Source organism: Gorilla gorilla, chromosome 4, assembly GCF_029281585.2.
Source record: "Gorilla gorilla gorilla isolate KB3781 chromosome 4, NHGRI_mGorGor1-v2.1_pri, whole genome shotgun sequence".
In the NCBI taxonomy this organism is placed as follows: Eukaryota; Metazoa; Chordata; class Mammalia; order Primates; family Hominidae; genus Gorilla; species Gorilla gorilla.
In genome coordinates, this window is record NC_073228.2 from 115482913 (window position 1) to 115627091 (window position 144179).

Consider the following 144179-nt stretch of genomic DNA (forward strand, 5'->3'; position numbering starts at 1 on the left):
ACATATATTAGCATTATTCACCAAGATATAACCTAAAGAAGACTGAGCATCATTTTGGCAATCCCATGTACCTAAACATGCCAAATAATCCTGTTTACCTCTCTTTTCTGGACACTTTAGGGGCCCTCTTAAGTATTCGAAAAGCCAGATGCCAGGGAAGACAATTTTGAAACTTTTCAAAATTTTGATTTTGAGAAGGCTGTTAAATATTCAAGGTTTAAAACACTTGACATTATGAGAGTTCCCGATTATCATACGTGATTTCTATTGCCAAAATGATGACTTAGAAATTTAAAGAAGCAAAAACCTTTTATAACCCCTTTAAATTTAGTTAATAAGTTCACACAGAGAACCTCTTCTGCAAGATTAATTTCCACAATTCTTCCACCACTTCTTCGGCTTTTCCTATCTTACTCAAAACTGAAGTTCAAAGCTGAACCCCTTCCAGCCAGCCGGCTGTGCAGGACCCTTGGGCTATGAGTCCCAGCCTCTGCAGGAAGGGGAAGGGGGAGACAGGACTTCCTGCTCACCTGTCCTTCTCAAAAAAGGAAGGAAAGGGCCTTTCTCCTGACAACCCCCCCACCGGGAGCCACCAGGTTTGGGGGCATCTTTCCCCCACCCTCAGAAGTCGGAGGATGAAAATGCTTAGGAGCAACAGTGAGAAGTTTTGAGTCCCCATTTCACTCACAGCTTCTCAAGCCTTCACGTTGTGCGTCAAAAATGTTGCAGGACTTTCCTTAGTTCAGCTAAAGATGGGGGTTCTTGTCCCTCCCACGGCCATGAAAATGAAAATTTAGGCTGGCCGATGGCTTAAAGGGTGAGTAAAGCAGGGTTTCATTGAGTGAAAAAGGAAAAACGGGGGAAACTCCCTCTGCTAGAGCACTTCCAGACCGGCAATTTGAATCCCAGGTTCCACACAGGAAGAGGAGGGGCCAGGTTCCTCCCTGCTGCAAACACGGTGAACTTCGGAGGCTCCAACTCAGTGGGCAGGCTTGTTGGAGTTTCTCCAGGGACCCCCTCCCACCTGGCTGTCTCACAAGGACAACATGTGGCAGGGAACGAAGACCATGATGGAGAAGACACATTTAAGCTGAGAGGTGTAAGCTGAGAGGTGAAGGGTGAGAGACCTGAAAATCCGACAAAAGAAGTCCCAGACAGAGGAAACAGTCTGAGTAACTTTCTAGGTGAGAGTGAGCATGACACAATTGAGAAACTGAACAGGGAAAGATGAATGAGCTAGAGTTCCAGGTATATGTGAGCAGCAAGAGCTGAGCTGGTGAGGTAGTAGGCACCAGGTGGTGGAGAACCTCATAAATGATGCAGTGGAATTAACACTGTATCCTTATAGGAATAGAGAGCAATAGAATGATTTCAAGATTGAGAGTGTCATGATGAAATCTATATTTTAGAAGTTGCTCAACTTACGGTTTGGAGAACGAATTGAAACAAATTAAATTGAGGAGACCACTTAAAAGACTGAGTAAGTCAAGTTTCAGAATTGCAAACAACCTTAGCTAATTTAAAAAGTTTGGCTAGGGCCAGGTGCGGTGGCTCATGCCTGTAATCCCAGGACTTGGGGAGGCCGAAGTGGGAGGATCCTTGAGCCCAGGAGTTCAAGAGAAGCCTGGGCAACATGGTGAAACCCTGTCTCTACAAAAAATACAAAAAATTAGGCAGGCATGGTGGCCCACGCCTGTAGTCCCAGCTACCCAGGAGGCTGAGGTGGGAGGGACACCTGAGCTGGGAGGTCGAGGTTACAGTGAGCCATGATCGCACCACTGCCACTCCAGCCTGGGCAACAGAGTGACATCTTGTCTCAAACAAAGTTTGGCTGGGAAGGTGAGATAATATAACAGTGGCTGGAGAGGACATTGGGTCAAAGGAGTTTTTTTGTTGGATTTTTAGTTTGTTTTAACACAGGAAAGAGCTAGTTCAGAATAAATGTCTAAAGATACATGAAAGAATGTAGCAAACCAAAATTGATATAGGCTATTAATTGGAACCCTCAACAAGGTGATTTTTAAAAAAAATTTGGCTAATATTTAGTGGGGATGGGAAACTGACTTTTAATATAAAAGAAATGGCATACCTTATTATTAAAATTCTGATTCAAATAAGGGATCTCTAAGCACTAAACGTTATACAGCGTTTAATTTATTTGGAATTGTCTTATATTTCAGAGACTTTTTTTTACTCAAACCTGGATATTTACTCATTCCAAATCTCTATGGATAAAAGTAACATAAGCATGTTAGCTACAGGTTTTGTTCAAAATATTTTAAAGTCCTTTTCTCCTAGATTCATGTTGGCAAGAAGTTTTCCAGTTTTTCTGTAGTTCTTTCTGTTATAATTTTCAAAATCAGGTAATATTTTGGGTGTATTTATTAGATAAGTCACTCTCTCCTGCAAAACAGTATTATTCTTTATGTTACAATGTACTCTACATTACAAGGATGGCAGCTTATGTAGGGGGTAGTTGTAAAGTCAAAGTGCTAAGTGATAGTAATGTTTTCTCAAATTAATCCTTGGGTATCCCTTACACTAAATATAAGTGGAGTGTCCATGGTTTGGTATATACACTGCTCTATGGTAATATGCATGTATACATGTGTAAACTAGACAGTGATGTCAAGGATATAATAGCCTGTACATATGCAAAGTATAATTCTAGAGTATTTTTAATTATGGGGTAACGAGGAGAATGAAAGCATTTTTTTAAAAGAAAAACAATAATGCTAAGTAAACCCTATACATTCTGAATATCTTTGTGTGACTCTGAGGATAATAATGGTGATTCACCACAGTGACTGATGCTGACAGTAATGATTACTCCAGTGTCTGTGATGAGGAATGAGATAATGAAGATGGGCCTTGTACACACTCCAGGGATTAGTTTTTCTCCTCTCTGACAGCACTATTTTGGGTCATATGAGCAGTGAGGGGACCTGCAGGCAGAATTGCTCATAATATTTAAATTGTTATTGGCTCAGCTCTCACTTTTATTCTTACTCTCTCTTTAGTGGTTCATATATAATTGATTTTATATAATCAAATACACGTTTGATATTTCTCCACTGTGTTAGGCTTGAGGATTTCACTTGCCTCCAAACAACTGTCAGCTGGCCAACTTCATTGTTGGCAACACTGTGATTCTACTTATACATCCTTGCATCCTGCAACAGGAAAGATCGCAAAAACTCATTTGTGATGGACCAGAGTCAGAGGAATATGCTTCTGTGTTTCATTTTGTTTGGTTTAAATTTCTATTCAGTAAGAAACAGGCCAATTTATGCTTTGTTTATATAGGAAAACCTAAATTAACTGTTACTGTTTTTCTCTAATTATTTCAAGGATGCTCTTCACTTCTTACAAATTGGCATGCCAGGCTGCTGCTCAGGTGATCTGCCTCTTGGACCGGCTCTGAAAATGGGACAATGATCAGTGCAAGATTCCTGAGATGCTGAGACACGATGGGATGGAGGAAAGCTATGGGACAAGTGGCCTTTCATAGGAGGAGGAGCTCCTTGTCAAATGTGAGGAACGAAGCAGGACAGGAGCATGAGAACAGGTAGGTGTAGAGATGTGGAGACTTCCCATTTGCTGAGATAGGTGAGAGAGTCAGAAGTTTGACAGGAATTTTGACATGGAAATGGGAAGACAGACTGACCAGGGAAACAAAGATTGCCAGGCTGTTCCATTTGAGAGCCCAGCTGAAGGTGATGACCATGCTTTTATGAGGACAGCAATCTGACCAGCTGTCAATCTTGCTGTAGCAGTCTTAGCAGGCTGGGTTAAGGTAGAGGAGCTCTTCATTTCAGGAAGGACAATATCAGAAACCTGAGGAGAGAACCAAATTACAAAAGACTAAGGAGTTAAGACATGAAGGTAAATGTCTTAGTTTATTCCTGCTGTTATAAAAAAGTACCTTAAATTGGGTAACTTATAAATAGTAGAAATTCTATTTCTCACTGTTCTGAAGCCTGGGAAGTCTAACAGATTCAGTGTCTGGGGAGGGCTTGCTCTCTGCTTCCAAGATGGCACCTTCTTCTTACTGCATCCTCACATGGCAAAAGGGCCAGTTCATCTTCTGAAGCCTTTTTTTTTTTTTGAGACCGAGTCTCGCACTGTCACCTGGGCTGGAGTGCAGTGGTGTGATCTCAGCTCACTGCAACCTCTGCCTCCCAGATTCAATCGATTCCCCTGCCTCAGCCTCCTGAGTTGCTGGGATTAGAGGCACCTGCCACCATGCCCAGCTAATTTTTTGTATTTTTAGTAGAGAAGGGGTTTCACCATGTTGGCCAGGCTGGTCTCGAACTCCTTACCTCATGATTCGCCTGCTTTGGCCTCCCAAAGTGCTGGGATTATAGGCGTGAGCCACCGCGCCTGGCCCTGAAGCCTCTTTTATGAGGGCATTCATTCCATTCATGAGTGTTTGGCCCTCACGACTTAATCACTCCCTAAAAAGCCCACCTCTTAATACCACCACAACGGGGATTGAGTTTCAACATGAACTTTGAAGGGACACAAACATCCAAACCCTAGCAGTAGGTGGATTAAAGAGTCAGGTAGACATTTCTAAGGCATTGGGGCATATAGGTGTGGAGGCCCCGGAGTGCTGACATGTGGAAATGCAACAGTCATGAAGCTGCAGTCATTAACGTAACTGACAAAACCTGTACAGCATAAAAAGGCTGTTTAATTTTATGCCAAGTCCATAATTTTTGCAGCATGTAGCCCTAAGCTTGTTCCAATTGCAAATATTAGTCATAAATTTTATGATCCAAATAGTGATTTCTACTTTTTGAGCACAGGGAAGGCTAAGCATAACAGGTTGACTTGGGGAGGAAGAGTCCCATTTCCTCGTGGGAACTGAAGGGCCTCTAATAGATGGTTCACTGCCCCTCTAGACAGACCTTAAGGGATTAAGTCAGCCCTCAAGTGAGTGTCTAGGAAACACAGCCATAGCTATGTGACTCACCTGGGAAAGCACTAGTTCCAGGCATGCTGGGACAGATGTCCTACCCCAGAGCATACAGTCAGTGTACTTTTAGTCAAGACTCAGGGAAGACACAAAAAAAAGGTCCTCTTCTTTTCTTGGTCACAGAACATAGAGGTGTATAAAAATCTTTACTTTAAATAAGTGGCATGAGACAAGAGGAAACTGGGCACTAGTCCTTGTTCTGATAGTTTCTGTGGAATGTAGAGGAAATTCTTTCACCTAGTGGCTGAATGGTGCAAGGGTTTTGTTTCTGGACTCTGAAGCCCCATGCTGTGGGTCCAATCCCACAGTCTCCATTGATTATAGTAACTGTATGACCGGGGAGTGTTATTCAAGCTCATGTATCCTGATTTACTTTTGTATACGATAGAAAAAATATTGGTTGTGGGTAGTAAATGAGATAATATTTGCTAAGGTACAGTGCTTGGCACATAGTGAACACTTGGTAAAGTCTGATGCTTGTATGGGTCTGTTTTCTCTAAAATGAAGTTCTTGGACTACTATCCTTTTTTTTTTTTTTTTTTAGCTCTGAAGCTCTACGATTCTGTGATGAAAATAATTTTTTATTATTGTTCCATAGTAGGAGTCAGCAAACTTTTTCTGTAAAGATCTATAGTCTCTGGCATTACTACTCAATTCTGATATTGTAGTGTGAAAGCAGCCACAGACAGTACTTGAAAGAATGGGCATAGCTGTGTTGCATCAAAACATTATTTACAAAACTAGGCTGTGGCTGAGAGTTGACCCATGGGAAGTTATGTATGTGCTGACCTTTGTTGTATAGAATTTTAAAAAGTGGAGAAAAGTGAAATGCAATTTGTAATGGAAAAAGGACACAGCAAATCATGTACTGTAAAATTGTATAAGCTTATAACATATTTGTGTAGCCCAAAACCTTTTTTTATATTGAGCATATGAAAGAAAGCAGATGCTCTACAACCAAAGTGGATAATAGAAATACAATAAACAGCATTCATAAGCTTAAATGTTTATAAACCTGGGCATAAATATATAAAATAAGTGAAATGGAAAAGAGTAGCCCAGAAATTCATATTTGCTACAAGTTGAAAGAAGACAGGAAGGTGGAAATCATGCAAAAAGCATAAGAAACTAAAGTTGTAGCAAAGAGCTAATGTTCCTTCTGACTCCATAATTAAAGAGACATGCATTACACCGGTTCAGTGACTTGCAGAGTGATTGCTCAAACTTCAAATCACATTTGATCTGATAGGGTCATCTGAATATTACAATGACTGAACTGTGGGCTACTCTCCTTATTAAGTTAGCCCAATGACTAGCAATCACCCAGCAATCAGGCCTTCATGGCATCTGGTACCTTGACAAACAATATCTGACTTTACAGTAGCTATACTTTCCATGAGCACAACCTGAAATTATGTTGGGAAAAGACAAAGAAGAAAAGTACAATAAGTGAAAAAGAGGCACGAAACAAGAAAGGTACAAATGAAGAAATAGTAATGTAGCAATGTAAATTAGAATCCAAATGCCTCACTGGGGCATCACCCTGGGAGACCTGGGAAATCACACACATGCTATAGCAAAGACCCTCACCATCCTCAGGTCTGTTGCAGCCCCCCGCCACCCCCAGCTGCTCCACGGATGTCTCTGTGCCACACTACATTTCTCCCCACTGCCAGGGATCCCCTGGGGTGGTTCTCTTAACTAGAGTTTACTCATTCTAGAAAGAGCAAACAGGATATTGTTTCAGCAAATAATTTACTCTTTGTCTTTTTCCTTCCTTTTATTTCACACATCCTAATACCTGACAGAAAACTCGATATCGACCTTTTTTATCTTGTGCCAAGGCTTAAACCCTTTAAAGAAATTGTGCCAGGTACCCCAGAGAGGAAAGAGAGAAAAGATAATGACTTTCAAGTCCAGCAGAAAAAGAAGGCAGGGATTTCCAGAGACCGTGTAAGGAGATGAACGTGAGAGGGTTTCTCTAATATTAGAGATCCACATATTGCTCCGTGGCCAACTCTGACAAAGGGAAGAGACCCCAAGGGTGGTTGCAGAGGGCACCTAAGGCTGGTCCTATAATCCAGTGCCCTCAGGTTGGCTGCTAGGGCTGATAGCCCCAACTGGACTGTAGCAACAGGCCATCTCAGTACGACCACAGCGCATGACCAGAATAACCAACCTGATGTTCTGACAATATATGTTTTTTGCACAGTCCTTGGAGGTGGGGAGTCCCATTGAGGACTGAAATTATATTTTCCACCAGCCTTGATGGAGGGGGAGCCAGGGCAGATTTCAACTGATTTAAATCTATGAGGAAACATAGTGATTCTTGAAAAATAGGATCTGTTGGCTGATATTCATATATCAACAAATATTTGGGAATGAGGGCTGGGAAGGAAGAGGAACTTTCCTAGTCTAATTGACACAGTCTCTGAATCTGAACCAGCAGGCTCCCTGGAGATCAGATCAGGTGTGTGGAGGCACTGTGACCACAGTGGCTGAGAAAGAGCAGAGGGCTGCCCTGTAAATCCTTCAGGGGGTAAAGGAGGGCCCAGGAAAAAACATGGAGAGTGGGTGGAGTAACATAATTGAAAACAGCTTGGAAAAGTGGGCCTAATTTTTTTTGAACTAAAAATGAGTAAAATGTCTTTTCAAGAACTGAATATAAAAATGAAACCAAGAGATAAAGAAAACTCACTATATTTAGTTGTTCACACACACACACACACACACACACAGCGAGAGAGAGAGCGAGAGAGAGAGAGAGCACTAATACAGTAGCCACGCAATACATTAAGAAAATCTTCTCCTCCTGTACATTTAATAAGTTATCTGGTTGTGTGATGATCCAGTGCTTGGAGATCGGGGGAGCAAGAGGCTTCCTGACCCGCTCATAGACCTTAAGAGCCTGCGGACCCATTTTACTGGAAAGCAAAACTACCGGGGGTCGGGGTAGGCAGTGTGGCCTCTTCTGTCTGCAAACACTGTGACTTCTTGAGGAAAGCACTCGGAGCAGAGGAAGGGAGAAGGACACTGTCCAAGCAGGCCAGGTTAGCTGAGTCAGCTTTGGCAATCTGGACAGCTAGTGTGGTAGGCCATTTTCACACCCACTTTCTGACCTAACTCATTTCCAGTGAGATCAGTGGGATCTAGGTAGCAAGTTACTTGCTTAATCCATAGATTTGGTGTAATCTTCATTGTTGTTATAAATTATACCAGTCCCCTTATGTATCTTATTTAATTATTGTAATCGTACATGATGTTAGGCTCGTTGTACATATTCTGAGCAATAAGCAATTCCCCAGAGTGACCAGTAGAGTAATTCAAACCAGAACCCACGCACTTACTTTCTCTTTATAATGCTGCTTCTAACAACACAGCAATATTTGCTTTCACCTGCATTCCACAGAGGTGGCACCAGTTGTGGGAAGAGATCAATGTCACAAAGCCACTGAAATCTGTTAAGGACCATGCAAGGTCAATGATAATTTATTTTGAAATGTCACATAAAGAAGAAATCATGTGAAAGAGAAAAAAAAGGGCCTTTTAGAAATAATTAAGAAGGGCTAATACTTAGCACCTGGAAAATATGAATTTATTTTTGTTATGTTAATATACTCATTATTAAAGCCCAGTTCTGCACTGGGAAGTCCAATAAGTTGAACAGGCTTTGAAAAGACGAATCCAGACAAAACCACTGACTTCGTTTTATAAAATTGCATTGATTACCGTTATAATGAAAGAAAACATGCGTAAGGTTAGAAGGCAGCAAAGTGAATCATTTCTATTTGAAGAATTAAGAATCCTTAGTACACAGGGATTATCCATTATCTGCAAATATGTTATTAGATTTTCTCTTTATGCATCCACCCTTTTTTTTCTTACAAAAACTGTCACAGATGTGGTCTTAAAATCCCTGCAGTGTTCAAAAGAAGCAATACATTTTTCTACTCCTGCAATGTGAGCCAACCATCAACAGATGAACTAAGCCCAATCACTCCATTCCCTTTTTTATGATATTAGCATACTGGTAGATTAGCAAAATGCTGTTAATACTGTCTATCTTTGTTCATTGGTTTAGTCATTCGGTCAAAAAATATTTAATGAGCATCTATATGTCCCAGGCACTGGAAAAACAGAGATGAATCAAATAGTGGACCCTGCCTACATGAAGCTGAATTTTGTAGTGTAGGTGCATGGAATAACAAAGAATTGGGATGATATTTTGAAATATTATGAGAAGTCACCTTCTTTCTCGGAAAATCTTTTTACTTTGTGGTCTTTTCACCATTTAACCAGGCAGAGAAACTTAGGCTGATTGCCTCAGAGAAGAAAAGACACAAAAGAATCCAGCCAGAACAGAGTCAAATTACTGGCTGAGAATATAAAAAGAAAGCCTGGAAAGCTTTAATTTCTAAGCACCTGGCCTTTGGGGGAGAGGGAGTGGAGCTTATCTTTTGTTTTATTTATTTTATTTTATTTCATTTATTTTATTTATTTCATTTATTTTCAAATTCTAAAACCTTGGCTCTGCTTCAGTAGAGTAAAACCTGGAAGACTGACCAGTTTCTACCAAAAACCAGGGCATGGGGTTGAATGTATAAAATGCTTTCCTGCTTCAGAGGAGAAAGACCCTTTCTGTGTTGAGGGAGGAGCTTTGAGAAAGTTGAGAAAGCAGAGCTAGAGTGTTCAGATGCAAATGTGGGGTCTGCTGAAACCTCTGCATGGAGGCTGAGGAGATGGAAGGGTGCCACCTAGAAACATTTAGGATCTGAGAATAGAAGGTGCCCTGCTTTCCATCTGGAGTAGCCCTGCTGGCCTTCTGTTTGGTCATTGCCTATGCCAAACTACATGTTAAATATTTTTAACATTTTCCTTACACTGGGGACTTTCAATGGGTTTTCATCAGAGGGTGTAATATGATGTGACTTGTGTTTTGAAAGATCACTGAGTGAAGATGAAGAGGATAGACTGGAGGAGGAATGCCCAGAGACCCACAGAAAAGCTTGGAAGCAGTGGTACAGGCTTGAGGGGATGGCAGCCCCAGTTGCGAAGTGTCAGGACTGACTCAAGTTCACTTCTCAGGGAGAGGAAGGAGAGAGACTGTGGGATTGCTCCCAGATTGCTGGCACAGTGGGCTGAATGGTGGTACCATTAACGGGTAGATAATTCAGGAGAAGGAGGGGGCTTAGGAAGGGAGATAACGAGTTCGGTTTTCATCTAGATGTGCTATGAAATCTTAAAAGTCCTTGAGAAATTGGAGAAATGTGAACTGGTTGATAATAAGGTAAGGAGGATTTGAAGCTAGTGGAACAAATAAACCCACTGTGTTTATTAATGAATCGTGATGCCTCTCAAGGGAGGTCTCTGGTTCTATTGGAGGGCTCTGCCCTTGGCCTATTTTTTCAAGAACTTGGATGTAGACACAGAAGATATGCTCACCAAATTGCTGTATGATGCAAATATTGAAGAAATAGATATTACAGTAGATGACTGAATTAAAAATTCAGAAGGCTGAAGCAATTGTCTGAAAATAACAGGATGACACTTAGAATAAATATAAAGTCTTACATTTAGGTTTAAAGCAAAATAAATGGCACAGTTACAGGATCTGAAGGTCTGGCTTGGCAGCAATTTCTCCCAACAATTAAATCGGGATTTTTGTTGGCTTAAACTTGATGATGAATCAACAGTGTGATGCAGCCACTTCAAGGCAACCCCCTCTCCAGATGTGTTGAAGAAGAGTTTAGAAGACCCATTTCCTAGCAAAGTTCCCTCAGTTTTTCAAAACTAAGTGTTTTTTAGAATAAAAATAGTTTAAAGAAGCCACAGATTAAAACCCAAGGCTTTTGGTCATTTATTCCAAACACACAAGGCAGGGAATTGCTCTCACTTGGTGGCTTTATGTCCCTGATTGCATCAATTCATCCAGAGACAACTCGTGCCCACTGAATAGACATGTGCTTTCCTGCATTTTCCAGGTCCTTTCAGCTGGGTTGGGACCATGTGACAGAGTTCTGGCAGATAGGAATGAGAGCAGAAGTGATATGGCACTTCTGGTCCTAGGTTTCTAACTGTTGCTCTGTCTCCCGTATCCTTGTTCCTCCTGATCAGAAGAACTTAGAGTCACATGTTGAGGTGCTGGCAGACAAGATGGAGAGAGCCTTCACCCCTGAGTCACTGGATAGTAGAGAGCTCTGCTGACCCACATGACTTCACATGAGCAAGAAGCAAAATTTTGCAGTTATTGAGCACCTGCAGTTTAGGGGTGTCTCTATTGTTGCCACTAGCATAACCCCCCAACCCTAAAAGCATTTATCCTTGAACATCACCTGGCAAAGGTGTAGCAATGGCTTAGCCCTTATACTTCTCTACAAGGAACTTCTGAGAAACTCTGCTTGTAGCCCCAGTTTTGAGGTTTTTGGTGGATAAATAATGTACTCGCACACAAAACTGATGGAACTCAATTTTAGTAACATGCTGAAGAAAACCACTCTTCTGGTCCACAATTCCTTTATATTAAAAAAAGTACCAATTTATACTAAGGCATTAAAAACATTTATTCATAAAATGTAACACACTTTGTGAATTGTCCCAGAGAATGTTCTTATATTGGCTCAGGGTTTTGACAGACCTTAAGGTCCCTTCCAGTTCATGAAGTAGAGCAGAAATTATAATGTAAGTATAATGGAGGAAATCTTAGAAGTCATCTAATGCTACCAAGTACCAGACTTTATAGAATAGGAAATTGAGCCTGAGAGAATTCGAGATATTTATCCCAGGTTTCTTTGATCTCCTGAATTCCATTTGCAGTGTTCTTCCCAGTACATTGTTTTAAAATTATAGCATTTAAAAGCAAACAATGACAACAACAAAAAACCCTCTTAACTCTTTTTACCTTGCAAGGAGCTGATTCCTTTCTCCTGAACCTCTTCCATCGTTATGACTCCATGAAAGGGGACAGAGAAGTTTCCTTAGGAACAAAGAGAGGAAAGAAGATGTACAGCAGATGGGGAATCTGGGCAAGCATAGAGCCTGCCTTATTCTCATACTGCATAACCTTTCCTGGTCTTTCCCCTCTTCCTCTTCAAGCCTTTTTCCTATCACACACATACACACACTACAAAATCTTTCTGGAACAGATACCTTATCTTCTTTCTCATTCCAGTTTAAACTTAGTCTAGGACAGTGATATTTTTAGTTCAATGGAGTTTTTATAAACTCTAGTTTATCATTTTAACCCCAGAGCATCCTTATCTCAAGGATCTTTCCCTATTCTCCACCCCCTAGTTTTAACCCTTTGCTGCAGAGCTTAGAAAGAAGCTTATTAGAATGATGATCCCTTGGTTAAACCAACGTCTCCTGCAGCTCATGTCATCATCTGCCAGGCTGTCACTCAGGGTAGCCAGTGGTAGCTCCATCATGGACAGATGTCCAGCTTGTGCTCACCATGTTGGGAAGCCCAGTGGTCAGTGCCATTTTTTCCTTTTTCCCTTGTACCTTCCTGCCCAACTGTTTGTTGCTTCAATTGGCAATCCCATGGAATGGCCAGCAGGCCCCTGTGTTTTTTCCTTCTACAGTCAGGTCTAGGTTCATGAGAATCCTAAGAGTCTCTGCCACCCTTGACTTGATTCCATGGGAAACCAGGAGAGTGATCCTTGCCCTTTGGACATTCACTAACCTTCCTTGACTTTCCCCCAGCCCCTTCTCTGTGCTCCAGGAACCCCATGGTGGGGCCACAGGCTCCTGCAATCCTCCAGGAGGAAGGAGATGCTAGTGTTCCCTTTGTACCATCTACCATGTGCCCACATTTCACTAGAGAAGTCCTTAAAGATCTCTGCCTTTGGAAAGTCAGGAAACCAGTTGAATTTTACCTCCTCCCACAATAGAGGTGGGAGACAAAGGGACACTTACTACTTCAATAATAATAAAACCAACATAGCACTTGCTGTGTGCCAACTACTTTACAAACACTCTACATGATAACTCATTTAATCCTCATCATGACTCTAATGAGTAGGAATTCTAAAGAAAGTGACTCTTTTGTTTTTATAAATACTGAGGTAGAAGTATGGTGAATACTGCTTCATAGGTTCTACCGAAATACTCAATATTACAGCCCCAAGAATATTATAGTCCAAGTCCTTTTGCTGTCAGTTTAGAGCTCTCTCCAAAATTACATGATCACCAGTCAGTAATCCTGAAGGAACAGGAAAAGGTGTTGTTCTGTGTATCACACTCTTATGCTACAATTACTTTGCTGCTTACAGTAGGAGAGGAATATGAATGTATGCATGTCGGTTTACATCTTTTTATTGTGCTTTTTAACTGTAAGAGTGATAAATGCTATAACAAATTCAAACAAGAAAGAAATGTAACAAATGAAAAATGATTTTTGGTTAGTCATTTGCCTCATCCCGTTACATTTAACCACTTTAAACAGTTTGTGTGTGTGTGTGTGTGTGTGTGTGTGTGTGTATGTTTTCTTTGTGTATACTTTCCTCAGTGTAGATACAAGTGTACATATATAGATATTTGTTTTAATTGTTGTAAAAATAGGATATGCTATACATGCTTACCTATATGCATATATATGCTATATGTACCTATGTGACACTCCTTTTGGTGCCACTTAGCCAGCCAGAAATCTTGGTGGCCATCAGTGCCTCTGCCTGGACTTCACTCAGGCCCACTGGGCTCACTCGCAGGCTGCTCTCAGCTCACACTACTGGCCCAGATCCTGTGCCCACCATGCTCTGCGCTTAGCCTGTGGCTGGTCCCGGTGTGCAGTGACAGGCTTCTTCCTTGGGCACTGGCGTCTGGACAAGGGGGGATGTGGCAGTGCCCAAAAACTTGGAGATGCCAGCAACCGCAGAGCCCCAAGGGATATTACAGCTTTTCATTCATTTAACATAGCACCACATCAGTGCATGTAGATACATCTCATTTTTTTGGTCATTTTGTTCTATTCCTTGGAATGGATGTTACATGAACTATTGATCCATTTTCCTATTGATGGTATTTGCATTGTCTCCCATTTTTTGCTGTTATAACAGTGTTACAATGTACACATACAGACACACACACACACACACACACACACACACACACACACACACACACTCTCACGCATGTCCCTTTCCCAGTAGACCCAGTACTTTTCTAAAATAAATTCTGTAAGTGGTACTTCTGGGTTGTAGAATGTCTTTATTTTAAGTTTGAAAAATTCTGCCAAACGGTCTTTCAAAAATGTCATATGAATTTACACATTTCAGAAATTACATATTAACAGAATATGAAGGGGTTTACCTCCTTATCCGCTTAAAAACACTATATGTCATCAAAATTTTATAAATTTTGCCAATTTAATAAAAAATAACTTTTGTGTATTATGGATTATGTAATTGTCAGTTTGAGCATTTTTCAAATATTTATTGACCAATTGTAATTTTCTCTCTAAAATGCCTCTTCTTATTTGTTCATTTTAGTCTCCCTCCTTCTGATTTTGGTCTTTTGATGTTGTTTTATTGGAGTATTTTAGCTATAATGGATGTTAACTCTTTGTCTTTTATCTGTGTTGCAAATATTTTCCCACAGTCCTCATTTGGCTTTTAAATTTGTTCTTGTGAACTGGTTTTTGCCAAAAAGAAGTTTTGACTTTTTAATCATTCCAAACTGTCAACCTTTCCTTTATGGACTCTGGGCCTCCTGTTAGACTTAGAAGGTTCTCCCCACTCCAAGACTGTAAAAATGTGGACAGTGTATTTATTTAGAGCATTAGATGACCAAATTCAAAGAGGCCACAGTAACATAATTGATAGGATGCCAAAGAAAATAGCCCGAAGCCCTGCCGAGGAATCTGCCTAGCCCTCCTTTTCCCCTCCACTGTACTTTTCCAGCCTGTGATTATTTGTTATGCCTCTAGGCAGCCCTGACTTTCCATTAAGTCCTCCTCCCTCCTGTTTTATTCCTGTGCAGAGAGCTGTTTGCTTTTCAGTTTTTGCTTTTTGTTTTCACAGACTGTGATGGCCAATAAGTGGGACCCCTTTGACCTGTACTTCTCCCTTCCTAGGACCAAATGCAGCGTTACTGACTATATGTACACCTTCCTGCTCTCCCATCTCTCCTTTCATCCTCCCCCTTCCTGGAGTGAGCAAGCAAGGGAGCCAAATGCAGACTTTGACACATCTGCCCTGGCTTGGCTCTATTCCAATGGGAAAGTTTGATGTTGCAAGCTTTTAAAAGTCGCTCACATTTCCCTGACTTACAATCATTCAGGCTTCCTTGACTTCCTTCTAATTCAATAAGGATAAAGAAAGCAAGCTGTTTGCTGCAGCCTGGGTCCTGAGGGAACCAGACCCAGGCAAATGGATAACCTAGAGCCATTGTCATGGGCCCCTTTTTTTGTCCCTTCTGTCTCCAACACCCTGCCCACCCGAGGCTGCCTTTTCTTTCTAGGCAGGGGCACTCTATTGGGGCATAATCTGATACGAAGTTTCTCTCCTTGGTGGGGTCAACCACAGTCCAATGTCAAGGGTTATCTTAGGAGGATTTTTGCCCCACTACAGTCTCCATCAGCCTCCAACATCTGCTGTGTATGTTTATTTAAACATACTCTCTAAATAAAAGCAGTATGCTTTCTATGTGAACGTGGTTTCCAGACATGTCCCCCAGCAACCAGGGCTGCATGTGTCTGCCAAACCTAGATCCCTCTTAAGTAGCTATTTGGGAGCCGCCCCTTCTCCCCAACTTCCCAGGTATTTATGGGGGGCAGGGAAGAGTGCAGGGGATGGAGGGCTGAGGCAAAGGGCTACGATGTTAGCTTTTAGTGAGCAAGGCTGCGCAGTGGAAGGCTGACCGGTACCTCTAACTCACCCTACATGGGAAGGCGCCTCCTCACAACTCTGTCCTGGAGGAACAAAGGTCCCACTTCCCTTGGACCTTTGCTGGGGTGCAAGATCCTGCCACATAACGCTGCGCTTGTTGTTGTTTAAATCCTGTTAAACAGCAGAATTTCCAAGAACACCCAGGCCGTCTTGTGATCTTTGGGATTGTGCCATGGGTGCTTTTATCACTTTCTTTCATTTTGGCTATCCATATTTTCTGATGTTAGTAGTCTGATATAATTCTAAGTATTGCTTTTAATATTAAAAGAAGGTTTCATTTTAACTTTTAAATGTTATCCTCAGGGAAGCTCTCAAAATTCCCAGGTGGGGGTTAAAGGAAGCTATGTGGGAATATAAGTGAGTAATAAGGCCCCGAGATTTAGGAAGCCCTGGCTAAATGTCGGTTATCATTGTCGTCATTGCTATTACCATGACGGAGCAGAAATAAGTTTGGGGTGGAAGTAGAGAGTCAGCACTGAGTGAGGGGCAGACAGCTGATTCTAGAGTTAGATGGCACTTTAGCCACATTGATGTTTAGGAACTACACAAGGTTTTCAATTAGTGACGTTCCCGGAGGCAGGAAGGATGGTAATATTTTGATGTTTTTGCCTGTGGCCTGGGTGATAGGCAAATAATTCAGTAAAGAAATAACCTCTATCAACATCAAACACTGAAGAGAGACCAGAAAAACTGAGAGTGTTTTGGGAAAAAGGGCAGAGAGAACTGAATTCCAAGGGGATCCCGAAGCAAAGAAAGATTGCTGGTCTGGAAACTCCTGAGAGATGTGCTTACCATATACACAGGCTTTTCTAAGATCATTTTGATTTCAAATATTCTGTCCTTGTGCTTTGACAAATGTAGCCAAGGGTTCTGATATTTACATTAGAAAACACGACCGCCATATGCCTCCTTAAGCACAGGAAAACTCTAAATGATGCATGAGTCCCTCTGTTCAACATGCATCATGAATCCTGTATGCCCCAAATATTTTGAAGTTTCTGTTCACTGAAGGGAGCGGAGAAGCAGCAGCTCAGTGACACACGAGCTGCTGAAATGGGTTATTGAAAACCCATTTCAACCAGAGGGTACCGTTGCCTCTGTGGCTTCATGCCTCAAGCTCACACACAGGGCCTCTGCTGTTTAGGGTGCCAGGAACCCCTCTAGGGATCCAAGTATTCAAGGCTGATGAAGATGATTTCGAGGTGACATCTGAAAAGGCTGTATGTATGGCATAAAGGCTTCCCTGTATGAAATCCTGGCAAAGCTGTTCAGCAACATGTGAGTGGATGGAGAGAATGGGAATTTAAGAGGGCATAGTGCCATCCATGGCAGAGCTGGCCATAGACAGGAAGTTGGAGACCATAACTCTCTTTTTCGTCTGAACTAAAAAGCTCCAAAAAAAAAAAGAAAAAACCTGCAAGACTTGGCAATTGTAGTAAAGCATGACTCTATGCCTAACTGGGGAAATTTACTTTGTAAAAAACGAGATTTAAGATTATAGGGTTAAGAAGTGGCAACACAGTTATTGGAACAAATAGCCACTGATTGCCTTCTTAATCAAATAAATTTGAACCTTGGGAGAAAAATAGGTGGCCTGTGATCTAAGACACTCCTTGTCTTCATAAAGCAACAGAAAAAACTGGATAATTCCAGGGAAGAAATTTGAGTTCATATATTCGTGGGTGTTGCCTTTATTTATTTATTTTATTGTTTTTTTTTTTCCTGAGATGAGGTCTCACTCTGTCTCCCAGGCTGGATGGAGTGCGATGGTGCTCACTGTAACCTCAAACTCCTGGGCTCAAGTGATCCTCCCGCCTCATTCTCCTATGTACCTGGGACTACAGGCCTGTGCCACTACTCTCAGCTAATTTTTAAAATTGTTTTTGTAGAGAAAGGGTCTCCTGATCTTGCCCGGGCTGTTTGAGTTTCCTTATGTTGCCTTTAACATACATACTCATCAGCCACTGATGAACCTAGAACCTTCCAGTACAGTAAGAGCAATGACGATAGCCTGTTCTGATTCACTGGAAACAAACAAAATAAAGGCGTGTGGCCTTTCACTAGATAATCTTTGCTTTTGAACCTGACCCCTGAACCCCCTTCAGAGATGAACAAGCCCATTATAGTTCTGACATCTCAATGAGCTCAGCCCATGGGTCTGAAATCCTGACCTAACAGTTGAACCGCTCATGCTTAATAGTTTATTTAGGTTTCTTTCTGTAGAAGGAACACACAGAGGGCTCTGTATTAGTAGGGATTGTGGCTACATATCTACCACTATTGCCCTGCCAGGCTGATTTCTAAAATGAAAGCATCTATAATTTTTCTAATGACAATATTAATGTTCTCTATGAAATTAAAACAAGAATGATCTGAACTGATTTAAACATTCAGAGAATGTCTGCTTTTACATGAAACTGTAATGACATGTTCAGGATACAAAGACAGTCACCATTTTTGGTATGGAGTAAGAGATTCACCGCATTAATTAATTCCTTCAAAAACATCTTGTGAGCATCTAACAGCACAGGTACAAAACATCCCGTATTGTAAGAAACACTCAGACAAAGGAAGAGTTTATTATACTTGCAGTTAGGGCCATAATTTCCTGTTACCATACATTAGTGACTTTCTAGAAAGGGACTTTTTTTCTAGATCTTTAATACAAGCTAACATTTAGGAAGTGCTTTATTATGCACTATGCACTATATGTGCATTTTCTCTTCTCCTCATAAAAATTATATGTTGTCAGTTGTATTACTATTTCGTCATTATGGATGAGATAATTAGGTATAGAGAGGCTAAGTAGCCTTTCCAAAGTCATTCCACGAGTAAATGGCAACACTAGAATGCAAATGCAGATGTGTCAGATAGTAAAGCCCATGCTCCACTGAGATTCTTTTTTGGATCTATTTACAAAGAACATTCTCACATGTAATCTCAGGTAAATCTCAAACCCCTCCCTGTATTAAATACTATTATCCTTATTTTACACACGAAACTAGTAAGGTTAACACACACCTATTTAGGCCCAATCAGCTTTTTAAGTAAATCATTTTTAATGCCAATTATATTAACCATTAGAAATTCCTAAATATGATATTTCCACATGGTATATGTTAAATATTTGTCATCCAAGAAAATGTTAATGTTCAATTCTAAAATAAAATTTTATCAACTCGTTTTCTGTATAAGGTTGCCAGGTTTAACAAATAAAACTACAGAATGCCTAGTTAAATTTGAATTTCAGATAAACAACACATGATTTGCATGGGACATATTTACACCAAAAAAAGTATTCGTTGTAGATCTGAAATTCAAATTTAACCAGGCATCCTGTATTTTATCTGGCAGCCCTATTTCTGGAAGATATATTTAATATGTAACAAATGAGAACATTTTAAGCTATTTTCTTTTTTTTTTTTTTTTTTTTTTTTTTTTTTGAGACAGGGTCTCACTCTGTTACCCGGGTTGGAGTGCAGTGGCACTATCATAACTCACTGCAGCTTCGACTTCCCAGGCTCAAGCAGTCCTCCTACCTCAGTCTCCTGAGTAGCTGGAACTACAGGCATGCACCACCATGCCTAGCTAATTTTTAAATTTTTTCGTAGAGACAGGCTCTCCCTTTGTTGCCCAGGCTGGTCTTGAACTCCTGGCTTCTGGTGATCCTGCCACTTTGGCCTCCCAAAGTGATGGGATTACAGGCATGAGCCACAGTGCCCAGCCCTGAGCTAATTTTTTAAAATTAGAAAACTATTCCTTTATCACTATCTAAACTTGAATTGAGCACATATCTGCATATGATGTCTGTCTAGCTGCTATATAAATGTGTGGTATAGTCTCTGCCTTCCAGGAGCTTACAGTACCAAATAGTCATTTGAATGTAAAAATAGTGATGAGTTGATAATTTATTGCTTCTAGTTTTTGCTACTAAAAATTAATAATAGGAATTCCCACTTGAATAATGTTTGATGACTGGCACTGGTTTAAGATTCACAAAACCTTATGTGAGCTGTAAATATTACCATTTTACAGGTGAAGACAAAGAGGCAACATAGTTTCTTGTCTAAGGAGACAAAGCTAGGAAGCGGGAGAACAGGGGTGTATGGTACTTGATTCCGGACTCACTCATCTTTTCTCTACGCTCTGCAGTGCTTTAAAGCATCTCGGAGCAACAGGCCAGTCATAGATGTGGAGCACAAGGAAGGTGCTGCCAGAGAGAATGAATATCGTGCCTTTGGGGACACCTGTATGACTGTACTACATCCCAGATAACTGTAGAGGGCAATAATTCTCCAGGGAAGTGTCTACAGGTTGGCCTCAAGCCCCTCCGACTCTGTTAATGGAGCAGTCAGGGTTGGCTCTGGTGAACAACCTGGAAGCTAAGTTTTTTGGGAGCAAAAAGTAAGCCAGGAAAAAAATGCAGGTCTTCTAGAAATGGTCTGCTTTCCATCTAAGGTGAGATTTTTCTAGGTGGCTGTGGTTGTTAATTTTATATGTCAAGTTGACTGAGCCACAGGGTGCCCAGATATTTGGTGAAACATTAGTCTGGGTGTTTCTATGAGGTTGTTTTTGAATTTGTTTAACATTTAAGTTGATAGACTGAGTAAAATAGATTGTCCTCTGTAACGTGAGTAGTCTCACCCAATCTACTGAAGGCCTGAATAGAACAAAAGGCTGACCCTCTCCCATATGAGAGAGAGTTGCTCCTGCCTCACTGTGTTTGGCCTGGAACATCAGTTTTTTTTCCCCACTTTTGGACTTGAAGTGAATCATTGGCTCTTCCTGGGTCTCCAGCCTTCTAGCCTGCAGACTGAAACTACACTGTCAGCTCTCCTGGGTCTCTAGCTTGTCAGCTGTAGCTCTTGGGATCTGTCAACCTCCCTAATGGTGTGAGCCAATCCTCTCTCAATCTGTATGTATGTATATATCTATATCTATATCTATATCTATCTATATCCGTATCTATAACCCATTCATTCTGATTCTTTAGAGAACTGTGACTCATACAGTAGGTTAATGCCACCTCTACATCTGACAAGGAAAGCAAATTGATCTTACCTCTCTCAAAAACCCAGAATGGCTTTTTTCCACAGCAGCTCACCCTGTCCTGTCATAACTGTGTGTTACTTATTCAGTGAACACATATTAAGTACTAGGTTTATAAGATACCATGAGAAGGTCAATGACCTGGTAGGGCATTTCAGGATAGAAGGGAGTCACCTATCCATGGCTCAGGTCAGAGGTTTTCAAACATTATTTTTACCAAGTCTATTTTTTTAAGTCTTACAAAAAAAAACATGTATAAAGTATATGGAAGGGGATCAGTTTTGATAAAACGGGCAGCGCTGGGGCAGGGTGGGGTGGCATGGAGGCCCTCTTCAGTGCTGGGAGCTCCTTACTCAGAACCTCTGTTGGTTTTGTTTTCTCATGTAAAATGGAAGTTTATTGTATTTGCTTTTAACACCATTTTCTTCTTGAAAGAAAATATCATTTTATTATACAAGTTACACATGCCTACTATAGAAAACATAGTTGTACTCTAGTAAAAAACTACCCATAATCTAATATTCTACCAGAGAAAACTACTAACATTTTCATATTACTGAAACACACACATAGACACATGTTTGCATATCTATTTTCATACTATACATAGACCAAAGCCCTTCTAAAAATGACTCCTTTCAGAACAACTAACCATATAGAATTTGATTACATCCTTTAATCAGGAAGTACTAGAGTAAATTTATCTTAACTAAAGAACCCGAGTTTTGTGTACAATAAACCCTCCTTATCCATGAGTTCCCTATCTGTGGATTCAAGCAACTGCAAATTAGAAATATTTGAAAAAAAAACTACAATAAAAATTATATGAATAAAAAATGCTGTAACAACTATATACCTAGCACTTACATTGTATTATGTGTTATAAATAGTCTAGAGACGATTTAAAGTATGTGGGAGGATGTGCATATGTTATATGCAAAGATTAATCCATTTTATATCAAGGACTTGAGCATTTTTAGATTTGGTATTCACAGGGGTCCTGGAAGAAATTCCCCATGGATATGGAGGCATGACTATATACACCAGAGCCTTGACATACAGGTAAATGTTGTGTTCTTTACAATAGTTACCTAGCAAGGCTATACACTCCAATAATGCTGAGAATATTTTTTTTCAGATTGTCTATAGAGCCCTTAGTCCCTTTCTCTGAATATCTCTAGTTATAGTAAATATGTATTCTTTAGGAGTTAATTGAATGTCTGAAAACAGTTGTATATTCAAAGAATAAAGAGAATGACTAAGTTGGATAATGTGAATAACCCGTATGGGGTTCCAAAATATTTTGATAAAGGGCAATGAATTGGATTTTCTTAATTTTTTTGAAGTCAAGCCTATAGAGAAAGGTCTAAAGTATTTCCTCTCTGGCAGCATTGCTAGAATATACATACCGTCTTAGAGGTATATTTTGGAAGAGGATCCAAGGCCTTCAACTGCCTGGCCCCGGTGCACTTCCCCGATCTTTCCTCCCTCTTCTCCTCTACATATACTGTATACTCAGGTCATACCTGCTTTCCTAGCACAGCCTGTCTGAGTTTTCCTTTGCAGTGCTTCTCAAACTTTACTGTATCCATAATCAACTGGGGATCTTGTTTTAAATGCAGGCCTGATTGAGTAGCTCGGGGGTGGGTCCCAAGTTTCTACTTTTCTAACAAGCTCCCAGGGACCCCACTTCGAGTAGCATGATTTCAAGGCTCAGCTCAAAATATTCCTGAATTGTTTTTGGATAAACAAGAGCTCCCTTCCTCTCTCTATCAGTGGTTCCCAAACCTGTCTGCGCACTGAAATCCCCTGGGGAGCTTCAAAACCTACTGGTGCCTGTGTCCCATCCCAGAGATCGTGGTTGAATTTTTAAAAGATTTTCAGGAGATTTCAATATGCAGACAAGTTTAGGAATCTAAATACTCACAGTGCCTCCCATGCCTCATTATGTTTTAATTATGGCAATTGTTAGTTTGTTGGCCTATTTTGTCTTTGCTTTTGTCTAATCTGCCCTACCAGGTCACTGACCTTCTCATGCTGTTTTACAAACCTAGTACTTAATAGGTGTTTGCTGAATATGTAAAAAAATTAAAAATAAAAATGAAAATGAATATGTAAAAGATACTACCCTCATCATCAGCCCCAGTAGAATAGGGCCTCTCATAAAGCCTTTTACCTAAAATAACTTGTCTGACTTTTTCATATTAGACTTGTAGAAACTGCTGTTCTTTACACATTCAACCTTTTCATCTTTGCCCTGCAAGTGCCATCAAGAAACTTTTCTGTTACAGTTTTTATCTTGCATGGCTGAGTTTTCTTTTGCTACTCTAGGGTTACTAAGGAATTCAGCACAGCCCAGGGATCCAGGGACACCTGCCTGCCACCCCCTAGGATTCCAAAAGAGCAAGATTAGGGACTACCTCAAGCTTGTGCCCTGGCCCTCTTCCTCAGGGGGGTCATCCTGCATGAACCTGGAGCAATAGAAGGTGGCCTGTTACCCCATCTTTGAAGGGTCTATCCAGGAGCTACATATCCCTGAAAAGATTGAGTCAATTCTCTTTCCTATTATACTCTTCCCCTTGTGATTTCCCAGCAGCTGTAAACAGTGCAGAATTGGCCGAGTGTATGCAGCAAAAGCCTGGATCTCAAGGTTCTGTCTCATGACAGAGTGAGTACTTCCATGTCCTTGTGACAGCCAGCATGGCTGCTTCCATGTCCTTGTGACAGCCAGCATGGCTGCTTCCAGTCCTCCTGCTTTACAGTCATACCTGGGAGGTTGAGCAAAGGTCCCACACTGCATTTATTCTTGGAGAATTATTAAGTCTTACAGTCACCCTTTGTGCTGTAGTTACTACATAAGTTTCCAGGTCCTTAGGCTGCTCCCTGATGTTTAGAACAGATTTGTGTGATGTGCTGACATTGTGTCTAACCCACAAAACAGTGCTGAGGCCCTGCAGCAATGAATGACTTAGGAGAGAAGCTACTTGCTCATAACAGAAAACCAAACCCCCATTAGCTTAAACAAGTAGGATATTTTTTCTCATCTAACAAGACACTTGTGTAATGTTGCAGCTCAAAATACCATTAGGAACAATCTTTTTCTATATTCTGCTCTACCATTCTTAGTAAGAAGACACCATCACTTCATGGTTGCAAGATAGCTGCTGAATCTATGGATTTCGCATCCTTAAATCTAGGCAGAAAGAATAAAGAAGAGTGAAGAATCATCCCTTCCAGAATTCTTAGGAACTCTGAGCTGATGTTGCAGGCTACCCTTTGCACAAGAGAGTCTGGTAAAGAGTACTTTTAGGGCCAGGCACAGTGGCTCAGGCTTGTAATCCCAGCACTTTGGGAGGCTGAGGAGGGTGGATCACAAGGTCAAGAGATCGAGACCATCATAGCCAACATCGTGAAACCTTGTCTCTACTAAAAATACAAAAATTAACTGGGCGTGGTGGCGTGTGCCTGTAGTCCCAGCTACTCGGGAGGCTGAGGCAGGAGAATCGCTTGAACCTGGGAGGTGGAGGTTGCAGTGAGCCGAGATCATGCCACTGCACTCCAGCCTGGCAACAGAGTGAGACTCCATTTCAAAAAAAAAAAAAAAGTACTTTTAGCTGGGCACAGGGCCAACTTATCCATTAGGCATAGCAGGTGCAGTACCTAGAGCTCGCCATACTTTTAGGGACTTACAAAAATGTTTTTCATTTAATTTCTTTTAAAGTCAGAAGAAAAAATGAATACAATAAATATGAGTATACAATAATAAATTGCCAGGATTGTGTTTAACAGTGCAGTTGTAAAATATAATTTTAATTTTATTATCTAAATGGAGGAAGGGGGTCCATGATGGCAAAAGCACCTAAGAACTATGGAGTTAGCATGCAGCCCCAACTGGTAATGTCGATGTTTAGAACAAAGTCAGGGATGTGATTGCTTGCTTTATTTTTGGTAAAAATAAAGTGAATTTTCATAGCTATATTTGTGATAGATCAAAATTGGAAACAACCCAAATGTCCATCTTTTGGGGAACTGATAAGTAAATGTGGTTCATCCTAACAATGAAATACTACTCTGTAATGAAAAGGAGTGAATCATTGATACATAGGAAAGTTAGACAAATCTCAAAATAGTTATGCTGAGAGAAAGAGTTCAAACAAACTACATGCCCTGTGATCCCATTTATATAAAACTCTAGAAAATGCAAACTTATCCTTAATGACTGAAAGTAAGTCAGTGGTTGCCTACAGAGAAAGAGTTGGGTGGGAGGGAGGAATTACAAAGGGGCGGGGGGATAAATTGGGGAATGATGGATATGTTCACTCTCCTGATTTGTGGTGATGGTTTCATGGGTATAGTTCAATACCCAAACTTATCACATGGTATACTTTAAATATGTGCAGTTTATTATATGTTATTTATACCTCAGTAAAACTTTTAAAAAGTGGAGGGGTGATAGATACTGGATTGGCAATTAACATTTTCTACCCAAAGTGGTGTGATGTTATTTCATCCCTTTAATTTGGATATCAGCACATAGAAAACAATCATACTCTGTGGGGCCCTTACTCAGAAGTTGGGTACATATAAGGAGCCAGGTTTCCAACGGTCTTTATTTAGTACCTTGCACATGCCTTTAACACCCTGAAACTGGGTGTATAATTGGCATTCTTTGGAAGCTGAGCCAAGGTGTATACATTACATAAAAATTACCCATTAGATCTGTGACACGGGCCCTGCCTCTTCTCTCCTTCGGTGTACATCATAGTCTGTCTCTGACTGGGCCACTGACTCCAGTTCTCCACTAGGCTCCTTGTGGCTTCATATTCTGTAATGAAGTTACTGTGGGACTGGCTGTGTCCTGAATGTTTCCCCTGCTCATGTCATCTGGTATCATTACCTGATATCGTCAGGGAGGGAGTTCTCACTGTGAGGCCTTTGGGTGTGACCTTTGTAGTTTTCCTGATTCTCTAGGTCTCTTTATTTATGTTTACTTTTACTTTCTTTCTCTGCTACCTTCCTCTCCATCCTTTATTCTTTACCACTTGCATTCCCAGGAACATACTACTTCTCACTACAGAGATGAGGTTTCCTTTTCTCATCCTGCAATGTTTGCAGTTTCTGGCTTTTTGTTTCCACTATGGTTCTTGCTGGTTTAGCTACAGGAATGGTGGAGAGCTCTTGACTCAGTGTCTGCTGACTTGGCTGGGATCGTCTCTCTGGCACTACGGGTGGGAAAGAAGAATGATTGTGAAGGAGACTTCCATTCTGAACTGTGGTTCCACTTCTTTTAACATATTTTAAGCCAAATATACCTTACACCATAAGAATTTATTGTCTTTTAGAGAATTCCTATTTGTTGTGATATTCCTATTTCTTCCATTTGTATACATTTGACTACACTTTTTTTTTTTTTTTTTTGAGATGGAGTTTTGGTCTTGTTGCCCAGGCTGGAGTGCAATGGCACGATCTTAGTTCACCGCAACCTCCGCCCCCTGGGTTCAAGCGATTCTCCTGCCTCAGCCTCCCGAGTAGCTGGGATTACAGGCATGTGCCACCATGCCCAGCTAATTTTTGTATTTTTAGTAGAGACAGGGCTTCTCCATGTCAGTTATGCTGGTCTCGAACTCCTGACCTCAGGTGATCTGCCTGCCTCGGCCTCCCAAAGTGCTGAGATTACACTCGTGCGCCACCGTGCCCAACCAATTTGACTACACTTCTTATTAATATGTGAAGAAAGCAATTCTCTCACATAAGCAAAAAGCCAGAGGACAAAACAAAGTATAATCTTTACCCCAGTAACCTAGGAGCCTAAAAGGGAGCAGCTCATCAGATGACTGGTGCTTGTAGATACACCCACCACCTGGCACCTACGCTAGATAACCCTGTACACGGTGAGATTTCAGAAGAAGTTTTGATTGCACTAGTTAAGACTATAATCCCATATTTTCTGAATGATTTTGAGAAAGGAGAAAAATGCCAAAGGGAGGAAATAAAAAGACAGCAAGCTCTAGAAAGACATAAAGAAATGGAAGAAAGATGAAAGAGGCAGTTACAGATTTTCAAGATCACTGGATTCAAGTGCTGATGAAGTTGAAAACTTATGAGCAAGAAAGGAGGAAAGAAGGAGGGTCAGAACTGCCATTGCCCACTGACCTCTACCCCAGAGAAAGGAAAAGAGTTGCACAGGAGTTTTCACATAAAGAACACTCAAACCTCGTTCATGATCTTCTAAAGCTGCCCTTCCTCCCCCACTGGGAAGATCTCTAGTGGCCTGGAAACTCCTTTTTTGATGACAAGGGTGAAATGGTAATGCATAAAAACACACAGAACTATGGTGTTTGAGAGGGCGAAGCCTTGGGAAACAAGAACAAGGATGGAGTTCCAAGTTGTCATAGGTAAGACTAGCAAACCAGGAGGAAAGGTCAATATTAGCAACACTACATAGATGCCTCCAAAATATGTTTCCAAGTAATTTGCAGAAATACTTAAGTGCCTTACTATAATGTCTTGCTAAGGACATGGCTCATGCAGAAGAGTCGGGTGAAGACTTGAAAACTGAAATTAAGAAAGAGATTGAAAACTGTGGCAAAACTGGAAAATGTGAAATGTTATGAATACCTGGTACATGGAAGGATACCTAATGATAGGCTTTAAATTTCTATTATCAGGTATTTGGATAGCTTAAGCTATATCTCTCCTCTTACAGTGGAAATAAATCAACGTAGCATAGCAAATTAAAACTCAGGTTTTGGAATGACTATAGAATAGAGCGACTTTGAACAAATAACTAAACTCTTTGAATAGCAGTGGGCTGGAAAACTAGCTCTCCACAAGAAAACAATAGGCTTAATTTGTAGTGTTTGCTTATTCCTCGGTATAAAGACTCCAACCATGGTTGATTTCAAACTACCAACAGTTTAATAATCAGCTTTCAAAATTCTTGAAAATTTGCCTGTAATCTCAGCTGAGAGAGGCTGAGGCAGGAGAATCACTTGCACCCGGGAGGCGGAGATTGCAGTGAGCTGAGATTGCACCATTGCACTCTAGCCTGGGGGACAGAGCAAGACTCCATCTCAAAAAAAAAAAAAAAAAAAAAAGGAAAAAGAAAAAAAAATTCTTGAAAATTTAACAATTGGCTGTCATGAGCTGGAATGACCCAACCCTAGCCCTCTATTGTCTCTGTTTCTTCACTTTAAAAACAGGACCAATACTGCCCCTCTTAGGGCTAGGATCAGTAAACATATCCCAGCCTTGTGCTCAGTGGATGGATATCACTCCCTAGAAGTAGCCATTAGTATTTATTAGTTTTTCTGAATGCAATACCAGAATACTTTTTCCATTGAAATAAGATGCTATTTTGCAATGCTAAATTTGTTGACATCGTTTTCCAACCCAAGAAATCTTAATAGCTTCACAACCTTTGCCTGCCCATGGTTTATCATTGCCCAATCTGCTAATTCCTTTACTCAGTGTTTTGCCAGTAAGTTGAGTATTAGTCAGACTAGTGACTGCCCCAGGGTTGTGCTTTCTCATTAGCTGACTAGTCTGCAGCCTTTCACCTCAGCCCTTCCCCTAAAGGTTGTTTGAGCAGGAATCCAACTAGCAATTACTATATTTCCATTTGCGATTAGAAAAGAAGAGGTTTTTCTTATCTGCAAACATTTGGCCACCAAATGCCAGGAGTATCACTTATATGCCATTTGGAAGAGTCACTGGTCCTTTACTGTTTCTAGACGATGTTTCAAATGGATCATGTGGTTGAATTTGATTCCTATTTTCATAGAGCAAAGGATAAGCTTAGTGCCTCATAGAATTGTACCTAAAGCATTTACAGAAAGCATGTACCATGTAACCTGTCCCTAAAGAGGAGCCTTCGGTGACAATACTAATGCAAGCTCTGTGAAGCAGGGATAGTCTCTTGCTCAACCTTGTATTCTCATAGCACAGTGTATGTACATCATGGCCTTTCTAGCCCCTCATTGACTCCTGGCCCAGTTGAATTAAATTACCAATCTGGAAGAAGCTAACTTTAAGACCATTTTATGTTTCCAAGATCAATTCAGGATATTAGGTTTTCCTGGGAGGTGGGGTTGTAGAGGAGATCTGACATTATTTATGACTCTGGCTAAGAGGAATGCCAGTACTGAATTAAATAAAATATTGTCAGCATCATGTTCTCTTAGACAAAAGAACATCCCTAGAATCAATTTAGGAAAAGAAAAGAGAGTAAAGGTAAAAACAAAAACTTTCTGAGAAGTGGGATTAAGGGGCAAATTACTTCACTTTTCTACATCTAATTTCTTAATCTCTAAAATAGGAGTAATGTTACCTACTTCAGAGTAGGTTATGATGAAGATTACTCAAGATAACCTTTGTAAAGCAATAACATAGTGCCTCTCACATTTGATGACCTGAATACATGGTTTTTAAATTATTATTATTGTTATTGTTGCTGCTGTTGTTATTTTTACAGCACAGTGCAGTTACCAGTATAGGTCAGGAAATCTGTGTTGTGGTTGTCATCACTATAGTGAGGATATTAGAAGATTAAAGTTGGAAAGAATGTGAGAAAAGTATGTACTCTTGAGTGACATGTATTCTTATCCCCAAATGTTCTTCTTTCATGGGGATTTTTTCTTCTTAGTTTACAACTTTCAACCACCATTAAGAAAATCTTTGGGAAAGCAGTAAGCTGAGATATGACTCTTTTGCTCTCTGCTAAGTCAAGAAATGTCATCTCTCATGTGCCAAAGATATTTTGCAATTTTGTTAAAATTAATTTTTAATTAGCCAATGTAATAGAACAGGTTATTTTGAGTGACTTGTCATGTGTTACTATTTCCATTAGTTACACAACTGTGTGTAAGACTTTGAAAAGGAAACACAGAATCCTGGGATTCCCTTGCTGTGGGCAAGTACACATGCTGTGAGTGGATGTGAGGATGTCTTCTGAAGGGAGAAGAATTCTCCTCTGTCAACTTTCTATCTAGGGCAGAATATAAGCCATAGCTTGATCCTATGTTTATAAAAGAGAATAATTCTTTTTTCTTGGGACTGAGATGAGTTTGGAGACCTCAATCAATAATGGCTAAAAAACAAAGTCAGTCCTTCAATGCACACAGATTAGGTGGGCCCTTCGTGGTAAAATGCAGGAAGCCTAAGGAATGAGACAGCCTGTGAAAAACCCTAGGAGGAGCTTCTAGGAGATATCCTCTTTAGAAGGCAGTTTTTAATATTCTCTTTTTGCATTTTAATTGCCTCCTTTTATGCCCAGTACTACAACAATCCTTTGGTAAACATTGCTGCATAGTCTTAGCTGGTACTTCAAGGAATTAGCAATGCCCATATGAGAGAATCTAATGTCCATACCTAAGGAGGAAGCAAGTTATGAGATGGTAAAAGATGAATGACTGGGAGAAAAGAAATACCAGTCCAGAGAAAGAAAGCTGGCTGGGGGTTCCACAGATGACCGAGTAGTTTAATGGAATATAAAAGCATTCCTAAGAGAATTCTCCAAAATTTACTTAAAGATGGTAGGAGGGTAGAGAAGAATCTTGTATGACCACATTTCCACATTGCACAGAATGGGACTATTATTGTGTTTGTTTATTGTCATCATTGTTTGAATTAAAAGGAAAAATTACCCAGAAAGTGGGAGAGTTTGCCGGCATTAAAGCTGAATTAACTTGCTAGGGCTACCGTAACAAATACCACAGTCTGGGTGGCTTAAACAGCAGACACTTATTTTCTTACAGTTCTGGAGGCTGAGGAGTTCAAGATCAAGGTGCTGGCAGGCTTGGCTTCCCCTGAGGCCTCTCCCTTTGGCTTGCAGAGGGCCATCTTCTCTCTGTGTCCTCACACAGGGCCTTTCCTTTGTTCATGTGCATCCCTGGTGTCTCTTTCTCTTCATAAGAACTCCAGGCATATGAGATTAGGGCCCCTCCTGATGGCCTTATAACCACCTCTTTAAAAACCTTATCTTCATATACAGCCACAGTACTGGGGACTAGGGCTTCAACATATGAACTTGGGGGAGGGTGGGGGGCACAATTCAGCCCATAACAGGTGTTCATACAGATGTTAAAATGCATTCATATTTCAGCCCTAAAGTGTTGAAAAATACAACGACATGATGGACATCGATGTCAGGGTAACAGCCTCTTTCCTCCTTACTCTGATACTCTCCCTAACCCTCTGCAAAGCGTGGCATCATCTTTAACTGACTGTCTTTCTAGAAACCCTAGGCTGTCTTCTAGATGCTAATTCTCTAGAAGATTTTAATAGAGAGACCTCCATTAAAGGTCACAGGAGTGGGAGGATGGAAAGGACGGCAGGGGTAAAATCAGGAAAGGAAGGAAGCTCCTGCCTCTAGGCCCAGCATGTAGGAGCACAGTTAAGAGATGACAAGTTGTGCTGCAGGCAAATCTGCTTCCTACACTCACTTCCCAAATACCTCTGGAGGCATCCAATACTTCATTCAAACGCACTCAAGGCGAAGCGCTCAAACCGTCACTGAACGTTTCTCTGGCAGGTTGCCAGTACTTCATTCTTCTTGTTAATGGTGACAGAGAAAATTACACAAAGCATCCAGGATGCTGATATGCCACTTGCTTCACAGTTTACTTCAAAGTCCCCTCAGAGTTTTCCGAATTTTACTTTCTGGAACAAAGAATATTATTGGCATAAGCATCAAGTATGCAGTTAATGGTGAGCAATTTCTGAATTTTTGAGTCAGAAGCAATCTGTCAGCAAGTAATAGCCAAAGGCCCTGTAGTAATAGGCTTAGTTGGCCCAGGCTTATTTCTCTAATTCACTGATTCTCGTGCATCAAAACAGCAAAAAACAAAGTTTAAAAAATGATGATTTTTCTACCTAGTTGTCTCCCGTGGCTTTTATTCTTATACTGTAACGTGACCTGGCATTACCCTGGGTTCTCCTTTAGTGTCCTTGGTTGAGGATGACATCTAGGGAGACCTATTTAACTCATCAAATCATAAAAGCTAGACAGAACCACAAGAAATTGTTCTGTTAAATCTCCCTGGAAGGCTTCAATGAGGCACAACCATCAAAGTTTTCCAGGGAAGAAAGGCAGTGTTGTCTGTATATTTAGCCGTCAAAAAGGTTTTCCTGTGTCAAAGTCGCTCTCCTGCCAGTGTCTGAACTTGAATTAACTCTAAATCTTGCCAAATTCCCTGCCCCACATCCAGTCTCAAGAAGAAAGCCTGGTATTCCAATATTTTCCAACAAAATACACAAACTGAACTCTCAACATTGACCCTGGGTTGCCTGTGAAATCTTGCTTTCCAATTTCTACAGCTAGAAGAGCCCTTAGCCCAGGGCTGCTTCAGAAATCCTTGCTTAATGGATGACTCATATGGTCAGTCCTTGAAATCTGAAGATTAATGTTGATCATAAACGTGAATTTTTGGGGAATACTCGGTAATTTTTTGAAGCCCAGTTTTTCTTATAATCTGTGAGAAACTTAGCTGCTTATTTAAAGCTATTTGCTTCTCAATTTACTGTGTCTCTGCATAGGTGATCAAACATACTTTGCTGTATTCCCCTCTTTCTGTGGTCTCCCTTTCTGCTTTCTTCCACTCAGTCTTCAGCAAAGATCCGTGTTCTCAAGAACACCATCCACCCGACAGTGCCCCCTGCCTCCCATCTGGCAACTCAGCAGTGGTATCCATTAGTCCTGGCTCTGAACTCCTGGCTTGTGCTGTTGGACCAAATAGCCAGTAAGGTTTGCTCAGTGACTTGTTGTTTGCAAAGAAAGAAACTAAGGCATGTGATCACTTAGTGAGGAGTGGGTGAAGAGAAACTTGAGCTGTACAGTGTTGCCTGTTATAAGCATCCTTGTCAGCCCAGAAACCCAGGGTTTCCAGGCCTAGAGTCACAGTGAAAATGCTTCAGGTGTCATCAGCACAGTTGAACTGCATACCCCACCCTTGCCAAACATGGTCCACCTCACACCCTTATTTCACAGGTGGGAAAACTGAGTCCCAGAGACACATGGTATTAATTTGCTTAAGTTTGCATGGTATATAACTCATTGCTGGGAAGTTGTATATAGAACTCAAGTCCCCTGACTTCCAGTCCAGTGTTCATTACATTATACTGTATGGTCCTCAAGTACTTCTTCACCATTCTGTCCATCCCATTATGCCACCCTAGACTCAAAACCATGCAAGTCAGCTTTCTGCATGCCAAAATAACAGGTCTAAATACATGAGGTGTGCATCCAAAAAGCCCGAGGGTACGCCTGTCTTTCTGTATCAGGAATTGTCCATGTTCTTTGCCAGCCAGCCCCTGGAGCAGCTAAATGGCACTTGGTAGCTTTGCACATTCATTCTTCAGAGAACAAAGGAATACAGATGACACATGATGTTGCTGGCCTCCTCAAACTCCTTCAGTGTTTTCCCTACAAAGGTTCAAACACCACAGCCCCATATTAGAGATGCTCCTTAGCCTGCCCTAAACCTCCCTGCTTGCTTTCTCCACAGTTGTTCCTTAACTTGTTCTTTCTTGTTGCTGTGCATTTGTCTCCTTGCATACAGAGTGCCCCTCCCACTTCTTCACCCAATTATGCTTGAAACTCCAGGACCCACATTCTTTTTCCCAGGCATTGCTCAACAGTCACGCCCTTCACCCTCTCAAGAAAAATTTCTACTCTGTAGAGAAAAGTGGTTCTGAATAATTAACACACTTAGTGGCCACTAGAGATGGGTTCACAGCATCAGTTTGGCCACAAGCCTTGTTCCCCACCAGTTCCTCCTTCTCTGTTTATCTAGTATGATGCCTGGCATATAGCAGCTTAGTGAGCGTTGGGTGAATGGGAATTAATGAATGAATAAATGTACTTTATATGCTCTGTATGTGTATGTATATGTTTGTGGGTGAGTATGTGTGTGTATATGTGTATGTTTGTTGGGGGATATATATGTGTATATGTGTATGTTTGTGTGTAGGTGACTATGTGTGTGTATTTAAAAGTATTTGAAGTTTGAAAGCCAATAAAGCTACACTTCTTTTTTGTTCCTCCTCAACAATGAAAATTAGGAGTTCACTGATTCAACAATGAAATTAGGAGTAGAACTTAAGTTTATGGTCGGCTTAAGTAAACCACAACCCTCTCCATCCCTTCCATCTTAGAAACATCAGCTTTCTGAGATAGGCTTGGTATTTCACCCATAACTTGTAAATGGGTCCAGTGGCTCTGAGTCAGAGCCCCAAACTTCGGCTCCACTGCAAAGAAGGGCTTCATTGATTTGAAAGCCAAGCCAAAGAAATGTTTGCTTTCCTTGCAGTAGCTGACTGAATTGTGCTCTGGAGCAGTTGGGCTACACACGTGGCCCTGTGAACTCTGCAGGGCCAGGGTGTAGCTCCATATGGCGTAGGTACTCATGATATGGCATCATGCCATCTGCAATGGCTTAGCACAATGCACCTATACATAGGAAGCTTAAAATATACTGGAGCCCTCAAATTTGCTTTTAGTGGTTGTATAAATTAGTACAATCTTTGTGGGGGTAGTTTGGTAAAAGGTTTGAAAACTTTAATTTTGCCTATTCTTTTTCCTTACAATTTTACTTCTGGAGGCTCTAGAGGAGAATCCATTTCCTTGCCTCGCTACTGCAATGCCTACACATGGTCACAAAGATAATTTATGCAATTATTTTCATTGCAGAATTGTCTATAATAATGAGTGAGTGGAAATTACTTAAAAGTCTCTCAATATAGTACTAGTTAATTAAATTGTGGTATAGTGAAAAAAAACCCAGAATACTAAGCAGACATTCAAAACGGGAGAGATGCATAAACTGGCATGAAAAAATGTTCACAATATGTTGTTCAGTTAAAAAAAAAAGTAAGTTGCATGCAGTATATCTAAAAGAACTTGACTTTTGAAATCAAAATCATGAGATAAGTATAATATGTTATATATATAAGCAGAGAGATTTGGAAAATAAAGAGGTTATCTCTTGGCTATGTGATTTGGGAATGGTTTCGCCTTCTTAAAACATTTGAATTTATTTTTCCAGTTACCTTTTGCCTTTATAGTTGGAAAAAAAGGGAAAAACAAACTTACTTCTGAAAAATTTAGTAACAGATGCTATGTAAATTCTGAAAATAAGGGAGGTCAATCATAGGTATTTGGTAAGAAACCAAAACACAAGGCATTCTTCTTTCAGAGGAAATTTAAAACCAAGAAGGAGCAAGCACCCTTTTGTTAACCTTATTATAATCAACTGCTTTATATTTATTTTCATTTCCACAGAGTGACAGCAGTCACATAGAAATGTTTCTCAATGACATTAGAATGTCAAGACTCCACTGCGGTCTGTGTCTACTCTTTCCAGATGCTTCTGCAGTTTGACAATAAACTTAGGGAAATCTCCTAGAATTCCCAGGGTGAGGAGAAAAAAAGAGGTCTTTCTGTTATTGAAATGAATACAGTAATATTAAACAAAAGGATATTTTGAAAGTTTGGGTTTAATTAGCTTGTTTATGGTTTAAATTTCTTTTTAGATGGTTCTATTTCTGAATTTAGGAAGGTTTTAAAATGACTTCTCTTTTCTCTTTAAGTCCTTGTATCCCAATTTTTGTTTTTCTATACTTCAGAACCTAATCAATTTAGAATTCTTTACACATGCCAATTCTTTCCATTGAGTTTAGCCTACAAAATAGTAAGATGCAATCAAACTTGTTTTTGTACATATGATTTCATATGTTTGAAAGTCAACATGCAAATATATGCAAAAACTCTCAAATTTTTTTTAATGAGAAAAACATCTCCCTGAATTTGAAATCAAGCCTTATGGGTGGTTCCAGGTGCTATGAAGTTAGGTGGCTCATGTACATGTGTGGGTGATGGATGGCAGACACCAATCTCACTCTCTTCCTGAAGGTAGCTAAAAATCAAACATTCCAGGAGATCAAGAAGATGCAGTCAGTGGACTCTCAACAATACTTTTCTAATTGACAGGTTTTATAGATACTTTTTCAGTGAACATGGTTTCATTTACCTGAGTCAATAATACTCCCACAGGAATGAGAACCACAAAATTATACTTTTTTAGCTTGCCTGGCAATATGATGCTTCTATTACAGAATGATAAATCCTATTACCTGTTTATTCAGAATTTCAATTTAATTCAACATTTAGAAACACTGCTGTTGTTTTTTTCTCTGAGTCTCATTTCTGTCACTGGCCATCTTCTCTGCATACAGTGTCTTCTATAATGAGGCAAGAATTTCAGTACCTTGGAAAATTCTCTGTTTAGCGTCATAATAAGAATTTACAAAAACTTTGTTCCATTTACTTCTACTTAAAATGGCTTCCTTTTCTCCAGAATCATAGAAGTCTTATCAGCATGCTAAGCAAAGACTCCAAGCTTAAGGGAGAAAAAGAAAGAAGGGATTTAAGTGGTTGGAGTATAAGATATAATGGGCCACAGAATTCTAATAGGTTTGGAGTGCTACAGATATCTCCCTGGCCCTAGAAAGGCCCAACCATCCAGAGTACTACCCAAAGTCCCACCTCCTACCCCCATACCCTCTCACCTTCCACCCATGCACCCTTCTTTCTCATGAACCTTCCCACCTCCTAACCCTACTCACCCTCTTACCACCTGTCCACTCACCTATAAAGGTGAGCTGATTGTAGATGATTCAGGATATGAATTGAGCTGTCCTGGGGATAAAATCTCAACTAACTACCTCTTGGCACATTCTAAGATATAAAGTGACCTTCCTCAGGGTAGAATGCAAACATCCCCTGTTCATCCCAGGCATCAAATGGACTAAGTGATTATGTTTCTGAGGACTTAGACCTCCATACGTTGGTGAAGTAAGGCCAGTTTGTTTGATGGTGAAGATTTGGGCTCCTGTTTAAACATAGTCAAGTTTCTTACCGAAGGGCCATTAAGGTCTTTTGTGAGAGAAAATAAAGAAGATTGAGCTTTTGGATAAAGCAGAAGTTGGAATAAAGTTAGGGAGGCTGGAAAGAAAAGGAAGGGAGGGGAGAAGGGAGCCCTGAACCAGGCAGAGGATCTACCAGGAGCAGCACAATCATCAAGGGATAACCAGGCAAGAGACCTCGAGGAGGACCTCTATGAAGAGATAATCATTTCTGTTGTTTTTGTAAAATATGTCAATCTATACAGCTCCATGTATATGTTTGCAAATGAACCTTAATATATACTCTAGGGGTGTTAATTAGCATATGAAACACCATAATCAGAAACCCACATATGAGCAATAGCTCCAAATATTGCTATCTAAATATGCACTAGAGAGTTTTTAATTAGGGCAAAGCATATTAGCAAATACTTTTTTTCTATTGGAATTAGAGATTTTTCAAGATAGATGTTTGGTCAGGAAGATTTAGGCAGATGTTTTTCCCCTGCATTAATGAGTTATAGGAAACCTAGCAGCCTAACATCTGTGGGGGTGGTGCCCTTGATCTGGAATGCTGTTTGGTCCTGTGTTCCCTGGACACTTAGATGCGTGATTCTACCTGAAGGCTAGCTGAGCCTCGTCAACATTGTTACCTTTGACTCAGCAGAAACCTTTCTTGTATACAAGGTGTGTGTTAAGACACCAGAAAGAATGAAGAGTGAGGACTTTAGCAAGTTTAGAGAATGAATTGTCTTACTGTTTTGGTACCTCATTGCTTACAAAGTGAGAGAGCACTGAGTCTGAGACTATTGGTCACTATAATACATATAATTTTTTATTATAATATACACATAGGTAGAGAACTATTAGAAGAGGGCATATAGCTCTCACCTACTCTAGTAGTAGAAGGCTATGTTTACCAGAAAAACCTGACACCTGGAAAACATCTGCTCGGCTTAACTGAAATCTCAAAAGAGGAAACTGCTGAAGAACCCAGCAGTGAAGTGAAAGTAAAGTCCTTGTCTGTCAACTATCAGGCTGTATGTGAAAGGAAACCTCATTTCACATTGCCAGCATGCATTGGACAAATGTGAGGCAAGGGGCACAGGAGTTGCTGCACCTCGACTTGGGGAGAGCTGCAGGAACTATCTTGAGTCCTCTGCTCACCCTTGGACACATACTATTTAGGACTGAAACTTCTTTGATCCTCAGCCGATTTTGGTGCAGACCCTCCAGCTCTTGGGTCTCCTGGATCACTCTTCCTCCAAATCTAGGAAGTGTCTGCTCAGACATCTTGGACTGGCCAGTTATGCATGAAAAGTCAGTTAAGTGTGGGGATTGGGAAAAGATAGTCTCATAAGAGGTGATTTTCTGGTGACAGTATTTTTCATAAGATAAAATGCATTTCCATTATGAATGTTTAGATTAGAATGATTGGAAAAAGAAGGTATCAAGGATAGGCAGTGTGGAAAAAAAGGCCAAGTTTATGGGAATACCAAACAAAACAAGAACACAAAGAGCACAGTAGAGTCATTATCAACCATAAGTGCAGAAAGATCATTTTGTCAATGAAGTATTCAGATAAAAACCAGACAAGTTATGTTTTATGTATCCAAGACAACTAGTATTGTTGATTGGGAGCCTAATTTGTGCATCTTTATGCTGGAATTCTCTTTGATATGGCTTTATTATTTTTAAAATATATAACTATTTGGTGTTTGTTTCCCCAGGCCTGGAAAACTTACATTCATGGGTTACAGAAAGCTGACAATAAGATCACTAATCCACCACAGATAATTGTTGAGAAACCAACCATGAAGACCAGGGACAGTACTAAAGGATGTGGTAGAGGAGGAGGATAGCATGAAGGGAGGAAATGACCTAACTTTATAAAAGAAAATAAGGCAGATATTGAAGACTGAACACTAGTGAATGAATTTAACATTGATCTCTGGGGATTCTCCTGAGCAAGTGGTGAGATAGGAGATGATCTTTTAGAACCTGTCTGCACTATAAGGAGAAGTAATGCCAGACTGTTATTTCTTCTAAGGCTATGGTTAATCAACAGGTGGATGGGGGTACTGTAGACCTAGTGAGTCTGGACTTATGGCACTGGATAATGTCTAAGTTCTGTCCTTGGTCAAGACAGAGAAACAGAGGCAGCAGCTTTGAAAGCTGGTCTTTGGACTGATGCCAAAACAGCTGCTTAAGAGTCACCTAGGGATGTTGTTAAATAGTTCAAGATGCCTGTGGCACAACCCTTTAGGCTAAAGAGTGAAGTCCAAAAATCGAGTTTTAGTAAGCCGTCCAAATAAGTTCAATGTGCAGGCAGGTATGACATCCCTGAAGGGAGCCGATTTATGGACCAAAGACAAACTGAAGAGAGTCTTCCCAAAGTGCCATATGGGGTTCTCTTTCAGTCAACATTCTTATCAATACCTTAGATAACAATGAGAAGTTTATCAAATCCAAGGATGACATGAAACTGGAGAAGAGAGCAGAGTTAGGATCCAAAATAATTTCATATTAAGTCAGATAAAAACCAAAGATTAGGTTAAAAACAAGTCTGTCAGTAAAATTTCCATATCAACTATGACTTCCAGTCACATAGGAAACATCCAAAATTCATTTTAATATTTGTAATATTAGAAAATCAATGAAAAAGAATGCAGGGATCTAGCCATGGTCAAAGATCTTTAGGCCTGGGCAGGAAGTTGATTTCATATATTGAGAGACAAAGAGTCAATCATGTGATCATTTTGACAGGAATAAGAGAGTCGCAGATTTCTGTGAATAGACTAAGGAAGAAATAGGTAATGTATATGGCTTAAATCCAAAGACGTAGGCCATGTGCCACACCTTCCTTGAATTTATGGAATCAAATATAAATGAGATTTATTGCATCCCATTTAGGGCCCAAGCCAAAAATTCTGGTCATTAGTACCTACTTTAACTAGGATGGTACTATCCCTCCTTAAGAGATAAGCATCTTTCAAACTCAGAATTGCAAATTAAGTAGAGAAATATTTTAGAAAATTAAAACCCAGTGATATTAATACTTTTGAATTATGGAAATAATATTCAATTTTTATTGTAATGTTTAGAAATTGCACTTGAGTGATAGCATTGTAACTTCAATTTAAAATATCTAATTAAGTAATTAATTCAGACTTCTGGTTTGCAGTGAAATTCTTACTATATATCTAATACTGTGGCACTTAAGGGAAGTCAGAGTTCACAATATTTATAAGCTTAATTTATTAGATTTACATAGATTACTTAGTCCTTGGGAAAGTTTGCCAATCAGGCAATTGAATTACTCTAAAGAGAAATAAAATGCATTAAACTTATAAATGCAGTATAAAATATGTGAAAGTGTTTAATTAACTAGTTTTTAAATGGGATCAAGTATTGTTCAAAGGCAATTAGAGTGATTGCTAAAAGTGCTAGGCATAACTAGAATAAGAGGATTTGTAAATTGAACTTAAAGCTTAAGGAAGAATGAGATTATTAAAAATTGGTGACTTTAATAAAATGAAAATCAATTTTTCAAAATAAAATAAATGACTGAATAGTCTTTTCTAGATAGAAAAGCTATCTTTGGGTGAAACAAAACAAAACTTCCAGCAGTTTGTCCAGGGTGGAGATGGAACTTCAGCAAGTATGAAAGTGTCCTGGCTGGAGGTCGAGTCCTCAAGGCTCCATTGGAGATTACAGAATGCTGAACCTGCCAAGAGCTGCTGCAATCTTAGGCTATGAGGAGAGGAGAATATGCAGAGAGGAAGCTGATTGCCTGCCTCAGTTCTACACTAATCTGATCGCTTAGTCTATTATGATCACTCCTGAAAAACAAAACAAAACAAAACAAAACAAAAAACAAAAAACAAAAAACAAACAAAAAAAAAAAACCTGTCTTTAAGACCAGCTGTTGCTAATTGTCCTGAGCCAGCATGATCATTCACTGACTCTGAGGTTCTTTGTTTATTTTTGTAGATAATGGTAGGTACTTTGGTAGATAATAGTTTGTGATAGGTGGGTTAGTGATATTACCCTCTCACAAAATCCCTACCAGATTATAACAAAAGCAGGTCTCCAACCAAATTCTGCCACACATCTCCCAGACGTTTATTAAACAAACATCTATTGATAAGCAGACCCCAAAGAGTTCACACAATCTGAAATCCCAGCTGTCTGTTCTTTTATGTAATCTGACCATACTTTTTCATAAAGAAATCACTAGAAGCAGATGTGACAGTATTTCAGTGGCAGAAATCTATAAGTCTTATGGAACAGCTGGCTTCTAAAACTTAACTCTCACAAGGATACAGGATTAGACTTGTAACACAGTTTAGCAGAACCTAACAAGTTCTCAAGAGAAAAGAGCCTGAGACACAGACAGAGACACAAGTCTTGGTTCAAATAGTGGCTGTCACCATGCACTGACTGGGGAATATTACACAATCTCTTTTGCTTTCCATTTCTTTATAGGAAAGGTAAGGATAATAAAAACTACCTATTTTGAATGTTGTGGGAACTAAAAAATATAATGTACAGAGTCACATAGTCAGAACTTTTTAAATGTAAAGGTATTATTGCCATTGTTTCATGTGGTTCCAGAGGGAGAGCTATTGATAGCATTTATGAAGGAGAATAGAAATGAGTCAATTCAAAGGGAGAATTTTCTGGAAATCATAATATTATAAAACAGATTAAGTTATCTTTTGCTGAAATAAATTTCTATCAATGGCAGTACCCAAGGAGAAGCTATTCAAGGTCTTAACAGAAACAAATATTTCAGAAGAGATTTATGCTGAGGGCAGAGAATTAGATAGATCTCTCTACTGCTCTCCAACATAGAGATTCTGGGATATTGGCCTATTTTCATTCCTTGTAGGTATAATTTAGATCCTGTTCATCCATGTATATTCACAGGAGGGCTCTCTAGCCTTGCAGTTTTATAGATTGAGAACTTAATGTATAGGAATCACTTTTTCTTCTTCTAACTTTATACCCTTTTTCTTAAGCACAGTCAGCATTTATTTGGCACCTTCATTCCTAAGCAGTGTAAATAATTCTCTGCTTTTATTCACCAATGAAAGTGCATACACATTCACCAGTCTCACATTTTGCATTTCCCAATCTACAACCTAGTCACAAATGCCTTCAAACAACCACACCCCTGCTGTATTTGTGTTAAAGGCTACGTCTCTACTGAAACAATAAAACCTTGTTTCTGGAATTAAAACTGTGCCCTGGGATGCCTCTCTAGCTTTCTGCCATTTGTACTTTTATGTTATTTGATTCTTGCACAATTTTTGTATATTTACCTGCATCCCTGCTCCTTTTTCCACCAGAAAAGGCTACACTCAGCTCTTGGCTTACAAGATTCCCGCTATAATATTGCTGTCTATAAATAAATCACTTCCTGACCATCCCCCACCAGGCCTAAATCTTGGACCCCACCTCTGACTTTGCTTTGGTGTACTGTTCATCTTTTCGACTTCTTGGTTATATTTCACCTCAGGATTCCCCTGACACTCCAACCCGTTTGTTACTTTCATGGTAACTTTTAACAAATTATAACCAATTTTAACCAGCTCATAGTGTTTCTTGTGCCCACTGCTTCATGCATGAGGAGCCAGAGGAATCCCTTGGTCCTTGATGAATAGACTAATCATAAAATCATATAAATGATTTAAAAACATTGAAATATTTTAAGCATCAATAATAAATAAGCACAGAGGCAAGAGGGTACTATTTTTCACCTACAAATTTAGCAGAAATTAAAAACCAGTTGTGCACTCCATACCTGATGAAGGTGTTCTGGGACAGGCATCCATGCCTACTCTATTGATAAAGAGTTTAATGTGGTATACACTTTTGGAAAAGCAGTTTGCAAAACTGTAAAAGAAAACATGACAGATGCATATAAGAAATCATACAGTATATAACTTTGGAGATTGGCATGTTTTCACTCAGCAGAATTCTCTGGAGATTAATTCAAGTTGTTGCATGTATTGACAGTTCATTCCTTTTTATTGCTGAGTAGTATTCCATGGCATAAGTGTACCCAATTTAGCCTGTTAGAAGACATCTGGGTTGTTTCCAGTTTAGGGTTATTATGAATCAAGCTACTATAAATATTAATGTATAGGCTTTTACATGAATGAAACACCAGGAGTACAACTGCTGGGTCATAGGTTGGTTGTACATTTAGTTCTTAAAGAAACTGCCAATCTGTTTTCCAGAGGGGCTGTCCCATTTTACATTCCCACCAGCAATGAATGAGTGATCTAGTTTTTCCTGATCCTCATCAGCAGCTGATGTTGTCACTATTTCTTATTTTAGTTATTCTGATAGGTGTGTAGTAATATCTCATTGTGGTTTTTATTTGCTTTTCCCTAATAGCTAATAATGTTGAACATCTTCTTGTACATATTTGCCATCTGCATATTATCTTTGGTGAAATCTCATTTGTCTTTTGCCAATTTAGGATTGAATTGTTTGCTTTGTTTACTGCTTAACTTTTAAAAATTGATAAATAATTAGCACATCCTAAAATTCTCCCTTTAAAAATATACAAGTTAGTAGTTTTAGCATATTCAAAAGGTTGTGTAACCATCACATATTCTGTAATTTCAGAACACGTTAATCAGCTCCAAAAGAAACTCCATCTCCATGAGCAATCACTTCCCATTTCTGCCTCCCTCTTACCTTAACGACCTCGAAGCTACGTTTTATCTCTATAGATTTGCCTATCCTGTGCATTAAATATATATAGGATCATACACTATGTGGCCTTTTGTGACTGCCTTCTCTTACCTGGCTTATATTTTCAAGATTTGTCTATGATGTAGCATGTATCAGTACTTCCTTCCTTTTTATTGCTGAATAATATTGCGTTGTATAGATATGCCACATTTTGTATATCTGTTTATTGATAATTTAGTTTCCACTTTGGGATTATTATAAATAATGCTGCTATGAACATTCATATATAAGTTTTTGTATGCACATATTTCATTTCTGTTGGGCATATATTCAGGAGTCGAATCTGTGTCATATGACAGCACTATGTTTAATTTTTGGAGAAATGCCAAACTGCTCACCAAAAGCTATTTCACCACTTTACATTCCTACTAGCAATGTGTGAGTGTATAGGTGAGCTTTTAGAGTCCCTTATATATTCCATATACCATTTCTTTTCAAATGCGGTTGGCAAATATTTTTACTCAGTTTATATCTTATTTTTTCCACCTCTTAATATGGTCTTTGACAGAAGACTTTAATTTTGATGAAATCCAATTTATAATTTTTTCCTTTTATAGGCCATGCTTTTATAGTCAAGTTTTAGAACTCCTTGCCTAGCCTTAGATTTCGAATAGTTCCTCTATGTGTTTTTCAAAACTTTTTAGTTTTATATTTTACATTTAAGGTTGTGATCCATTTTGAATTAATAAACATATAAGTTGTCTGACAGGTAAAGTTTCATTCTTTTTCCTTATGGATGTCCAATTGCTTCAGCACCTTTTCTTGAAAAGGCTGTCTTTCCTAGTCTATTGAAATGCCTTTCCATCTTTAGCAAACATCAGCCAGGCAAATATATGTAAGTCTCTTTGTGGTTCTCTAGTCTGTTCCATTATCTACAAATGTATCCCCTTGTGAATACTACACAGTCTTGTAGTTGTATAAGTGAAATTTCAGAGCCTCATTCCTTCTTTATTATTTCCCAAAATTCTTTTAGCTATTCCAGTTCCTTTGCCTTAACATATAATTTTATATATATATATATATAAAATTTATATACATATACTCTTGTCTATATCTAAAAATAGTCTTGCTGATACTATTTGCCTATTTTTGGTAGAAGTTTTGTTAAAGCTATATATCAATTTGAAAAGAACTGACATCTTTACCATGTTGAATCATCCAATCTATGAAAATGGTGTGTCTCTAAGTTTATAATATTCTTTGATTTTTTTCCATCAGCATTTTGTAGTTTTCATTATACAAGTCCGGCACACATTTTGTTAGATTTACATCAAAATATTTTCTTTTGGGTGATTATAAATGGTATTTTACTTTTAATTTTGGGTCCATGGACTCACTGATGGTATATAAAAATAAAATTGTTTTTTGTTTATCTCATATCTGTCAACATTGCTGAACTCGCTTATTAGCTGTAGAAATTTTTTGTGTAGATTCCTTGGAATTTTCCACATAGATATATGCAAATCAGAGCAATTTTATTTCCTCCTTTTCAGTCTGCCTTTTATTGTATCTTCTCACCTTATTGCACTGGCTAGCACTCCATTGAATTAGAAGAGTAAGAGCAAATATCCTTACTTTGTTCCTAATCTTAGGGGTATAGCATTCAGTTTTTTACTATTATATTTTTGTTTTTTATTATACTTTAAGTTCTGAGGTGCATGTGCAGAATGTGCAGGTTTGTTACATAGGTATATACATGTGCTATGGTGGTTTGCTGCACCCATCAACCCATCATCTACGTTAGGTATTTCTACTAATGCCATCCTCCCCTAGCTCCCCACCCCCTGACGGGCCCTGGTGTGTGATATTCCCCTTCCCTGTGTCCATATGTTCTCATTGTTCAACTCCCACTTATGAGTGAGAACATGCAGTGTTTGGTTTTCTGTTCTTGTGTTAGTTTGCTGAGAATGATGGTTTCCAGCTTCATCTATGTCACTGCAAAGGACATGAACTCAACCTTTTTTATGGCTGCATAGTATTCCATGGTGGATATGTGCCACGTTTTCTTTATCCAGTCTATCATTGATGGGCATTTGGGTTGGTTCCAAGTCTTTGCTATTGTGAACAGTGCTGCAATAAACATACACATGCGTGTGTCTTTAGAGTAGCATGATAGATAATCCTTCGGGTATATACCCAGTAATGGGATCGCTGGGTCAAATGGTATTTCTAGTTCTAGATCGTTGAGGAATCACCACACTGTGTTCCACAATGGTTGAACTAATTTACACTCCCAGCAACAGTGTAAAAGAGTTCCTATTTCTCCACAACCTCCCCAGCATCTGTTGTTTCCTGACTTTTTAATGATCTCCATTCTAACTGGCATGAGATGGTATCTCGTTGTGGTTTTGATTTACATTTCTCTAATGACCAGTAATGAGCTTTTTTTCATGTTTGTTGGCTGCATAAATGTCTTCTTTTGAAAAGTGTCTGTTCATATCCTTTGCCCACTTTTTGATGGAGTTGTTTGTTCTTTTCATGTTAGTTTGTTTAAGTTCTTTGTAGATTCTGGATATTAGCCCTCTGTCAGATGGATAGATTGCAAAAAGTTTTCTCCCATTCTGTAGGTTGTCTGTTCACTCTAATGATAGTTTCTTTTGCTGTGCAGAAGCTCTTTAGTCTAATTAGATCCCATTTGTCAATTTTGGCTTTTATTGCCATTGCTTTTTGTGTTTTAGTCATGAAGTCTTTCCCCATACCTATGTAGTGAATGATATGCCTAGGTTTTCTTCTTTGGTTTTTATGGTTTTAGGTCTAACATTCAAGTCTTAAATCCATCTTGAGTTAATTTTTGTATAAGGTGTAAGGAAGGGGTCCAGTTTCAGTTTTCTGCATATGGCTAGCCAGTTTTCCCAGCACTATTTATTAAATAGGGAATCCTTTCCCCATTGCTTGTTTTTGTCAGGTTTCTCAAAGGTCAGATGGTTATAGATGTGTGGTGTTATTTCTGAGGACTCTATTCTGTTCCATTGGTCTATATATCTGTTTTGGTACCAGTACCATGCTGTTTTGGTTACTATAGCCTTGTAGTATAGTTTGAAGTCAGGTAGCGTGAGGCCTCCAACTTTGTGCTTTTTACTTAGGATTTTTTTGGCTATGTGGGCTCTTTTTTGGTTCCATATGAAATTTAAAGTATTTTTTCTAATTCTGTGAAGAAAGTCATTGGTAGCTTGATGGGAACAGCATTGAATCTATAAATTACTTTGGGCAGTATGGCCATTTTCATGATATTGATTCTTCCTATCCATGAGCATGGAATCTTTTTCCATTTGTTTCTGTCCTCTCTTATTTCCTTGAACAGTTGTTTGTAGTTCTCCTTGAAGAGGTCCTTCACATCCCTTGTAAGCTGTATTCCCAGATATTTTATTCTCTTAGTAGCAATTGTGAATGGGAGTTCACTCATGATTTGGCTCTCTGTCTCTTATTGATATATAGGAATGCTTGTGATTTTTGCATGTTGATTTTGTATCCTGAAACTTTGCTGAAGTTGTTTATCAGCTTAAGGAGATTTTGGGCTGAGACGATGGGGTTTTCTAAATATACAATCATGTCATCTGCAAACAGAGACAATTTGACTTCCTCTCTTCCTTTTTGAATACCCTTTATTTCTTTCTCTTGCCTGATTGCCCTGGCCAGAACTTCCAATACAATGTTGAATAGGAGTGGTGAGAGAGGGCATCCTTGTCTTGTGCCAGTTTTCAAAGGGAATGCTTCCAGCTTTTGCCCATTCAGTATGATATTGGCTGCAGGTTGGTCATAAATAGCTCTTATTATTTTGAGATACATTCCATCAATACCTAGTTTATTGAGAGTTTTTAGCATGAAGGGCTGTTGAATTTTGTCAAAGGCCTTTTCTGCATCTGTGGAGATAATCATGTGGTTTTTGTCATTGGTTCTGTTTATGTGATGGATTATGTTTATTGATTTGCATATGTTGAACCAGCCTTGCATCCCAAGGATGAAGCTGATTTGTTTGTGGTAGATAAGCTTTTTGATGTGCTGCTGGATTCGGTTTGCCAGTATTTTATTGAGGATTTTTGCATAGATGTTCGTCAGAGATATTGGCCTGAAATTTTCTGGTTTTGTTGTGTCTCTATTAGGTTTTCATATCAGGATGATGCTGGCCTCATAAAATGAGTTAGGGAGGATTCCCTCTTTTTCTATTGTTTGGAATAGTTTGAGAAGGAATGGTACCAGCTCCTCTTTGTACCTCTGGTAGAATTTGGCTGTGAATCCATCTGGTCCTGGACTTTTTTTGGTTGGTAGGCTATTAATTGCTGCCTCAATTTCAGAACTTGTTATTGTTCTATCTGGGGATTTGACTTCTTCCTGGTGTAGATTTTGAAGAGTGTATTGTTCAGGAATTTATCCATTTCTTCTAGATTTTCTAGCTTATTTGCATAGAGGTGTTTATAATATCCTCTGATAGTAGTTTGTATTTCTGTGGGATCAGTGGTGATATCCTCTTTATCATTTTTATTGCGTCTATTTGATTCTTCTCTCTTTTCTTCTTTATTTGTCTTGCTAGTGGTCTATCTATTCTGTCGACCTTTTCAGAAAAACAGCTCCTGGATTCATTGATTTTTTGAAGGGTTTTCCGTATCTCTGTCTCCTTTAGTTCTGCTCTGATCTTAGTTATTTCTTGTCTTCTGCTAGCTTTTGAATTTGCTTGCTCTTGCTTCTCTAGTTCTTTTAATTGTGATGTTAGAGTGTCAATTTTAGATCTTTCCTGCTTTCTCTTATGGGCATTTAATGCTATAAATTTTCGTCTATACACTGCTTCAAATGTGTCCCAGAGATTCTGCTACATTGTGTCTTTGTTCTCACTGGTTTCAAATAACTTACTTATTTCTGCCTTAATTTTGTTATTTACCCAGTAGTCATTCAGGAGCAGATTGTTCAGTTTCCATGTAGTTATGCGGTTTTGAGTGAGTTTCTTAATCCTGAGTTCTAATTTGATTGCACTGTGGTCTTAGAGACTGTTTGTTATGATTTCCATTCTTTTGCATTCACTGAGGAGTGTTTTACTTCCAATTATGTGGTCAATTTTAGAATAAGTGCAAGGTGGTACTGAGAAGAATGTATATTCTGTTGGCTTGGGGTGGAGAGTTCTGTAGATGTCTACTAGGTCAACTTGGTCCAGAGCTGAGTTCGAATCCTGAATATCCTTGTTAATTTTCTGTCTCATTGATCTGTCTGATATTGACAGTGGGGTGTTAAAGTCTCCCATTATGATTGTGTGGGAGTCTAAGTCTCTTGGTGGGTTTCTAAGAACTTGCTTTATGAATCTGAGTGCTCCTGTATTAGGTGCATATATATTTAGGATAGTTAGCTCTTCTTGATGCATTGATCCCTTTATCATTATGTAATGCCCTTCTTTGTCTCTTTTGATCTTTGTTGGTTTAAGGGATGTTTTGTCAGAGACTAAGATTGCAACCCCTGCTTTTTTTTTTTTTTTTTTTTTTTTTTTTGCTTTCCTTTGCTTGGTAAATATTCCTCCATCCATTTATTTTGAGCCTACATGTGTCTTTGCACATGAGATGGGTCTCCTGAATACAGCACACCGATGGGTCTTGACTCTTTATCCGATTTGCCAGTCTGTGTCTTTTAATTGGAGCATTTAGCCCATTTACATTTAAGTTTACTATTGTTATGTGTGAGTTTGATCCTGTCATTATGATGCTAGCTGGTTATTTTACCCATTAGTTGGTGCAGTTTCTTCATAGTGTCGATGATCTTTACCATTTGGTACGTTTTTGTACTGGCTGGTACCGGTTGTTCCTTTCCATGTTTAGTGCTTCCTTCAGGAGCTCTTGTAAGGCAGGCTTGCTGTTGACAAAATCTCTCAGCATTTGCTTGTCTGTAAAGGATTTTATTTCTTCTTCACTTATGAAGCTTAGTTTGGCTGGATATGAATTTCTGGGTTGAAACTTCTTTTAAGAATGTTAAATATTGGCCCCCACTCTCTTCTGGCTTGTAGGTTTTTACTGAGAGATCTGCTGTTAGTCTGATGGGCTTCCCTTTGTGGGTAACCCAACCTTTCTCTCTGGCTGCCCTTAACATTTATTCCTTCATTTCAATCTTGGTGAATCTGTTGATTATATATCTTGGGGTTGCTCTTCTCGAGGAGTATCTTTGTGGGGTTCTCTGTATTTCCTGAATTTGAATGTTGGCCTGTCATGTTAGGCTGGGGAAGTTCTCCTGGATAATATCCTGAAGAGTGTTTTCCAACTTGGTTCCTTTCTCCCCATCACTTTCAGGTACACCAATCAAACGTATATATGGTCTTTTCACATAGTCCCATATTTCTTGGAAGCTTTGTTCATTCCTTTTCATTCTTTTTTCTCTAATCTTGTCTTCATGTTTTATTTCATTAAGTTGATCTTCAATCTCTGATATCCTTTCTTACGCTTGATTGATTTGGCTATTGATACTTGTGTATGCTTCACGAAGTTTTCGTGCTGTGTTTTTCAGCTCCATTGGGTCATTTATGTTCTTTTCTAAACTGGTTATTCTAGTTAACCTTTTTTCAAGGTTCTTAGCTTCCTTGCATTGGGTTAGAACATGCTCCTTTAGCTCAGAGGAGTTTGTTATTACCCACCTTCTGAAGCTACTTCTGTCAATTCATCAAACTCATTCTCTGTCCAATTTTGTTCCCTTGCTGGCAAGGAGTTGTGATCCTTTGGAGGAGAAGAGGTGTTTTGGATTTTGGAATTTTCAGCCTTTTTATGCTGGTTTCTTCCCATCTTCGTGGATTTATCTACCTTTAGTCTTTGATGTTGGTGACCTTCGGAAGGGGTCTCTGAGTCGATGTCCTTTTTGTTGATGTTGATGTTATTGCTTTCTGTTTGTTTTCCTTCTCATGGTCAGGCCCCTATGCTGCAGGTCTGCTGGAGTTTACTGGAGGTCCACTCCAGACCCTGTTTGCTTGGGTATCACCAGTGGACGCTGTAGAACAGCAAAGATTGCTGCCTGTTCCTTCCTCTGGAAGCTTCATCCCAGAGGGGCACAGCCAGATGCCAGCCAGAGCTCTCCTCTATGAGGTGTCTGTCAGCCTCTGCTGGGATGTGTCTCCCAGTCAGGAGACACAGGGGTCAGGGATCCACTTAAAGAGACAGTCTGACCCTTAGCAGAGCTCAAACGCTGTGCTGGGGGATCCGCTGCTCTCTTCAGAGCTGTCAGGCAGGGATGTTTAAGTCTGCTGAAGCTGTGCCCACAGCCATCCAGGTCCTCTGTCCCAGGAAGATGGTGGTTTTATCTATAAGCCCCTGACTGGGGCTCTGCCTTTTTTTCAGAGATGCCCTGCCCAGAGAGGAGGAATCTAGAGAGGCAGTCTGGCTACAGTGGCTTTGTTGAACTTCAGAGGGCTCTGCCCAGTTGGAACTTCCCAGCAGCTTTGTTTACACTGTGAGGGTAAAACCGCCTACTCAAGCCTCAGTAATGGTGGACGCCCCTCCCCACACCAAGCTCCAGTGGCCCAGGTCAACTTCAGACTTCTGTGTTGGCAGCAAGAATTTCAATCCAGTGGATCTTAGCTTGCTGGGCTCCATGGCGGTGGGATCTGCTGAGCTAGACCACTTGGGTTCCTGGCTTCAGACTCCTTTCCAGGGGAGTGAACGGTTCTGTCTTGCTGGCATTCCAGGCACCACTGGTGTATGAAAAACAAACAAACAAACAAACAAACTCCTGCAACTAGCTTGGTTTCTGCCCAAACAGCCACCCAGTTTTGTGCTTGAAATCCAGGGCCCTAGTGACGTAGGCACCAGAGGGAATCTCCTGGTCTGCAGTTGTGAAGACTGTGGGAAAAGCGTAGTATCTGGGCCGGAGTTCACCGTTCCTCATAGCACAGCCCCTCATCACTTCCCTTGCCTAGGGGAGGGAGTTCCCCAACCCCTTGTGCTTCCCAGGTGAGGTGACACCCCACCCTGCTTCTGCTCACCTTCCATGGCCTGTACCCACTGTCTAACCAGTCCCAATGAGATGAATGGGGTACCTGTTGGAAATGCAGAAATCACCCACCTTCTGCGTTCATCTCGCTGGGAGCTACAGACCAGAGCTGTTCCTATTCGGACATCTTGCCAGCAATACCCTCAGTCTTTTACTATTAAGTGTAATTTTGTAGTTTTTTATAGATGCTTTTTATCCAGCTGAGAAAATTCCCCTCTATTTCTATTTTTCTTAGAATTTTTTTTTCATGAATGGGTTTTGAATTCCATCAAATGATTTTTCCGCACTGATCAATATGATCATGTAACTTTTCCTCTGCCCTTTCTAAAGCTGAGTACAGGTTCTCATTTTCCTTTTTTCTTCCTGACATCCTCTGCCTGATATTCTACCTGCTGCAACTTCTGCTAGGGCACTTTCATCCTTTTCTACTCATTCCAGGTTGGCTTCTTCCCAGAATAAGAGCTTGGTTTACTCCCTGATATGGCTGATATTTCCCAGCTTTTTTCTTCAACAGGAGCCACCTTCTAATTATGGATTTATTGTTGATCTTCATGTGAATATTCTGTCTTTATTGAGGTTTATTTTTCTGCACACATCACCTTTACTCCTTATCTATCTCCTTCTCCCATAAGTCCTTTTAGTGCCTCTGCTTCTTTTATCATCCCAGGTAGTTTCTTTGTATTCTGGGTACAGGTACTCTGCTCAGCTCCAATCCTTTTATGCCAAGTTCTTGAAAATGCCAGCCATCCCAGCTGCCCTGTTATTGTGCCATGATCTTCAACACTTGGAATAGACTCCTCATGACTGAAATTACATGAATTTTTTTTTTTTTATGAAAGACTATCTCCCAAGAAGATGCTTTATCTGTGATGATTAAAGTTTTCTGCATTCATCATCCCACTCCTGAAGCTTTGGTTTAAATAGGTTTAGTTGTTCCTTTCATAGTTTTCCCAAAAATTCTGGTCCTGTTTCTCCCGCTAATGCTCAAAGTGAACTTGGCATTTCTACTTGTGTGAGACCCTCCTCAAATTTTCTGTTTATAGGAATAAGATGGAAAACATAGCTCCCAGGGCTCATCAAATTGAGCAGTAGCCAGGCTTTCCACATCACACTTTTGTGGGCCATCATACTGACATGCACCTACTCTGGAATAGAGAAGATCTTCCTGCCATTTGCTTCCTGACTCCACAAAACCCCAGCCCATGGAAGCTGCCTCTGCTCTTGGCCTTCTATCTCTATTTCTCCTGTACTTACAAGAACAAAATTGGATGCAGGTTGTAGATTTGTTTTTATTTTCTCCTCTCCTCATCTCCCAAAGGAATTTCTGCAGTTGACACACAATGTCACCTGTTTGAATTTTTTTTTTCTGCCTTCTTTCCTGTTCCTGCTCCTGCCAGTTCCACCATCTTGACCTTTCCCATATTCCATCTCCTAGGCTGTCTACCTGGATGATTGTCACAGGCCTGCCACCCTTTCCCATATCCGTCCTTCATTCCTTCACCTCATTTAGTGGTCAAGAAAAATGCACAACCCACACACCCACCACTCTGGGAACACGCCTTCCATTCTCATAGCACACCTTTCCAATAGACAAGTAGGTATTATTCTTTCTATACAACAAATGAGAAAAAAATATTGTCAAGATAAAAGAGCAGTTGGTTAAGAGCAGGGCCAATGCTGCTTCTGACTTCTAGCTAAATCATGTGGGACTGCAGAAAGGGGAAAATCCCTCCCACATTAGTCTCCATTTTTCTGCTCAGGTAGTGACTTGTGCCTTATCTAATCAGATACTTTCTACATAAACATCATTGGCTGGCCCAGAGTTATCATCATTAATTTCCTTAACATAAATAATCATGGATGGAGGAAAGACTGGTAATTCTCAGAATCACTATATGTAACGCTTTCTGTTCTTGACATTTCACTATTAGAAAGAGAAGTGTCAGGAATACCCATTGGCCTGAGATTATGAAGATGACTGAGGTGGGAGTTGTAGCATTGATGCCTGTTATCAGAAGAAGGTCTTAAGTCAACCAGCAGGACAAAGTCCCTCTCCCCACTTCACCATAAGAACAAGGAAGATGCAGGCTGACTAGAGAGGATGGAGCCCAGATAACACTGTATCAGAGATGGAGTCAGGTGTGAGCTTTGAGAATAGCTGCTTCTGTCATGCCTAGAGTTTTGGGACAAAGGCTATCTCTTTTTATGTCTTACAAAGGCATAGTATGGGACATGGAAGAACAAAAAGCTGTCACTTCAATTCCTTCCTTCAAAAAGTAAAAGGTCATTTGTTTTTGTCCACTATTAGTTTTTCAACAAAACAAGCCAGAGAAGTTTCTCTGTGTGTAGCTGATAGGTGTCCTTGACCAGGGAGTGGCCTTCTTGCTCAAATTGCCACACCACTTTGGGAGGAAGCTGTGTGGAGTAGTGAGGGAGAATGGGGACAGCCACCTAACCAGCCAGATTAGTTGAATCAGCCCTGCAGATCAGCACAATGACAGATGTCCCAACCAGATGGTGCACACATCCACTTCATAAATACACCAAAGAAGTCTGGAATCTAGGGGAAAAAGCTTTTCTGCCATGAGTGCTCCTGCCCAGGAACAACTGGCTGACACCACTCTACTGAAAGTCCAGGCTCAGAGAAACCACAACTTCTCTGCCATGTATGTAGGGGTAAAATCCTGCCCCATGTTTCTTAATTCCCATCTTTGATGCCTGAAATCTCACCATTAGCACCCTATTCTTTGGTTTAAGGATTTCTGCTATACAAATACATTTATAAAAACCAAGATAAGTGTTTTCAGTTCTTATGTTGAAAGAATTACATATACTTTTTGAGAGCAAGTTTACATGTGAGGGAAGTGTGGTGGTTAATTTTATCTGTAAACTTGACTGGACCCAGATGTCTGATTAAACATTCTTTTCAGGTGTGTCTGTGAGAGTGTTTCCGGAAGAGATTAGCATTTGAATTGGTAAACTGAATAAAGCAGATGGCCCTCCCTAGTGTGAGTGGCATTATCCTATCCATTGATAGCTGAGTAGAACAAAAAAGCAGAGGAATTTGGAATCATCTTCTTTCTACCTGACTGAGCTAGGACATCAGTCTTCTGTCATTGGTACTCATGGTTCTCAGGCCTTCAGACCTGGACTGAAATCTACACCATTGGTTCTCAGGCTTTCAAACACCAACACTAGCTTTCCTGGGTCTCCAGCTTGAAGATGGCAGATCATGGGACTTCTCATCTTCCATAATTGTGTGTACCAGTACCTTATAATAAATCTTATTGGTTCTGTTTCTCTGGAGACTACTTTTCTTAGTTTCTAATGTTTCTTCTAATACCGTAAGAAAGGTCATGAAAAAAGGGGAAGTTTGAATGGCAAGGTTAGGTTTCCTAAGTGGTAGCATGGAAAAGGTAAAGATTAGCTCTGCCATCCTGGATAAGATATTTCACTCTGAGCAATTAATCATCCCTCAACTGAGACAAGCATGGTGACCTCACAGTGTTGTGGAAGGCCCATATGTGAAATGATATATATGACAACCCCTCAAGTGTCCTGCACATGCAATAAAAGGAAGCAGCTATTTTTTACACCCTTCCTGGGTGCTGCTATCACACTTTTTTAATGTCCTTCTGAGCTAATTGTCCTCCTCAAGAACTCACATCAAATACCCCCTCATTATCACATCCGACAAAGCAAATCCTAGCTATTAATGACAAATTGGAATGTTCCAGTTACCTCTGTGTCCTAGAAAGCAGCACTCCTCTGCTCTGTGACGAACATTTGCTTTTTAGAAACTAGCCCTGGGATTTTAAGGAAGGAGCCAGTGAGACAGCCCCTAAGTAGACCTGATGAGGTTCCTTGCCTACTCCCTTCCCCCAGATATCCAGTTACATTGTCACAAAGCCCAGGGAAAAGAGAAAACAAGAGGTGGTCTATGGCCCCCAAGAAAATAAGTGACTGTCGCCCCTTTTTTCAGGGTGCCTGAGACCAGCACTGGGACCAGCACTACAGTTAGGAGCTGGTACAGTTTGGCTCTTTGTCTCTGCCCAAATCTCATGTGGAAATGTAATCTCAATGTGTTAAAGGTGGGGCCTGGTGGGAGCTGATTGGATCATGGGGGTAATTTGTAATGGTTTTTCACCATCACCGTTCCCCTAGTGCTGTCTCGTGATAGAGTTCTCACAAGATCTGATGGTTTAAAAGTGTGTGGCACTCACCTGCTTCACTCTTTCTCTCTTGTCACCATGTGAAGAAGGTCCTTGCTTCCCCTTTGCCTTCTACCATAATTGTAAGTTTCCTGAGGCCTTTCAGTCATGTTTCCTGTTAAGCCTGCAGAACTGTGAGTCAATTAATCCACTTTTTTTCATAAATTACCTAATCTCAGGTAGTTCCTTATTACCTGAATTACTGTGAAAACAGACTAATATAGGACCCTAGTGGAGACGTGGCTCAGGATTGGGACTACCCGAAGTGATAGGTAGAATAGAGCACCTGGGGCTCTACAGCAGCTGTTTAAACATTAATAGGACTCATAACTCCCTTCTACTTAGTTATGTCTTAGAACCCCCTAACAACCACAGCACTATACAGTGTGTTCCTCCAGTGGATGTCTCTCTCATTGATTTCTTCCAGGCCTCAGCTATCATTTTTAAAAGGAAGCTGGGTCAGTCGCAAACAGGAGTTTGTGTAAGAGGGCAATAGTGGTGGTGAAAGTCCCAGAAAACCAGTCACAGAAAAACTGCCTAAAGGAACTGAGGTTGTTAAAAGGACAAGGGGAGCAGGATGTGAAAGGTTATTGCATTGGAGAAAGAGCCAGCTCATTCTGTGCAGCCCTGAGCTCAGCTGGGACCAATGTGTTGGTGGAAATTAATAGCAGCATTGCGCTCAGAAAGGTTGCAGCTAATAAATAAAGCTGCTCAACTTGAAATCAGCAAATTAATGCATTTTTAGAATTCTCCACTACACTTGTTCTTAGCCAAAAGGCCGAGAAGCGATTAGAATTCTCTTTCTATGAGGCTTTCACATAGCCACATGGATCTCCTGGTGCTAAGCCATGCATTAATGGCACCGTGTACTGTGCAAGGGAATAGATTAATTTCATATTCCTTCTATGAAGTTATGTTCAGAAGGAAGCCTAATGGAGACATGCAATAAAAGAAAAGATGACACTCTTTTTCTGCCCTGATTCATGAGCTGCTTGCTGTTGTATAGGCTTTTCTTAGGTGTACTGGGATCTCAAGTACTACAGGGTTGCGACCTGAGGTATAATCCCGCTTCTCTCACTGACTTGTGCCCCCTTCTCCTATGGGAGGAATAATTGACTCAGCCCTTTTGAATATGCTGGATAGAGATGTGATGAAGAATCTGGAGAAATAAAAAAAAAGTAGCATTAAAAAGATTTGACTATGTCAAGGAGGAATGATGTGAAGGCTCTAAGAAGAGTTGCCAATCTTTCTTTTGTACACTCATTGAACTTGCAGCCCAGGAAGACATCTTCTCTGGGACCCTCTTTCATCACTCCCCTGTGTGGTCAGTGCCTCCAAGCCATCCAGCCTGTCCTGCTTGACCTCTGACCGGGAGTCTGGACCTTTCTTTCCCTTCCCCATCAAAATTCACTGGTGCTGTTTCCTCAGGGTCTTGGTCCCCGCAGTATAGTAAATTAATGGCCAGTGCCCTTCAAGGCTTCTATCAAAGAGAATTAATGGGACAAATTTTCAGGCATTGAGACTAGATGGGAAGTATTTCTGTCCAGAAGTGACTTCCTCAAAACATAGCACCTAGGTTTCTTTTCTAGCTCAGAGGTTTTCAAACTCTTTTGCTTTTATATCCCCTATAAGAATTGTATTAAAGTATGTACTGTCATGTAATTTTTATGAATAGTAATGTTTTTCATCATAAATTCAAACACTTTAAAAAGGATGTAATTTGGGGCATATTATAAATATTTTCATGTTAAAATGAAAGTTGAATTTCTCCTATAATGTATGTAGTTGAATCTAAACACCATGAAAATGGATAACCCACCATCATTCCATTTTTAAAAACAAATACTATGTTGAATAGGAGTGGTGAGAGAGGGCATCCCTGTCTTGTGCCAGTTTTCAAAGGGAATGCTTCCAGTTTTTGCCCATTCAGTATGATATTGTCTGTGGGTTTGTTATAGATAGCTCTTATTATTTTGAGATATGTCCCATCAATACCTAATTTATTGAGAGTTTTTAGCATGAAGGGCTGTTGAATTTTGTCAAAGGCCTTTTCTGCATCTGTTGAGATAATCATGTGGTTTTTGTCTTTGGTTCTGTTTATATGCTGGATTACATTTATTGATTTGCGTATATTGAACCAGCCTTGCATCCCAGGGATGAAGCCCACTTGATCATGGTGGCTAAGCTTTTTGATGTGCTGCTGGATTCGGTTTGCCAGTATTTTATTGAGGATTTTTGCATCAATGTTCATCAAGGATATTGGTCTAAAATTCTCTTTTTTGGTTGTGTCTCTGCCCAGCTTTGGTATCAGGATGATGCTGGCCTCATAAAATGAGTTAGGGAGGATTCCCTCTTTTTCTATTGATTGGAATAGTTTCAGAAAGTATAATAAAAAAAAATGTAAACACCCCCAAAGTGTTGCATTCTTTACAAAACAAAACAAAACAAATACTTCCGTAACTTTTAGAAATCTTTCTTTTTCTACTTGAACTTAAATTTTTATTCAACTTCCTCCAAAGAACTTTACCTTAATGTAACATAATTTTGTTTGAAAATACTGCTTATGCTATCACATGTATCTGCAATTGAAATATACCTAAATTCAATTTTTTACTTTTATTTTGTTACCATAAAGCTCTGAACATTAAAAAAATTTATGCAATTGAATTATTATCAATACACTACTGATTAAACATAAACATATTATTAAACACAAAAAGTAAAATTATATTGCAAATGCATCCTTTAATGAGATGATAAACCTTTTTCAGTTAGTTCCTTTATCTGTAAATGAACATTACTTACTGCTGAAATAAGGGGTCAGTATCAATTCTATTTTTTTTTGTTTTTATAGATGTAAGTTGAAGGAATTGAGAGTGTTTTATTATAGCAATGTAATTCAGTTCTTTGAATTCCTTCTATGTTATATGTCAACATTTGTATAATGGTCTATTAGCAAAAATATTTTTAATCTTCAGGCACATGACAATTTGATAAAGTCCTTCTTCATTTCTTTTAAACGGTGAACTAGGAAGCACCTGACTAGCAAAGAGATTTGTTCTCCAGCAATTTGAATGATTTACTTTCTCAGTTTCTGGGAAGTATACCAAGAGAGCTTTACTAAGATTCATCAAATTATTGTTAATTGTGCTGTAACACTTGTACTTAGGCCCACCTTTTAAAACCCATATCACCAGAAATGGCAGGAAAATCGAACAAATTTTTAGTTTTATTACATGTTTGCCAAAACAATGCTTTTTGATAAAATGCTTTGATCTTATTTCTTGTTTTAAATGTATTGCCACTAATTTGGAGTTGCAGATTTAGCTCATTTATGAAAAATATCTGTCATAAAACCTCATTGGCAGGGCCAGTCTTCACTGTCAAACCAGTCAGCCAAATCAGATACACTTTCTGTCAGAAAACGTTTTTCATTCTTCAATTCAAATAGCTATTTTGAGGCATATTATAAAAATCAATGAGAACTAAAAGTATATCTTGTGAAACTGATCACTAAAAACAATTAAGATAAATATCTAATATAATTGATTTTTCCATGATTAAGTTATAAAAACAAGACCAATACACTATTTCTCATATAAAGCAGGAAAATGATAAAAGGCATGGTATATCTCTAGTAAAATTATGTACTGGCATTGAATACTGCTGACTGGCTTTGGAGAATGATTAAACAAGAAATATGTTATAAGATAAAATGGTAGAAACAACTATAGTTTGAGTATGTTCCCCAAGTTTCATATGTTGAAAAATTAATCCTGAAATTCATACGTTGATGGAGTAGACCCCTTGATGGGACCCAAGGCTTTATAAGAAGAGGAGGGACCTGAGTTGAAATGCACTTTTTGCCCTTCCACCCTTCTATCACAATTTGAGGCGGCAAGAAGGCCCTCACCAGATGTTGAGCAAATTCCAATGTTAGGCTCTTGGACTTCCCAATCTCCAGAACCATGAGCCGAATGTTTCTTTTTTAAAATAAATTATCCAGTCTGGTGTTTTGTTACAGCAACAGAAAACAGACTAAGACAAGAATTGAATATAACTGAATAAATGTTTCATGTTATGGTTTGATACAATGGGTTCTGACAACTTTATTAATGAATGCACATCAAATCTGAAAGAACCATGTGAAAGTTTTTATCCTTGGGTTCTATCTGTCTACTGCATCTTATAAAAATTTGGCATTCTCAAAAGGCATTCTGGTTACATTTAAAATAATCAGCATGGCAAATCTATACTGCTCTAGCTCTTCCAAGTTACTTTTTTTCCCAGTCAAGATACATCCTAGGGAAGGATATTGACAATAATGGGAAATAATTGATTATAATTATATGTAAGAAGACATTTTTGGCATTCAGTGCCTTCTACTAATTTTCTTTGTTTCACTCTCCCATGGCTTTCCCTCAAGAGCAAGAAATTCTTTGACAAGAAGAGAAAAACAAAAAGCCGTAAAAAAAAAAAAAATTGTCATTATTACCATCACTCCACTTTATCATACATCTGAATTCTGAAAATCTATTTGTGAGTCCAAACACCCAATTTCTATGTTATCTAACATCATAATCAGCTTTAACATGTGTATAAGAGGCAAAAGCTCAAGGCTCTATGGTTTATGATTAATCATCAAACCTTTCCTCTGTTTGCTACATCTGAGGTTTTTGGTGTCACATTAAGAGCAATGTATTATATTAAGATTTGGGATGGGTAGCCCTATATCTTTTTTCTGTGGGAAAAGAAACAGTATGAACAAAGACTCATTCTCAGCAGATCAATTTAAGGAAAGAGTATAGTGTATATAGAGGATCTGGAAATTAATTTCCTGAAAATTGTCCTGAGTATGCAATCCGTGAAAAGCCTTAGGTACACATACCGCAGTTTGAAAATTATGAATTTATCATACCTGTATATAGCTTAACCTGACCCAATCCAAGATTGTTTATCATGTGATCTCAATCCCTGGAGGAGGATAATCAAAGGATTCTAACGAGGGCCCAGAGAGGTAGAGTTGGAATTGCAGCAGAGAAGTTTTGAGTAGCATTGAGGAACCTCTGATTCCAATGTGGTGTTCATGATCCTGTAAGTGTCCCTGCTATCAAAAAGTGAGTGCAAAAGGTCCCCTGGCCCTTTGTTGGTGAAAATAAGTGCAGCACCATCCTCCCCAAACCAGATGATTAGTGTTGCTAACTGCCATACTGACAGAGAGGCAAGCAGATGATATAAATAAATGAAGCAGACAGGATATAAGGAAAGAGGTGATGAGAGTTTGATAAAAGAGAGGACATGCCTCATCCACAGGTGGAGGCAGCTATTCACCTCCAATCCCACTGTTGCTATATTTTCCACTTTTCTACCTGGATTTTCATGTGAAATCGCCTGAGGCAATTAAATCAACATTGTTATACAACACATTGCAAAACAAATCTCCAGGTTATGTCTGCTCAATGGTTGTTAGCAGTCTCCTCCCAAAGGCAACCTGGTGATATGTTTGCCTCTGGTGAGAGAACAAAGCAGTCTTGAATCAAAATTTGGGTCTTCTGAAGTGAGCCCAGCTATCTCTCCATTTCTTATAATGCTTCACAAAACATTGCTGGATCCTCACACGAATCTTTCAAGTTTAAAGTGCAGAGTCAATCATTACTTCAAGCTTTCTGGAGGTTGAGGAATTGTCATCAGCAACCTCCACAATCCAGAGTTGGATGGAACTTTAAACATCATTTATTCCAGCTCTGCTGTTTTTATAGCTTCTCATAACATTCTCTAAATATTAGTATTGGGTCTAATTGAACTTGGATTAATAAATGGAGGCTATGCAATCCCAGTATTATAGTTCCTGTATGCTCTCCTCATACGCCGCTTCCAAGGACTATAAAAAATTTTCAATAGAAAGAAGTAGCTGTGATGCTAGTTTCAGCCCTTCTTACTTCCAGACCCTGACCTATAATTACCTTGAGCTCTTCAACTTCAGATCATGTGCTATTTTTAAAATATGTCCATAAATTCTTTGGTATTCCTTTTAGGAGGTAGAAACTAATTTCCTTCATCCTTGAGTGTGGGCTATACTTAGTGACTTGCTTCTAATGAATAGAATATGATTGATAGATGATGGTGACTTCTGATAATAGGTCATGGCATTTTAGCTTGCTCCCAGCTTTCTCTTGAATTACTTGCTCTTCAGGAAGCCAGAAGTTATGGGGACACTCAAGCAGCACTAGGGAGAGGCTCATGAGTAGAAGAACTGAGGCATCCTGCAAACAGCCATGGACTAACCTGTATTGGGAGCAGATTCTCCAGCTCCACGTAAGTCTTCAGATGATGGTTTTTTTTCTTTTTTTTAATAAAAAAAAATTTTAAAAAGAAAGGTAAATTTAAGAAGGACTTCCCTTATTATATCAAGAGGTTAATACTCAAAATAGTGGTGTGTCATTTTTAAGAATTTTCCTTCAGAATGAAATTCTAATGATCTGGTAAGCAGTTAGTTAGAATTTGGTTCTGCCCTAAGGCTCCTTTCTCTTAATAAGATTAAAAATTGAGGGTAAATAGGAAACTTAAACAAAATGTTTAAGATGTGCATTAACTTCAAGATGTGCACTAATTTCAAGATGTGCATTAACTTCAAGTTAAGCTCAATAACCCCCAAATGTAAAAGTCCTTCCTGACATAACACACATATCAAGAACCAAGATTTCTCAGAGAGAATCTGATGCCCACTCTCTAGAAGCTAAGCTCCCACTGCAGGGGCAGTGTTACCTGTTACCTTTAGCTCTTTTTTCTCTCTCTGGCTTTTATCTCAGAGGTCTGTTCCTTAGTCTCTGTTGAGGTGAAACTCCAATATCTGAACCCAACCAGCCAAATAAGCAACCTGTGTACAAGCCAAGTTAAAATTTCACTCCCGTAATGGATGAGGAGAAACCAGAAGACATTTCTCATGCACAGGGAGTGCGTGAATCCCCTGAATTGCCAGGTTTCAGGGTCACATGAGACCTCTAGAAGGCTCTGCTCATCATCACCTTATCATCTGGTAGGTTCCAGGTATCTGGGTACACATGAATTAAGCCTTAATGACTTTAAATTCTGTCTCAAATGTTTATCCTCTTACAAAAGTTTAAGCTTTTTGTCTGAGGAAAAGTGCAAATATTCCATGAAGAAGGGAGGTCAGATCTCTTTTGGCAGGGAAAAAGAATACCACAGAGTGGGTCTTAAAGAATACCACAGAGTGGGTCTTAAAGAATACCACAGAGTGGGTCTTAATGGCAAGGAGTGAGAAAGAGTAAGTTTTGAAGCATATGGGAATGCCTTGGAAGGGAGAAAAAGTGTAGAAATAAAAGGATCTTGGTCTAATTCTGCTTTGTGTCCAGAGGCAGCTCTGCAAATATCATCTTAATGAGCCACTGCCTAGCCCCTAATCTCATAAAATCCTCAAAAGGGAAAACGCATGAAAGGCAGAGCTGATTGTCTCTCTTTTGATATTTGCCCTTGGGTTTGCTGGCCTGACTTCTGGGGCTCTGGGAACACATGAATTAGCAAGAACCAGAGAAGGCATTCAAAACTAGGCCTCTTCAATGATGAGCCAAATCAGACAGTTACCTTACAGCTTGCGTATTTATTGAACAAATACTACTAAAATAGCTAAAATACATTGGGTACTTGTCATGAGTGCATCAGTAAAGATCACACTGTTACAAAAGCCTGCATTTTCAGCAGTACACAACTGCAACTCTACATAAATGCCACAGATGCAGAATACTGTTTTCTTGCTCTATTTACACAGCTGATATACCTATTCTAACGAAGGAGGGAGAGGAGTAATGCACAAGAAACTCAGGCCAATGGGGGAGCAAGAAGAAAACGAAGAAGTGCAGTGCATGCGTCATCGGTGTTTAACAGTCAGAAGCGAAACAGTTCAGAACAAGGCCTGCCCTGTCAAAAGAAGAGCTAAAGACAGTTATATAAAAATTAAGGTGGGCTTTCAGACTGGCTAACACAACAACATTCCATGAGTAGATGGTAATTTATTTTTGTTTATCCATTTCGTTGGGAGCAAGGACAAAAATGTAAATCTACACCTTGCTTATCAAAATTGCCGAAAAAAGAATGCTCTGCCTTTTAAAAAAGTATCATGATTTTGTAGACATTGTTTTCCAACTTAATATTTGGAAAAGGTGTCATTTTCATATTCCTACTCAGATGCCAGTGTTTTGGGTTTTTTTCCAGGGGGAGTTTATTTAAAAAGGTTTTGCTCTTTTTTCCGACAAGTATCCTTTCAAACAGAAAGAACCCAAAGAGACACCTCAAAATGCCTGTAAAATTATTGCTTTTCTTTCTCTAAGTCAGGCAGGCGAGGCTACGGAAAGGAAGAGATTTGGTAAGTAAATTACAGTTTTGTGATTGCTCCCGCTACCGTGACTGCATGTCCGTGAGTGCCAGCCAACGAGACAATCGTCTCTCACACTCTGGTAGCATTCGCTCAACCTACAACACTGAGGAAGAAAGCCACACTGAAGACACAAGGAAAACAAGTCAATCCAGTCTAGAGAACAACATTCAGGGAAACAGAGTACCAACACCTTCTTAGAACATGGAAATAAAAAATAACTCCATCAGAGCTACCTCGCCAAGGAGCATGTTGAAAGTCCAAAATAGCACCATTCATCAGTGTCTCAGGTCCTGTGGCAGCATCTCGGTCACTTACCACAAGGAAACAATGAGTTTCAAACTACTTCTATACATCAAAAGAGTACATGGATAAAATATAGAGATATACAGACAATTGATGAACATAAACTACTAGGTTTGTTACATCTAAATGAAAAAAAAAGGGGGGACTCTCAGCCTCTGCAAGAAGCAGTCGGGAGCTGTGTGAGTGAAAAGGCAGGAGTGGACCGGTTGTGTGAGCGCGGTGGGAGTTTGAGTTGTGGAAGACATTGTTGTAGCGAACCAGGCCTGAAGGCCCACCTGTAAGGGTTGTAAACGTGGATTCACAGTGTGAAATTCTGAGCATTTTCACTTGAGTCAGAATGATTAAAAACTGGTTTGATGATACCTATTTGTCCACTGTAAATTCTCTAAAGCAAGGCTCAGAGTCCCATAGTTTCTTCTTATACTTGATGATTTACACAGAAAAAAATCCCATATATGATACCATGACCTCATCAATACCCATACACCATATGTAATACAAATGGAGGTGTTACGATTAAAAAAAGTGGAGGTAACTGATTCTTGGGGAGCGGAGTTCACTGCTGCCCAGTGGAGTCAGGGAGGCAGCGTTTGTCTCATCGTTCTTCTTGCGGTTCACTTCCTTTGGGACAGGAAGTCTTCCCTGCAAAGCAGGCAGACCCACACACAGACAGACACACATAAAAGACAAAATTAGTCATGCTTCTGAAACCATTTTTTAAAATTTTGCTTTTCCTGCCCAGCCCACATTATACCCTTGAACTCTTGCTGTTTTGCAAAACAGAGTTTACATATTAAACACAGTTCACCTGAATGTAAATATTAGGTCTGTGAGGAAATAAAGTAATTAAACACTGGCCACCTTTGCTTCAGTAGAATGAAGTGCTTCTGTTACGGTGGTGCCAGCCATGTGTGAGGCAGCATTCCCCAGTGTCAGGTTTCTTGGGACAGTTTCTAGTATCAGATAGGGCCCAACCTTAGACTAGACTGGGTGATTGATAGAGACTCACAGGAGTGTCAGTTGATAATTAAAAAAAAAAAAGAGTCCAGTGGGTGTGATGAAGAAGAGTTAACAATCTATTTTCTAATATGTAATAAAAATATTTAAAAACGTATCTCAACTTGCATAAATCTTATCTATGTATGGCTTATTCTATGTGCAATCGGCGCATGACAGAAGTGGCTACCAAAGATGGGAAGTGTCTGTCTGGGAGAGAAATAATGTGAGGGTGCCCAGACAGCGGTCGTAGGAAAGTGGGGGCTAGTGGGGAAACCAAGGCCAGAAGAGAGTGAGAGTCAGCTCATCTAGACTGACTGGGGCTATTCTAAGTCTCTCCTCACAATCCTGATGAGTAAGGTTTTTGTGTTTCTGACTAGAATAATTCAATCTCAGTGTGACTACTGATCTGCCGCCACGTGGCTTCCCAGACACACTGCTGCAGCGCCAACAGTGGAGAGGAGCTCTCCATCACAACCAGACAGCAGAAGCACAGCACAGTGAAGCACACCTGCCCACATGATGCACAATAAAGGTATTAACTTACAACAGATGGATTTTATGCCCTGTACAGGTATGAACACAGTGAAGATTTGACGATGGTCTCTCTTTTAGCTGAACTCTGGAGTTTTAATTAAATTACTGACATTTTCTTGGAGGAAATTATCCTTTGTGGTTTTAAAACGTGGGTTTTTTTTTTTTTTTTTTGCTCAAGTCACATGTTCTAACAAGACAGTTTTAATAAGCCAATTTGACTAGATGTAAAGTACTTGGATTAAAGTGATAATCTTACTTTGTGGCCTACAAATTAACACATCTGAATTTCTTTTTAAGAATTCAGAAACCAGTAACTTCCAAACAACTTGAAATTGAATAAATATTTTCAGCAACCCGGGGGTGAACTAAATGCAACAGATTATTCAACTTTAAAAAGTCTTACTTACTGTACAGATTTTCCATATTAAACATCTGGTATGCCTCAATTTTTTACTTAAAAGTCTCGGCCTTTGAGAGCATACAGCCTTTTTTGCACATACATAACCATGATGTACTTTAATACTCCAATCTTAGGTTGTGATTTTAGAGGTTGTTTTGGTATCATTAAATACCAATGGGACCAAACCAGAAAATTAAATAAAAATATAATTCACCACTCACACACCCTTAAGGGTCTAGATTCAATTTCCAAAAGCATAATATTGGGTAGTTACTTGCAGTTGTGGAAATAATTTCAATCTTGGAATCTTGGTACACAATCCCAAAATTTAAAAAAAAAAAAAAAAAAAAAGGAAATCCACTGTAATCCCAGTGTCTTTAAAATAATGCTGCCAGCCCGACCCCACCTCACCCCACAGTCAACCAGTTACCATGGTTCAGGATAGGACAAACTTAGGTTTTGGACAAATGAAGAGTTCAATGGCTGTTAATTGTCACAGGCAAGAAAAGAAGGAAAAACCAAAAGTTGATAAATGTTAACTCAACAATTATACTCTTTACACAGCTTGCCTTAAAACTGCTCCAGTTCAGACTTACTCTGTTCAAAAGTGAATATACAGAACGTTAGTGTATCTCTCTATTTAAATCTCAGTCTCAGTACTAATCTTCTACCTCCATGAAACATACGCAACAAAACAAAAGGAAGAGCTAGGGATTTGGGAAGAGGCACTACCAGAAAAAAAGAAAGTGACGATTATTTCAGATTTGAATTTACCATTTTTTCTGTTTAAAGGTCCCAGATAATATACATTTCTTCATTCATTATTCATTTTCTGAGTGCCTACTATGGCTGGAGTACTCTCTTCGATTTTAAGCTTAGAGACTGAAACAGAAACAGTCCCTGCCCATCTCACCCTTCATTAACCTGCTGTGTGGAAGACAAGCATACAGACTGGACCCTCATGAGGCAATGGTAGTAGGGCCCACAGGGAGGTGTGCTACTGAAGCACCCTGAGGGCCTGGAGCCCAACATGCCCGTGGAGAGAGGTGCTCCTGAGGAGACAGAGTTCTGTGCGTTCTCCTTATGGAGTCCTGGGTTTACTAGATTTCAATCCTCTTCCCCTGACTGATTTCAATCCACACACCCTCCCACTATTTTTTTTTTAAATAATAGGCTTTCTGCCCCCACTAAAGGAATTTTAGGCTTCTGCAACAAGTGGAGGAGGCATTTTGAAGATGGGACACAAAGAAGTCTTCTTTCTCCAGATCCAGAAGTCAGGCCTTATAAGAATTCAAGCCAAAAAAAGTTCATCCATGGGAAAAACGGTTCTTCTATCATCCAGCACGTATTTGTGCCAACAGAGCTGAGGGACTTGAGTAATTCAAGAGTCTAGGGGTTGGGGGGCAGATGTGTCCAGTGGCTCCCACAGCCCCGCCATCCTGAAAGTCACACCAGTTAATGTGCCTCGGGGTGGATCAGCCCTCCCGACAGACGACTACTAGGAAATTAATCCCCAGTTAATAATGTGCTTTGGACCAAGTAAGTCAAGATTATTTTTCCTACAATTATACAAAGATATGCTTTTCCAGAAGGGAACTTCTGGAAAAAGAACAAATAACACTATGCTTAAAATATTATTCACATATTTAGAGAAGAAAGAACTTAAAATAGCAGAAGACCTGAATACCATGATCCACGGTGCCCACCCCTGGGAGCATGTCTTTGTGTGGGACAAGACCTAGCACAGCAGGGCTGGCTTTCTAAGGGTACGGTGAGGCACCACTGAACTCATCAAGGAACTATGCCTAGTCTTGCCCCTCTGGTTTATGTCACCAGTATCAAAGAGAGAGGACCTCTGGATGCCTGAATGAGGCAAGAACTAATGTGAAGGCTATACTTTGGTTTGTTTTCATATCTTGCCCTCAGCTGCCTTAAGAGAATTATGCCCTGATCTGGCACAGTGATGAATGTCTATGGTTATACTGCTGCTGCCGCTGGTGTGCTGCTGGTGAGGTGGTGGGGTGTGGGTGTCTTTTAAGGAAAGCGCTACTATTTTAGCTCTCTTCCACTCCAGCTCTACAAATCAGTGCAAGTCTAGTTCAGGCAGGGTCAAACCATTTTGTTCACCTACTTTCCTGCCAGTGATTTCAACCTTGACCTTCAAAAAGGCTCTGCAAGATTAAAAGTGATTTAAGATTGTTTTCTTTCAGTGCAAACTGCCAGCTGATACAACCTCTTCAGTTTCTGCCTGCCAGTATAAGATAGGGAATTGTTGAGACTATTTAGTGTAAATAAAATAATTTCTTAAACATTGAAATACCAGTAACAGCTGGGGGAGGACTCACCATTAGTCAATTACACTTATGAAACTTTCAAATAGAAATTTTATTTTCAGTGGATTCTGTTTTTCTTTCTTAACTGCAAAATCAGCAAGTCATTGGTTAAAAAGTATACTCTTCCTGCTTGAAGTCAAATAAGTATTTACCCTAAGAGGCAAAGTCCAGTATCTACAGTAAAAACTGGTAAGTAGTTGTTATTGTTTGTTTCAGAAATTATGCTAAAATCTAAAATATAAATTTTACAAATTTTCTTGAGGCAGAGAACTGCCACACCTAAGATGTCAGAACAATGAAACCGCATTTATAAAAAATGGTTTTTAGGCTCAAAAATTAGAAGAAAGAAATGTAACAGTTTTTTGTTCCTCCCTTTTGCTTCATGGATAATCTTATCAGACCTTCAGACTTCATTAGCAGACAATTAATAGTCATCTTATACTTTTAAGAAATCTTTTAGTTTGATCATTGTATTTGAGTTTGTCTAACCAGAAATGGAACCGATTTAAAACCTGTAAACTGTACTTTGATAAACTGATTCCATGTTTTAAGTGAAAATTTTTCATTCATGAGGAAGATAATGTGAACTTTAAGTCACAGGACTTTAGGATATTTTTTAAAAGTACATTATTTCCCCCAGCACTTTGGGAGGCCGAGGCGGGCGGATCACGAGGTCAGGAGATCGAGACCATCCTGGCTAACACAGTGAAACCCCGTCTCTACTAAAAAATACAAAAAATTAGCCGGGCGTGGTGGCGGGCGCCTGTAGTCCCAGCTACGCGGGAGGCTGAGGCAGGAGAATGGCGTGAACCCGGGAGGCGGAGCTTGCAGTGAGCCGAGATCGCGCCACTGCACTCCAGCCTGGGCGACAGAGCGAGACTCCGTCTCAAAAAAAAAAAAAAAGTACATTATTTCCAAGGTCATCATAGTATCAGATTAATGGATTGTTATAGCAGCCTATAATGGGTATTAAAATGAAAAAGCTCTGATATTTTAAAACAATTGTTTCTATATTGGAAATAGTGTTAACAAAATGGCATCTAAGGATCTTACCTTAGGAAGCCTTCCCTCCATGTCCTTGTTTGGAAATGGTTCTTGACTGACCCAGACAAAGAGTTCTGGGTAATAAACCTATAGAGGCACAAAAGCATACACATTCAGATTAAAAACAGGATCCACTCTGAAACTACACGGGATAACCTTAATGAGCTCAATTCTCCTCAATGGTTACTTATTCCCGACTGCAACTTAGAGTACTGGGGAAACCATTAACTCTTTCAAACTGTTAGTGTGCTTCTGAATACGCACTGCACTCAGGAGAGTTTCAGCTCGATGTCTTCCAAGATTAAGTCCAATAAAGCAGAGATATCAATCAATGTTATTTTTAGCAGGCAAAGTAGCAGCTTAATGGTATGTCTGGCTGAGTGCACTAAGTCATCGGGGAGGTCTAACTTTCAAAGGATTCTATGATAAGTATCCTTGCAAAACTCCATCAAACACTGTTAAGGGTTATTCTGATCATTTATTAGAAGGCCAAAGATTATGAACAAAATAAAAGAGGAAAGAAAGCAGCAGCCCAGATTCTCTCCAAGTCCATGTGGCCAGTGACAACACATTCTGCCCAGCTGCCTGAAACAGCCAAGTGTCTGAGGGAGGGGCGGGAGATAGGTGTCATCACCATGAATGATTCAGAGAATACTAGCTGATGAATTCAGTGGTGGGAGGGGGTGGAGCGAGGGAGTGGAACTGAGTAACTCTTCTTTAAATATACAAAGGATGATTAGCATAAGGTTGCCGACCAGCTGTTCTCCATCTTCAGTAATGACAGGAGAGGGGAAAGGCCTTAAAATTACAACTAAGATTTGGGTCAGCTCTAAGGAAGAACTCAGCATAAGAATTGTCAAATAATTACTAAAAGAAATTAGAGAAAAACTGTGAAATCTTCTTTAAAAAATTTAGAAACAGAATCCGACAACCATCTGTCAGGGCTAATTCACATTTAATATAGTTCTGATTGAAAGCAGAGTGAAATTAGGTAAGATTCCCTCCAGATCTGATTCTCCAAATTCTGCAATAAATAAGCCTCACATTTAATAAACAACAATTAAGAGTCACACCTCATTAACAGATTAACAAACAGACTTAGATGTGTGTTTAGATTTTGGTTTTGGAAGCCGTAATTGAGGTAACCTAATCATTGAGTTGACTGTAATGCTTGGTATACCCCGATCAATCCATTTTGTCAGGGGATCTAGGGTAGGAAATGTAGATGGCTAAGTGTGTTCACTCTTCGGAATAATTGAACAGTAACTATCTTTGCTCTACACCAGTGACATTTATAGCACATCCTAACTTACAAAGCAGTTTTGCATACATTACTTAATTTGTCCTGATGATAAGCCAATAATATTGGTCTTATCATTAAACAAATGAAGAAATTGAAACTCAAAAAGGTCGACTTGCCCCAAGTCACACAGGTAGTGTAGGGTAGGACTGAAACTCACACTAGGTTTCCAGATTCTAAACTTCAGTTCCTTCCACTATCCTGCTGCCCTCGCATTATCCCAGAATGCAAATCGCCTACCACCACTCCCTCAAAATTATACCAGTCCACAGCCGCCACCCACGTTTGGGTCTTAAAGAGAGCTCATTCTGCAAGAGCTAGAACTATTTTCTTTTTGGACTGGGTCTGTTTTCTGAGCCATGTGGTTCCCCTCACCCCAACCACCTTACTTTTCCACATATTTCCTCTCCTGTGCCCAGCTCCTTCAGAAAGTAATCCACCATCTGCCTTGTTTGGGACAAGCAGCCATTTCTGACATTTCCTTTATCCAGGAATGGGTGAAGAAAACAAAATAATCTCAAATACACAAGCTTTTTTCAGACTTATAACAAAGTCACAGCACACAAAAGCCCAGTCTGGGCTCAACTTTAGGGGACCCCAAGTTTGAATCTACTGTTAAATTCACTTCATATAAATGGATATAAAGTGATTACATTTCTATATTACCACTTTAAAAATCATATTTCAAGTACAGTCTTAAAATATTAGTGAGAAATTAAGTTCTGTTGGAAACCAAAAACGTTGATAAAAGTACATGTAAAAACTTTGTAGGCACAGGAAGCAATGAAAAGCAAGGTCAGGTAAGTATTGTCATTCTTGCGTTCTTGTGCTTTTCTGGGATATTCCATTTTAACGAAATGACACTGCTTTAACATTTAACTTCTAAGCATCATTACTAAAACTACCAAAGTCTAATTTGTAGGGGAAAATAGCTTGCCTTTCAGAAATTATTACACCTATTCTAACAATCTGTTGTTCTAAGAACTCTCCATTTGCTAAAAACAAAAACAAAAACAAAAACAAAAAAAAAGCCAATGACTTTTGCCAAAGAACTTGGGAACATGAATATCTGACAGCAAAACACATATGACTAAGGAAACTTTCTCCCTTACTTCATATTTGTTACATTGACCAAGGCATTTTTTTTCACTATTAGGCTTTTCTAACACATTAGGCATTTTTTAGTATTTGAATCATAAAGTAATCATTGTATACTTTTAGAAAAATGAACGTTGCTTTGGCCTTCTGGTAGTTTTCCAATCTCCTTCAAAGTCAGAACCTTAAGCCAAAAATGGCAGGGGCAGAGGAGTCTCAGTTACATTCTTAAAACCTGCTTGGCTGGTATCTAAGAACTCAGCATATCCCTAGACATAGTATCTATCTAAAGGAGATATTTAAACTTTTCATTTTTTTAAGCACAGCTAGTTTTAAGAAACCGTGGTAAATTACTGGAAACAAATATGATCTACCTGCATTACAGCGTTGTTCTTTCTTATACCTGCAGTATTTTGAGACTCTGAAGTGAAGAGCTTAAGAGAAAAGATCTATTGACAATCATTAATTACCTTTGCTCTCAAATGATTCAGACCTGACCTTTGGTATTCCGCAAGGGCCGGAATTTCCATTCCATTCCCAGTGCTGGATGTGGAGAATGGGTGGTCCCAAGCAACAATCATTTGCCTTTCTGTCAAAAGCTGTCTCGGTTTAAATGTACTGTATTTTCTCTGCCTCTTCTTCTCATCGGAACATGTTCTAGTCTACTCGCCAGGTGCTACTTCTGGCAGTCAGAAATAGTGCCACTTTTCAACTTCAAGTTTCTTACCAACCTTTTGTGCATTCATGCAGCAAGAGTTCATGAAATAGCTGCAAAGTGCTGGACACTGTTAGATTCTGGGCATTGCAAGAGAAACAGAGTTTCTGCCTTCTAGATGCTCAAGTCTGGGGGTGGGGCAGGTACAGCAGGGGTGATCAATCCACAAAAATTTACTTTTAAAAATGTGTTATGGGCTGACTTGTATCACCTCAAAATTCATATGGGGAAGTCCTAACCACCAATACCTCAGAATGTGATTGTATTTGGAAACAGGATCTTTACAGAGGCAATTAAGTTAAAATAAGGACATCAGGGTGGGCCCTAATCTCAAGTGACCCATGTCCTTCTAAGAAGAGATTAGGACACAGATACACAGAGGAAAGACCATATGAAGACACAGGGAGAAGACAGCCATCTACAAGCCGAGAAGGGAGGCCTCAGAAGAAACCAACCCTGCCAACATCTTGATCTCAGACTTCCAGCCTCCAGATTGTTTGTTAGAAAATAAATTTCTGTTGTTTAAGCTGCCCAGTCTGTGGCACTTTGTTATGGCAGCCCTCGCAAACTAAACACAGTGTGCTTTTTAAGGGCAACAACAAAAAAGAAACATATAGGTTATGTCAAATGTAATAGCTGCTGGAACATCTATCAACAGACTAAACAACAAACAAAACCAACATTTAGCATAATATCCAGTAGTGCTGTCAACAAAGGAAATGGGGGTGGCAGTGAGCACATCTGGGAGGGCATTGGATGGCTGTCAGAATCAGCCAAGGAAGATAGAAGGGTGAGGCATAAGTGCAGAATAAGCTCCATGCAGGCAAGTGGCCCTGTAGCCAGGTCTCCCTGCAGCTCCTAGGGGCCACAGCAGTAACAAGACGCACATGAACCCATGAGTTTCTGTGCCCTCAGTTTTCTAACTAGTTCAGAATATTAGGAACTGACAATGACCCTATCACTGAAGCTTTTGAGTGCTGATAATATGAGGGTCAGAAAACTGGTAAGCTGATCTAGCTATCTAGAGTCCATCTGTGCTTGCTGAACTGTAAAGCTGCCCATTCTTCTTGGTGCTCATCAACTGACACTCCAAACATGGACACGTGGCTGATACTGCATTCCATTCATTCATTGTCTGAATTCAAGTTTGTGTTTTTCATGAAGGCCAATTAAATTAACTTTCTTTTTGACACTTCATTGAATTCTCTATTGTTGTTTCGGTGGTTTGCATCTAGAAAATTTAAGTGTTCTGGGTATGGGAATACCTCAAAACTGTTGTTTCATTAAACAAACCAAAGTTTGCATTAATCTTCACAAAAAGTATGTCTTCTTTTAAAACTGTTTTTTCCATGTATACAATAAACAATTGTTTTTGCCCAAATAAAATCCTCAAAACCCTCCAGAATACTATTCTTCCAGAAGTCTATTAGAAAATCAGAAAAGCAAATCGTACCTTCAACAATTGAGAAAACAAAAATGCTAGTTTAAAAAAAAAAAGTAGGGGGAAGGAAAATTTTGTTACTTTAATTTGGAGAATATGCAACAGTTTTGTTTGAATTCTGGGGAAGTTTGAGTGTTTATACTTGTCACTGAATAGATTGGTTAATGCATCTTTTTCTATGATGCTATATTTATCTCACTGACAATTAGGTTGAAAAACAACAGAACGTCATAAAGAACCGCACTGGTTTAAAATATACCAATCATGACTTGTATTTAGATATCCTTGATCAATTCTTAGGAAATACCAATTTTATGCTTTTGGGTATAATTAATATACTTAAACCCACTATATATTTAAATATTACTTATAGTGAAAATGTGCTATTTCGTACTGATTCTCTTGAATGTATTGATAGTTGGGTAAGTTTCAATATTCTATCACAGCATACAAATTGGAAATAAAATACTCAGGGTTTTGTCCCTCCCTTCCTTCTTTCCTTTCTTTTGAGGCTTGTTTTACTCTTTGGACAGTGCATCATGAAAAATAACTGCATTTTTAAAGTCTATAAAGTAATTAGCTCACCGGTAATTATTGCTTAGTATAAACTATTATTAATAGCTGACAACTAGTGCTCCAAATTAGAAAAATGAAATGTGGGAAAATTCAGAGACCAGTCCTCCAAGGTCCTAAAAAATATGCAAACTAGATTATTGCTTAAATTATTTTTCAAACACTTTTTAAGCTTTTCATTTCAAAATTTGCTATTTATTTTTCAATGGCATGGTCCAAATACAGAATCAATGTAAAAGTTCTCGGACATGTTTCCTATCAATCACTTCTACTACATTGCAGGTAAAATTTGAATCATATCTACTTATTACCTGTTTCTAAATTTGTATTTTCCTCTGTTCATTTACTGTCTTTATCAATATTTCTTTGGGGAGACTGTTCTATGAGAATGATACTTAAAGGCAGGATTCTATCTTTTTGCAGAGGCTAAATACACCACACACATAAATGCTGCTTACTTCATTAGTTAACATACATTTTCAGAAATCTGCCATGAAGATACGTTGCATGGTTTGGTTGTTAACGACCGTAACTGTAATATTATTCTTTATCCCTGATGGGGTCCTATAGGGTTAAAGAATGCACACTGTGGTTCCTTTATAACTAAACAGGATGGGTATGGGTATCTGTCTCCTGCAATTAGGAAAGCCGACTAGGGCAGCAGGGGTCCAACCTGTATAATCAATTCTTTCTGCAGCAAAGGGGTATATTTCATAATCTTTCTGCCAATTAAATAGTATGTGTCTTTATGTGTACATGTTTTATTCCGCCTAACTAGCCAGGAGGTTGTGAAACCTAGTACTGTAATTCAAGGAGAATTCATGCGCATATACATACACTTCCTTTCTGCAAAAACCCTTTGAAGTGGTGCTATAAAGAATCTCCCTCAAAAGCCGCTCTGTTCGCAGGTGTTACTGGTCATATGAGAGGGCCAAATGTAAACTGAAACCATAAATGAGCTACAAGGATCATTTTCTCTGAACAACATTACATCAAACATTAGATGGTGCCAAAAGATGATGCACTGTGCTGTCTCTCTAGAGACGTAGTCTTAGAGATCTGCCTAACCTTGTGAATGCTGCTTGGAGAAGAAGCACACAGTGGGGAAAACACGTTGCCACTGGAAGACAGAAAGATAAGCCTTCAGAACACTGGGCCATTCAGATGATGTACGTAACCTCTGCACATTCTGGAAAGCAGAATAAAAGTGCTGGGGCTTAGGTTGGCAAGCATTCTGGCTTGGGAGCTAAACGAAACATGCACTGACCTAATTTAAACACACACATACACACAGACACACAGACACACACACACACACACACACACACACACACACACACACACACACACACATACATACACCGGAGCTGGCTGTGGTAACAATGGGTAATTACAGAGTATGCATTATGAACACCCAACTACTGCACTCTATAGTCATAAATGCCCTCCTGCTAGAAAGGAAAGGAAGGCCTTTGTGGCACCTGCTGACACTCCTTGAGTTTCATTGCCTGGTAAGTCCTTAACATGTACAAATAGAGGTTGGGGGAGACAACTGTGTTTCAATAAGGAAGACAATGATGGCTCACTAATTGGTTAAACCCATTGGCATTAGCTTCGCTTCGGGAGCATATTCCCACTACGGGCACAGAAAACATTCATATTTTATTAATATTATGCCACAGATGATGTTACTGTCCAACATTACATGTCATGAAGGCAAAAGATTTACAATTCTTGATTTTATGAGTTGGGGTGTCTGAAACAAGCTTTGCAGACTTTAATAGTGGAATCCTCTAAATTCACTCTGCTCATTGTGAAGCCATCTTGAGAGGCCACTGATGAATATGTGGGAACCTGACAGCTGTGCAATTTTATTTCTAGACTTTAACTAGGCACAGAAAGGAAAAGGAAATCTCCTTGCTGGCAACAAAATGAAAGTGTTTACATGTGAAATTAATCGTCAGCACAAAGAGCTTTCACAGTCACTCTGTTCCACAATGTAATATTCTGCTTGTTTGGCTGCTGAGTGTTTTAAAATTTTATTTCTAAGAATAATAGCAAAGACTTTCAAGGGGGGCAAGAAATCAAGTCAGGAGCCAGCCACAAAAGGTTAACAGAATTACCCGACTTTTCTTTATCACCACGACTTAAAACCATTCATTACGTGAGTTTTCTGGGCTTTGATGGTACATGGTTCAAGGCCAGGTGCAGCAACGGCCAGCTAATTCAAGCATAGTGAACACGGAGGTCAGCTGCAAACATTTACGTTGTGCAACATCGTGTTCCTCTCATTCCTGCCCCATTCCTTTCCAATAAGAGCACATTTAGCACAAAGCAATCCACCTAAAGACTCCATAAATCCAAAAAAGGGAGTCACTGATCGAGGAATTCTCAGATTTCTGCCAAGGCACCCTCCCTTGGACTGGAGGTCAGCCTGGTACAGTAATCGGAGCCAAACTGTGGACTGGACTCAAGGAATTAAGTTCAGCACTTCAAATCTTGACTTTTAATGGGCAATTTTTCTTTTCAGCAATGAAGAGAAAACAAAGTACAAATGGCTGGTAACAGCCCAAAGTAAACCAGGAGAAAAAGTACAAGAATAAAGCCTGGATACAAATCTTATAAGTAATATCTAAGAGCCTTTCCAAACAATGGGAAAAAAATAAAGCAGCCTTTTTAAAACTTGGTTTGAGATTATGCAGTTGTGAGTGAACAATAATAAAGCAAAGGCCACAATACAAGATAGTTGCTCTCTTTAGTGAAGAAAAAAAAAAAATCAGCCTTTGTTAGCTTGCAGCAAAAAGGCCCCTCAGGCATTTAAGCACAGCATAAGCTTTTCTTTGCCCCTGTGACCTCAAGAAATATGTTAATTCAAGAAATATGTTAATAAAATCTTTTACCTCCCTGGAGTGGAACCAGAATAAATATTTACTTAACACATCTGAGTCTAAGTCTGGCCCACCTTATTCCATTATATAAATTGGTTTTAATTTGTAACTAAGAAATTAGGAATATGACATCTTGTGATGTTTCTCCTACTTTTAAGATATATTAAGAATTTAAAAAGAAAGAAAAAACTTGAATACTAATTCTATATTATGCCCCAGCACACCAAACTGCACTTGTGAATTTTAGAATGGTATTATTCACCACAATTGAGAGTAAAAGCTGTTGATATGCTTTCTAATACTAGACATCTGGAGTAGCAGGGCTTTTTCCAAGCACATTCCAAGGTTAATAGGAAACATCTAGACTTGCTTTTATTAGCTGGTTTGAATAATTTTAAGTTTGCTATGCCGAGTTTCACCTTCAAATAACTATATGAAGTTTAATTTCTAGTCACCAAGAATGCTATTTTTTCTTTCCTTCTGTCCAAAAATTACTGTGCTATCCACTAAAATCTCATGAAAATTTTCCCCCAACAACACGAAAGAACAATTATTCAAAAATACGATTTCTTTTGTTAAAGCCTTCAGTTAAGGGCTGATGAGGTAAGTATTTATTTAGACATAGGATTTTGGATTTTTCTTGGTCTGGGTGGATGAGATAGCTAGTTGCTTTGAAGAGTCTGAAGATATTTCAAAGCATTCCTCTTGTTGACATGTGCAAGACAGAGCTTTCCAGAAAGTCTGCATTTTCTCCCAAAGTGCTCATTCCAAAAGAAACTATTCACTCTTTCCATCAATGTATCCTCTTCTACTGGTAGCTGCAAACCCTTCAGCATTTAGCTAAAGTTATTTCACAATTCAATGCTTGTCTTGCACTGTCCTGGTCATTTAAAAACTGGTATCTCTTCAATAGCAAATAGTATCATAACAGACCACTAAATTTGGAGGGAAAGTGGTTTCTATTCCAGATGGATGTAATTAAAATCGGTGTAAATCACAGGGTACAGAATTCTTATCTGGTAAGAATTCTGACTTTTTTTTAAAGAAGAAAAAATATATCCAGATCTGTATCCACATGCTATTTAAATGCTTAGGACAAAAAGAAGCCACTAAGAGGCTTCTAAGAAAACTGTCAGAAAACTAAAAGTACAAAAGGAATGGAATAGGGTTAGAATGGATACGCCCCTGCACACCACCTGGGTTTTCAACCCCTCTGGGTGGAGCCAAGTCTGATTAAGTAGAGGGCTTCTCTCTGATGAGGGATTCAGTCCGGCAGTACCATGTGAGGCAGAGAAGGCTGAAAGGAGGAGCTCCCAACCCAAACAGATGTGTTTCAGGGCTAGTTGTCACCCAAGAAACACAGGCTTCAAGAGTTGTGAAAATCCAAACTAGAGGCTTAAGTTCCCTAGAAAAAGAATCATCGGTAGTTTAATATGAAAAAGGTAGTAGTGGAAACTCAGGCTTTCATTCCAAATTCTGACTGTATTCTCCAACAAGAGAAGACCTCAACCACAGATTTTTCCCCTCAGTCTTTCTTCCATTGTAAACCAAACACCACAACTATACTTCTCCAAAAGAAGGGAACTATGAGCAATAAACAGGAGTAGTTGGAACCCACAGAGACAGAGTATGTAAATTCGGGAACCCACAGTTTTCTGTAGAAATGCATAATACAATCCACTATAATGTTTTGTTAACGTTGGGCATGTTTTCCAGGTGCACTCATTTAATCTTCACAATGTTACCGCAAGGAAGAAATAAACCCATATATATAAAGCGCTGGCAACAGGATCAGGCACATAAGTAAGCAGATCTCTGTTAGCTACTATTATCATCATCGTCACCATTTTACAGATGAGAACACTGAGGGAGAATAGTCAGGGAACCTGCCCAAGGTCTCCAGTGTTCATGTGTTGCTACAGTCCTGGAGGAAAGACCAGTCTCAGAGTAACAACTTTGGCTTGGCTACATTAAGACTTTGGATCTAATTAAACCCAAGCAATACTAGTAACCACAGTTTTTTTCTTTTTTCAATGTTCCCTGGAAGGAAATGTCCAGCACAATATAAATATGTAGCATCATTGCAGCTAATAACAAAATGCATTTGCTGAGAAACCAGATTGTTTTATATGACCCCCAAATGAACTCTCAAACAGTTCCTTCTCAGATGGCTACCAATGGACAATCTAATTCAGTATAGCTTTCTCTTTCATCAAATGCATTTGAAATCCTGTTCACTATAACTTTGCTTTTCAAAATGTTAACTCAATTTAAAAACAAACTGCTTAGTTAAAAAATATTTTATCAATGATCTGCAGACACACAAACCATATACTGCATAAAAATATGAAGTGTTTTTGTTCCTCTCAGTTGAAGAATATAAACACTTTTCAGACAAAAGAGGCAGTATATAAGCTACTAAGAATGATAAATTCAGGAAGAAAAATAAATTTAACCAGACTCCATCTGGAAACCTTTAATTAATGTATTAGAAATCCAGCCAGTTCTAAAGATGGACAAATGGAAATATGCAGATGGGGCAACAAACTAATTATTAACATCCTAAAGGTATCAAATAGCAAATAATTAGGTATGCTGTATTTGATCCTCATATTGCAGGTAGAGTACTGTATTCAATCACGGTCAAAGATGTAGTGACCCTCTGACTTCATCTAAACAACATAATAGCTCATCAATTTAGTAAAAATTCACAATGATTATCAGATGAATTGTTTCTATGATGCAAAGAACAAATTTAATTGGATTTCTGATTGAATTGATTGTGCCAGTGTGGACAGTCAAGCCTCATATAGTAAAATTAAAGTTCAAAAAGTGGTTATCATTTTTTTTAAAAAAAAGGAAAAACAGTTGTTTAATAAAGATTAAATGAAAAGATGTGGAGACTTGTCTCCCAGACCTTGATAACAAGATCAAAACAATTTAAGATTCTATTATCAAGAAGTGAAAAAAATATGCAAGGCCAGGGCATTTCATGATATATATTTAGACCCAAGACTCCACAGGGCAGTAAGAAATGGAGACTCAGTTCTGGTCCACAGCATCCAGGCTTTGGAAAAGTTAAATCCAATTAATAAAGGACTAAAATTGTGAAGATAAGGGCTCAGAGATATGGACATAATTTTTGATCCTATATTAACTAAATTGGCTAGGTATATAATCTCAATTACCCAGTCAATAAAGAAATATTTACTAAGTACATTCTGCAGGTATTGAATATTTCATAGGCAGTTTTTAATCCTATACAATTAGCATCTTATCAAAGAGTAAGTCCCATTAGTTTGGGCTGGAAATATCAAAGTAGCAAAGAAAATACTTTTTCAAAAAGATTTTTTCAAACTAAGCCACCAAATCCCTGGAAGTCTACTCAGGAAAGGGGTGGGCTAGTTAATATGATTTATCTATTCAAATTCTAATTCTGTTAACAACACAACTGAAATTCCGATATTGCATGCTTTTAAACGGTGGGTACATTCCCTGCACAGCATTCATTCTTTAAGCTACTATTAACTGGTTCCTCTGATGCAGAAGGCACTAGGTTAAGTGTTCAACCATGTGCTGCCTAACCCACATGGCGCACTGATCTACTGACACTCAACAATGTCTGGCAAATGAGCACAAGAACAGACTTTGACATCATGGTCCCAATGAGCCTTTTGGGTGGCTTTCACTAGGATGACTGAGTGGGAGGCATGAAACAGTACTTTGCGGAGGAAATAGTTAATATCAAACCCTTACTTGGGTCATGTTTATAAGCACCTTAGTCAATAAGTTTTATCCATATAAATACTGACTAGTTTTCCCTTGATAGTCTGACAGTTGGCTGGCAAAGAAGCACTATCTTCTCCTAATTTCTACTCTTTCCTGTCCAAGAATAAGTTCTATATCAGACACCAACTTTATCCAATGAAAGTGTCCTCAGAATGCCCGGACCTGTTTTAAACAAAACAACTTTTGTAGATTTCTCCTTGTTCAGCCACTGGACTGTAGTACTTTTCCCTGCTGGAATTGTATCAAACTCAATTCAGCAGGAAGGCTGTTACCTGCTCCAGTAATCAAAGGACATGGTGTGTGATGGTGATCTGAGTAAGAGCTGGGATGGAGGAGAGAAGAGCTGGAGCTGGCAGCCACAGCAAAACTTCTGTGCACATTATGAGTCTCCCTGTTGTTTTAATTACCTATTGGTGAGTCTTTGGCTTGGCATTTTTATTGGCAACAACTACTTGGCTACTCCCCCTTCCTTTTCAATCAGTGGCTCTGGTTCCCAAATTTCAGTGAAAAGGGGCAGACAGACCTTCCTTTCATGCCACGTTCTCTTATGCTATTTACTCCTCCTCCTTCTTGAATATAAGTTATATTTATATTTTGCTCCATGAAAATAAGGAGGAACACTGAACCAAGCAGTCTAAAATCAGGGATTTAAAAATATCTCTAGCTAGATTATCATAACACTTTCAAGGCAAAAAGCTTAGATTAGAAACCATTCTAAGGTAACAATGGGCAACAATTTTACTTTAAAAGATTTCATTACCCTGTGAAACCAGGGCAGATTTGGTCTACTGTCATGACTGCCTCAGTCAGACTATTGAGACAAACTGTGCTGCCCGCTGGAAAAGCACCATTAATACCCTCACGCATAGTGGCGCCCCACAGCCAGTGTTGTGGATAAGATGTGTGGCACTACCCTAAAGTGATATTCCTTTTTTATCAGACCATACCAACCTAGCTTTCTGGATTCTCAGGACCTCTTCTGCCTAAAGGAGTGCAAAAGGAACACAGAATTTTAGGAGTCATTTTTGTAGTGTGCTTAGATCTCACTTAACTCTTCCCCCTTACTACCCAAACATTTGAGCCTTCTAAAATGTTCACTGAAAGGCTGTTTTCAGTAGTAAATTGTTCATCAGTGTCTGTTCATTTCATTTCCTGGACTGCCTGACTTATAACCAAGCTATCACAGCAGTGCAGTGTCCGGCCATAACTCATTGTATGATACCAAAGTGGGCCACCTGGTCCTGCCCAGAAATAACAGATTGTCATGTATCCATGACCACTGACTCATTCATTTATTCCGCAGACAGTTGTTGATCACTGAGGATGTGCCAGATCCTAGTTAAGTATGGGAGCACAGATCAGACTGGTTCATGGTGTGGGATCTATTCCAAGGTCTCATTAGGAAATGTCAGTGAAGGTTAGAGTTTCCTTTCACTTTGTAGAAAGAGAACACCAAACCACTTTGTAGAAAGAGAACACCAATTTCTCTACAATTTCATTACTGAAAGTTCTCTCTCAGTAATGAAACTTTTCTACATCTGAATTCACCATCCCACTGATAGAGGAAATGGAAAAAAAAGGCATCACAGCCTCAACTGCTACCAAAAAGGGAAAGGTGTTGCTCAGTTACTAAGTGGTCAATATTCTTGTATCAAGTATACAACCTCAGAGGGTAGAAAAACATGCAGAAATAAGCCAGCCGCAAGAAGAAAGTTAAACATGTGATAAGTATACAGAGGAACATAAGAAGATTCCTGCTGAATGTACTATGGTGAGTTTCAGAGAGCAGTTGCCATTCAAATTCAGTCTTGAAGAATGGCTTTATTTTGTCAGGAGGTGTATTCCTTCTAGAATCAAGCTAAGCAAAGGCACAGAAAGAGGGAATCCTGGGGCAGTTGAGAATAAGAAGTAGCCTGGTCCCTCTAAGAAAATATAATCCACTATGGCTAGAAATAAAGGATTAATTCATGTAGTTCCTGGCTTATCTGTCAAGCCACAGAAATAAAACTTTGGAAGTTCTAAACATAGCAGGTGAAAAAAAATTACTTGAAGGTATGAGGTGGAGAAGGCATAAAGAATTCAAGGAGCAATGCTTACCTATGTCACTTTTACTGAGAGATTTACAGACAAGTACCACCTCATCTAAAGGGGTTAAAAGAGCTAGTCACATCATTTCATGTTGAAAATCTTGCAGCTGATGCATTCCAAGGTAATATTCTGTGCTGTTTATAAGAGATTGCAGGAAAAAAAAAATCCCTCTTGGACTTGGCTTTACTCGATTTTCGTCTATCATGTGATGAGATTCTCTTTGGTTGGTCACCAGACTACTGACTACATTAGTAACAGCATGTAGGCCTCAAATTGTAAACAATTTTATTGTGATGACATAAGTGTTGGCTTATATTTTCAATAAGTATGGTTAATCAGGAAGAAATGGAAAGAGAAAAGCAGCTGGGTACATGGGGGTGCAACTGATTAGCACATGCCAGCACCCAGTCAGCCTCACAGGAGGGAAGCATGATCTTTCTATCGGGGAGCTTGCAAGGCAGCAACATCCTCTCTGGCCAAGCAGACACTGCTGAACCTGCTGGGATCTGCCAATGAAAGTGCTGCCAGTTTCTCAAGAAAAGGATAAGCATGCTCCCTTTTCCCTTCCCAGTTCCTTCTAGCTATTGACCTTTCTTCTCTCCACCATTCTACCCCAGCCTAAGGGGAGTCAGAGGGAGCAATAAAGTAAGCTGTACCTTTAACCAGAAAGTGTAAGTGAGTGAGTGTGTGTGTTCTTTCCTGTTAAGCACAATCAAAAGGCAAAGAACCTGAGACAGGTTGGTAACCTGAGTGAGAGCCCGGGGCCATCTCTAAGATGCCTGCTCAGGGGCTTCCTATTGCTTAGCACATCAAGTCCTTGACTTCTAGGTCTAGTTTTTGAGGTCTGTCCTTGACAGCACAGAGGTCCTAAACAGGGAGGAAGATCTCCCCTATGATAGTAAAAAGGTACTATGCTTACTCTTGCAAGCCTAACTCTCTAATGCACTCCTTTTATCTGGAATACTCCTCTCTCTCATCTAAATCTACCCAAATATTCTTAAGTCTTCACTCACTCAATATAAGGACTGGTCGTAAGTCCTAGAAATAAAAAGCTTAATAAAGCATAGTACTTACTCTCAAGGAGCAAATAGTCCACTTCTAGTTTCAAATTTTGTGCCAACTCCAATCGTTAATGGCATCCTGGAACACTGTATTGAGGATTTTTAAATCATACTCAAGCTGAATAATAACGAGTGTCAAGGTTGATTAGCAATGTTTCCCACAGGTATAAAAGTTAGTGATGGAGGTAGCCATATACTTGCTATTTCTGGCTCCAGCTTAATTTCTACCTTCTTAATATAAGTTTTCCACTATCCCCAATCCCCAGTCCTCACTAACATCACTCGTACCATTTAGCACTAGATTATATTGTTTTACATTGTTAAGTTTGCTGCACATCACAGAATCACAGAAACAGATTCTACTGAACTAAGTGAAGGCTAGAAAGTTCCAATACTGGGAGTAAAGCTCCTCTTGGGTCCAGGCTGCAGGAAAAGCTGCTGTGAGCTTTAAATACCATAGCTGGATCCAACCCAGAGAGATGGCATCGCACCACACTGCCAGAGTGTGGCTCTGGAAGCTGGGAAAGGTTAGCCATTGCAAGTCACGTTCTTTTGGCAAGTGCCACACTTTATGGTTTCACCGCACTTTGTTTTATCCCTTTAATAATGGAAAATAATTTTCTGTGTAAACTAAAATTGCATTCATTTCGGCTTCCTACCTCTTTTAAAAAAGAGGTTAAGGATACAAATTACTTCTAGTTCACAAAAACTAAACACGATTAAATCATTAAGAATGAATTTAAAAAATTCAACTTAATAGATGTTAATATGCATAGATGAAATATTTGTTGAGCTTTTACCATATATTTAATACTTTACCAAGCACTATATGAAGTTTATAAACCTTCTGGGGCCTATAATTTAGTTGAGCAAGGAAAGAAATGCATATGATCCAACTAACAAATAATCGCACCCTGGTTAATACCATGGTATTACTACTAATAACTGAATTGATATTTAGAATTTAGCTGAGAGCCATGTTAATGCTTAAGTCCCAAACCATTAGGGCTGTTAATACTTTTGCACTAACACATCAATTTCAGGATCACTGCTATTTTTTAAACCACTGAAATGAACTATTCTTGAAGCTCTTCCTAGGTACAAAATATGTTCAGAAAAATCTATTTCAAATAAATTTACACCCAATAAATATTCTTAGCAATCATAATTTCTACAGATGTGGACTAAGAATTTATGATTATCCTGCTATCCAGTACAAGGTAGAGGAGCCTTTAAAATTGATATATTGTAATATGTCTTTACCAACCAAGATGACATAATCCAAGTACATTCAATACATTTTCCTCTGGTATATTCAAATTGGATTTGCTGGTAAGATTTCCTTATCCCTAGTTTTTTCTTGTATAACACGGGAATTATACAGATAATTCAGGCAAATCCTTCACTCCTACATCACTCCAGCAACATTTGGAATTACCAAGATGAATCAGACAAAATCAATTTTTTGAGCATAATTATTCAGATAATTATTTCAACCCTCCATTTCACTTTGGCTATGAGGATATGGCCTTAAAAGACTTTCCAACCAGGAACAGCACTAATTAAAAAAAATGTAGGACCAGGAAGTTATGCCAAGGATCCCCAGTCAGCCCAGTGCATCTGAATGCCACATCAGGTCTTTAACTGACCAAGTAAATTAATACTTCAAAGTATAAAATTCATTAATAGCCAAGTATAAATTTGGGTTTTACTCATTTGGTTTAGCAGAGTATTCATATTTTAGAAGTATATTTTCCTATTTTAGAAGTATTCATCTCAGGATTTAAAACAAAGTAAATTTCTTCAATGTATTTATGACGATGATCTGATTTACATCTTTTAAAGAACTGTATCAGGTTAAAATGGAATGATACTCGGAACAGCTGTTTATTCTAAGATTGCTGCTCAAATACCTTTTCCTACCTGAATTATCTCTATAGCTCAAGAGCAAGCTGGACTGGGCTTAACCCAAATAGACTATCCCAACTGTCCGAATTCCTCAAACGATTCCCAATTCTCTCCCTCACTGTTCACTGGAAACTGTGGTGAAAAAGACAGTACCATATAAAATTATTCTCTTAGGTACTCTTCAGCATCTCCACAATCAAGAGTCACTAAGCAACTGGTATATTTACATTCTAAGCCCAATGGTACAAGCTATGAATAGGACCGCATCCCTCCCCAATCTTTGTCTTTTTCTTTAAACAAGGAAACCTTATGTTAATGGAGAGATTATTGAAAGAGTCTTCTTGTAAGCCCATGAATGCCACTTCACAAACTGTACAGAAAGCAGAGCTCTATGAATGGTACAATGGAGTCAACTCATCTGTTTTAAAAGCTCAGCATCAGTCTTAAAGAGAACTTATATTGTTCCAATTCCTAGGTCTCTGTTAAAACATAATGAACCCATGCTTATGTCACTGTGAGTCCATGGCACACACACACTGAGAGGCAAGTTTACTGTGTAGAAGGCAATCATGTTGAAAACCAGGACTTAACCTTGACATTGGATTAAATAACTTATTTTTTCAAACTATTCAATAGGATCATCTATTCATTCTGAACTGTTTTCTTCTCATTAACTTATCCAAAGCAAGTGCCTTTAAAATAGAATACATAAATAGAACTCATGTAAAATACAATCATAGCAATTAAAATTTAGCAAAAAGCCAAATGTAAATTAAAGAAATGCTGAAGACTTAATATCCTACTAATTGCAAAAAAACCCACAAAACTGTGGGGGTGGGAGAGGCATATTTACTAGAAAACAAAAAGTCGGAGAATGACTTATTGAAAAAAATGTTCTGTTCAACTAAGATACAGCAAACTATACTCAAAATTGACACTTTTAACAGTACTCTTGAGTTGCACAACCCTAGGTGCCACCATGCACAACTTTATGTAAATAGCACTCCGTGCAGTGGCGTTCAAGGAGGCCCATACACAGAACACATGTGATTGGTACCTCCTAGAGCTGCACAAGTTGATTTTATATATATATATATATATATATGATATGTAGATAGATATATATAGATTATATATATATTTTATATATATATATAGATGATACAGAAGGCACTCGAGAATCCTTAAGTGTCTCCACATTATTGTTGTAAAACATTATCATTTTAGATATGTAAAAAGTCTAGATATTGAGTCACTGTTATGAATTCTGGAATCTACTAAATAATTTCTTACACTAAAATGAGCTGATTATAAATTTGTATTTGAAATAAGCCCTTTACTAAATAGGTAAAATATACTGAAATTAGATCCTCTTTAGCGTTTTAAATTATGTAACTGGAAATGCAAGTTTAACAGGAGAGCCATGCTTATGTATTTTCTAGAGGTGTCCAGGAGATAAATCTACTGCTTCACTAGAAGCAGTTTCTACTGTATGTGGGCTAAGTCTTCACTCTTAAGTAAGCCAGTTACAGAGGTCCACAAAGTAATTCCAGTTTTAATCAAGGAAAGAAAACTAACTTGATTTTGCCAAAAGGCAGAAAGAGGAGATACAAGACACCACTAATATCACTTCTTAAAAAAAAAAAAAAAAGTGAAACCTTTTTTTACATTAATATGTGCAAAGACTTTTAAGATCTCAAGACTTTCCGGAAAAAGAGAATTGCTAGAAAGTTACTTGGAATCACCCACAGACAATAACTGTCAGTGGTTTCATTTCAGGCAATGGGCTTGTGCCAAAAGGGACTGACATCTTGATGAAAGGATCACCAAAAAGTTGTGAGAATTTTTTCATGAGTAAAAATCCTTCCAGGAGCAACAAATTGTGATTCCCCATTCTGCCACCATACATAAACGACAACTGCAAAAAAATTAACACGTAATAATAATTTGCATTTGCTTTTCTGCATTCAAATGGTTCCAACTTCCACTCTCAGCTTTGGCAGGCATGCTTACCTTCTACAAAGCTCATTCTACTTACTACTACAGAAACATGATATCTTACTCTTTGAGCTTGATCTATAGAGTTAGTTTTGGTAGGGTCCATAGTCATATTTATGTTTAAACTGGTCACCTGACATACTGCAACATACATGAAACCTTTGTGATCTATTTACGGTCACAGAAAGTAGGTAACGTTCTGAGATAAAGAGCTTGGAGGCAAGGTGATGTGGCCAGTCACAGTAAAAAATAAGTAAACACAAATACTTTACAGCAGTTGATTTTATTACCATCCTATTATTCTATGACAACAGCTAATTAAGAATTTAATATGAAGTAAGGAACCATTTGCACAAAATCCATTGATTAGCTTAATCTTATGTTCACTTCTTTTGTCTTTCTACCTCAAGTTCCTTAATTTGATCATTTTCAAACAAGGTCCATGTGGTGCTTTGACACCCACTTGTTGAAATGACAAGTGACGCATACATAAAAAATAAAACACTTGTTAATAAAAATCAAACTGAACTCATTTAACTGCCTGATTCATTTTTCTCCTTGGAAGCTTATACTTGGGTTGTTCTCAAAGAAAACATCAAAGATATCAGATTAAATTTTGATTCATTAAATTCCACCCTCGTTTCAAAGAAAAAAACTAAAACTAAATTTGGAAATCACACATTCTAAGTGACAAAGAGGTGTTTTAAAGAGTATAAACATCTGCAGTAGGACACGCTGTACTTCACTAAAAAGTTTTATGACATTTCTATTATTTTTTTTTAGTTCATCTTATTTCCAAAGAGGAAATTTTTCATAGATGATTAATATACTTATTCAGCTGCTTTTAATGTGTATTCCTTCTGTCTCTTTAATCAGTAATCAAACATTAAACTGCATTCTCTGTGGATCATAAGCTTTGTCAGAAATAGTTATACTCTTATTTAGAGGTTAACATGCTTGACTTCTAAAATTGAGTACATGTCTCTCATAAATGAAATTATAAATCAAGAAAAATAACAGTAATTCTATTTAAATAGATGGGGTACCTTAATATAAAAATTCATGCTTTTCATCTATATTGCTTTAAAGGATAGCATATACAGTAGCTGTTTGATCAGCTGGACAGACTCCTCAGTTTTGGATAAGTTCGGGCTAGCTCTAAGACCCAAGGCTTTGTTTGAGCCCTACTGCTGTCACCACCTCCATGCGTGTCACAACACATCACTCTTCTTAAAGAACCGAATAGTTTCTGTTGTTCAAATTAAATAAATCCTCACTTCTGAAAGAGGAATTTTAGTTTTCTATTCAAAATAATTGCAAGTCAAAGAACTAATTTGCCACATCCAATTCACATAAATTGCTGTACTGCAACGCTCCCAGGAACTGGAGATAGAACCTTTTAAAGGTCAGATGGGGTGTAGAACAATGAAGGGTTGAGGCGGATGAAGATGGGTGGTTGATATTTATATCTAACAGACTGGTAAGAAGTACTGAGAATCTCCTCTGATGACCAAGTCTTACCATTTTGAGAATCTTAGTCTTGGGCTTCTATTCTCCCTCTCTTCAGTCCAGGGAGACCAACCTGCAAAATATGTTTAAATACAGTAGACACATCGCCTCACCACAGGTCAGCAAACGAAAAATGCCTCTTTAGAGGTTACAGACGAATAACCATTTTCTGTGGTTAAGATAAGTTACATGCAAATTATTGTTAACTACTGGGATTTCTGAAAGAGCTTTCCAAGTGGCCTATAGGCTTAACTAAGGGACAAAGGAATCCCTGGTACTTGGCTTTGCAGAGTCCTGGGCTATTCTTAGTGTTTGGTTCATCTTTAAATTGCATGAGTTCAAAAGGTTTAGCAACTTAAAAGTAGAACCAAGTGATAAAAATAGATTGTTTTCTGGCTGCTCTTTGTTCCCAGACATACTACTGGCAGTATATTTGCAATCAAGACGACAGAATAGGAATCAGCCTTCCACCGTGTAGTGTAATGCCTCAGAGTGGATATTTTTGGAAATGGCACTGCATTACATAACCTTCCGTGTTTAAAAAAAAAAAAAAACCTACACGGCGGGGGGGTGGGGGGAGTCAGGAATATACACCATTATGTCCTTCTCCCTAAACCAAATAAACATTAATGTACATACTGCTGCAGTGATTTACCCTCAACCTTTATATTATCAGAAGACCGCTCTTTTGTTAACACAGTTATGACAAAAATTAAGATGAATGGAGAAACTAAAAGTTCTCAAAAAGGGTATCATTCGCTCTTAAGAGTTTTCCTATAATGTTATTATAGATACACATAAATGCACATCAGATTATTATAATCACCAGGAAAAAAACAGTCATTTATTTTTAAGGCCCTCCCCGCCAAAGTTCAACTGCTTTATAAGAAAATGCAGAAAAAAGTGCTGCAAGATCGAATGCCTAAGAAGACCCTCGGAAGCAGCAGCATTGAAAGAGTAATCAAGTGTAAGGGCGGAGGGACACAAATTCATTTTATAAAAAGGGAGGAAAAGCTTGCATGCACCAAAGTGCATTTAATGCAAAGAAACACAACAGTTTCTAACAAGGCTTTAGGAGCAAGAAGAACAAAATTAACCACACCAACAAGCACAAAACCCCACCCCTTCCCAAAAGAATTCATTTCTCCCTCTGAACTTGTGCATTTTAGAAAAAACCCAAGTTAAATTCCAGCCTGAATGCAGCACAACCAAAATGCCAGAATTTCTCCAAGGTACACGCTTCAGCTCTTTAAAATTTAGAGGGAAGAAGCATGAACTCTGCAGGGTTGAAGGGTCCAGCTAAGAGCAACGGCAAGGAATCGACACAAAAGAGAAAGCAGCGCTCCCAGCCGGGGATAGGAATGGCATATACTTACAGACAAAAGCCCCGCTCCCTGTTCACTCTCTCTCCTCTCTACACCTGAAACACAAATGTGGTTGAAAAAGGGCAACATGCTAGAAAGACAGCTTGGGGGGGAGGGGGGATTGGGGGAGGGAGGGGGAGGGGAAAGGGGTGGAGGAAGAGGAGGGAGGAGGGGGAAGGGAAACAAAACCCAAACCGGCTTCACTTCCAAGAAGTGCAGCCTTGGAAAAAGGAGGAGGAGATCATCTCCCTGCCTCGCGCTCTCTCTCCAAGAGTGTGTGTGTCTCTCTTTCTCTAAGAGTCTCCCTCTCTCCCTTTCCCTCTCTCTCCCGCTAGTGTGCTAGTGAACAATGAGCTAATTCTGATGGAGCTGGCGCGGAGCCAGCGCCCCAGCCTTGCTGCCACTGTGCAGCCGCCTAGGAGCCAGACTGCTTACTCGGCAGGAATCGGCGGCTCTGGGCCCCGTCGGCGAGCGGCCAACAGGCGCGCGCGCGCCCCGACACCCCGCACCCGCGCCCCGGGCGCCCCGCTCGCCGCGCCGCCCCCACTGCACCGCGCGGCGCCCCGGGGAGACAAAGCGGACCCGCAGCTCTGCGCCCCGGCCCCGCCCCGGGAGCACGGCGCGCGCAAATCCCCGGCCTTCCTCCCCGCCCCCGGCCAGCCTCTCCGCCTCGACGTGCGGTTGCTTTTCAGACAAATAAGGAGGTGGAGGAGGCGGTTTGGGGGCGTGCCAGGCGTGAAGGCGGCCAGGGTGCTGCACAGCCCGGCGGCCCGCCAGGGCCGTGGGGAGAGGCGGCGCGGCCCGTACTGTAATAATAAACCTGCAGCAGAGGGCATCTGAGGAAAAGAGGACGGCGACGGGCGGCAGCCGCCTTCCTTTTATGTGCCTGTCCTGAGCGAAACAGAAAATGGTGCCTGCGGCGGCGCGGAGCCGCGCTCAGACACACAAAGAGTCCGCGAAGCATGCATTTGCACACGGCCTCGGGTCGGACCCTGCCCCTGGGCTGGGTACGCGCGCCCCACTCCCTTCCGCGGGGAAGCCCAGGGCGGGGAGCGCCCCTGAAGGCCAGGCCCAGAGGTCCTGTGGCTGCGCGTGCACACACACACGTGCACACAGTCAAACGCGCACAGCCAGCCAGAGCTGCGGCCTGGCGTGATCGGCCCAAGACATACTCCCCTGGTGCTTCCTTCTTCCCTACACGCTCCCCCACTGCCTGCCCCTCTGAAATTGTACTTTTTAAAATCGAGGATTGCTTTAAAAAATAAAGTGCTTTGCCATTTCTGATTTTTGTAAACTCGTCGTTCTTATTTAAAATCTATCTTTTCATAGTAATGTAATAGCTCAAAATTTTGCAACGAACTCAAATAAACTGGTTCTGTTGCCAATAAAGCAGGATATCATTTTATGGTAACTCTCAGATGTTACAGGAGAAGATTATTTCCTAATTAAATTGCCTTTCCAAGAAAAAAAGATATAAAGGATCATAGTGTCTTCTAAATTTGCCATCCACTTTTTCCCCTAATCACTGAAAGCAATGTTTTCCATTGTAACAAAGAAAATAAGGCAAATTTACAAAACTCAATTTTTAAACGTGTTTACAGAATGTCTGATGTTTTAGATTTAACATACTGGGTACAGAAATAGCAAACCTTAAAAAGCAATACTTTACACTCACAATTCTAAAAGAATGCACTGACTTCTCTGTATGCTTGTTGCTGGGACTATAGGTCACCTTTAAAACTACAAAGCCATTGCCACAACAAATGCCTATTAGACTGCACTGGGTATGATGTTTAAGGAGCCCACTGAAAGCTTCTCTGAATTAATCTAAAACATCACAGTAATTTTCCTGCAAAAATAAGATGATTTGGCAGCCATAGCTAGGAACAAAGGGAAGAAATATAAAACTCAACAAATTCCCTTGACCCTTTCAGGCCAGTTTACCAGCCAGGGAAGTACTGGAAGGAAGGTGTAAGGCATAGGCTGGGTGGTGGGAGAGGGGAGACGCCTGGGGGCTGATCTGCAAGTCTGGAACCCCAACACGCTGCTCAAGGGCACCTCAACATTGAGATCTTTGGCATTCACCTCAGGGTCAGGCTGGGAAAGAACCCCAAGGGTGCACCATCAAATCAGACTATCAAAAATCTATCCCAGTGATATTTGTTCAAAAGCTGCTTCTACAAGGAAACATACATATACACACATACATACACAGGGACTTTAATGTTTATGTAAAACTTCCCTAAGATGTTCTTTCACAGAGAAATGTTCATTTTTCTTTCTTTCTTTCTTTCTTTTTTTTTTTTTTTTTTTTTAAGAAATGGAGACTTACCATGTTACCATGTTGCCCGGTCTCAGACTCCTGGATTCAGGCAATCCTCACTACGCCCTCCCAAAGTGCTGGGATTACAGGCACAAGCCACCTCTCTTGGCCAATTTTTCTTCATTGTAATGATAGACATTCAGGTGACAGATTTTTAAGTATTAAGAACACTGGGTCAGATTCATAGCTTATTTATCTGTTGTGTTCCAGAAAACGGTTATCATCCAACTATCCAAGAAACATTCTTGAGTCTCCTCTAGGTGTAGGGGGCTGTGCTAATCACTTAAGGATATATGAGAAACTCATGCCATGTGACCTCACTCAAACTGTAGCTATAGCTGTCTCACAGTCCTCCTAGCTGCCATGTTCTGCCCTCTTCCATCTATCCTGTAGGTGTTACAGTAGACCCACTCTTCTAAAATTTCTTTTTAATCATGGTATCCCCTGCTCCATTATGGGATAAAGGCCATATTTTGCCACAATGTGACTATAGTCTGACTTTCTAACCTTATCATCTCTCTCTCAATCATAGCATATCAGTCCTTCACTTCACTCTGATTGATCATTTAGGGCACATAATTATCCCTAAGCCATTACCAGTCAGGAAGCAAAGTCACACAAAGATTGACTTCAGCTAAGATGTCTCAACCTTTCAGTTATATTGACATTTGGGACAAGATAATTTTTTGACGGGGTGAGGATGGAGGGTGAGACTGTCCTGTGCATAGTATAATGTTTAACAACATCTCTGGCCTCTACCCATCAGATGCCTGTAGGAAACGCCAGTTGTCACAACCAGATATGTATCCAGACACTACCAAATGTTCCAAGGGGTAAGGGAGACTCATCCTGGATTGAGAACCACTAGCTCTAACAATCAGATCCATTTCCTGAGGTGGAAAGAGGTAGCCTCCCTTGAGTTATGTGCACTGCATTGAAGAGGGACAGAGACCTGACCCAAATCAGGATTTTCGTAGGGAGGAGGAAAGGGAAGTAGGCAATGTCCTTATGTTCATGGAATTTGTTGTCTGGGGTGAAGGTGTAAAGAGACAGCCAAAGCCAAAGTGAAGGTGCAGTGTGATAAGGATGATTGTAGAGTTCTTGCACAGGTTTCACTGTGGATGCCAGGGCTCCTTTCTAAATCAGACCAGCAGTTCAAAGAAAGTTTGCTAAGGGAGGTGAGGCCTAAACTGAATTTGTGAAGAATCAGAAAGAGTCAGCAAGCTGAAGGAGGAAAGGGGCCTTCTGAGCAGAGGCAGGGGCAGATCGTGAGCTAAGAAATTTGACTGATGACTGATGACATCCAGATGGTATAAGAAAATAAAAACCCTGGGTCAGAACCTGATTCTTGGGTTCTGTCCCTGGCAAGTATGCCAAAGAATAGTCCCTCAGAGGATTTGCTCAGTAGAAGAGGATGTACTTTAGACACAGGATTTTTCTTCTCCCTTAGATATGTCATTCTCAAGTATTTCCTGATTATAGCTAAATGTATCTCAAATCTATATATTCCTGCAACTTTATTAATTTTTGGTCAGTGTCATTGCTTGGGGTAACCAGTTCCATGAGTCTGAGTTCCAGGTGAAAGGTTAGTAAAAAAGTGGTTAGAGCCAGCTCTATGTGGCCTTGGATAAGTCATTTAACCTTTTAGTCTCAGTTTATTCATCTTTCAGTTGGAGTTCATACCATAGTGCCAAATTGTTGTATTATGTGAGACTGTGTACAGTGTTTAGCATATAAGTTAACATTACATATACAGTAGCAATAGGTATTATAGACTGCTTTATAGAACAAAACTTATATGATGTTTCCTGATGGATCCCACCTCTCCTTCTGGCCTCATCTCTTGTCCTCTCTGGTCAGATTGAATGAGGGCACTTTTGCAGTGAGTTACACTGTTGCACAACCCTTGAGCCTTTTCACATGCTATTCCTCCTGCTGGAAGGCCCCTTTCCCACTTCTTCAATTTGCTAATTCCTGCTCCTTCTTCTCAAATTCAGTTTAGGCATCACCACCTTTTTAAGAAACGTTCTTTGAACTGCTGATCTCATTTAGAAAGGAGTCCTTGTGGTCACAGTGCACCAGGTACAGAACTCTACACTTGTCCTTATCACTCTACACCTGAACTTGGACTTTATTTTTCTGTCTTCATCACTAGACTATAAATTCCATGAAGGAACAGATCGCAGGATACATTGTTGATCGCATATGTAACATCCATTATCCCTTTCTTCCTTCTCAACGAAATCTTGATTTTTGTCCTGGTCTCCATCCCTCCCCATACAGCCTGCTAGATCCAGGGAAGGTGACACCAAGGAATAGATTCTAATTATCTTAGCCAATCAGTGTATTGAATTGGATCTGATAATGGGCTAATAAGCAGGTGACCTAAGTTCAACCACTCAGACCGAAGGGAAAGAATTGTATTTCATGCTTAAGAAATTTGAATGCTATTCTTAAAGTAATGCAAAACTGTAGAAGAAATGTAATCTGAAAGTGACAAGATTTTTTTTTTCCAGGGAAGGTTATTCTGAGAGTAATTTGGAGGATGGATTTGAGCACAGAGAAGGGGCACAAATGAGGAAATGAGTTCAATTTCAGAGAATATTAGAGTAATTCACATGAGTAAATATGAATGGCCCAAATTAAGATGGAGGGCATGGGAAAGGAAAAGAGGGAAGGAGTCAAGCTGCATTATGGAGGTAGAATTGCAGGACTCATTATGGGTTCAGAAAGCACGGGAGATTAGCTGGAGAAAAGAGTCTAAGATGATTCTAGATTCTGGCTTTGTGACTGCTTGGATGATGATGGGATTTCCTAAAACAGAAAATACAGGAAGAAAAGTGTCTATGGGAGGATCGGTGGGTGACACTGAGTTCAATTTTATACCTGTTGAATGTATAACCCACATATTCAGTGATGTTCCAGTAGCTGTCTTTGAGTAATTTTCTTATCACCAGCTCCCTTTTCCGCATGCTTTCTTCCTGTTATGGGCTGAATTGTGTCCCCTCCCCCCACACACCACCCCCAAAATGTACATGCTAAAATCTGAACTCTCAGTACCTCAGAATGTGACTGTATTTGGAGACAGGGTCTTTAAAGAGATAATTAAGGTAAAATGAGGTCATATGGTCGGGCTCTAATCTGAAGTGACTAGCGTCTTTCTAAGAAGAGATTAGGACACAGACACATACAGAGGGAAGACCACATGAAGATGTGGGAAGAAACACATCTAACACCAAGGAAACAAACCCCAGTGACACCTTAGATCTCAGAATTCTAGTCTCCAGAACTGTAAAGAAATGAATGCCTGTTGTTTAAGCACCCCCCCGGTCTGTGGTACTTTGTTATCGCAACCCTGGGAAACTAATAGACCGCCCTTGCAGCAAACATGTGGAAGAGTAAAGGATTTGTAGTATTTGCATTTGTTATGAGGTTTCGGATATTCTACGATGCAAAGTCTGAGGAAGAGCCTGAAGCTAAAGAAGTTATATGTCCAGGGCTTTATCCAAACCCAGAAGGTTGCTTACATATGTGTATAAAAGTTGAAGTCAGGAGGGCTCCACTAAAATTCACGGCTCGTTTTTCTCAGAACAGCATTCCAAAACACATAAGGGAAAGGAAACCGATTTACAATTGACCCTGTCCACTTTCAAGTTTCCAGCTGTATTTACACAGCTGCTGAAGGCAGCACAGATGAGAGATTCTCCCCTTCATCACTGAGAAACCCACACCAAGAGTATGTTCGGTGTCTTCGTATTAGAGAATTCAGTAAGTCTCAGGGAGGAACACAAAATATCAAGAACTCAGCCATTGACACTGGGGATGCTGACAATGAGAGGAGGAAAAATAGATGTAAACTTAGCAAATTGTGATATATGAATGCAAAAGCAAACACAGGAGGACTTACAACCTACATAACTCTATAAAATATGATGAACAGAGCATTTAAAAGATAAAGGACAAATGTAAGATGTGAGGAACTTTTGAAAATTATGGTGCTTTCAATCTTGTATTTTACTCAACACCTGGAAATAATTGTAAATCCCTGGAAAAGTCAAGTTTGTCCTCCTGGAGGTGAAGAACAAGGAGGTTGTTGCAGAAACAAAGAGATAAATGAAAGGAATGTCTCAAAGGAAGATTTATCCAGATTATCCTACCACGCAAAACAGACCATATGAAACACATTTTAAAATTATCCTCCTTCTTGCCTTAAAACTGATCTGCATCATGGTACAAAACTGTAAAAATAATACTGGTAGTTAATGCTGTTCTAAAACAAGAAAAAGAAATTATTTTAAAATCCCAGTACGTCTGTATATGTGTGTGTGTGTTTGTGTGTGCACGCACGCGCATGCTTATTTGTGTTAACAAATTTGCTTTAACAAAGTAGAATGTTTGTTCCCCCTGGAAGAATTTTGAATTTTACAATTATAAATGGGTACTTTCTGTAACACTGGGGAAATGCAGAAACATGCTCTAAGAAGCTGATAACATATATACTGTCTGGTTATAGACAAGGTAGTGCTTGTCTTACCAACCAAGAGGTGGATTAACAAAAAAAACCTCTATATTTACATATCCCCTGATATGATGCCATGGTTAAAACAAATTCCATACATACTAAATATAATTTTGAAGTTAACTTAAGCATCTTGACAGCTAAGCAAAATACTATCCTGTTCCATTGACCTTAGCCTCAGAACTTAGGATTCAATAGGGCCTGCAGCATCCAGGGTTATGCTTTCAGGTGCTCCATTTAGGCATCTTCTTCAGCTGACCACTAGTTGTGAAGTTGCTTCAGTTCAGAGGCAGAGATGGAAGGAGGAGGTTGGCCCAAAAAGAAAGGGCTGATTGAAGGCTGTATTATTCTGTTTTCATGTTGCTGATAAGACATACCTGAGACTGGGCAATTTACAAAAGAAAGAGAGGTTTAATGGACTTATAGTTCCACGTGGCTGGAGAGGCCTCACAATCATGGCAGAAGGCAAGAAGGAGCAAGTCACATCTTACATGGATGGCAGCAGGCAAAGAGAGAGCTTGTGCGTGGAAACTCCACTTTATAAAACCATTAGATCTTGTGAGACTTATTCACTGTCACAAGAGCAGCATGGGAAATACTTGCCCCCATGATTAAATTACCTCCCACCAGGTCCCTCCCACAACATGTGGGAATTCAAGACAAGATTTGGATGGGGACACAGCCAAACTATATCAAAGGTGAAAGATCTTTGCCTTTAGAATGAGGTTCTTAAAAACATAATAATAAGGAGGTTTTTCTTTTCAAATGTTAGGGTAGTATTTTTATTCTTGTAATGATACCCAAGAAGGTAAACTCCTGACAGAAACTTCAGACATTAGATGGTATGGTCCTCTGGAATTCATAGAAGTACACATATAAAGAATTATGAAGATGCTTGCATTTAACAGTAATTTCATATGTTTGTTGCACTTTCTAACTTGTAAAAATATTTCAGTATGTATCTCACAAGCTATGAGAACCTGATTTTATTATTCCTATTTCACAGATGAAGAATCAGCGGTAGAAAAAAATGAAGGCCGTTACATAGGATCACAGCTCTAGTTAATAACACTGATTGGACTGTCTAAATCAGCAGTCTCCAACCTTTTTGGCACCAGGGACTGGTTTCCTGGAAGACAATTTTTCCATGGAAGGTTGGGGGTATGGTTTTGGGAGAAAACTGTTCCACCTCAGATCATCGGGCATTTGGTTCTTATAAGGAATGCACAAGCTAGATCCCTCATTTGTGCAGTTCACAGTAGGGTTCACACTCCTATGAGAATCTAATGCCACCACTGATCTGACAGGAGGCAGAGCTTAGGCAGTAATGCTTGCTCACCCACCACTTACCTCCCACTGTATGGCCTGGTTCCTAATAAGCCATAGACCAGTACCAGTCTGCACCTTGGGGTTGGAGACTCCAGGTCTAAATCATGACTAGACTGCATAAGCCCTCATTTCCCATACAGTTGCATTTAAAGCAGGCATTCTCCATGTACAGGCACTGTTAGCTCAAGAACTATATAGCCCTTGCATCAATTCTGTGACATAGGTATCATCAGTATCCTTACTTCACAGATGAGAAACTGAGGTGGAGAAAGGTTAAGCCACCACATTACTTAACATATAGTGTAAGCCGCGGAGCTGGGATGTGAACCCAAGAAGTTTGGCTCCAGAATTCAGTCTCTTAACCGTCATGCTCACCTTCGTTGCCGTGCCTAGAAGCCTAGAAATTTGCAGATCCAATGGACATGATTAGGGCTTCATCCCTTGACATCTCTTTATTTCTTGGCTTCACTTGGTTCTCTTGGTTTCTTCTTTGACCTCTCCTTCTTGATTTTTTTTGCTGACTCATCTTCATTTTACTATCCCATAAATTCTAGCATTTTCCAGGTATGAAATGGTTCTTCAGGCAGAACGATTTGTAAAAATGGCACCTACACTTCCTAAATCAGCTTGTGATTTTTTTGAGGTGATTAATTTATTTCACAAATGGTTTTGAACCACACCATTTGTCAGTTACTCCACCACATACTGATAATGAAATATTGTCAGAAAACAGAACTAAAAAACTGAGGTTCCCTCTCCCCACTTCACAGACACATAATCATTTACATATTATTACAGTTCCTTTTAAAACTGCACTTCGTAACTTCAAGTTCATCTTGATTTCAGTGTTGCATATAGCCTTTTCATTCTAAATTACACAACTTGCTGGAGTCAAATGTGTCCTAGTCATTTTCTTTTAAACATTGTAAAGTTTTACTTTGGTTGATCCTCAAAGGCATCATAATAAAACAGTAAGAATTTGACTCTGTGACTGGGAAAACCTAAGAGAATTCTGAGACTGTTCATATTAAAAGTTGAAATCAGGACAGTTCCAAGAAAAATTGTCAGGTTTCCATTTGCATGGATTTGCCTCATTTTGCATCAAAACGTCAGTGCCTTAAAACCTCCAGCTATAATCCCTTAACTGTGAAAGGGTTGAAAAGAGTTGAAAGGGTAATGAAAGGCTTCCGCTATTCATCAGAGAAAAATCTTATGGTTAGAGAACCAAGAACACAAACGTGAAGGGAAGTGCAATGTCATTCCCTCTTATCCACCTTCAGCTGCTTCCCACATACTGAGTCTACTTCAGGTGGATATCCAAAAATCTCTCTTCTTGGGTCCCCTACTCCCTTTGTCCACTAGGCCATCCTAACCCTCTGTCTCTTCCCTCTTTCTCCTGCCATCCCCTAGAGTTCTGTTGCTTCCTCCCTACAACCTCAGGTTCAGATTGTCAGTTCACTGATTTCTCCTCCATGGAGCTGGGTTTCCTTCTGGTTCTGGTGAGGGAGAAGGGCCAAAGGCCCAGGAAAGGGTGGGTGAGTGAATTTTCCTCGCAAGGACTTGGCAAGGAAAGCATTTTTTCTTGGTCATAAATCACATGGGTGGTAGTGGTAATTCTTCATTGGTTGCTAAGTTCTGAAACTTCTTCATTCCTTCTGTCAAAAAATTTACTTTTAACAGTTTTACAGTTTTAAATGTCCTGAATTCTTTTTGTCTACTTTTCACAAACTGCAATTTACTTTAACACTCCTCCCACCCTAAGAATTTGAATGCATACGTGAAAAAAGCCTCAATTGGTAACACATAAACACATCTTCAGGAATTTAAGCAGTCAAGAATTTTCATTTCAACTTGGGTTAGGCTGATCTGAGGTTAGATAGAATATGAAGGAAGATTTTTATGAAAGAAATTAGATAAACTGGATTTAAGCTTTTAAAAGTTTATATTTATGTTTTAAAGTCTGAGCACACTTCCAGTAATTTTCACAAAATGTACCATAAATTACTCCTCCCCGCCAAAAAAAAAATCTTATTAGTTTCTGAAGAATCTATGCATAGGTATAGTTCACTGGCAGCTCTCTCAAGTGGCTTTCAACGTAAACAGCAGCAGAAATCTCTCTAACACAGACATCTTTCCCTTTGTCTAAGTGTCCACAGCACATTTCTACGTGAAGCACCCACGAGCATCATAAACTCAGCTAATCCAAAACTGCTTACCATCTCCCTTGAATAGCTGGGACTATTTTCTGTTCTCTGTTTATGCAAATGGTCTCACGTCCATGTACTCCATCAAGGTGAAAACCTTCCTCAACTCCCTCTTCCACTTGTCCCCAATTTGTGTTAATGCTGTGTGTTTTTCAGGAAAAATTATGGCTGCTTTTTGGTGGTTTGTTTTTTGTTTTGAGACAGAGTCTTGCTCTGTAACCCAGGCAAGAGTGCAGTGGCACAATCACAGCTCACTGCAGACTCCACCTCCTAGTCTCAAGTGATCCTCCCACCTCGGCCTCCTGAGTAGATGGAACCACAGGCTTGTGCCACCCTGCCTGGCTAATATTTTAATTTTTTTAAATATGGGGTCTCCCTGTTTTCTCTGGGCTGGCCTCAAACTCCTGGGCTCAAGTGATCCTCCTGCCTCAGCCTCCTAAAGTGCTGGGATTATAAGTGTGAGCCATGGTGCCTAGCCTGTAGTACATGTTTAATATGAAATATAATGCACCTATTTAAAATTCTAGTTAGAACTATATCTCTTGTCTTGAAGGATGTCCACAAGGATGTCCTTTTGTCAAAACGGAAAAGAAATCTATAGGATAATATGCATATTACAAATCAGGTTTTGTAAGATGGCATTAACAACAGTTTAAAGCAAATAAACAAAAAGAAGTTGCCCCTCTCTCTGTGTCTGTGATGTAGAATTGGTGGGAGAGTAGAGAACCAGGTGGAATGACTTATACCAGGGGGTCAACAGTGGTAGCCTCAAGAAAATAGGAGCAGAAGGAGATTATGGATTTTGTGCCTTTTTGGTTTGATTTGTTTTGGAAGCACATCTTGCTTTTGTTGTTTGGCTTTTGTTGTTTGGCTTTTGTTGTTTGCTTTTATTATAATTTCAACTTTTATTTAGATTCAGGGAGTACAAATGCAGGTTTGTTACCTGGTTATATTGTGTGGTATTGAGGTTTGAGATATGAATGATCCTGCCACCCAGGTAATAAGCACAGTACCTTAAAGTTAGTTTTTCAACCCTTGCTCCCCTCTCTCTGCCCCCTCTAGTAGTCCCTAGTGTCTATTTTTGCCATCTTTATGTCTATGAGTACTGAATGTTTAGCTTCCACTTCTAAGTGAGAAGGTATCGTATTTGAATCTCTGTTCCTGCATTAATTTGCTTAGGATAATGGCCTCCAGCTGCATCTATGTTGCTGCAAAGAACAGGATTTCATTTTTTATGGCTGTGTAGTATTCTGTGGTTTATATGTACCATGTTTTCTTTATTCAGTCTACCATTGATGGGCACGTAGTTTGAGTCCAAGTCTTTCTACTGTGAATGGCGCTGCAATTAACATACAAGTATATATACCTGTCTGGTAGAACCATTTGTTTCCTTTCAGATGTGTACCCAATAATGGGAATGCTGGGTTGAATGGTAGTTCTGTTTTAAGTTCTTTGAGAAATCTCCAAACCATTTTCCACAGTGGCTGCACTAATTTATTTTCCCATCAACAGTGTAAAAGCATTCCCTTTTCTCTGCAGCCTTGCCAGCATCTGTTGTTTTTTGACTTTTAATAATAGGCATTCTGACTGGTGTGAGACGACATCTCATTGTGGTTTTGATTTGCATTTCTTTGATGTTAATCCTATATCTTAAATGGGATACATCAAGCATCAGTTTAAGCATTACCTTTGGTGTGAAGCTTCCCTGATGGCTGTGGTTACTCCCCACAGCACTATTCCTTCATCTTCAATAAATATTTATTGAGCATTCACTTGCTATTTGCAAGGCAAAATGCTAGGCACCAGAGTTACAGCGGTGGACAAGATAGACCCCCACACTGTCCTAATGGAACTTAATTCTATAATTACAATCACAAATCCAAGGCACAAGAAACAAATTAGTAAGCAAGGCATTTTCAGATAAAGAAAATTAACAACAACAAAATGACCGGGCAAAGAATGCCTGAGGGGAGGGTGAGGAAAGGGGTATTTAGGCAAGGCCTCTTTGAGGCAGCACTTGAGAGCTAGGACCTGAATAAGAAGCCAAGATTGAAAGATATTGGGGGAGTGGGGTGTATTCATCTGTCTTCATACTGCTATAAAGATACACCTGAGACTGCGAAATTTATGAGGAAAACAGGTTTAATTGGCACACAGTTCTGCAGGCTGCACAGAAAGCATGGCTGGGAGGCCTCAGAAAACTTACAATTATAGCAGAAGGTGAAGGGGAAGCAAGCCCATCTTACTATGGTGGAGCAGGAGAAAGAGAGTAAAGGCGGAAGTGCTACACGCTTTTAAACCACCAGATCTTGAGAGAACTCACTTAATATCATGAGAACAACAAGGGGGAAACCTACTTCCATGATCCCATCACCTCCTACCAGGTCTCTTCCCCAACACTGAGAATTACAATTTGACTTGAGATCTGGGTGGGGACACAGAGCCAAACGCCAAACCATATCAGTGAGTATTCCTATCAGAGGCAGAAAGTAAGTGCAAAGGTACTCACGCATGAATCCCTGAAGATGTTCAAGAGATAGGGAGGCCGTGATTGAGATAATGTGACTGGACTATAGTGAGCAAGAGGAAAGAACAATCAATATAAGATCAGAAAATTAGACATTCTAGTTTAGCACTTATCATGTCTATTGTAAACCTTCTGCTGGCTTTGCTTATCACTAGACTTCAGGAGTATTTTTCAATTTTTATAACCCCAATGTCTGAGACAGAGTCTGTGTACAAGTATAAAAGCATTCATGTTTTTCTTTCAAAAAGTGGGTTTATAGTGGCCAGATTTGTTCAAGATATTGAGGTTTTATTGACTATTTCATAAATTAAATCAATATTATAAAGATACATAGAATTTGTGGATTATTACAAAAGGAAACTATAATTTCTCTATGCTGCAGAGGCAAGTTCTTAACTTTAGAATTCATTTGAGGTTTTAAAATTAGTTTTCCTAATCCTTAACCATACCTAGATCAAGCTTGATTTAGTACCAAAGTTGAAATTAAGTTGATGTTAACATGACTAGAGTTTAGGAATAAAAAATATTATTTGGTAAAAAAGAATTATTTCCTTTTTTTTTTTTTTTTTTTTTTTTGAGACAGAGTCTCACTCTGTTACCCAGGCTGGATGGAGTACAGCGAAACAATCACGGCTCACTACAGCCTCCACCTCCCAGGCTGAAGCAATTCTTCGATCTTAGCCTTCCGAGTACCCTGGACTACACATGCGCGCCACCATGCCCAGCTAATTTTTGTATTTTTTGTAGAGACAGGGTCTCACCGTGTTGCCCAGGCTGGTCTCTAATTTCTGGGCTCAAGCTATCCACCCGCCTCAGCCTTTCAAAGTGCTGGGACTACAGGTGTGAGCCACTAAGCCAAGCTAATGAATTATTTCTAATTTCCTCTTCAGCAAGCAAGAGAAGAAGAGCTCCAGCTTAATTTGAATGAGTTCTTTCAAAACATTTTCTAAAGTTCATGCATGGAACTTTTCTCTCTTCCAGGAAACAAACAATATAGAAATTTTATTTTTCTCTGAAGAATAAAGTGTTCAAACTTACTCTTGTCTCATGAAGAACACAACAATATTTTATAATTTTTTTCCTACAACTATTAGGAGAATTGCATTGATACTTTATTTAGAAATAATAAAATGATGCAGAATGCTTCACGTAGTAGGTAAAGACACAGGAATGATGGAAGGGAAGAATAAAAGGAGCAGCTATTGAAGAGGTACATTTTCAGAAGTAATATGTAAAGCATATTCACCTGTGAAATCTCTCTTACACTTCACAGATTCTTTGAGTTAGGCATTCTTTAACTCATTTTAACAGATCTGAGATTACTGAGTAAATACTCTGCCTGAGATCACACACAGTTAATAAATGACAGAGACAGGATTTGAAAGCAGAACTGCGTAGTGAGAGGCTTCATAGTCTTTTACACACACACACACACACACACACACACACATGCACACTTGAACATTTATGTGCGGTGGCTCATGCCTGTAATCCCAGCATTTTGGTAGGCTGAGGGGGGCGGATAGCCTGAGGTCGGGAGTTCGAGACCAGCCTGACCAACATGGAGAAAACTCGTCTCTACTAAAAATACAAAAATTAGCTGGGAGATGGCACATGCCTGTAATCCCAGCTACTTGGGAGGCTGAGGCAGAAGAGTAGCTTGAACCCGGGAGGCGGAGGTTGTGGTGAGCCAAGATCATGCCATTGCACTCCAGCCTGGGCAACAAGAGTGAAACTCCATCTCAAAAAAAAAAAAAAAAAAATCAATAGAATATTTAGAAGCAAGATTTTATTGTGCCATCAATATTTAGTATTTCCCTATCCTAATGAAAACCAAATACACCAAAGTCCCTAAGAACTATATTACTTCCATTTTAGCTAGAGAACTGAAGCAAAAAAACTGTGATTATAGAATGATTTTTTTAAAAATCCATTAAAAACACTTAGCTAATCAGTTGTTATAAATGCTACTGTAAGATGCTGTCATTAGGAGAACTTTTAGAGGAAATGAAGTTATTAGGAATTCCACGATCTGTAAAACAGAGGAGTTGGACTAGAAGATTCTCCAAATTCCTTCAGCACTAACATCCTAAAATCCTATAACTCTACAGCTTGAAATGTAATTACTGTGTGAAAATTTACAAGCTAGGTTTTCTGCTTAAACGCGATTCTTTAGTTGCCCTCATGCTGTGACTTGTAAAATTATCATCTCAATCACAGTATATTTGGCCAAGAGCCTTATTTTTCCACTCCTGATAAATAACCAGAGGTGAGAGAATAGAAGGTTTTTTGTTTGTTTTAAACTCTTCAGTAGTTTTGAAATACAATTCATTTGTTATTTTTGTTCATCCTTGTTTCACTAAATTTATAGAAACAATTTTGAGATTTTCATCATCAATATACAAAACTTTTGTTTAAAAAATGTGATTACATTTTGACCCAAGAAATATTCCAGTTTCTGAAAGCCTGGAGGTTCAGCTGCAATCAGCAAGTCATGGTTTGGTTTGAGGGAACATCTTTATGCACCTGAGGAGCATCATCAGCCTGGCTCTACTAAAAGGAACAGGCGTGCAGCCTCAGAGAAGCAGCAACAAGTCCTCTCATTCAGCTCCTCCCCCGAGACACCAACAGGGATGCTGCTGGTCCTTTATGGGAACTGCAATCATAGCCTTCGACCCGGGAAAGCAGCATGTTTCCCATGAAGACACAACTGGAGTCACTTCTGACTCAGCACCTGAAAGATGTTGTTTTCCTGAAGTGTTTCTTTTCATTAATCTTCTTTATTATGTATTAGTAATAATAGGAGTTTAATATAAACGATGCTGTGTTTCATAGCATGACAGCTTTGGATTAGGTAATGTTATCTTGTTACTAATGGTTACTGCTGCTTAGTTTCTCTTAAATAGCAAAATGATGATATTCAAATGTTCCATTTTAGGTTCCGTGTTTATCTGTTTTCAACTAAGTCAACATAGTATTGATAATTCTAGAATTTTACTATAAACATACTTGTTCATATATCATCTATATGTCTCTAGCTGTAATCCCAACAGACAATAGATTGTGCAAGTCATAGTGCATATAACTTTCATTCAATTCTCTGAGCCTTTTTTTTTAAATTTTTTTTTAAACTACTGTCTTTGCAGGAGACTGAGCTTCAATTCTCCGAGGGGAAACCAAAAAAAGGAGAGAAGAAAAGGAACTATTATCTGCTCAGCAGTAAACTATGTTCTGGGAAGATATACCTTAGGAGGGAGAGAGAATCATAAACATACATAAAAACTAATAAACACCTACTTCTCTAAAGCAGATGTAACAATAAATAGTATTTGGAGGTTACTAATTGGTCCTTGGCCACTCCAAGAAAATAGTGGTCACACAGTGCTTTTATTTCACATAAACCAAGAATGAGCAGCTAATGTAATAGTCAAAATCTCTTTGCTCAAGAAATTAGAAGATCATTATTTATTCTACTGAGGATATTTAACAATGAGGATTTATCTTTAATAAAATTTGTTGGGGAGGATTGGAAATCTGTTGTTTTCAGTTGTGCAACAAAGATCTACAAGAATTTGCCCCTTGGTACATTATAATCAAAATTTTCATGCAAAAGTGTCTCTATATCATCTACAAGGAAGACTCTAGGACCAAAATTAAGGTTTGAGATCATCTAAAGTTTTCCTTTACTAAAGTGGGTTATTTCTCTGTTCAAAAATATAATGCCTTCTACAGAGTGCCTAATATTCTTTCTTATTTTTTGAAAAACACTGTCAAGTCCAAATTTGGTTCTGGCACACAGAGTTTTATGTGTTCTCTCCCCGGTACCCTGCTTGTAGAGAAATCTTGCGGGGCTTAGGGCAATCCCAAGAGTGTAGCTTATACCAAAAGACCACACTCCTGGACCAGGAAGACCCTTCAACCTGGGCTCTTACCCGTGGGGGAGGTGACACAAAGCATGCTCATCCCTAGAGTTTTCTACTCTGATCTGAGAATTTATAAACCACTTGACAAATTCTTGATTCAATATGTATTCCCAGAATTTAGACTGAAGCCTCAGGACAAAGAACTCTAGAAACATCATTGAACTAATTAGCATCGATTTAGTTCTCCTTATATTACATGTCCAGCATTATGCTAGATACTGTAGATGAGAGAGGGAAAGGAAAAAAGGGAGGGAGGGAGAAAGGAAGGAAGGAAGAAGGGAGGGAGGGAAGGAGGGAGAGAAGAAGGGAAAAAGACATGATATTATGGTAGGCAGAATATTGGCTGCCAAAGATATCCACATTCTGTCTCTATAACCTCCAAATATGTTACCTTACATGGTAAAAGAGACTTTGCTAATATAATTAAGGTTGCAGACCTTAAAATAGGATGATTATCCTGGATTATCCAGTTGTGCCCACCTAATCACACTTGGGCCTTTAAAAACATAGAACCTCCCTTCAGCTGCAGCAAGGAGAAAGGCCACACAGAAAGGGGAATGCAGTGTTTCAAAGTGTGTAAACGAGTCAGTGTCCTTTTGTGGGTTTGGAGATGGAGGGGCAATATAACTGGCAGTGCAGATGGCCTTAAAGAGCTGAGAGAGGCTCCTGGCTGACAGCCAGTAAGGAAATGGGGCCCTCAGCCTTGTAACCGCAAGGAACTGAATTCTGCCAACAACCTGAATGAATTTAGAAGTGGATTAACTGCCAGAGCCTCCAGAAAGGAATGCAGCCCTGCTGACATTCTGATTTCTACCTTGTAAGGCTCTAAACAGAGGACCAGTATGGTGACCTGGACTTCTAATCTGCAGATTTATGAGATAAAGTATGAGTGTTGTCTTTATTGCTAAATTTGTGGTAATTGGTTATGGTTAAGAAGAGAAAACTGATACGAATAATAAATGTCCCTGGCTGCAAAGATTCTAATGGGGGAGAAAGTGAGTAAATGCTCTAATGATGTGAGGAGAAATTTTCCTGAAGAATCACAGTAACAGTTTGATTTTGTTGTTTTCTGTTTTTTTCTTTAAGAGATGGCGTTTTGCTATGTTGCTCAGGCTGGCTTCTAACTCCTGGGCTCAAGCAGTCCTTCTGCCTTAGCCCCGAAAGTAGCTGGGAGTACGGATGCACGCCACCATACCAGGCTTAAACTTCAATTCTTTCAAGTATCACAGAGATATTACCATTTAGAACAATTCCTTAAGTTTCTTTCTATACCAATCCTCATTTTAAGGGCATTTTATGGGATACTCCAAAATGACCAAATCTTTAGGGAGCAGTGTGAAGTGAGTGCCTGGCAATCTCCCTGTGACTTGTGGGCTGCCCTAGGGTAGCAGGAGGCAGCTGATTACCACATATAAATACTTTTCAAAGCTGAGCACATGATCCTAATGCAGAATCTTGCTAAGAATGCAAACTGCCTTTTGCTTCCTTGAGAAAGTTTGCAACACAGCAGCCCTACTCATATTCTGTGTGCCTGCCAATTACTTTTATACATGCGGTCTTCCTTTCAATTCTCAGGAATATGCATTAGAGCAGGATTATTTTTAATAATCCAGAGAGTATATTTAGAGCATAATTTTTTATTCATTAATAATCATTAAGATACATCTTACAGGTGGCAGAAGAAGGGTAGACTAGGGCTTTGTAAAATATGCTTTGAAAATTTGATGCAAAGAAAATATTCCAAAATATTCTCTCAATTATCAACAGAGGGAGAAGACAAACAACAATTTGGGGGAAAATACTTGTGACTCCTATCACAAAGAAAGAACTTAATTTCTTCCATTTAAAAAGTATTCTTCTAAATCAATAAAAGACCAAGAACCTAATAAGGGGTGAAGGATATTAAAAGATAGATCACAATAAAGGAATGATAAGTGCTTTTGCACTTATGAAAATATTCACTATCACTTATAATAAGAGACTTTCAAATTAAAACTATAAAAAACCATAAAAATGTAATTTATATCTATTGGATTCACAAGTTTAAAACATTTGATGATTTACTGTCAGTAAGTATGAGGTGAATAGCCTCAAACCCTGCCAGTAGCAGTATGTACCAGTTGAAACACTTTGGAGGGCAATTTGGTCATATAGACTCACATTAAAAATAAGCATATCCTTGGGTCAAGTAAATTCATGTCATAATTTTTCCTCTAGATAAACTTGTATATGTGCAAGATAATTTATGTCAAGGGGTATTATTTGGAGCATATTTTGTTCCAAGCAAATGTTTGAAAATAACTTTCATTTTTATTAAGAGTGGGCTAGTTTAAATACACGATGGGAATACTAATGTAATGCTATGCAGCTGTTAAAAAGAATGATCAAAATTGGAACATCTATTTTGGAAAACTGTTTAGCAATGTTCACTAAAGCTAAACATATACCTACCTATTGCATGACCCCAGCTGCTCCTAGGTGTATGAGAAATAAATGCATATATCCACCAAAAGACATGTGCAAGTCTGTTCATTGCAGATTTTTTCAAAATAGCCCTTAACTGGAAACATTCCATATGTCCATCAACAGGAGAATGAATAAATAGTCGTCTATTCATACAATGGAATAATAGACAACAACAAAAAGAATAAGCTGATGGAAACATCAGTTTACACTACAACATGGAAAATCACTCTGACATGTTGAAGGAAAGAAGGAAGATAAAAATGTGGTTTCATTTATGTGAAGCTCCGAAACAGGCAAAACTAACTGTAGTGATAGAAGTTAGACTAGAGATTTGCCCTGGGGCATGGAAGACCATTCTAAAGTGATGGAAATATTCTATATCATGATCTGAATGGTATTTACATAGGTATATAAATATATAAAATTGGTCATGTGTTACCTTATGGTATAATTAAGATTGGTGCACTATATAAACTTTCTAATTTAGGTTATACCTCAATGAAAAAGTAAAGAAGGAAAAATAAGAAAAAGGATGAGGAGGAGAAGGAGGAGGAGGAAGGAGGTGGAGGAAGAGGAGGAGGAAGGAGGTGAAGGAGGAGGAGGAGGAAGAGGAGAGCAGCTATATATGTACCCATATATATAATCTCCAAGCTAGATTGTTAAGTGAAAGTATTTCTCAACTAGAGTTCCTCATTTGAACCACAGCTCACAGAACCATTATTTGTAACTATTTCCTCAATTCTTCTATGGATGGTACATAATTAATATCATTCCTGATGCCTAGAAGAAAAGCCAATTTATTACATACAATGGATGACTTAGAGTATGAGAATTTAATTCTCGCAAGGAACTCTCACTGAGAATGTTTATGTATGCTACAGTGTGTGGTGTGGGTGTGTGTGTGAGTGTGTGTGTGTGTGTGTGTGTTTTAACTACGTATTTATTATGAGAATCTAACAGTAGTTGTCTCTGGAGAGGAAACCGGGTAGCTCACTTTTCAGTGTGTGACCTACGTTACAATTTAAATTGTGTACTGCGCGCATGTAAAAACACACAAATTTCTCCCTAAATGATACATTGGGAATGTTAGAGAGGTGAGACATCTAGGAGTAAATATGACAATGCTTCAGTGTAGTCGCATATTAACCATTATATGTATATTTGTGGTATTCAGTAACAAGAGTGTTTTGAGCTCAATTTTTAAGTCCAAAATGCTGTTTATGTAACTTTGAGTGATCTAAGGAAGAAAAAGCAACGTTTTTGAGGGCATGGTGCATAGTTTAAGACTGGCAAAGTTCTAGAAATTATAGGTGTGGAGAAAACAAGGGAAATGTTTCACAGTTATACTTTGTATAACTAAAGTATGACCAGGTCCCAGCTGTATTCTCCTAGTAGGTCCCATCACTTTCCCCATCTAGTCCAATTGTGCTCTGATTGCCTGTGTGATGGCTCACATGAAATAGGTTGCTGATTGAGATAAATAGGGTATGGGAGGTCCAGGAATTTCATTGTTTTGCTGGTAATTTGAAATGTTAAACAGCAAAATATCAAAACAACTTCTCTGTTTTGCCTGTACGTAGAACAAGCTAAAGAAAGCCCAAGAAACTGAAACCTGGTGGCAGAAATCATAGGATTTAGTACAGAACAATTTAATGCATACACACAGGCACACATCAGAAGTGGGAGTGGTCTTGTCAAGCAGAGGCAAGTTGCTTGCCAATCTCCAGCCAGCACATCAAACTCTTCACATGCTAAGAGAATTGCCCTAGAATATCCAGATACATTTGTAATAATGCAGATAACAAAAATTACTGCTACAAGTGTTCTGAGATTTATTGACAACATCATTGCATGTGCCAAGTGTTTTATATGCATTATAGTGTTAAATCTTCACAACATCCCATTGAGGTAAATAATGTTGTCATCCTCATTACAAATGAGGAAACAGAGGCTCACTGGGTTTAAGTAGTGTGCTTAACAGTTAGTGAGTTGGGGCCTACTTCTTGTCCTCTAAACCATGTCCTTTTTGTCTATTTCATGGCCAATTGTCAGTAGTATGAATTCCTTATATAAAGAGTTATACACGAAGCTTTACATGGAGCCAAACTCCTTATTTAATTGTGATGTAGGCTTTTCCCACACTCCATTACATTTCTTAATTTGCTAATGTATTTCACTCCATTTCTTGGAATGGGCACATATTTTTCAGTATTGCTTTACAAGTTTGTTTTTGTTTCTTTGTTTGGCTGTGAGGCCCTAAAAAGCAGAGATTTCTTCAGAAACTTGACAAATAGCATATTCTTTAACATCTTGCAAAGCTCTCCTATGAAGCCCCCTCAAATAAAATTCACTATACAGAGGTTACTACATGTAAAATATCTTCAGAGATACTTCAACAGCATATGATGATTTTTTAAGCAAGTTCTTTGGTTACCAAAGATAAGAAGTTCACCATGACATTTCATTCAGTACTAAAGTATGTTTTATTTTTTTAATGGTCCTCGAATATCACAGAAGAACATCTTGTAGCAACCTTTACATTGCAATCATACTTTATTGAAACTCCTTGATATATGAGTCTTCACTACTTACAACATATATACCCAAAAAATAGTATATAAACTTATTTGAAAATTTATTTGAAATATATGAAAAGAAATTAAAATACATTCCTATTTTTCTTTCTCCCATCCCATGTAGAATAATTTCTGTTCACTTGGCTACAAACTAGCTGATGCATTAAGATAAGCTTATTGTTGTGTTGTTGGGCTATCTCAGCAAGCCAGAAAGCAAGAGGTGCATCCAGACCTCCTAAGGGGTTGGAAGCAGGAACTAGATGGCTTTCTGGAACTTCACTTCTTTTCCCAGCTCTAGACGCCAGTTTGCATCCTGTCACACAGCTCTGCACCTGCTTTGTGCTTCTGTCTCTGCCGGGAGGTTTGCTCTGCTCTGCTCAGACTATTTTAGCTACTGTCTGTTAGTCTTAGCTCATTGTCCCAGGAAAACAATCTAATTGGATTAGTTACCATGATTCATTTAGCCATAAACAGGTATGTGATGTCACATGTGCCCTCCCATTCACTGGAGCTATGAGAACCAGGAGGAGAGGCTTAGGTCAAACTCTCCAAGAAAGGGGTAAGGGCAGTAGTGAGGACATGACTGTGGAGAAACAAGTAGGAATTTGTATTATGGCTTGCCCGTGAGAACCAATATTCTTCCAGAATCTGGCTAGAGACTATTCAGAGAGTATATCTTTCATATTTAGATGTTTCTATAAAGGCTTCTCCTGGGTCAATCCATTTCTGAAAGTTTATAGGACTTAATAGTAGGCTTTGGAAAGGCAACTCAATCAGATGCTGAATTGTACAGTAGGAGAGAGGACAATAACATAGCTTACCTATTGAATGGGTACTTGAGGGCTCTCTCTTGATTAAATTGTGATTTTTTATTTTTTATTTTTTTTGCCTCAGAAGTTCTGTTCTTAGGCATATTCATAATGTCTGAGGCTGAGGCTTTCCCTGAATGCTTTGGAAATCAGAGATGGAAAACTTAAGTGGATAGTGCTGGCCGTGATCCAATGCACGCTAGTGCAATGCAGAGGGGGAAATTGTCATTTTAAACCACAACTGAACGGAGCAACTTCTGCCTTCCCATGGAGAACACAGGGGTGGGAATGGGGCATAATTTATTTAATTGGAGGAATAAATCTCTTCACTGTTCCTTTCTCTTGCAGAAAGAGATGGAGTAGGAAGAAAGAGTGACCCTCTCAGATTTAGATGGCATTTGGTTTAGCAGAATACATTAGTGGGACTTTGGATTTAAAAAGAGTCTATGCACTGAGTATGGTGTATGGAGATTTAGCAGAGCTAAACTGAATTATTTTGCATAAGAAAATGAAAGGTATTTAAAGTTTTTGCTACTGTGAGAGAAGAGGCAGATAAGAAAATAGAGGGAAACAGGGAGAGAGGAAAGCTCTGGATTATAGGAAAGAGTCATAGAGCTTTTTAAATTAGGGGTTTTCAATTTTCTAAGTTATTTGGCTACAATGTAAATCCCACTCATTGCTGCAAACATCAGTCAAGTCAGTGTAACCGACTTGAAGGAGTATTTTTATTTGCTAGTATATGTTTGGTGGGGAGTGTATTTCATTGTGTATGTAAATCATGGAAGGAGACTGGATTTCAAATCTTGTTTTGAGTGGTAGAGAATAGGGAAATATGAAGCACAGTTAGACAATTCACTAATGAAACTAACAGAAAAAGCAGGAGCTAATAGTCATAGGTGATTGGGAAATCTTTTAAATCCTCACTATTGCTTTTTGCAGCAATTTTTACATTGCAAAGAAGGCCACGCCAATATATAACCCCTATCCCAAATGCTCTTTTTCCAATGTGAAGTTGACACATTGCCATCAAGAAATAGAGCCTATGTTCCTTCCCACATTTTTTTTAACGTTTATTTTAAGTGCAGGGGTATATGTGCAGGTTTGTAATGTAGGTAAACTTGTGTCATAGGGGTTTGTTGTATAGATTATTTCATTTTTAACAAACAACATCTTTTCTTAAAAAACTTTAAGTTCAAGGGTTTGTTATATAGGTCAACTTGTGTCATAGGGGTTTGTGGTATAGATTATTTTGCCATCCAGGTATTAAGCCTAGTACTCATTGGTTATTTTTCCTGATCCTCTGCCTCCTCCCACCCTCCACTTCTGATAGGCCCCAGTGTCTGTTTGAACCTTGAAGATCTTTGTTAAGAGCCTTGACCAATAGAATGGGGTATAAGTGAGGCTGCATGGTTTCTGAGGCTCGGTCAAAAAGGTAACATGGCTTCTGTCTGGCTCTTTCTTGCTTCCTCTCACGATGCCTGCTCTTCGAACAATGCCACCCCTACGTGAGGAAGTCCATGCAACATGGAAAGGCCACGTGTTTGTATTCTGACCAGCAGCCCCAGATGGGCACCCAGCCAGCATTAACCACTAAAATTGTGGGCAAGCAAAAGCCTTCTGACGATTCTAGTTCCCAGTCTTGGAGTTTTGCAGCTGAGAGCCCATACATCAGGCAGCACAGGCAGGCCATCTCTACTGTATCCTGACTGAATTCCTGACTCAAGACAAACTGTGGGAAATGATAAATAATTATTGCTTTAAGCCGCCACAGTTTAGGATAATTTGTTATGCTACAATAAATAAATAATACATCCTCACTTCCAGGATCTTTGGAAAAAATAAGAACTTTGTGATGAAATTTGGACTAATTCTATTTAAAGCTTAAAGACTTGGGTCATATCTGTTTTCATGGCACTTTTTAGATTTCAAGTACTATTCTTTGTACTTCAAGGGTTCTTTAGCCTGAAAGACAAAGGCTATCGGGGCCAAGGGGAGGTGGGGAAGAAATTGGTTCATCTTTCAGGAATAAAAAGTCAAACTTCAAGGATAGCCAATGAGAAAACAAGTGGCTTGACACACTGAATAATTAATTCCTCTAGATTCAGCTATTTACTAACCATGTGATTAAAAATTTACTCTGGTTTTTGCCTCAGTTTCTTCATTTGTAAAATGAGGCTAATTATGTTTATAATGATAAGGATTTACAGAGAAAATGTATGTAAAGTGTTTAGCTTTGTGTCTGGTACAAAATAAGCATTCTAGAAATGTCATTAATAATATGCTTAGCATAGCACCTAATACTAGCTAATGGCTTAATAAATGGTAGCTGTGATTATTGTAGTACTCCAAATATTTACTGTAACATATTAACCCGTATCACTAAATTCCACGTTCCCATTTCCCTGGCTAATCCACATGTTCCTGGAATATCCACATGTAGAGGACAAAAAGTTCTGCAGTATATGGAACTGGCAGCTTATCAGTGTGACTAATAAATTCATCATAAAATTGAACCCATTCAAAATGTCCTAACCTAAAGCACTTTGTTAGTTATCCGCCTTAAAAGGCATTGATTCATCTCTGCATGTGTTGGAGTATAAATGGCAAACCTCAGAGATGTGATCATATATTCTGCCAAACTTGGAACAAATTCATAACTTGGAGAATCTGTGTTTCAAATTAGACTCTTACATTTTGGGTATTTAATTTCATTTATACTTAACTATATGAAACGTTTGACTCTTCTGTGAAATAGAGCTGAAAATAGATTCTCTGGGCATCTGATAGTTCTAAATTAACTCTAAATATAATATTTTGATGAGTAAAACAGAGAAAAACCAGAAATTTCCCATAAAATACACAATAAGTAGAAAACTCAAGTAAGTGGGTATAGAACAACAAAGAACCACATGGCTTTTTTTTTTTCTTTTTTTTTTGACAGTCTCGCTCTGTCATCCAGGCTGGAAGGCACTGGCATGATCTCAGCTCACTGCAACTTCTGCCTCCTGGGTTCAAGCAATTCTCATGCCTCAGCCTCCCAAGTAGCTGTGATTACAGTCATATGGCACCAAACCCGGCTAATTTTTGTATTTAAACGAGACAGGGTTTCGCCATGTTGGCCAGGCTGGTCTCAAACTCCTGGCCTCAAGTAATCCACCTGCCTCAGCCTCCCAAAATTCTGGGATTACAGGTGTGAGTCACTGTGCCTAGCCCCACACGACATTTTTTAACAGACTTTTTTCAGGCTCTGGGTGAACTCATGGTAAGAATGTTTCATTGTTCCACAGTATCAGAAAGAAGCAACCCTCCAGACTATAGGTGACACTCTCAACAGACTTATTAACTACATAGTCACAGTATCTCTCCTTAAAATCCCTATGCAGATTCTTGTCATGAGAAAAGGAGCAAAGGAGCAGGGATCATGTACTAACTCCCTGAGGTAACTTGTGTTGTGTATAAATTCCTGCTTTAGCAGATTTTGTAATTTGAAATTTTGATTTCCTTAAATGGTTAAAAATCTTCCTAAGATTACCTCATATATTCTATATGTTGGGGAAAAGATACACTAGGAGATTATTTGGCTCAAGTATTCAATTCAAATTGTCAGTTATGCTTAACTTTATCACCCAGGTGGACTGCAACAAAATGAAAGTTAGTTAAGATGTCTGTGGGGAACAACTTTGCATTATTTCTGATCTCAAGGAGGAAACAATCAGCCTTCCAACATTTAAGCATGATATCAACTGTAGTTGTTTCATTTTGTTCTGTTTTATTGATGTCCCTTCTCCATCTGAGGAAGTTTCCTACTATTCCTAGTTTGGTGAACATGTTTTAGCTTGAATGAGTGATGAATTTTGTCAGGCATACAAACATCTACTAAAGTAATCATGTGGTTTTTCTCCTTCATTCTATTAATATAACCTCCTGAGAAATTTGCTAATTTTGTTTTGTAAATATCTGTCTACCTTTAGATAGAGACTCTGTCTTACTCACCTTTTATCCCTAAACCTGGCGTGTTTAAATGAATGAATAATAAATGTTAAATGAATGAATAAATGACCCTATGCATATAGAAAATCTGTGGCCTTATATTTCTGTTTACTAATTATGAGACCTTCCTACACAAGTAGTGATAACCTCAGTAATCTGCATGACAAACATAAGTTTGGGATAAGACTTTAAAAAATTTTGCTTTTCATTTAATCACATAAATTTCAGTTGATATATATGTGGGGTAGAGGGGGTGGACAGTTCAGCAAGAAGAGGACTCTGCTCCACAAATAATCTGGAAATTCAAGCTGATAGAAGGTTTGCTATTTTCTACTTGGGGCTTTTGATGTTATCCTCAGCAAGAAAATATAGCTAAGCAATGGGCTTACAGGAGGTATAAAGGATATTGGATTTTTTTTTTAAGGCTAGGCCGATAGGTAGTATGTTTAGTTTCGTCCATATTTTACTGGCCAGAATTCTGTGGGTATGCCTGTGTAGATGCAAGGAAAGCTGGGAATGTAGTCCTAACTGGGCAGCTCTTTTCCTGTAGAAATACAGTAAAGAAAAGAAGCATGAATCTTTGGTGGGCAGCTAGTTATCTTTGCCTCATATGGGGGAAAAAGAAGCAATATTTATTAGGAACTCATTTAAGGTCAGGAAGTATGCTACACTTTCTTTGATTTGTTATAATGCACGTTTCTCAAACTATGTCCAGCAGATCATTACTGTTTTACACCATTGACAGTTTTTGAGAAGTAGGTTAGCACGGCCAAAGATGTTGAAGAAATATTATTTTAAACATATTTTAACAAGTTTATTTTTCTTCAGGACTTCTCAAGGTCCTTAGTATATTAATATGCATTTTTGACTCTCCAAGAATGAACAGAATGTAAGGCATTTCCAAACCTTATTTGGCTGCAAATTACCTAGAGCACTATAGGACTCAGTTTGAGAGATTTTAGGAATATGGATATTTAAAAATAGCATTTAATTAAAAAGTTACACTTTTCAAGGTTCCCAATCATCACTCATTTCACTTATTTTTATAAAGAAAGTATGATGATTCTATCTGGGAAAGAAATTACTTTCTACAAAGTCAGGCTGGGTGTGCTTGAGCAGGGGGGAGCTGCTCTAGCCAAGGGAAGGCTTATGTTCCCAGGGCTCCTGTGGTGCCATCCTTAGGCCTGGAGTTATAGAGTCATTGACTATCTTGCCTAGGGAGAACATTAAAGACGTATATGAACTGCATCCCAGAATCTGTATCCTGTTTTGCCTGGAGAGAAAGAAGAGGAAGTCTTCCAAGCACCAATCCATCACTAGCATCCCTGTTTCATTTCTTCCTTTAGCATAGATTCTTTGGACCACAAAATATCCATCATGCTTTCTTCATTAAGGGAAGCATGGCTTTGTTAAACATAGAGATATTCTACTCAGACATGATTCATTTCTATTTTAAAATGGCTATTCTTTTTTTTTGAGATGGAGTCTCCTTCTGTCGCCCAGGCTGGAGTGCAGTGGTATGATCTGGGCTCACTGCAACCTCCACCTCCTGGGTTCAAGCAATTCTCCTGCCTCAGCCTCCTGAGTAGCTGGGAATACAGGCGCATGCCACCATGCCGGACTAATTTTTTGTATTTTTAGTAGAGTCGGAGTTTCACCATGTTAGCCAGGATGGTCTTGATCTCCTGGCCTCATGATCTGCCTGCCTCGGCCTCCCAAAGTGCTGGGATTACAGGCATGAGCCTCTGTGCCCGGCCCAAAATGACTATTCTTATTTGAAGCTTTGGAAGCTACTGTTGGTAAAAATATGTGCATACTTTGGTAACTCCAGAAATTATATATATGAGTGGTTTAGGAGTGGTGAGTTCATGGAAGGGATAAGAAAGGGGACGTGAAGCTGTATATACTTAGTATGTTTTATTAGATTGGGGGAAATACCAATTATCCATAGCAGTGAATAAAAATGGCATGGAGGAAAGGATGAGAAAGGCAACAATGGGGCAGGAGCAAGACTTGAATCTCTTTCCTTCCTTCCTGAGTCCCCATAGTTCATATATACAAACTGTAGCAAGGAGATGGATAGGGAGAGGGAAGAGGGTTGCAGAGAGAGTATGAAAACAAGAGCAGGATCTGGAAAGAAAAATGAAGAGAGGTCACTCTCTTTTTATCACGTAGTGTGGAGCAGGAAAAGGCTTTAAAGGCCACATTGTCCGATTTCCTCAAAAGCAGCCTCTTTCATTGATATTCATTCAGCTCCTGATCATTTGCTTCCAAAGACAGGGAACTTAGACAGTTCTCAAAGTAGCTCATTCAATTTTTAAGCAACTCTAATTGCTAGAGGGTTTGAGTGAGTTCTCACAAGATCCAATGGTTTTATAAGGGGCTCTTCCCACTTTGCGCCTCACTCATCTCCCTTTTGCCGCCTTGTGAAGAAGGTGCTTGCTTCCCTTTCCTCTAGGATTGTAACTTTCATGAGGCCTCCCAGCCATGTGGAGCTGTGAGTCAATTAAACTTCTTTCCTTTATAAATTACCCAGTCTCAGGCTGTTCTTTATAGCAGCGTGAGAACAGACTAATACAGTGTTCTTATATTAGTTAAAATATCCCACAGTGCCTGGTTCTGTCTCTCTCCTGACCTCCAGAAAGATGTCCAAAAGTCTTCAACAGGACTGTCTTAAATATTTAAATACAGTAAGCATGGATGTACTATTATTTTTCTTTTCCTTCTCCAAATATGACCAAGCCTGTCACATGTTTCTCAGATGTAAAGATTTGAGAAGCCTTTCCCACTCTTGTCACTTTCCTCTGGATATGTCAGGTATTCAATGTCCTTAAAATTTAGCCTGAAATAAATACGGTAAATGTACAATTTGTAATGAATGCTGTTGCATCTAAAGACAGCACTTTCAGGGAATTAGGATCTTTTGAGATTTATCAATGTTAATCTTCCTTGGGGAACTTAAATGATCAGAATTTTGTATATTGGGGTAGGAATTTTGTATATTGAAGTGGCAGCTGTTTTTCTGTAAAACAACAGTAAAGAAGGGCATGAATCTTTGGTGGGCAGATTATTTTTGCCTTGGAAGGGAAAAGAAAGTTATATTTATTAAGTACCTATTTAAGGTCAGGTACTAGGCTACATGTATGCTACCCTTCTTAAACTATGTCCAGCAGAGCAGTGATGTCTTACACTGTTGATGGTCTTTGAGAAAAAGGTTGGCATGACCAGATAAATTGAAAAAAGGAACCAGCAGTAGCCACTAGAACTCTTAACTTAGGAAATGTCTCTGTCCTATATTCTCAGCCCTGCTGGATACCCCTCCCTGCGCTTCCTCCCACATCCCAACAGGTTGTATTCTCTGCTCAAGGTCCCCACAACCACTTCTCATCTGACACTGGAATTTCCCAGCGATCTCAGTAGGGAAACATTCTGAAGCCACACACACTTCAGCTCCAATGCCCAGTAGTTTGAAAGAGAGAGAGAAATATTGTTTAAAATTAAAACTAACCACTGGATAATTCTTCCTTCCAATGGTTATTCCTAACAATGAGAAAGTAAACCATCTTATTGTTGTTTTGCTCCAGGCTTTGTGGGTTGGGAAGAAAACTACAGTAAATGCATCTTTGAAATCCAAAAGCAAGCCCATGGTAGAGTTGAGGATAAGTACTGGAGAAAGTTCAGTTATAATGGATGAGAGTTGGAGATATTCATAACTGACACTCACTGGCATTATTATTTTTTGCCACAGAAGGCGGAAACAAGTATTGGAGAAAGAAAAGAAAGGAGGGCTTGAAAAAAAAAGGTGAAGAAATCAGGCATGTACTTAAAGCCGTAATTTCCAAATGCGTTTTTTTATTCTGCATGTTAATCAGTAAAATATTTTTGAGCATGTTCTTCAAATATATGTATATTTCTTTTAAAATTCTGTAAATATACTTATTGATCTGATATTGGTAAAGCTTAATTTCTTATTTTTTACATTAAAAATAAATATCAGGCCAGGCATCGTGGCTCACGCCTGTAATCCCAGCACTTTGAAAGACTGAGGCTGGTGGATTGCTTGAGGCCAGGAGTTTGAGACCAGCCTAGGCAACATTGTGAGACCCTGTCTCTACAAAAATAAAAAGAATTAGTTGGCCAGGGTGGTGCACACCTGTGGCCCCAGCTACTTTGGAAGCTGGGAGGATTGTTTGAGCCCAGGAGGGTGAGTCTGCTGTAAACCATGATTGCGCCACTACCCTCCACCCTGGGTAACAAAGCAAGACCCTATCTCCACAACAACAACAAGAAAAATCAAAAGAAAAGAGAAAAGAAAAGAAACATCAGCAAAAGTTCTAATATTGTGTTCTTGAGCCCAGTGGATTGTAATGCAACCCCTCATGGTGTATTCACCTTATTTTGTAGGTTCAATGGGCCAAAATGGCCAAAATATTTATGATCAAAAATGTCTAATATAAATTGTTTGCATTTCTGGTATAGGAAATCTTCCTGTATTCTCAATATCTTCATTAAATCTCTCATACATACAAATATTTTGGACGAAGCGTTGGCGTGTGTGTGTTTGTATTTGTGTGCATATATATGTGGAAATTAGGGAGAGAAACTGAGCTGTGTCTTTGCTGACACTGTGTGATGTAGAAACAAAACACACATGGAACAATGAGAAATCCATAAAAATGAAAATTCAAGCCAGAGCATGAAGTCAGAACTGACTGGGAAGAACATAATTCAGTCTCACATGCACCCAGAATTCCTGGAAAAGCCAGGGAGACAGCCAGGCGTTCACTTCACATGGAATGGAATTTGAATGAATTTGATTTGAATCTCAAAGGACAGGCATCATAAGTAATATCTGGGCTACACAATCACATTTCAAAATTACACACATGGTAATGGTTAATTTTATGTGTCAACTTGACTGGGCAATGGGGCACCAGATATTTGGTCAAACATTTTGAGTGGTTTCTGTGAGAATGTTTTTGTATGAGATTAACATTTAAATCCATGGACTGACTAAAGCAGACTGCCTTCCCTAATGTGGGTGGGCCTCATCCCATCAGTTGAAAGCCTAAAAATAACAAAAAGCTGACCATCCCCTGATTAAGAGCAAATTCTTCTGCCTAATAGTCTTTGAACTGGAGCATCAGCTCTTCCTGCCTGACACGAGCTCTTCGTGGCTCTACAACAGCTTCCGGCCTTCAGACTCCAAGTGGGACACTGGCTGGGCAGATTTTGGACTTGCCCACCTCCATAACTGTGTGAGCCTATTCCTTATTCTAAATCCCTTTTTGTGTGTATATAAATACGCATATACACATATGTGTGTGTTCTTGTATATACACATATATGTGTATGCCTGTGTATGCATGTGTGTGTGTGTAATATATTGTTTCTGTTTCTCTAGGGAAGCATCATACACATACCCAATTGAAGCTTTTTTTCTTTCTCTTGACAAATTTCAGAAAAAGATGTTATCAAACACATTGTGCAAAAAATTGACTTTGTTTTCTCAAACTACCACATTTAATGATGCATGCGGAAGTTTCCACTTAAACATATTTTTAATGTGTATTATTCCACCTAAATAGAGGCAGAGTAAAGGTCTACATTCATGTTTTTTCTTCAGAATAAAAATTATTAGTGCTGCATGTACATTTTATGACAGACTTATCTTTGACAAATTCCTAACTTGATTTTCTTAAGCCCATATTTTATCAGAGAAGCTTGGTGGCTCTAGGCAGGGATATGCCACTGTTTGCTCTTAGTTATTCATTTAATAACAGGTCTATAGTTTCTCTACCATGGGTAAAGCACATAGACCCCCACGGTTGCTCTCATTGTACTTTCAGTACAACTGTAGATTCTCTTTCTAACCTTGAGGAGGACTCTATTAATAATATGAGATTATTAGCAGCTTTTATTGACCCTCTCTTTGTCATTAATCTTTTGGCAAGAAATAGTCTTGAGCCAAACCATATGAGCTCACATGAAATTACTCAGAGAAAAAATAGGCAAATAATTATAAGATCTTAGGGCTATAGGCAATGGAAGAGCTTCCTTGTAATGACATAAAACTCAAAACACATTAAGGACAAGATTTGTAGATTTGACATGAATAAAATAAATTTACGTAGAGGAGAAAATATAAACAAAATTGAAAGGCAAATTGCACCCTAGATAAACAACTCGCAACATATATTACAGCCATCAAGTATTTTTCTTTATATAGAAAGAACAATTATGAGCAAATAATAAAATAAAGACCATGTTGATAGAAAAAGGAGCAAAGACCATAGTTAATTCACAAAATCAGAACTACAAATAATCAATACACATGAAAAGTTTTGAATTTTTCTTGTAAAGATATACACATATCAGATTTTTTTGAACTGACAAAAATAAAAGAGAATTATAAAATCCAGGACATCCTAAATACATGAAAAACAAGAACTCCCATAGCCTACTGGTGAGTCTTTAAGTCTGACTAAACTTTCTGGAGGAATTTTCACCCTATACTTCAAAAACCTTAACTTTTTTTTTTTTTTTTTGTATTCATCTTGGTACTGCAATTCCTCTTCTAGAGATTTGTCTTAGGAAAATAATCAGAAAAAGTATACATAGGTATTTGTTCAGGAATGTTTACCTACTGGGCACAGTGGCTCACACCTGTAATCCCAGCATTTTGAGAGGCCAAGGTGGAAGGTTCACTTGAGTCCAGGACTTCAGGACCAACCTGAGCAGCAGAATGATATTCTTTCTCAAAAATAATCATAATTTTAAAAGATTTCTCCTATCCGTGTTTAAAATTATAACAAGCTGGAAACAAATTAAATGCAGAATATAGAAAAGTAACTAAATGATTTATGGTACAGCCATACATTGAAACACAAGGCTGTCATTAAAATGAGGATCCAGTTATCCATTGCATGGGAAGTTATTTAGGATATATTGTTGAGTACAATTGACACTTGAACAACACAGGTTTAAATTGTGTAGCTCCACTTATGTGCCTATTTTTGTTCAACCAAATAAGGATTGAAAATACAGTATACAACATTCATGGGATGCAAAACCACATATACAGAGGGCCAACTTTTCATATATGTGGGTTCAGCAGGGCCAATTGTGGGATTTAAATATGCACATATTTTGGAATATGTGCAGGGTGGGAGATGGTCCTGCAACCAATCGCCCAGTATACTGAAAGAGGATTGTAATAGAAGATTATTAAACTGTTTATAGCAATTGTTTATTGCTTTTGTAATTGACAAATGAACATTATATATTTTTGGAGTGGAACATGATGTTTTGATATATGTATGCACTGTGGAATCATTACATCAAACTAATTAATGTATCCATTATCTCACATTCTTACCACTTTTTTGTGGTGAGAAAATGTAAAATCTGCTTAGCAATTTTCAAGTATACAATGCATTGTTATTAACAATAATCACCACGTTGTACAAGAGATTCCTTGAACTTATTCCTCCTAACTGGAATTTTATATCATTTGACCAACATCTCCCCAGTCCTCACCACCATCTTCCCCCGGTAACCATCAATCAACTCTCCGCTTCTATAAGTCTGATTTTTTTTTAGATTTTGACAACATTTGTGAGAAACATGACCTCATTTTGACACAAACTTTTTTTGTTTGTTTTTTGAGACAGGGTCTCACTCTGTCACCCAGGCTGGAGTGCAGTGGTGACATGTCAGTTCACTGCGGCCTCAACCTCCTAGGCCCAACGATCTTCCCTTCTCAGCCTCCCGAGTAGCTGGGACTATAGGTGTGTGCCACCATGCCCACCTGGCTAATTTTTGTAGAGACAGGGTTTCTCTGTGTTGCCCAGGCTAGTCTCAAACTCCTGGGCTCAAGCAATCTTCCTGCCTCCGCTTCCCAAAGTGTTGGGATTACAGGCATGAGCCATGGCACCCTGTGACTTAAATTAAATGTGCTGTTTATTCATTCTTTTAGATATACTACCATTATCTTTGTATTAATCATTTAAAAAACTGTCTAATTGGGCTATGTTTCGAACTGCCTCTTTTATTGAGTTTGCCAGGTCTGGGACTCTGTTATCTGACTTTTAAAATGAGGATAAAATAGTTCCCACTTCAAAGGATTGTTATAGGCATTAAATGAGAAAAGTCCCTAGAATTACCTGGAACAAAGGAAACACTATATAGTTATAAACTATCATCAGTGTTGTTATTATCACATAAATAATTTGCTTTAGACCTAGGTGTGAAGAAACTATCTGTTTCTCTGGAAGAACAAATATATTAGAATATGTATATTTTGACAGGCTGACAATAAGAAATTCACATATAATTGATAGCTTAGAGCCCATTCTATAGCCGAGGTTTTATAATGATATAAGCTCTTGTAGCCTGCATGAATGCATATTAACCTACCACCCTGACAGTCTCATCCTACTAGTCAAATTTTTTTATTTTCAAATTTGTGTTGTCTTATTTAGACTCTGATACACTGCCTTAAATAGCCTGTATAGAATGACACAGGCCATAGTTAAGAACAAATTAACCCAACTTAATAAAATGATTGGAAGAGGTTTAATATATGTTTTGTTATCAACATATTAAAAGAAAATAATTGTAAAGATTGTGTAGCTTAAACTTGGATGCACAATAAAAAATATATGGTTTGATTTCTTACAAAAGGACGTGGTTTTAACAAGCCAAATAACAACTAGGATTTTCCTTTTACAGGACCCATGTGCAAAAAGAGTGAAGCAGTTTTCTCAAGACGCTTTGCTTTTATAAATAGTATCTATCATACTTTGAAAAAGAAAAATGGCTAGATGCGACAGAATCTGTAGAAAAAAATGATTTTGGCAATCTTTGAGCATCCAAAAATAACAGAAAGAAGAGAGAGGAAAAGACAGAGAGATGAGAAAATAGAAAGAAATTGGTTGAATTAAATGAACAAACAAAATTTATTTCTGCTGGTGATTCAACCATGACTTAGCTTTATGTGTGTCATTTAAAATGTGGCTGGCACTTGGTTAAACTGGCACATATTAAAGCCACATCAGGATGGGAAAATTTTTTTCTGATGACGTTTCTTTTTATTTGGTGGTTCTTTGTTATTTCTAGTTTTTCTGGCTCTTGGAAGTTGAACATCACTATGCAAAGGATACAGATGGGCCTTTGGAAGGAATAGGGGACATGTCGTGCTAATTAAAAATTATAACCAGGCATGACAAATGACAGAACTCTCCACAAGTCACCCAGTAAACTAGGTGCTGTAAACTCAAATGAAACATGGGCATTTCCCAACTGTATTGCCTTTTTTACATTTTGAGAATTGTTAGGTTTTAGGAACTGCGTAAGTCAGGCTTCTCAAGAGAAACAGAACCAATAGGATATATATAGATATATAAGAGGAGATTTATTATGCAAATTGGCTTATGTGATTACGGAGGCTGAGAAGTCCCACAACACGCCATCTGCAAGCTGGAGAACGAGGAAAGCTAGCAGTGTAATTTAGTATGTGTCTGAAGGGGTAGGGGACGAGTGATAAGGTGTGAGTCCTGGAGTCCAAAGGCCTGGGATCCAGGAGCTCCAATATCCAAAGGCAGGAGAAGATAATTGTCTCAGTTCAAGAAGAGAGAGAATTCACCCTTCCTCTGTCTTTTTCTTCTATTCAGGCTCTCAACAGATTGGATCATGTACACCCACATTGGTGAGGGTGGGCCTTCTTTACTCAGTCTACTGATTCAAATGGTAATCTATTCTGGAACACAGTCACAAACACACTCAGAGATAATGCTTTACCAGCTAACTGGGCAGACTTTAGCCCAGTTAAGTTGACATATAAAATTAACCATCACAGGAGCCCTCCTCACTCCCTAGCATAATTCTTTATGCTCAATGAATGCTAAGTAAAGTTGATGGCACATATCTACTGTAAAAAATTTCTGGCTGGGCACAGTGGCTCATGTCTGTAATTCCAGCACTTTGGGAAGCCAAGGCAGGAAGATACCTTGAAGCCAGGGGTTCAGGACCAGCGTGAGTAACAAAGCAAGCCCCTGTCTCTATAAAAAAAATTATAGCCAGGTGTGGTGGCATATGCCTGTAGTCTCCCAGCTACTCGAGAGGCTGAGGTGGGAGTACCACTGGAGCCAAGAGGTGAAGGCTGCAGTGAGCTATGCCCATGCTTAGCCCGGGCAACACAGCAAGACCCTATGAGAAGAAATAAAGTTAATGCAGTGTTTTCATTCAGAATTCAATATAAAAGTTCAATTGAATTTAAAACAATGAGATACAACTAAACATCTGTTACAATGCCAAAATCTAAAACACTGACAACATCAAATGCTGGCAAGGATGTCAAACAACAAGAACTCTCATTCATTGCTGTTCAGAATGCAAATGCTGCAGTCATTTGGGAAGACAGTTTGACAGTTTCTTACAAAACTAAACATACTTTTCCTATACAGTCCAGCAAATGGGCTTCTTGGTATTTACCCAAAGGAGTTAAAAACTTATGTCTCCATAAGAACCTGCACAAGGATGTTCATATTAACAGCACTTTACTCATAATTGCCAAAACTTGAAAACAACCAAGACCTCCATCAGTATGTACACAGGTAAATAAACTATGGTATATCCAGACAATGGAATATTATCCCATGTTAATAAGAAATTAGTTCTTCAACCATGAAAAGACACAGAGGAAACTTGCATGAATATTAATAAGTGAAAGAAGCCAATCTGAAATGAGTACATACAATATGATTTCAACTACATGACATTCTGGAGAAGGCAAAACTATGGAAACAATAAAAAAAATCAGTGGTTGCCAGGGGTTTGGTAAGAGGTGAGAGGGATGAATAGGTGAGTACAGAGGATGTTTAGGACTGTGAAAATACTCTGTATTAAGCTATCATGATGGATATATGCCATTACACATTTGTCTATATCCGTAGAATGTGCAGCACCAGGAGTGAACCCTAATGTAAACAAACCATGGCCTTTTGGTGACAATGATGTGTCAGTGTAGGTTCATCAATTGTAACAAATGTATCACTCTGCTGGTTGTTTTGGGTCACAGAGGCCGTTTTGCATATATGGGGGTCAGGGGATATGTGAAAAATCCCTGTAACTGCCTCTTCATTTTGCTGTGAATTTAAAGCTGCTCTAAAGAAAAAAAAAAAAGAAAAAAAGCCTGAAAAATGTGATGTGAATAAATTGTTTTGGTCTTAAAACAGTTAACCAGTTTAAGTATCTTTGATTCAAGTAGCATTATAATTACTTATACAAAGGGACATTGATATTCTTCCATATTGTGTTTCTATTTTGCTTTCTTTTAATCTTTCTGCTTCATACAAATAAATGGGGAAGCAAAGTTGGATCATTACCAGATGCAAACACAAGAATAAATAAAATGAAAATGTCAGCAGCTAGGGAGTGGACTGGCTGCCTCAGGTGTATATTCTACTGCAGACTGTGATTCCTGTAGGAAACTTCAAGATGATTTTGCTGACTCTGCTTTACAAGGAAGGACTGCAAAGCAGAATGTAGTGGAAACTTGGCCGTCATTTGGCAAACTCAAGCTAGGTAGACAATCAATCTGAATTATTCTGAACCACTTCCCTTAACATCAAAAGTTTTCCACGGTTGCTTGAAATATTCTTTGAATTTTGGTCTCACATCACCCTAATAGTCTAGGACTTCTTTTAAAGAAAGATACTTAATTTGTCTAAACTATATGAGAGATAAATTCCTTTTACTATTCTTATTAATATTCAAATCAAATAATTTATATCTTTAATTCTGAAATCCAGCCATTTTGCATTTTTGTTTAAGAACCTATTCATGTATAATTACTTTGAAGTAAATTGTTTTGGTAAAAGTTAGCTAACCTTTCTAGGGTTAAATAGGTCAAAAGTAATCAAATAGGTCAAAAGTATATAAAAGACAGATATAGCCTACATTTTAAAATCAATGGAAAGCAGAACAGAAAGCAGAAATATGCATTTATTAATACTCAAGCATAGCTGAGCAACCATTTTATGAGGTATGTGCTTTCATTATTCCCATTGTGCAGATAGAAGCACTGAGACAAAGCCAGGTCTCTGAACAGCAAAGCCTGAATTCTTAACCACTGTATTAGTCTCATATTGCTCCTGTAACAAATTAACACAAACTTAAAACCATACAAATTTGTATCTTACAATTCTAGAGGTCAGAAATCTGAAATGGTTTTCATTGGGCTAAAACCAAGCTGTCAGCAGCCTGCATGCCTTCTGGAGGCTCTATGGAAGAGCCTTTTTTAGCTTCTAGAAGTCAACTGCATTACTTGGCTGGTGACTCCTTCCTCCCGAGCAGTACAGTAGCTTCAAATTTCTCAGTCTCTCTTTCCTTTTGTCTCTTGCCTCTCGCCTCTAGCTCCTGTCCTCACACCTCCTGCTCTGACTCTTTTGCCTCCTTCTTTCATCTTTTAAGGACCCTCGTGATCATATTGGGCCCAGCTATGATAATCCGTCTCAAAATTCTTAGCTTTACCACCTGTACAAAGTCCCTTTGCCATGTAAGGTAACATACTCACAGGTTCTGTTGATTAGAATGTGAATATCTTTAGGGGATCATTATTCTACCTATCACAACCACTATATTAATTGGCATCCCAGTCTCTAAGCCGGGAAGGCAGAATTAAGGCAAGTCTAAGGTCATCTGCTTATTCGTGTAATTCTTATTTGCATCATATTATGAGACAGAGATTACAAGGTTAGTCACAGCAAAAGAAAAATATCTTGAAAAAATGCCTGCTTGAAGCCTACAACAGTATCATAGTCTAGCTCAGTGAATATTTGGCAATGAATGAGTAAGTGCTAATAGATAACTCATTTGACTTAGTCAATCAAACATTGATAATATAATGACCACTATAATTGCCTAATATTTTGGTCAGACCTATAGGTAATACAAAAGGGTCTGCAGCATCTTCACTGTTCTCAAGAAGCTTAAAATCACATTGCAGAAACAATGTTACCTTGCATGAAACCATGAAACAAATGAACAAATGCAAACTGGTAAATAAGAACCAAACTGTATTTAAGGGCTTGCTGTCCCTGATGTAAAATTTGATAATAAAAGGAAAATCTGAAGAACCAATGGGATCCATACTGCTAAGAGGAATAGTGGAGTCTTGGGAATGACAAGGTTCACTAAAGAGACAAGAAAACGCAAGCGCAGTGTCTACTAAGATAGATAGATAGATAGATAGATAGATAGATAGATAGATAGATAGATGATAGATAGATGGATGATAGATAGATAGATAGATAGATAGATAGATAGATAGATAGATAATTTCAAAAAACATCACTGGTAGCAAATACACACAGACTGTGGGACAGATTAGAGATGAAAACTGAGATTCATCAATTTATCCATTCAACAAATATTTGTTTATTTAGTACCCATTAAGTTCCAGGCACTATGCAAGTGTCAGAGAAAAAAATTTAAAAGCTTACAGCTTGTCCTTATACTGTGGCATTTTATTTTCTTGCATTTGCATTTTTTGCTTACACTCCAAAATTATGATGGAGGAATACTAGTCCAATTGTTATCCTCTAAGGAGTATTAGTACATTTAGGTTTATGGCTACATATATTAGAATCTAGAGAAGAAGAAAAATTTGGAGCAAGAGCACAGACCTTACAAGTATCATGTTCTGCATGATTTGTCTTCCCTTGATTTTATTGAGTTCATCACTTAAATATATACTTTCTTTTACTAAATATAAAGCTGATAATATTGCCGGATCTCTTAGAGTGTCTGCAGCTAAACTGGGAAGGCCAGCAGGGCAGAGCTGCTAGGCTGCAGAGTCTCAGATGTCAAATGAGTACAAAACTGTGCCAGTTTCATCTTCAAATGAAATGAGCCCGCTAAACAAGATAATTGAAATGAGAGAGCTGGTAGCAGCCTCAATGAGTCAGAATAGCCTTCCAACCACTAAGGCCCTGATGAGGATGGGATTTTCAGTCTCCTTAGAAAAATCGGTTTTCTCAGAAAAGGGGAAGTAATAGCATGAGGTAGATTTTAGGCAATTCAATAGAACACATTTATGGAAGAAGGAAAGTAGAGTTTAGGTAAGGGGAGAACAAAGAAATGTATAAAAGTGCAGTAAGTGAAAACTGATAAGAAAACCCACCAAATCTGTAAGAAACAGAGAAATTATTCATTTTGTAGCTCTCAGACATAGTTATTATTGGGGACTTTACACTAAGCACAGATTACTGGGAATTAATTAGATAGTTATTCAGTTTTTTCCCTAAATTTAATGACTTAACTTGGATATTTTGACCTAACTGTTATAATAATATAATATAATAATAGTTGTTAATTTGAACAACTTACTGTCTTATTTTTAGCAAAGCTGAATTTTGAAAGGCAGGTCAAATTTAATTTTAACAAATAAGATTAAAGTAAATTTCTACTCATATAAGATCATAGAGAAATGAAAAATAAAATCATTTAAGTCTCATTCTAAAAATTAAGTACAAAAATCTTTGGAAATTGATTTTTTCTAATTTCATAACTTTGTCTATAATTTCCTGGAAAATTTGGGTTTTTTTAATTAGTTTTAATTTTTTTATTTCAATAGGTGTTTGGGGAACAGGTGGTATTTGGTTACATAAGTTCTTTAGTGGTGATTTCTGAGATTTTGGTGCACCCATCACCCGAGCAGTGTACACTGTATCCAGTGCGTAGTCTTTTATTCCTTGCCACCCCCAACTCTTTCCCCCGAGTCCCCAAAGTCCAATGTTTCATTCTTATGCCTTTGCATCCTCAGTCCTCATAGTTTAGGGCCCATATATGAATGAGAACATACAATGTTTGATTTTCCATTCCTGAGTTACTTCATTTGGAATAATAGTCTTCAATTCCATCCAGGTTGCTGCAAATGACATTATTTCGTTCCTTTTTATGGCTGAGTAGTATTCCATGGTGTGTGTGTGTGTGTGTGTGTGTGTGTGTGTATACATATATATCACAGTTTCTTTATCCACTCATTGATCAATGGGCATTTGAGCTGGTTCCATATTTTGCAAATGCAAATTGTGCTGCTATACACATGTGTGTGCAAATATCTTTTTTGTATAATAACTTCTTTTCCTCTAGGTAGATACCTAGCAGTGGGATTGCTAGATCAAACGGTAGATCTACTTTTAGTTCTTTAAGAAATCTCCACATTATTTTCCATAGTTGTTGTACTAGTTTGCATTCCCACCAACAGGGTAAAAGTGTTTCCTTTTCACTAACACCTGGTTGTATTTGGCTTTATTTCTGCGTTCTCTATTCTGTTCCATTGGTCTATGTGCCTACTTTTATACCAGTACCATGCTGTTTTCGTGACCATGGCCTTACAGATTAGTTTGAAGTTGGGTAATGTGATGCCTCCAGATTTGTTCTTTTTGCTTTGTCTTGCTTTGACTATGCAGGCTCTCTTTTGGTTCCATATTACTTTTAGGATTTTTTTTTCTAGTTCTGTGAAGAATGATGGTGGCATTTTGATGGGAGTTGCGTTGAATTTGTAGACTGCTTTTAGCAGTATGGTCATTTTCACAATATTGATTCTACCCACCCATGAGCATGGGATGTGTTTGTTTCCCAGAAAATTTGACATTATCATTGTTAAATCCCATTTGTGGTTGACACATGTTGAAGAAGACCAATTGCCCTAGGATAATTAATCCCAGAATACAATTCCTTCAAATTCTCTTTTGTTTTCTCCCTTTTTTGTATTCTTGTTTCTACTGCCAAAATTTCCTATATGCTTTTAATCTGCTGTTGTATTGCATAAGCAAATGTTTGCATGAAAGTCTGAGACTGGCTTCATACTCCCACTAAGAAATAAAACCTTAGGCTTAATACCAGTTATTTCTGATTTAAGGCTGCCTAGAGGACATAGTTACTTACTTATGCGTACATAATTCTGAATCAGGCAAAGGGTGTTATTTACTTCAGAAATTATTTGTAACTAAGACATTTCTAAGGCTTAGCCAATAGTTCACTTGTCTGGAGTAAAGGTAGATATGAAATACAGTGAAAGAATGTTGCCTTTTCAGGATTTGTTGTTTTGTTGGTAGTAAAGTTTTATATTTAATGAAATGTAATTTTTGTTTTTTTGAGATGGAGTCTGGCTCCATCACCCAGGCTGGAGTGCGGTGGTGTGATCTCAGCTCACCGCAACCTCCACCTCCCAGGTTCAAGTGATTCTCCTGCCTCAGCCTCCTGAGTAGCTGGGACTATAGGTGCCCACCACCACGCCAACTACTTTTTTTTTTTTGTATTTTTTAGTAGAGACGGGGTTTCACCATATTGGCCAGGCTGATCTCAAACTCCTGCCCTTGTGATTCGCCTGCCTCGGCCTCCCAAAGTGCTGCGATTACAGGCGCGGGCCACCACACATGGTTTGAAATGTAATTTTAAAAGGAATAAACTAGCAGAAAACTTATTGGCATTTTCATTATTTAAAGAATTTCATTAGGGTTCAGGGCCAAAGGTTCAGACAGTACTTGCTGTATGTACATCGGTGATTATTAACTGGGTTTCATGTCAGAATCACTGACAGGGACAGCTTCGTGGGCATGCCACTTGTGCCATTGCACAGAAGGGTCCTGTGCTTAGTTTAATGCTCTGCTGTTGCTTTCTTGAAATTCTTCATCATTTTGTCTGTGAATTTGTTTTACAGTGGAGTCCTGTGGAACGATAGTGCATGTGTGGCATGCCATTCCAGTCATTTCTTGCCTTTCCAATTTGTATGGAACATTCATGAAGCTCCATTAGCCCAGAATTCCAGTGGAGTTCATGGGAGTTCAGCAAGATTCAAAGTGCACATTGCTGGGGAGGTAGATTTAAAAATGAAATTTTCTCCCTATCCAGAAAATCTCTCCATAAAGGTAGAAGAGGAAAACAAGTTTTATTATCGAATAAGCACTCAATCAGAATGTGATATATGTTATTAGCCAATCTGCTCAAGAAATTGCAAAAACAGAAATCTCATTTTTTTATATAACCAGGTGAATACAACCCGTTACATGCATGTTCTCAAGATAAACAATAATTAGTCCTCAAGTAAGAGGACTTGACAGCACCATTTGTCACATATAGTTCATCCTAAATTCACTTGGTAACTGGAGTGACCATCTGTGTTAGCTAATTGGCTTTAGCCAAAGGAAAAAAAAAAAAACTTCTATATATTTATGACAGGAGGTAGTTTTGGAGCAACTCCCTGAAGAAGCTTGTCTCCTCTACTACCACAGAAACTGGGAGACAGGGGCTTGTCCTTGAGAAAGACATTCCTGGGTCATAAAGCTATCAAAGAAAGTATTTAGTTTTTAAAAGATTTACATACATATCAAAGAGAAAGAGAAAGAATTTACAATTACAAATTTTTAAAGTAAATGCTAGTAGAAAAGGGAAGGATGAGACTTCTTATTTTCAACAGGGAGAATTAAGCCTCTAAGTTGTATTTACCCTTACAATGTGATTGAGAATGTGGGGGTGCTGAGAGAGGGGGTGCAGAGAGGCCACACTTTACATTCAAACCAACACCTGCTTTAAATTCGAATAGAAGGCAATGGCAACCAAGGAATCATATTATCCCTTCTCCCTTCTTTACTTGTGTTCATTATCTGTATTCACCAATCACCTATGTTAAAGATGGTGACATAGAAAAAAGAGGCCTTTCATAGTTCCTTTTCTTTTCAGTCCTTCTTTTTCATCAAAGCAGAAGGTAGAGAGTGTTGGCAGAATGTGTGCATATCCAGAAATGAAATAAAAACAGTTGAGCTAGTTTTGCAGTTTTTCACTGTCCTGATAAGAAAAAAAAAATATGCATACAAGTATGAGCTACACAGTAGCAATTATGTAATTTCAGTAATTCCACTTACAGGTTAAATATGCTTATATGTACATTGAAAACTGTCATTGTACAATACAAAGATGAACAATAAAATTTATTCTAACTTAAGTTTTATACTTCTTATAATAATGGCATTAAATAGCAAGTAAAGTATACCATGACAAGTTGAGAAAGACAGATCATGGGAAAGGAGGAAAAGCTTTCTGTTCTTATATTTTTATCAGCACATTTTCTCCTGCTTTTTGAACAAGGGGCCACACATTTTTGCTGTGCATGGGACTCTGCAAATGACATAGGCAGCTCTGATCCCTGGTGGAGCTTTAAAAACTGAGGCTTCTACATTCTATACCTCAGGACCATAGAATAACAGCCTCCAGACAGAGGGCCCAGCCATCTGTACTTTTAAAATTTAAATTAAAATAGAGGTTTTGGTTGAATACCTCTATTTAAGAACCACTACCACAGACGGTTAGGAGAAGACTGTGCTGTTCAGAGTGATCAGAAAGGGCTTAATGAAGAATTTTAATAGAGCCATGAAGGAAAAATAAGATTTAGTTGAAAGCTTAAGTGTGATGGTATTAAGGCTAAGCACATAATGAAGAAAAATGTTAAGAAGGTGTCAAATACAGTGTTAAAAAAGTATAGCAAGGAGACTGTTTTAGGCAAAAAAAGTAGGTGAATGATTGGGCAGATGACTCCCAAATTGTTAAAGACTTTTAGGGTGAAGCCCAGTCTTGAAAACACTGGGGAGCACAGAATATTTCTAAGAAATGGACTTGGTACCTAATGCAGGAGAAACTGTTGAAATGAAAGATGGGAGGCAGGAAAGACAGAGTGTACATACTGCAGAGCTCCAGGCAAGAGATGAATAAGGCCTAGATCAGCATTGTATTTTTTTAAAATGCAATTTAACAAATGTAAAAAATAACAAACTGATGGCATGAAAAATGTCACCTGAAGTGCATCCCATTATCTGAATGTTAGCCAAAACAAATCAACATGTCCTTCAGCACATGTTAAGGGTTAAAGATTATTTAAAACATAATGTATTCTTTTGAAAATTATAATTGATTTTACAGTTCAACTTTACAAAATGTATGTGGAAATAATCATTTCATAACTTTTAAATCTGAAGATGCAAAACAGCCTGCAGAATATTTAGTGGGTTGCAAGGGACTATGAGCTCCTTAGATGACTGAGCAAAACTGGACCAGATAATGGCAATGACCCAAAGAATGAAGTTGAAAGAGCAGAAGCAAGAAAGGATGTGAAAAGATAATCATAGAATTTGTTGGCTGATTGGCTGCAAATAACTAAGGAATGATGAAAGAAAAAAACTGGGAGAATGGTGTTGCCAAAGACAAAAACTGGTATTTCAGAAAAGAGAATAAATTTAGTTTTAGATAAGGTGATTTTAATATAATGTTGGAGCAGGTCAGTGGAAATTCCCAAGTGCCATTGATACCAGCCATACAATCAGAGTTCATAAAAAGAAGTTATCACTCAGGTAAAGTCTGCTAATAGGGATTGTATTTTATAAAATAAAATTTGAATAAAAGATGCTTGAAGTTATGAGAGTAGGCAAACCCTTCAAAGGAGAAGCTTTAAATAGAGAAGATCTTGGCAAAAATGAATACAGGTGATTATCAAAGGCAGAGAAGAAAAAATTCACTGAGATTTCAATAAATCTAGTTTGATACAGAGTTGAAGGAATCAACTAAATTTTTTGTCTAAAACGCACATTCACTAGACAGCAAGTTGCTGTGTCTGAATTCTGCGCACATCTTTCCAATAATTATTTTTTCTTATCCTTTCATTGCGTTCCTTTCAATTACATGCTTATTTTGATATTTCAACATTTGGGGGTCTCCCTTTGTAGCAGAACAATAAAAGCTTATCTTTTATTGCTCAAAGCATTTATGTTAATGCAAGTAGGAAAGACGAAGTTGCATTTTAAATATCTATTAATGTTTATTATTGTCACAAAGCAAGAATATTTAGCACAATTGATAGTCCTATGACCTAAAATATTCTCTTAGTTATATTTCCTGATGGAAACTTTTCATTGTCATTTTATGTTGTATATCCCTTACAGAGAGTAGTTCAAAAATTTTGAAGGTGGGAGATAAAAATTATGCAGGTACAAAAGATGAAATAACAATAAACTTAACAAGATATGTACAAGTCCTCCTCAGTGACACAAAAATGGACTTGAAAATATAGAAAGATATTCCTTATTCTTGGATTAGGAGAATAAAGTCATGAACATATCAGTTCTCCATAGATTAATTTATAACTATAATGCAACCCCAATACAACTAGTAATCCCTTTTTTCCCTGGATCTAACAAGTTGATTCCAAAGTTGCATGGAACTCTTTCTGGAGTGGTCAGGAAAAGTTTAATGAGGAATTTGAGATGAGATGACAAAGGTAAGAGAAATGAAAGAAGGATTGTCCCATTAGAAATGTAAAAAAGCCTTCAGAATTAAAATAGTCTGGTACTAGCACATGAACGTTAGAACCATAATAGAATAGAAAATTCAGAAAGAGAATATATATATGAAAATTCAGTACATGATGAAGATCACATTTCAAAACACTGGAGGAATAGATAGACTTTTAAATAAACGATTTGGAATAACTGAATAGCCAATTAGAGAAAGATGCCACAGTTCAGATCCTACAAAAGAATAAACTGCAAATACATCAGTGATCTAAATCTTAACATAAAATGAAACCATAAAAGGACTAGAAGAAAATGGAGATAAATTCATTATAACTTGAGTGTAGGTAAAACTTTCTAACTGTAACTCAAAATCCAGATGTGTGTATGTGTATGTATAAAGGAAAAGACTGACAATTTGGACTACATTAAGCAACAATAAAATTTTTCATGCAGAAAACAATTTGTCCAAAAATCAAGGACACATGTAAACTGGGAGACATACTTGCAATATATAGTTCAGGGAAAGCGCTGCTATCCCTAATATGTAATCAAATTCTTAATTAGAGTGGAGGAGAATAAGAGGAAAAAAAAAAAAAAAACAGAGCCCGCGCAGTGGCTCACGCCTGTAGTCCCAGAACTTTGGAAGGCCGAGGCGGGCGGATCACGAGGTCAGGAGATAGAGACCATCCTGGCTAACACGGTGAAACCCCGTCTCTACTAAAAATACAAAAAATTAGCCGGGTTTGGTGGCGGGCGCCTGCAGGCCCAGCTACTGGGGTGGCTGAGGCAGGAGAATGGCGTGAACCCGGGAGGCAGAGCTTGCGGTGAGCCGAGATGGCGCCACCGCACTCCAGGCTGAGCGACAGAGCGAGACTCCGTCTCAACAACAACAAAAAAAACAGAAAAGAAACTATTGGAAAAATGGGCTTATGACACGAACAGCCATAGAGACGTCTACAAAAAGCTCTCAAACCTAAAAAAAGGTTCAGCTTCACTGATGATAAGGTAAATAGAGCTTCAGTTGAGATACAATTTTTCACCTGTCAAGTTGGTAAAACTTCAGAAGTGTGGCAACACACAGGCTATGGGCTCTTTCATTTATCACCAGTGGGAATGTAAAATTACACAACTGCTCTGAAGGGGAAAAATGCTTCACAGACATTTACTCTTCAAGCCAGTAATTCCACATCTAGAATTTTACCCTAAAGTTAAGACTACAACAACCCAGAAAAAATATGTACAAGGTTATTCATTGCATATTTGTGGTAGCTAAATATTGAAAACAACCTTAAACGCCCGTATACTGGAGAGAGATTGGATAAACTATGATATAGTCACATAATGGAGTATTTTGTAGTGGCTAAAAATATTGAGGAAGACCTATATAAACTGATATGGAGTTATTATCACAATATATTGTTAATTGAATAAAGCAAGATACAAAATAGTATATGTGATGTGTGCACACGTATGTACATATATATATATATGTGTGCGTATATATACATCCTATGCTGAAGTAATTGGGGGTAAAGTGATACAAGGCCTGCAACTAGCTCTCAAATACTTCAGCAAATAAGTTCAGGACAGACTGACTGAATAAATAAATCAATATGTATTATATGTGTTTATTACACAGAGATAGAGAAGAGAAAAATTTATCAAATATGGCAAAATGTTAACAATTGGTGAATCTAGATTTCAGTAAGCAGGATAAATAAATGCAGGAGATCGACTGTACTGCATGGCAATTATCATTAATAATAATGTATGGCATGCTTGAAAATTGTTGAGAGTATATTTTAAATGTTCTCATCACAAAAATGTAAACAAAGTAATGGGTATGTTAATTAGATTCCACAGTGTACATGTATGTCAGAGCATTGTATTGCACACTAAAAATATAATTTTTATTTGTCAATTAAGAAACATAATTGGTAAATCTAGATGAAAGGTATATAAGTGTTATTGTGTTATTCTTGCCTCTCTTCTGTAGATCTGAAATTTTTCAAAATAAAAAGCTAGGGGTTAGGCTTAGAAGAACATGCATAGACTTATAAATCAAGGACAGAAATAGCTGTGTGTGTCTCTACCCTTGTCCCACCTCCTGCCCCCTTGGGTCAAAGAATACATACACCCAACTATCCCTATCAATGGGTACTGCTACCTCTGATGGCACAGCCTTGATAACAATTTAGCTACATCCTGCCCTGTCCCTGAGTATCTCTACACAAGCAGAAAACTGGAGATTCATGTGGTTTTAAAAATGTGTTACTCTTCATCCTTTCATCTCTGCCTACTGCAGAAAAGGGTAATGGATTTACGATCGTGTGTTCATATTCTGTCACAGTAAATCAGCAGCCTTAAAAAGGGGTTTGGAGAAGAATATGGAAGAGAAAAATGATTTCTCACCAGTATTTTGGGGGAGAGGTGAGTTACTCAGTGAATTTGTTACAGCCATCAGCCTTGGAAATTGATCTGATTGCAATTTAGCCTAGATTTATTGATCAAACATGAGAAAGATACTAAGCATCGAATTCAGTCCTTTCTAGCCCTGACTGTTTAGATTCTTGTATTCTGGTACCAATGTAAGTTTCTTTTTGTTTGTTTTAAAGGAAGGATGCAGTTCTCTGTTACGATTTTGAATAGGTCCCTCTGGCCTTGTCTCGGAAATGAACTAAAGTGTGGATTAGGTCACAGGCCTGATCTAAAGTTATGTATGTGAGAGAGGTAGGTGAGTGTACTTTACTAACAGGTTCCTGGTATGGGCATTAGACTCCCAGAGATCATTCTCTGGGAGCAGAACCCTGAGACTTGCCTTGGTCCTGCCTAGACCTCCAGGGAGAGCCAGGCTTGATGCGGCTCTTGGCTATAGGAAAGGGAACAGACTGTGCTGGGGAATTTGCAACTTGGAAAGTCTATTTTAAAAAAATGTGGGCTGGCAAATTTTGATGTCTTTACAAGGCTGCATGTAAGATAATTAAACCTAATTTATCTTAAAAACAAAAAAACAAAAATAAAACTTCATGTTTCTATTGACTTCGTCTTAAAACTAACCCCCAAATAAAACCTTACACCTCTTAGTTGTTGACTCATTGTTAAACTGGAAAGCCAGAAATTCTTTATTTCAAGCCCAATTTTAGTTCAGTCTCTTTTATAAAATGGAAAAAATAACTAACTTTATCAAGTCCCATCAGGTTATTCCATCATTGGAGAATAACAATCCTAACCTTTCTTTCAGATGTTTCTTAAGAATAACCAATAAGCACTAAGGAATCTTGCTGGGAAGTTACCAAATATTATGTAAATGATATTGATTAAAACAATTCAACCAATTTCATCATGTTATGATTGTTAAACTTTATAGAAATATATTCTATTTTTAAAATTTTCATTTTAAACAAGAAAATTTCTACTTTTAAGATAGCAGCTTTTAAAGACAATTTTTAGAATAAAAGTAGAAGGTAAAAATCAATTTTATAAGATAGGATTGGGATACTAGAGTGAAAGGTAGTTGCTTGCTTAGACACCCTAAAGAGACTTAGAAAAAAAAACCAGATTTCAGGGACAATTTGCAAACATTTGTAATATGCCTTATTATGCACATTTTATACATTTATAAAATTTCCACAGAAAATGTCTCAGCAGTTCCATGAATGAAATTAACCCACCAACTCTGAATATCAGAATTTATAAATGTATAAAATTTCCACAGAAAATGTCTCAACAGTTTCATGAATGTTAACCCACCAGCTCTGAATATCATGTGAAGATGGTGCTTGAAAGAGGAAGAGGCTCTTCTTTATCACAACAACAATAACAACAACAACAACAACAAAACGCTCTCTATTCAGTTAAATAAGGCATAAATGAGGTTTTCCTTTCTGTGGGGGAAGCACAGAAATGACTTTTTCTCCTGCTTTACAATCTCTCAATAGTTCTGTAGTCTTTTGCATCTGGTCACATACACATAGTTTTCATTCTATCTGGTGCAATAATCTTCTTTCATTTCTTTAACCAGCTAACTTGTACTTATCTATAAGAATGCACAAAGATTTATACCCAAGAATGTGTAGGCTTCTCCTCCAATGGGCTACCATCTCAGGCCCTTCTGGTGTTCAGAAATTTCTCACACTTACTCTAATTGCTTGTCTGCCTTCCCCACTGTGTTGGAAGTCTCTGCTGGGGAAGGGGTGTCTATCTCAGGCAGAACTGTATCTCCTGCTTCCAGCAGAATGCTGAACATCTGATGTTTAAAATCAAACCAAAGCCTGTCTTCTCTATTAGGCTGGTTAATCAGGCAAAACTGCTTAGTGTAGTCTCTTTTATAAGCTGGAAAATATAACTAACTTTATCAAGTCCCATCAGGTTATTCTATCATTGGAGAATAACAATCCTAACCTTTCTTTCAAATGTTTCTTAAGAATAACTAATAAGCAATAATATTGTTCTTTTTTGTTTAGCAAACTATTCTTTGTCCTGGAACTGAGCCTCTTACCCTTTTCCCCTCAATCTCATCCTCTGCTGGAATCACTTCTACTTAGCTCATAGATCTCAATTTCGATAATATTCCATTTAAGGAAGCCTTCCTTGTGCTTCCAGCCATGTTTGGGTAGCCCTCTGATGTGCTACTCCAGCACTCTACACTTTTCCTATGATAACCTTTATTGTCCAGTATTGCCATTGCCTTTTCTATGTCTTCTACCAGAATGTAAGCTCCATCATAGCAGGGACCATGCCACATTGCTAACCTTTGTATTTCTAGCATGTGGTACATGCTGGTATGTAGTATGTACTTAAGAAATATTTGTTGAGTGACTAGCATTACACTATTATAATTATGTTATAATTACAAATGACCTTCTTCTTTTCAAGTTCTTGCTCTCCTCTCCATCATTTGTACATCTTCCAGGTTGGCCTTTCTTAAATTCTGCCTTCATCAACTTATTGTTTGAAACCTTTTAATGCCACTTTAATGACTACATAATAAAACTTAAACTTCTGTATCTAGATGTTAAGGCATTTTTAAAAATATGCCTCTACTAGTCTCACTTTTTGTCCTTCTACTTCTCTTTGTATCTTCCACTCAAAATAGGCCAGTTACCTTATTTTAGATTTATATGACTCTGAACCAAACCATATGTTCATTTGTGAGTCTATGATTCTACTTTCAGTCCAACCCTAAAAATGCCTGCTCCATCCATAGTTCCCTTCTCTGCAGTTTTGACCATAGTCTCCCTTTCAAGAAGTCAGCTACTGTTTGAGTGTGTCTCCTCCAAAATTCATGTTGAGATTTGATCTCTAATGTGGCAGCACTGGAAGGTAGGAGTTAGTGGCAGGTATTTAGGTCATGGGGACAGATTCCTCATGAATGGCTCAATGCCATTCCCAGTAGTGAGAGAGTTCTCTCTCAGGTGAGACTGGATTAGTTCTTGTGAGAATGGATCAGTTTCTGTGAGAGTGGATTGTTACAAAGCCAGAATATTCCTCGGGTTTTGCCTCTTCTCATGTATCCACTTCCCCTCTGACCTTCTCCACCGTGTTATGATGCAAGCACAGTAAGCCCTCACCAGAAGCCAAGGCCATGCCCTTGAACTTCCTAGCCTGCAGAACCATGAGCTAAATAAACCTTTTTTTAAAATAAATTACCCTGTTTCTGATATTCTGTTATAACAATACAAAATAG

The 144179-nt window shown here is 38.8% G+C and overlaps 1 protein-coding gene and 1 long non-coding RNA gene across 5 annotated transcripts; one reads left to right on the top strand and one right to left on the bottom strand.

Annotated features, from left to right (window-relative positions):
- Positions 1 to 880: 880 nt before the first annotated feature.
- Positions 881 to 62781, top strand: LOC129533692 (uncharacterized). Its single transcript, XR_008680023.1, has 4 exons — positions 881 to 1184; positions 3352 to 3568; positions 61939 to 62060; positions 62555 to 62781. It is a non-coding gene; the product is annotated as an uncharacterized lncRNA (long non-coding RNA).
- Positions 62782 to 63343: 562 nt separating this feature from the next.
- Positions 63344 to 92626, bottom strand: NREP (neuronal regeneration related protein). 4 transcript variants are annotated; one of them, XM_063706705.1, is made up of 5 exons: positions 91915 to 92040; positions 91492 to 91535; positions 90128 to 90188; positions 69760 to 69837; positions 63344 to 65082 (listed from the first exon to the last, which is right to left on the bottom strand). In XM_063706705.1, exons 3-5 carry the CDS (start codon positions 90128 to 90130, stop codon positions 64957 to 64959), a joined length of 207 nt encoding a protein of 68 aa, XP_063562775.1. In that variant the 5' UTR covers positions 90131 to 90188; positions 91492 to 91535; positions 91915 to 92040; the 3' UTR covers positions 63344 to 64956. The 4 variants fall into 4 exon arrangements, with proteins under 4 accessions (XP_063562775.1, XP_063562776.1, XP_055243523.1 ...); XM_063706706.1 differs by lacking the exon at positions 91915 to 92040 and adding an exon at positions 91675 to 91692; XM_055387548.2 differs by lacking the exons at positions 90128 to 90188; positions 91915 to 92040 and adding an exon at positions 92287 to 92626.
- Positions 92627 to 144179: the final 51553 nt, after the last annotated feature.

Excerpts from the sequence above, each read along its gene's own strand:
- NREP (XM_055387548.2), bottom strand. The coding sequence starts at position 92,443 with ATGCTTCGCGGACTCTTTGTGTGTCTGAGCGCGGCTCCGCGCCGCCGC. Across the intron at positions 69,838-91,491 it reads AGGGAGCGGGGCTTTTGTCT|GTTTATTACCCAGAACTCTT; the intron begins GTAAGTATATGC and ends GTGCCTCTATAG. Across the intron at positions 65,083-69,759 it reads TGGAGGGAAGGCTTCCTAAG|GGAAGACTTCCTGTCCCAAA; the intron begins GTAAGATCCTTA and ends CCTGCTTTGCAG.